At 35.7% G+C, this 121,662-nt stretch overlaps 1 protein-coding gene across 2 annotated transcripts; it reads right to left on the reverse strand.

Moving 5' to 3' along the window:
• Positions 1-8,126: 8,126 nt before the first annotated feature.
• LOC149794082 (uncharacterized) lies at positions 8,127-85,760 on the reverse strand. Of its 2 annotated transcripts, XM_089968038.1 has the most exons (8): positions 85,680-85,760; positions 82,193-82,318; positions 39,924-44,100; positions 36,222-36,425; positions 32,461-32,537; positions 30,029-30,206; positions 23,158-23,263; positions 8,127-21,244 (listed from the first exon to the last, which is right to left on the reverse strand). In XM_089968038.1, the coding sequence occupies exons 2-8, from the start codon at positions 82,250-82,252 to the stop codon at positions 19,789-19,791; spliced, it is 6,258 nt and encodes a 2,085-aa protein (XP_089824164.1). In that variant the 5' UTR covers positions 82,253-82,318; positions 85,680-85,760; the 3' UTR covers positions 8,127-19,788. The 2 variants fall into 2 exon arrangements, with proteins under 2 accessions (XP_089824164.1, XP_089824166.1); XM_089968040.1 differs by lacking the exons at positions 82,193-82,318; positions 85,680-85,760 and adding an exon at positions 61,720-62,893.
• Positions 85,761-121,662: the final 35,902 nt, after the last annotated feature.

The following is a 121,662-nucleotide window of genomic DNA, read 5'->3' on the forward strand; positions in this document are numbered from 1 at the left end:
AAAATATTGGTCTAATTTGGATTTATCAAGCAGAGATTATATATATATATATATATATATATATATATATATATATATATATATATATATATATATATATAGAGTAATACCTCGTGCATTCGCGTTTCTGGATTCGCGAATTCACGGATTCGCGAAATTTTCATTGGTACCCTCTACGTACATGGTTTTTTTTTATTTTATTGAATTGTACCTTCGTTATATGACTTCTGTGACATATGAAGTTTATTTAGTTTACCTTCCTGACAATGACAAAGAAAACGTCAGTCATTAAGTTTACAGTCCCATTCGTTACTTGGTTTTACCTTACTGTGAGTGCAAAAGAAAACGGCAGCCAATGAATTAGTATAGGGGTAATATTAGCATATATGTACCGTACTGTAAATGCACTAGTGTGGCAAATACCCATTAGGCGATACTGTACTGTACTCTATTTTTACGTCAACCATTTATTTCTCTTTTTAAGGGTAATGTATTAAGCTAACTTTTAAATGAAATTAAAGTGCTTTGGGAGCATGATTTGGGTCATATTTAGGGTTTAATCCCTAGAAATAAGCATTTATTAGCATTTTTAATGACTGGTACCAAGCATTCGCGATTCCTCCTGATCCGCGACTGGTTCTGGAACCTAACCTCGCGAATGTTCGAGGTATTACTATATATATATATATATATATATATATATATATATATATATATATATATATATATATATATATATATATATTTCCTCACGAAAAGACATCTTTAATAAAACTTAAATAAAACGGTATCTAGATAGCAAAGAGAGAGAGAGAGAGAGATGAGAATAAGTTTTAGAAAATACAATGTATTTAAAGATCCCCTCAGTATCATACTATGCACTGTAGCCAAATGTGGAAAAGGAAAGTAAGCATTAACTTTAACAGAAACCAAATATACAGGATTCTTTGACTTAATTATCTTTATATATCCATCATTCAGTTACAACAAGATTTTTAATAGAAAATGGATAGATAAAAAGAATGATGTCATGGTAAATTATCCGATGGAAAAGTTAAATGATTTCAGTTATTGAAATTTTGAGTTTTTAAGGGACACATGCTTCATTTATTATCGATGACAGCGCAAATTTAGATGATGCAAAAAGGACGGCAACAAACTTTAATAACTAGATTTTAACGATAGCTAATATAGAATAAAAAATTGATGTGGTGTTAATGTCCTTTACAATATAAATTTTTACAGCATAAAATTAACCAATCTGTCTTCAGAATAAACAGCTAAGATTGTTATATGTCCCTCTTTCTATATCAGTTTTAATTTTGTCACTTTTCATAATAGCATTTTTGTCATTATCACCCTTATGTTTACCCATTGTTTTAGCTGATTAGGATCTGATAGACCCAAAGTGGCACGTGACCAAATGACCAAACCAAATGAAGATGACCAGATGTATGGGATTTTTATATCTGCTTCCTTTGCATTTGTATAGCCAGCTTGGCAAAAAGTCAGCAGAATGAACACTCAAAAGTCCTATAATATTTTAGATTTACAGTGAATTTTTTGTTATCACAATATGAATCCTACTTCAGCACAACTCTGCAGATTTCATTATAGTGTCAATTAGACCTTTATATAATTTTGTCAGTATGCATCTGTTTCCCTAGGGATTCATGTGTCACTATTTTGTCTTTATTTTATTTTTTAGTTGAATTACACCCCACCACGTTCGTTTAGTAATAGTATGTGCTATATTATCTACGACTGTCCTTTTAATGACGCCTGCACTTATTAAATTCATCAAAACTTATTTGATATGTTTTTGTATTATGGGCTGGAAGCTCAAAGTACCGTAGGAACATCATGTTCTGTTCAAATTTTCAACACCATTGAAGGTAAGATACTCCCTAAAAATTTATGAAGCATTCTTGAATGGCAAATGTTTACTTTACAGACATACATTCTCTGATTGCTATTCTTCATTGCACTTTTTCAAACATAATGTTTCTGTATTAGTCCAATCCAATTTAAGTTTTATTAATCTTGACTACTGGTTTTTATGTTGTCCACTGCCATGTCTCTCTGTAAAACGTGAAATATATGACGCATGATTCTGCTGGGAAAAACTTTCTTTGCTTTCTCATGGCGCATCTTTTGAATCTTAAATTCCTTAATCTTGTACTGACAGTTCTTTCATAACCAAGAATAATGACAGACAGTGAGACAGCTAAAGAATTGCTTAGGTCATCCAGAGATTGTCTCAGATTGTAGAAAGAAACTGCGAGGAGCAAATGAAGAAGACACATGATAATTCCTTTTGCTCATGATCTTTGGTCTTCTGTTTATTTCTCATATTCCGTATACTAATTTCGTCAAGCCATCTCATAAGTTTGTAAATTGTAGAACTTAATAGCCCACACATCTTTTTTAACCGTTAACATTTTTTCTACCAACTGAATTATCATCTGCTTCTGACCGTCTATCAATTCTTTAATATCAGATTCCGTAATTAGTTTACGTCAATGGGGAGGCCTAAAATTAGCACTCTCTACACATTTACAATTTCAGACTTCAGTGAAGATGTTAATTACTGCACAGATAACATCAAGCTGAAAGAATTATTCGTGCATATGCTGTACCCAGATGAAATAATAGTTTACTAAATAATGTCGACATTTTATACTCATGTGGCTTCTCAGTTTTGACATAGAGCTGAAAACCAAACTAGTGGCATACATTTTGAAATGTCGGTATGGGAATAACATATATATATATATATATATATATATATATATATATATATATATATATATATATATATATATATATATATATATATATATATATATATATATATATATATATATATATATATATATAAAGCAATCTTACGTGACTTCAACAAGAACAATAAGTTTCTTTTATCTTTTAAAGTCGAGACAAGAAATGTATGTCATGCATTTTTGCTGTACATCATTTAACACTAGATACACTGAACAGGTAGACTGTGAAAGAATTGAAACATAATAAAAAGAATACACTTTTAAGGAGACTTAAATATCCGTTTGGTTAGACTTATCCGTAAGTTATCCATCTATAATGTCATAAACCCAATAAACAACAACAACAATCCCCAAAAAAACTTTGTTCAGATTGAAGTTGAGCACACATTGAATGTATGACCAGAGTAAATTCGGTTCCTGTTAATTGTCCTTTCGATTCAATACGTAATTTCGGTACTTGTTGAGCTTTAAGATCATGTTAGTCGTGCATTACTACATTTCTTTGCATGCTTTCTTATCATCTTTAGCACTCTTGAATGAATAATGGTTTTATGTTCACTGACAAAAAATCTCTAATTGGTGTAGCAGTTAGTAATCTTTTAAATCATTAAGCGTTTTGCCCTTTGTACAGTCACTACATTCGTCAAGTTCGATGCTTTGTTTTGTGTTCGTCTCAACGTTAATGTTATCAAGCATTATCATCAAACAGGCACTGTCTCATTTCATCGCCGTATTTGTTTTTACATTTCCGATAAAACTCGTACATCATCCATTTGGTTAACTCTAACATCAATTCAAACAAAGGTCTTTCCTAAAATAATTGGAAGCTTTTTGTCCCAGCTGGTACGGAGCCCTATGCATTTTTTTTTAAAACAAGGTTAAAGGTTTACATGTTTTGCTTATTACAATGTGCATAGTAACTTCCGTACAGCTTGTTGCGTATCCTTGCTATGATGTATCACTTTCTTTCCCTGGGTTAAATCACGTTCGTCTTGAATCAATTCCCATGGAGCAATTATATAGTTCTTAAAATGATCATGAACATGATTTCGAATCTCCAAGTCCATTTCTACAATTCAACCAGTATCACAGTCATTTTGTATTAAAGGCATATTTTCTTATTTCCATTGTTTGGGCTCCGTTACGGATCACTGCCATCTCACCTCTGTCTGCATGGGTTCGAGTCTCGAATTCAGCCAATGTGGGTATGTGAGAAAGCTTGCCAGTAGCTTCTCGTGGGTCGGTGGTTCTTTCTGGGGTTTTCCTGGGTTCTTCCTCCACCATTAATACTGGCCGCCATGTATAGCCTATCATGTGCTGAAAAATGGCGTTAAACCCTACAACAACAACAGCAACAACACTCTCCATTGTTCATCCTTTGTTGTTCTAATGCTGTTTACCAGCTTGTGGCAGTCAGGTGCATGGCATATGATTTTGGCTACATTCATCAAATTTTCCGATCATTTGCATTTTGTCTTTTAATGTTCATTTTTCCTTCAGTATGTGCATAATGTACGTGGTTGGCTTTAGCAAACCAATATGGTGCTATTGCGTCCTCTATATCACGAGTCATTCATCAGAACATGTCATAGTTTGTCATAATTGTTCTAAATCAACATCTGACATTTTTTAATGAGACATCATATGCCAGTCCTGATGCAATACTCATGAGCAGGATCAAGTTGTAATTTTTAATAGACATTCCTAAACTCTTCAAAAAATGTTGCATAGCATGAATGTGCCTTTTCACGTAATATGCATGTAACTTTGATATTGTTTGATGGCTGCAGTGATCCATGACACCACACACATACTGATAATCGTTATTTGATCTATTTGAATCGTTAAGTGCTGATTATATTTTTTTTAAATCTTTGGGTGGCATATCTGTTTCATTCAACCTTTGAAAGCTATTCATGTATCTGAACGGATAATTTTCTTTCCTCAGATATCTAGGTGTCACGTCTATGCAATGTTTCTGGCACTTTTTTCAATATGCAAATTTGTTGCCAGTTACTATGTAGATTGCACGACACCTTTCTACAAATCTAAGTTCTTTGTTCTTTTTTACCATCCTTCACAAGTCCACCAACTAGTAAGTCCTGGCGTAAACTGATGAATTTTTACCTCTTTATCTGTAAGATGAGCGTTGATGAATAAGTGACTACATATACTGACAATTTATGAAGAGACCCAAGTAGACATGAGATCGCTCACCTGGCTGATATATACATGAAAGCCACGGTGAATACAATTAATTCAAGGTTGCTATATATCTTTTTAAGATCTTCATCCATGTTCGATGGAATGTTATTTGTCCAGTATTAAAAGCCCATATACCAGCTGCGTTTTGTCAAAGTTGTTTCAGTTCCGTTCAGCTGTTTACTTTTTAGATAAAGTTGTGTGAATACTTTTCATCTTTTAGCAACTGGACCTTAGTCGATCGCAGAATCACAACGTCTGTATAAATGTGAAAGGTGTTCAAACTCGGACACGTGTTCCCAAATTTGATCAAAGCCTGTTTAAATTACAAAGAAAGAAAGTTGTTTTTTTTCTTCTTTTTTTACTTTTAACAAATGCAGTTACAGTCGATGGCTGATTAACATCATTTGAATAAACTTAAAAGTCCTTCATGTCAGTATACTTTCTCTAAAAGTTGGTAAAATGATGTCTAGCCAATTTCGAAATTCATTTAAAGGATTCTCCAGTTTTAGTTGCGGCTTCCAAATCCGACTGACAATCAGCATCATTTTTAGCCGAAGTGTTTATAGCAAAGATGGTAAATTCCAGCCAATGAACTTCTGATGAGTCATTTAAAAAGGATTATCTTTTTAGTAATAGCAGCTATATTTGATATCAGATTCGCGTTATTTAATCATATTTTAAATTTTCTTACATTTAGGATGCTTTTTTGTCTGTTTTAAGTGGTCATATTTGACTCTGGACGATCACCATTTGTGTTAAACTGTTGACAAGTTCTTAGAAGTCTTAAAAACATCTATTTGTAGTAATGGTGGCACTACTTGATGTCGGATGGGCATCTTTGCAACAATTGTAAAGGATTTTATGGCAGAAGGTTTCCAATCATATCGGTCAAATTAATCTCAGCAGAGTTTAAAAGTCTTTTACCTATTTTAATAGTGGTGTCCACATTTGATTGAGAATTTGAATCAATGTTATAAATTTGAAAGCCACTAATTACCCCCAGTTCTTTCTGGCACATTTGGTCAATGTCTACTAATCAGTTTATGAGAAATCGTTTGAAGAAATATCAGATATGTGAACTGCAGAATGGAGATATGCTTTTAACCACTTTCTTTCTATGCAAGGTCATTATTTTGGGCATGTTTTCCATTGACTTGGGATGGACTCTTAATGAGTTTAATACAATAAATTTTTTTTTAAAAAAGGGTTGCTTTTTTATTACTCCTGTACTTGTCTGGCAATATATTACATAAATTCCTGTGTCAACGTTAAATTAATGTACATATTTGTTTATCCTATTTAAAAATAAATGCCAGAAAACATCACTTTAAATCTTTAATATGAATAAAACAAGATTGGGAATTTTATTCGTCCAGCAGCTAATGCCATGACGAATTCTTGGATACCATTCTGATCCTGTAAATTTCACACATTGATTGCATCAAAGGGATGCAAAAGTACTAGTAACTAGTATCATATATACTGTAAACTTCTGCATGTGCACATTCTCCAAGTGTACTATAATTAGTCTAACGAAAACCCAAACCAACCCTAATTAGCTTTACCATTCTGCACACAGAAGAGAATGAATATGACTCCTCTTAACCAGGAAACGGACTCTGTGACTTACTGGCTGCATACAGACGGGAGTGAATATGACTCCTCTTAATCAGGAAACGGACTCTCTGTGACTTACTGGCTGCATACAGATGGGAGTGAATATGACTCCTCTTAACCAATAAACAAACTCTCTGTGACTTACTGGCTGCATACAGATAGGAGTGAATATGACTCCTCTTAACCAGGAAACGGACTCTCTGTGACTTACTGGCTGCATACAGATGGGAGTGAATATGACTCCTCTTAACCAATAAACAGACTCTCTGTGACTGACTGGCTGCATACAGATGGGAGTGAATATGACTCCTCTTAACCAATAAACAGACTCTCTGTGACTTACTGGCTGCATACAGATAGGAGTGAATATGACTCCTCTTAATCAGGAAACGGACTCGCTGCGACTTACTGCCTGCATACAGATGGGAGTGAATATGACTTCTCTTAACCAGGAAACGGACTCGCTGCGACTTACTGGCTGCATACAGATGTGGGTGAATATGACTCCTCTTAATCAGGAAACGGACTCTCTGTGACTTACTGGCTGCATACAGATGGGAGTGAATATGACTCCTCTTAACCAGGAAACGGACTCTCTGTAACTAACTGGCTGCATTCAGATGGGAGTGAATATGACTCCTCTTAACCAGGAAACGGACTCACTGCGACTTACTGGCTGCATACAGATGGGAATGAATATGACTCCTCTTAATCAGGAAACGGACTCTCTGTGACTTACTGGCTGCATACAGATGGGAGTGAATATGACTCCTCTTAACCAGGAAACGGACTCGCTGCGACTTACTGGCTGCATACAGATGGGAGTGAATATGACTCCTCTTAACCAGGAAACGGACTCTCTGTGACTTACTGGCTGCATACAGATGGGAGTGAATAAGACTCCTCTTAACCAGGAAACGGACTCTCTGTGACTTACTGGCTGCATACAGATGGGAGTGAATAAGACTCCTCTTAACCAGGAAACAGACTCTGTGACTAACTGGCTGCATACAGATGGGAATGAATATGACTCCTCTTAACCAGGAAACGGACTCGCTGCGACTTATTGGCTGCACACAGATGGGAGTGAATATGACTCCTCTTAATCAGGAAACGGACTCTCTGTGACTTACTGGCTGCATACAGATGGGAGTGAATATGACTCCTCTTAACCAGGAAACGGACTCTCTGTGACTTACTGCCTGCATACAGATGGGAGTGAATATGACTCCTCTTAACCAGGAAACGGACTCTCTGTGACTTACTGGCTGCATACAGATGGGAGTAAATATGACTTCTCTTAACCAGGAAACGGACTCTCTGTGACTTACTGGCTGCATACAGATGGGAGTGAATATGACTCCTCTTAACCAGGAAACGGACTCTCTGTGACTTACTGGCTGCATACAGATGGGAGTAAATATGACTCCTCTTAACCAGGAAACGGACTCTCTGTGACTTACTGGTTGCATACAGATGGGCCTAAACATTTTAATCAAGAAAAGTCAAAATAAGTCATCATCATCATAATAAGTTTATTATAATCCTAGATCTAAACAAGCTAGTTACAGTATCTGATACAGTATTATCATGTCAAATTAACACACAAAAAATATCACAATTGCACATGTTTCAAATGAACAGGTTGAATCTTCTTTGTTGAAGTTGACAAGAAAGACATCAATAAATTTTTAAAATGGTAAATGTGTAAAATTTATAACCAGATGAAATAAATTCCAAGTAGCCTCAACGTTTTACCATGTTACTGTGAATTTTAAAGTTTGCTTTTACCTTCAACCATTTTTTCTGACACATTTCTTGTTTCATAATTTGAAATGCACAATAATCTTTGATAATCTTACAATAAATGTTGATTAGTCAATTATGATCAAAATTCAGTCAAGAAGAAAACCTGATTCTTTCTCATCTCAAAAGTATGGAACTACTTTTATTCCTGGTATTTTATGAAAAATATTTCTTTGATGATAAAACATGCACTTTATACTATACAAGAAGTCTGTGGTGAAAAAAAAAGAAAATTGCATCAACTTTCATGAATAAAAGGAGTGAAATAAATTAACAAAGTAGATTGGTTACAGTTATCAAGTACAGAAAGTATGGATTAAAAAATTGGTCAGATCAAATTTGTTTTGTTTTGCGACCAATGTTTATACATTTGTACTTGTCTCATTTCTGCATAGTCATCACATGCTCACTATCAGCGACTGAAAGTTGTTGTTGTTTTGGGTTTAACTCCATTATTCGCCACATGGCAGACTATACATGGCAGCTAGTACATCTGGTGGAGGAAAACCCTGGAAAATTCTGGTTATAAACATCAACCGATGGAAAGCTACTGGCAATCTTTCTCACATACCCATGCTATTTGAGCCATAGACTCAAGACAATGCACAGATGAGATGTTGGTGATCTGTAGGTGAGTGCCTTAAGCCACTCAGAGCCCTGTAAACTGGTATTCCATGCACACTGTTGCAAAGTGCTTTGTAAGAGGATTTCCCACCAAATATAGTTTTTAACTCAAACATTTTAAATATAACCATACATGTATGCTGACAGCTAAAATGATGAGATGGCAACTCACAAGTCTTTCCATATTCTACACTATTATCAGTTAGTCATACATGTATGCTGACAGCTAAAATGATGAGATGGCAACTCAATGCCTTGCCACATTCTACACTATTGCCAGTTAGTCATACATGTATGCTGACAGCTAAAATGATGAGATGGCATTTCACAAGGCTTGCCATATTCTACACTATTGCCATTTACAGTCGTACATGTATGCTGACAGCTAAAATGATGTGATGGCATTTCACAAATCTTGCCATATTCTACATTACTGCCAGTTAGTCATACACGTATACTAACAGCTAAAATGATGAGATGGCAACTCAAGGCCTTACCACATTCTACACTATTGCCAGTTAGTCATACATGTATGCTGACAGCTAAAATGACGAGATGGCAATTTATGTCTTTCCATATTCAACATTATTGCCAGTTACAGTCATAAATGTATGCTGACAGTTAAAATGATGACATGGCAACTCAATACCTTGCCACATTCTACACTATGGCCAGTTACAGTACATAGCTACAGCAGCTCTCACACATAATCGCCACAATAGTAGTTTCAAGTTGAGGATAAGATTTATCACATACAGTTATCTAAACAAAGTTCAGACTGCAGCCAAGGTTGAATTATTTGCTTTGTATAAAATATTCTTGCAGAAATAGTATTCAAAACTTTGTCTGAATGGTGTATCAGCAACAAATGTTTTGTAACTACTTATATCCTACTATGGGAAAATGACAGTTCTTATCACAAAAATGCATGATTCTTAGATATATACAGTAACTTTGAATGAATATTAAGTTAACATTTACCAGATATTCTCCTTACTGGTTTATATAATTGAAACAACTTCTGTATTGATAAAAACTACGCCCCCATTCACTGCAGGAAAAAAAATCATTTCAAAATCTCAATTACCACAACAACAAATAAAACTTGCATTATTCAATTAAATGGCACAAGTACTTCATCAGTTATATATATATATATATATATATATATATATATATATATATATATATATGCACACACACACAAGTCTACCCCAACATTTTGACAAATTTACTAAGATGGCTAATGTGATTATCATTAAAGAAGTATATTATATATACATTTGGAGCAATTAGAAGTCTTTTTAACCAAAAAGCTCCACAGAAACAGCATATGAATGCAGAAAAAAAATGCTTAAACTGTTTCTGTAATTAATTAGGACATCTGTATATGCATATTAACTCATAGGCCAAATTATTTGGCCTAGGACAAATGTTTTATGCATTGTGATGAGGGCTTTTAGTTAGAAAGGCTAAGAAAAGTCCATGTTCAAAAAGTATAACAAAAACAAACAAAAAAAACCAATTATTTTTAAAAACTCCCTAAAGGTGAAAGCACATCATCCACATCAGCATTTAATTATTTTTTGTAAATATTTAATTTGTCTAGATTAAATGATTTCTCAAATTCTGTATAACTGGGCTAAGAAAGATTTTACTGAAAATGTCAAAGTTCAAAAGTTTAAAAAACATAATCAGGTACTCTGATATGCAGTGCAACAGAAAACATCATTACCGATGGTTTCATCTATTTAAACTATTTATACAATGTTACAGAGAATGAAAAAACTTATACATGAATCCAAGCATTACCAGTAATTATATAAATTAAGTACAACAAACTACAATATCCAGTTATATGTTCATTTATATCATCTCTATACACCAAGAATATTCACAAACTTCTTGTCATGTTCTCCATTAAAAAATGTATACATTAGCTTTAATATATGTTTGAAAACCATACAATGTACCACTAATGGTGATGAATGCCACCAAGGTACACCAATAAACATAAATTAGAGTAGTGGGGCTACCACCCAGCATTCAAAAATTGTCACCGTGCAGTCAGCCAGAACCTGGATAAAATCACATCAGGTTAGTAGAAGGTGATCAGTTGGAGTCCTGTGGACTGCTAATTCTCAACTTGAATGTTATTATGTTTCATCATCTACCTATCTGGCTTCAGCAGTTTTCATTCGATTCATGCGAAATATTAAGAACACTCTAGGAACTGTTACTCAACAATGATCAAGAATGAACATGCAGAGATAACTGGTTGGTTAAAAATAACCAATCACTGCATCTTACACTTTTGTTTCAGACTAGTCACGACTGACTTGGACTAGGTGTGTTATGCATAACATCGAAAGCATTTATGTGATCCTGATGACTGACTTGGACTAGGTGTATTTTTGCATAACATCTAAAGCATTTGTGTGATCCTGATGACCTGATGAAAAGTATGCGCTTCTTAGAAATGCTTCATGATGTGGTGTGGTGATTTTGGCAAAACTAATCTCCCTAGACTCCACTTCCCACTCCTCCAAATAAAAAAAATGATCATGCCAAAGAGTCTTGTGGCAGGCCTGCTTCTTTTAAATGATGACAGTCCTTTTGGCAACAATTTATTTTGTAAACTTCAATACTGCTATCTTCTGGTAATTTGGCAGCCAGTCTAAAAGGGTCACATCCTTCCTAAATTAAAATATTTGGTAGATGTTTTAAACTGAAACTCAGATTAAGCTCACGAGAGATTATTTTATTGGAAATTGATGCAACAAATAATTAATTTGCACCTTTTACATGTCTTGACTCCCCCAAAAACTTACTCAATGAGTTTCATAATGACAATGAAATGGCACAAATTAATATTTGCTTTCATTGTAAAATTTGCTCATTTTGTATTTCCTGGTGTAGTAAAAGTACAAACTAGTAGTGTGAAATTAATATGAAGTACATCTGAACGCCTCGTAGATGATTATGGCCTGAAATCTTTCCTAATTAAATATTAAATCTAATATGGGTTAAAGTCATATCATAACAATGATGTCAGTTACATGTAAATTAGCAATATGGAGTGAAACGTTTCTATTACATGCTTTGTTATAGAATGAATTTGACACAACATCATCATGGCATGGTTCACACAACTTTACAAAAAAAACCAATTATTTCACCAATATCTGAAAGTACTGCAAAGTTTTATGCCAAAATTAACAAGAGTTTGATTTAACAATGTGTTGTATGCTTGAAGAAAACAGTGTTTTATCGTTGCATGATTCTTTACATGAATAAAGATATGAAACATTTGTGTGTTGATTTTGATTGTGTCAATAGTCAATGACCACACATTGATTTTTGAATATTTTTGGAACACATCAGCTCATTAAAAATGAATTAGTGTTAATCTTGGTATTATTGAAACCATTAAATCTTCTTCGTATTCATCTTCAATGCATTCTGTATACAGGTGTTGATCAAATAGTAGCTTTCAGATGTTTGTTCATTCAACTCACATACGTATTCAAGCACCAATTCGATGGTTGAAAGAAGATTCTCACTTGAATTTATACATGAATTATTGTAAGCAATTTCTGATGATCAAAGGCAATTTCTGAGCTAAATGTTGTTCAAATTATGGGGCAATGATGTACAGAAACATTTTAAGATTTAAAAGTCGTCAACATGTGCATACTGACTTGGTGGTATTCTCAGATTATCATCATACGGTCAGTTGACCAGTGAATAACATCATTCATTCCCTTAAAAAATGACCTCATTGTTCATTTCCATATATTCTTGTTGAAATCATTCAAACAAATAGGTATCAAAATGTTAAAATGAATTCTGGTACACCGAAATGTAAAACTTTTTCTGTTAAAAAGAAGCATGAAGCCCTGAACAAGATTAACCTGTGCTAAACAAATGCTGAGAAATATGACTGACTTTGCTCAAAGCAAATGTAACAGCAGTAGGGAGCAGCTGAAAATTGATCAGTTTAACAAATAAAAGGCCCTTAAAGGGTTTGACATTGTAATGGGCAAAAAGAATTTCAAGGAATTGAAGTTAAAACTATTTCTTTCTTGTAACTGTTAAGTGTTGATATTCTTTAGCAATAACAATATTTCTGTGGATGTCAGCTTGGCATCATTTTCATTTAGGATGAAGTGAACAGCATTAGAAGTCTTTTGGTAAACCCAATGTCCTAATGATCATTTATGCAGTGGGTCTAGTGACGACAAGAATTTTAAGATAGTTGTAATGGCAGTCATATTGGATGTATGATTGGCACCATTTTCATTCAGGTATCAAAAGAAGTTTATTGCTGAAAACCCAAAGTTGATATAGCCCTCCATTTGGAGAAGAGTTGAGATAACAATATTTTCAAGATGTGACTTTCCATTTGGGAGTAGCAAGAACAAGATTTTCAGGATGGTTGCTATGGTGGTCACACTGGATGTCAGATAGGCACCATTTTCATTCAAAAGTCTTCTGGTGAAAACCCCACATCGATATGACTTTCTGTTCAAGTACAGTTGTAATAAAAAGATTTTTAAGATGGCTGCTATGGTAGCCATATCTTATGTCAGAATGACTTTATTTTTATTTTGAACCTGCTAGATATCATAAAAAGTCTTTCATTGAAAACCCCATGCTGATATGACTATCCATTCAGGAGGAGTAGCGATAATGTGATTTTCAATACAGCTGCCCTGATGTCAGATCAGCGCCCTTTTTTATTTAAGACCAACTAGATGTCATAAGATGTCTTTTAGTGAAAACCCCATTATGATATGACTATCAATTCAGAAGGCATACTGGTAACAACATTTTCAAGATGGCCACCGCGGTGGCAAACACTGGATATCAGGTCATCACCAGATTTATTTAAGACCAACTAGCCATCAAAAGAAGTCTTTTAGTGTGTGTTTCATTTGGATTTTTAATGTAGCTTTAACAATCTTTTAGTGAAAATACATGTTGGTATGACCATCTATTCAGAAGGAATAGCAATAATAAAATTTTCAAGATGGCTGCCATGGTGGCTATATTGGACATCAGATTGGCACCATTTTCATTTGGGATAAAGGAGGTGCTCTACAGATATTATGTACTTCTGAGAGTGACAGGTATAAGATGAAGTTGTTTGCATTCACAATATGCACAATAGAGAAAATGGCTGCTCCCATATGCTCGAAAAGGCAGCCTCAATTAGTCTAAAGTACACTGTCTCCAGTGATTATAATTTAGGAAAATAAATTCTGACAGACTAGACAATGGTACCCTGTTGTTAGCACACAGGTCAAAAGCAGACATCAACGTGCGTATTTACACAGTATAAGCCTAGAAAATTATTAATACCATATTCATTTTGTAAAAATTTAAAAATCATATCTAACTATGGAAAAGACTTAGTCGCAGAAGAAGAAAGAGCATATCATAACTGATGGATATCAATACAGAAAAGACCGAGTAAATGATGATGGCAGTGCATTGTGGAGATGCTGTAAACGTGATTGTAAAGGGCGAATTAAGGTGATCGCAGTGGACACAAGCACTGTGCTTTCTAAGCATGCTCCAGATCTGGAGAGCAACGAAGGGAAGAAGACCTCAGCAGAGATCCTGCGAAGAGCAATGACCACTGTCGAGAGACCAAGGCAAATAATTCAACAAAGCTCTCTCAGAATTTTGTTGCAGACAGCGAGTATGTTGCCATCATTTATGGCTTCACATAGAGTGATCGAACGACGTAGTAAGAACAATCTTCCATACGCCAACACAACTTCATTAAATGATATTGCCATTCCAGAATCTCTGCAAAAATCTACAAGATACACTTATTTTCTTTTGTGGGATTCGGGTGCGGATGATGTTCAGAATGAATGAAGATCTTACCCTTCTACAGCAAAAGGATAACTGGTTTATTGATGGTACTTTTAAAATTGCACCAACACTATTTACCCAGCTTTTCACTATCCATGCTTTAATTAACAACTCAGCCAATCCTCCATTCTACGTTTTGCTGCCAGAGAAAACAGAGCATGGCTATGAACGTGTCATACAGAACTGCAGCCTGGTCTTAATCCTGTGGGCAATATGGCCGATTTCGAGAAAGCCAGTCTAAACGCATGTGCAACCATTTTTCCAGGAGCACAGTTAGCAGGATGATTCTTCCATCTAGGGCAATGTTTGTGGTGCAATGTACGTGAATGTCATTTAGCGGAGGCTTACCGTGATGATGAAATTGTTCACATGCATGTCAAAATGCTTTTAGCCCTCAGTTTTGTTCCAGTTGAAGATGTTCCAGATGCTTTTGATGAGTTGCTGGAAATCAGCCCTCCAATCCTTACACCAATCATTGATTACTGGGAAGACAACTACGTGGGAAGATGAAGAAAAAGCCATGGAGTAAATCCTATTAATTTGTGGAACATGCATGACTGTGTAAACAACAGTTTACCATGCACTAATAATTCGGTCGAGGCATGGCATCGGTCATTTCAACAGACAGTTGATTGTCATCATCTGTCTGTCTACAAGGTGGTTGACCACTTTCGCAAGGAACAAGATTGTGTTGAGATTATCATCTAAAGCTATCGATCAGGATTTAGACAGCCTGAGGCATCGAAATCAAAGTATGTCAGACTTAATCGACGCCTTCTAGCTTTGGTTCCAAAATACGGTAACGTACCATTGATCGAATATCTGTGCAGAATCACACATAACATTGCAATTTAAAAAATGATAGACATTATAAAATGAAAATCATATTAATTTTTATAATTGTTTTGCCTTGTTTGTTTGTCTTGATTATGCATATAATGTTGTATTTTGAACAGTGATAGAAATAATACACTGAATACTCATATTAATAATATTAAACATTTTTAAATAGCGAATATTAGCTTATTTATTTGATATAATAACATTTATAATTTATCCCTAGTGTGCTTTTGTTGGTGCGCGCATTTGTCTGCATGCTTTTGACCTGCGTGCTAATGACAGGATACCCTAGAAAATACCAGCTCTTGAAAGTGCAACGATAAATTACAAATATATACAAAAGGTATCAGCTTGTTTGTTTACAATTTATCTTTGAAGTCCAAGAAATGAAAATGATAGGTGTACATTTTAAGTAAGACCAACCAGTATATACTATAACCCAAATTACACCTACAATCATAGACCAAACTAAGGGGAATTAAAAGTTCTTTCAACACACCCATAATAAATATAGTTTTAATGTAGCCTGGATAACCAGCAAGGAAGTCCTGGGAAATTTGTTTCCTTTAAAAATCTAACCCTATACAAAATACAAAACTGTAGAGCACCGCCCAACTAGACATCATAAGTAGTCTTCTAGTAAAACAACCCATGTTGATATGACAATCAGTTCAGGAAGAGTAGTGATAATAAACATTTCAACATGGCTAAATTGGGTGTCAAATCAGTACCATTTTCATTTACAACCAACCAGACCGTGGGATGAATGTTTGTGTGTAATAAAGTTTCATGGCAGTCCTCCAAAGTAGTTTGCGAAGAGTAGTGATAACAAACATGAGCTAATGGATAGACAGACGGCAGACCATGCAACAAGCTCTTCTGGTCTATGACCAGTAGAGCTATAAACAAGGAAGAATTCTGATTTATATCAGAGAAAATTCTAGTAGTATGAAACTTATACAGACACCACTTGATGACTCTTGGACATACATTCTTAATGAACTGTAAATATGCTTCATCCTTTCTGACCTAATTGTTCGTTTATTTTGTTGAAACATTACGATCTAAGACAAAATGATTAAATATTATACTTCTGTGTGCATATTTCTGATGGATTCACTCTTACAGACACAACAAGAACAGTTGACAAGTACACGTGCAGATACTTTAAATCTTCATGTTACCGACATGTACATATGTGTACTAATGCAAGGTTCTCTGAATAAAGTAAAATACTAAAATATGCAACCTCTTTGTTTCAACTTTTTTTCATTTCATATACACTGATTTTAGATGTGCCAGTAAAACACATTTTTACCCACTCCTACCCCACCCACATCCAGGCTATAAGCTTGCATTATTTTCTTCAGTTAAATGACTTTTCTGACTTACTGCATGATACAGTACACAGCATGAGGGTGGTCTGTAGACCTGACCATCATGCTATAGCAGGGCTTCACTGTATACAGTGTTTTGTATATTTAATTTAAATTGTGTACCTGATTATTGTCATGTTTTTCTTGTAATGATTGTAAGTGCAAAACAAGATGTTCACTAAACTCTAAGTTCAAGGCCTAACTTTGCTTGAGAGTTAAATTTTACATTAGTTTTTATGAAACTCTATTGTGTCACAGGACAAGTGAGGTATGTGTGTGTGTGTGTATATATATATATATATATATATATATATATGATTGGTAAACAATCATTCTTGTTTCATTCAGTCTTTTGGGAATCTATGATCATTGCAGGTGTGTTCTGATACAATTCCAGAAAAATTATTTTAATTATTCATTGGAAATTACACATTGCTCATTGACTTTTTCAACTAAAACACTACTTTGGGATTACTGAGAACTCATTCAAAGACTTTTGGATTACATGACTGTGGTACATCAAAACATTCAAGACTTGGTACATCAAAACATTCAAGACTATTGGCACATCAACACATTCAAGACCTGTGGTACATCGGGACATTCAAGACATGGAATTCATTTGGAACATTCTATACTTTTGACTTGTGATAAGACATTTAGGATAATTTGAGATTTAATTCACAATACTGTCAGTGTCAATAAATTTTCACTTTGTAACTTACAGAAATAAAATATTTGTTGATTTTACTAAACCTGTTGGTTTCACTTGTTTCTGTTACATAGTTTAAGACCTAGAGTCATAACAGTACATCTGTGTACTGAATTTGATGTTGGTCCAAATCAAAGCTGTTGTCTGGAGTTAATGTGGTGCACTGATGGGTTCTCAGCACAAACATCTAAATTTTGATTCTGTAACATCTCCAAAATACTTGTTATTGATATTATTGTTATTATTTTACTATCAAATTAGATCTTGAGAATATTTTAATATTTCAATTTTGAAAATATTTAAGAGGATAAACTAGGGGCACTTAAGTGCATTGCATGCTCTATCCTCAGACTAGGTGGAAAGGAAAAGAAAATCAGCATCTCAATGTACTAACCTCCACAACATATCTAAGCTGTCATATTTGATAATCAGGTTAGAAGTTACAAATGAATGAATGACATTATTTAGTTCTGTGTATTTTATATCCATGATGCTTTCTGTTTCTAAAATTGGTAGGGGGCCACAAACAAAGAAAAGTTAAGCAGAGGCTATACAGCTTTGCAGTTGTATGAAATACATAATTCCCTCGCTATAAAGACCTGTATCTCATTTTACATGGGCATGGTCATTGATTCTATTAAATTTGGCACATTTTGATTTATTTTTGCTGCAAAATTTATTTCACTTAATTTATGCTTCATGACAACATTTTCATGTCAATAAATAACATCCCTCTGAGTCTGTATCCATGACAACTTTGTACTGGGTGACCTGACCTTTATCACTAATGCCAAGTAAGTGATTTACTCCTAGGAATACAATTTGTACAAACTGTTTTCTATTGATAACCACATAAGACTACTGAAATACAACATACATGGTAAAAAAGTGGCCAAGAGTGCCTAAATAAACTCTAAATACAAGAGTCCCTCTATTCAGCAGAAATATTTGGAAACTAAAACTTGACACAGAGTGCCTAATTTTAATGCAGCAGAAATATCTGTAAACTGGTACTTGGGTACTGGACATGTATGGGCAGATACAAAAATCCACAATAGGTATGATATCATCAGGTACATTTAATACAGGAGTTACATCTTACCTTGGAAGGACAGATGTTCTGATGCATAGACAGACAGACAAAGTGAATCCTATATACTCCTGATTTAAATCATAAATAAAAATGACAAAGTGGTATTTCAGTTCAATTACCTCAGAAAGCCCCACAATGCACAATGATTTCTTACATTTTCCAACTCCTCTGTGATATAATGGCACAACCTCACAAACGCACACAACCTAGGGCAAAGATATAGAATAGTCTGAAAGCAAACATCCTATATTAGTGTGGGACTCTTCTGAGATCTAAGTACACATATCATGCTGCTTTTCTTTGAACTGAGAATGAATAAAAAAACTGAAAATATGTCATACACACTCCTCACCTTGACTTAATATCCATCATTCCATATGCTATATTGTTACTATTGTTCTATAGCCATGCAAATCATGCTGAAAAAATGACACGGTGTTTTATGCATCAAACTCTGCATAAATTACCATCAAGCTAACTAATTTTATCCATAGTACCATGTAGTGACTTAGATATCCTTCATTCTAAAGGTCTTCATACTCATAACTTTATTTCCGATTATGCTGAATAAACCTCCAAAATAACAGTGCACATGCACTAACACTTTTGGAACATTCCTCGGACAATGCTGGATATCATGTTGAGGCCTGGTATATAATACAATCGTACTCTTAAAAAAAGTCTCGTCTACTGGACTAATTTTGACAGATGTATATTATATTCCTAGAAAAATAAGTAAAATGCATATATTCATCAGTCTGTGTTGGTGTTGATCAGTCTCTGTTGGTGTTGATATTATTCTGGAAAGAATAAAAGCCTTCAGCAGTATCCGATATGATTGTTTCCTCATGTCCTGTATATCTGATTGATGACTTTACTCCCATCGGCTGTGCTGTCCAGTTTGCTATTCATTCTGGGTGGTTTGGGTGGAGGTGCTGGACATCTGGTTCTGGTCTGCATTGCCCCCTGTTTGCTATCGAGAGGGTCACAACTTTCCATTGAATTACCATCTCTCTGTAACAATGTCTTTGAACAACTCTGTTTAGATGTACACCCCTGAATCTCACCAGGCTGTGAAGTTGTGTCACTCTGTGAACATCTTTGTGACAAATGAACATCAGGTTGCCCCTGGTCCTGGCCAGGCTTTTGGTTGGCAGTCCAGCTCCATCTTGAATTGGCCCTAGCTTTCTCCTGATCTGCCTTGGTTGGGAGTAGCAGCTTGTCAAACAAATTAATAATGTCAAAGGCCCCTTTCTTAGGACTTTCAGTCAGGTCTGAATTTAGAACATTTTTTTGACCAAGTTTTACTGTTTCATTTTGATGAGACTTGGGGGCGATGTTTCTACTAATTTGATTCCTCTCATTTCTGCATGTCAGAGCTTGCACTGTATCTATTTCAGTGATGGGTCTCTTACCTTCTGTCAAGGCACCAGCTTCAAAATTGTACTCTGTTACACCTTTACGATAGGCTTGCTTTTGACTCCATGATGAACCAAGACTGGCAATTTTCTGCAGCAAACCAGAGGGAGATGTGACTGGTTGATTTGACTCTGGAATGCTCTGTTCTTCAAGATTCAACGTCATAGACCATTTTTCCAAGGAACAAACAGGATCTGTCTGTTCTGCAGCCATTCTAGCAGCAGATGGAACAGATATGCTTTTCAAACCATCTGAAGGTTTATCTTGCATTTCTGAATCTAACTCCCCTAGGGATTTAGACTGTCTGACAAAGATTTGTTGAGGTCTTTCTTTTTGATAACTTTCATGCCTTTGATACGAGTCTGTCATTGCACCAGGACTATCGGAAGGTGATGATTTTGTTTTAGAGGTGTCATCATTGATGGGTTTTCTGAGGGGTAAGGCAGCTTTAGCCAGCCAGTTTAGAGCCTTGGCTGCAGTTTTCTCCAAAACATTGGCCTGACCTGCAGTCGTAGGTGAACCAAGGCTACCTAGGATGCTAGCTGTAATATTTTCATTGTCAATACTGGACTTGTTGGTACATGATGAGAAATCAGTGGATGTTTTCTGACTTGCCAAATCCATTTTGCCCTCTTCAACAGTTGTACTCAGACCTGTTACAAGTGGCCTGTTTTGTTTCTGTTTCAAATGTCTATCCCTTATAAACTCTACAGACAGTTGGAACGGCAAGATGGACAATGGTTGCAGGGAGAGGATCATACTGTCGTATCCGTTCTTCAGACAACCACTGGCAAGTTGAAAAAGCGATTCCTCTTTATAGTATTTTTTCAGCAACTCATCCTTTTGCCGAATGCATCCAACCCAGAAGTCAAGCAGACGTAAACTATAACAGGATAAAAATGAACATAAGAATGATTTGCATGTTGTGCATACAAGTTTTGATAAAATGACACAAGTCCAATTCATAAACTGGTACAAGTCCAAATCATTAAATGGTACAAATCCAATTAATAGTTACAAGTCCAATTCATAAAATGGTACAATATTAGCCAGCCTTTAAGTTGATTCTTTTTTTTACCTGAAATTCTTGCCTTCATCTCTTACTCTGATTCAACTTATACATGGATTATGTCATTCAAATCTATTTATTGTAAGTGATGTCATTTTTTGTATGTAAAAAACAGTTCTCCAAATGTACATGTAAAAATAATTATCATGTTGGAGAAGAGATCAAGTAAAAAGAAACATGACAGTAAGAAGGATTTCAAATATTTACACAATCATCAGTATTAAATTCACTTACATCAGATGTAATTGCACTAAAGAAGAATGCAATAGGAACATTGTAGTTTGGATTTGATTACATACATGTGCATTAGAACAGACAAGTTAGAAAATGAATACCCATGACAAGGACAAACATATTCCATCACATTTTTCTTCTCGCACCCCATAATGAAATGAAATATGCCCAATACATGAGTAAGAGAGAGGTTTCAGGATGATTGTGATCTTGTTCATGTACAAAGACAATACTATATTCCATGATTACTACCACTGAGTAAACAATTCCTTGTCTAATACTCTGCATCTGCTTACATGCCAGCAAATACAAGTCCAATTCATAAACTTGTACAAGTCCAATTCATAAACTTGTACAAGTCCAATTCATAAACTTGTACAAGTCCAAATTCCTAAAATGTACATCACTTATTCATTTGACATAATAGGCATTTAGTTGGCTCCTTTCCTACAGGATTCAAGTTCAAGAAGTGGCCAAAAAAAGTGGCTGAACATTTTATGAAATGAGTGATATACAATATGGCATAATTTCTATACATAATGGCATAATTTCTATCCATAATGGCATACTTTTTCAGCATCTATATAAAACTGTCTCAAAATAGTTGTATAACAAAAAATCAGCATGCCAGTTTTTATCGAGTTATATTTCATACCTCTGAGGAAATGCAGCTGATATTTTAGGACTCTGACATGAAAGTGACTTGTAATGTTGATATGTCTGAGATACTAATGGTATACAAATAAATAGGCAACAAGTTACACTTGTAAATTATGGTATGAAGTCCTCGGAGGCACATTTGCTTGTTTAGCTTGGCTTTATCAGTGTTAAGAAGTTAACTATTGAGCACTGTTCATATTCACATAGAAAGTTTTTTTTTTTTTTTTTTTTTTACTGCAGTATCAGATCAATATTGGCCATGTCATGCCAAACACATTGGAGCTAAGTGCCTTTCCCAGGAAACACAACTGACTCAGGCTGGCCTGGTAAGGTATCAAATATACAAACCTTGCATTAGGAGTCCAATACTCTACTAAACAAGACGCCATGGCTAACTTCACATGGAGCTGAGAATGTACTATTAATGCTGTTCACAGTCACAATTTTTTGAATTTCCTTAGGAAAAAGTTTAAACAAGCACACATAATTCTCATTTTTTTAAAAAGGAAAAGAATGTTGCAAAATTCAAGACTGTGCAGAGACAGTCTTTCTTTCTGAGTTCTTTTTTTAAGAATTTCATGTTCAGGTTTTATATTAATGGTCTATTTTTACAAAAAGAAACTTCCATTATTATGATATTCACATGAAAAAAGCTGTTCAAAACTTGTCCATTGTCATAATGAACATATACAGAACAGGTAGCTGACACTGAATCTATCCTCTCTATTTTTTTCCATATGTAATTACCTGTGAAACCAAAAAGAATAATCTGCATTCTTTATACGACTCAATGTAAAGCATTTCATCTAGTGTGATGGGTAAAATAAACTTACTTCAGGAGTCCAAAAATGAAAGCATCAAACTTCTGTTGTTGAGTTGCAAGGAATGTGGTTTGCTTCAGCTGGAACACAAGTTCATTGACTGCTCTAATGTCAGCCCCTGTAGAAAGACATGGAAAAAATGTAACCTCTAATGTCAGCCCCTGTAGAAAGACATGGAAAAAATGTAACCTCTAATGTCAGCCCCACCTGTAGAAAGACATGGAAAAATGTAACCTCTAGAAAGACATGGAAAAAATGTAACCTCTAATGTCAGCCCCTGTAGAAAGACATGGAAAAAAAGTAACCTGTAAATGTCAGCCCCTGTAGAAAGACACGAAAGAAATGTAACCTCTAATGTCAGCCCCTGTAGAAAGACATGGAAAAAATGTAACCTCTAATGTCAGCCCCTGTAGAAAGACATGGAAAAAATGTAACCTCTAATGTCAGCCCCTGTAGAAAGACATGGAAAAAATGTAACCTCTAATGTCAGCCCCACCTGTAGAAAGACATGGAAAAATGTAACCTCTAGAAAGACATGGAAAAAATGTAACCTCTAATGTCAGCCCTTGTAGAAAGACATGGAAAAAATGTAACCTCTAATGTCAGCCCCTGTAGAAAGGCATGAAAGAAATGTAACCTGTAATGTCAGCCCCTGTAGAAAGACATGGAAAAAATGTAACCTCTGATGTCAGCCCCTGTAGAAAGACATGAAAAAAAAGTAACCTGTAAATGTCAGCCCCTGTAGAAAGACACAAAAGAAATGTAACCTCTAATGTCAGCCCCTATAGAAAGACATGAAAAAAAAGTAACCTGTAAATGTCAGCCCCTGTAGAAAGACACAAAAGAAATGTAACCTCTAATGTCAGCCCCTGTAGAAAGACATGGTAAAAATGTAACCTCTAATGTCAGCCCCTGTAGAAAGACATAGAAAAAAAGTAACCTGTAAATGTCAGCCCCTGTAGAAAGACATGGAAAAAATGTAACCTCTAATGTCAGCCCCTGTAGAAAGACATGGAAAAAATGTAACCTCTAATGTCAGCCCCTGTAGAAAGACACGGTATATCTTAATGCTCACATTAACTTGTTTAAAGTTAGCTAAATATTTTTATTTTTTATTCTTTTATTATTTTTATGTGGCACTAAATAATGAATGTCAACTAGTTATGAGTAACCTCTATTTTTCAGCATGAAAGTTGTTGATGCAGAGGACTGAAAATGTATAATTTTAGATTGTTTAAAAAAAATTTAACTCCTTTTTTTCTTTAATTCCTTCTCATCTTTTTACAGACCCTCTACAGCATCACTAAATAAAATAATGGACTTTATTCATTCTCTTGGCTGTGAAATTAGATAAAAAAATACTGGTGGACTGATTCCGCAAAGTTACACAACAGATTACCTTCCTTATCTGCAAGTCATACTGCATGGCAGGTACCATTATAAACTTGGAGAAATGGTAAAACATCTTCTAAACAATATGGGTTAGGATGTGCTATAGAGGTGCAATTTGCAAACTTGTATAATGTTATCATGAAAAGAGGCAGACAAAAACCATGCCTCCCAATTAATCATCATATGATACAGAAAAGGGGGACAAAACCAGGTTTCCCAATTATTCCTTACATGATACAGAAAAAGGGGACTAAAATTATGCAATGAAATTACTATATAAGTACAGAAAAATCAAGACAAAATTATGTCTCCAAATTAATCCTTACATGACATAAGAAAAAGGCATCAAAACGCACATCTCCAAATTCAACTTTACATGATAAAGAAAAAAAGGGGACAAAAACCATGTCTCTAAATTAATATATGGTATAGAAAAAGAGGACAAAATCCATGTAACCAAGTTAATGTATGGTACAGAAAAAGGGATAAAAACCATATCTCCAAAATAATCCTTAAATCCTACAGAAAAAGGGGAAAAAACAGATTTCCAAATTAATATCTGGTATCAAAAAGGGGGAGGCAAAACCATGTAACCAAATTTATATATGGTATAGTAAACTGGGTGAAAATGATATCTCAAATTAATATTCCATGATACATAAAAGGGCCAAAACAAACTGCACTCTAAATTATACCTTACATGAAACAGAAAAGGAGACAAAAACCGTGTCTCCAAATTAAACCTTACTTGATACAGATAATGGGGACCAAAGAACCATGTCTCCAAATTAATCCTTACTTGATACAGATAATGGGGACCAAAGAACCATGTCTCCAAATTAATCCTTACTTGATACAGTAAATGAGCACCAAAGAACCATGTCTCCAAATTAATCCTTACTTGTTACAGTAAATGGGGACCAAAGAACCATGTCTCCTAATTAATCCTTACTTGATACAGATAATGGGGACCAAAGAACCATGTCTCCTAATTAATCCTTACTTATACAGATAAAGGGGAACAAAGAACCATGTCTATAATTAATCCTTACCTGATACAGATAATGGGGACCAAAGAACCATGTCTCCAAATTAATCCTTACTTGATACAGTAAATGAGGACCAAAGAACCATGTCTCCAAATTAATCCTTACTTGATACAGTAAATGGGGACCAAAGAACCATGTCTCCAAATTAAACCTTACTTGATACAGATAATGGGGACCAAAGAACCATGTCTCCAAATTAATCATTAATTGGTACAGATAATGGGGACGAAAGAACCATGTCTCCAAATTAATCCTTAATTGATACAGGTAATGAAGACCAAAGAACCATGTCTCCAAATTAATCCTTACATAATTCTAGTGAATGATCTTCCAACTATGATTAATTCACTATTATTCAATACCTGGTAATGGTTACCTGTTCTTCCAGATTTGTGGCTACTAGAAGCCACAAATATAAAAGCCAAATCAACAACTGTCCATCTATAATGCCATCCCTAATCCACAATACATGTATAAGGCCATCCCTAATCCACAATACATCTATAAGGCCATCCCTAATCCACAATATCATTGATAAGGCCATCCCTAATCCACAATACATCTATATGGCCACCCCTAATCCACAATATCATCTACAGGGCCATCCCTAATCCACAATACATCTGTAAGGCCACCCCTAATCCACAATACATCAATAAGGCCATCCCTAATCCACAATACATCTATAAGGCCATCCCTAATCCACAATGCATCTATAAGGCCATCATTAATCCACAATACATCTATAAGACCATCCTTAATCCACAATACATCTATACGGCCACCCCTAATCCACAATACATCTGTTGTTGTTGTTGTTGTTGTATGTTTTAACGCCATTTTTCAGCACAAGATAGGCTATACATGGCAGCCAGTATTAATGGTGGAGGAAGAACCCAGGAAATCCCCAGAAAGAACCACCGACCCTCGAGAAGCTACTGGCAAGCTTTCTCACATACCCACATTGGCCGAATCCGAGACTTGAACCTACGCAGACAGAGGTGAGATGGCAGTGATCCGGAACGGAGAGCACTTTAGACCACTCGGCCACTCGGGGCCCCCACAATACATTTGTAAGGCCATCCCTAATCCACAATACATCAATAAGGCCATCCCTAATCCACAATACATCTATAAGGCCATCCCTAATCCACAATACATCTATAAGGCCATCCTTAATCCACAATACATCTATAAGGCCATCCTTAATCCACAATACATCTATAAGGCCATCCTTAATCCACAATATCATTGATAAGGCCATCCCTAATCCACAATACATCTGTATGGCCACCCCTAATCCACAATATCATCTATAGGGCCATCCCTAATCCACAATACATCTATAAGGCCATCCCTAATCCACAATACATCAATAAGGCCATCCCTAATCCACAATACATCTATAAGGCCATCCCTAATCCATCTAAAATTCAGTTATGCCAAAGTCTTGCATAGCCTTGGCAACAATTACTTATTTTATAAGTGTACTCAACTCTCTCACATTTTTGCATATTCTACATGTCTGTCATGAAAATATTCACTTTCAGTTGCATGAAAATTTGTTAACTGCAAATGAAACTCTACACAAATTTAATGATATACAATTTAACAGAATAAAGGCAAGTCTGGACTTTTGGCAACAAGGATCCATATAAAATTCACACACAAAAATCCTTCAATTATTCTAAAAAGATGCCATTCAATTCTTGAAGTGTATATTGTGTGACATCAAATGTCTGTCTGTAAGGTCAGACAACTGTCATATAGACAGAGTTCACACACAAAAGAATGTCTGACTTCATTACATTCTAAATGTTGTTCTGCTGTTCAGCTGTTTATTTTCCTCTTGCTATCTTTTTACTGATTTAATGTACCAGATACTTCAGGTATTCATTATTTCTATTTCATTTTTTTATGGATATTTTCAATTTTCTTTCTCACTATTGGAAAAATGACTGCACCAAACCATAAATTAGCAAATATAGCACATGTCCATGTATAACATGCACTCATGTTGTACCACTAGGTTTTCTATTTTGTGTAAAGAATATATACAAGAATACCCGTAAAGATTAATAAATCACCAGAATCTGTGTTGACTTCTTTGCATTATAAATGTAGTATAAAATACAAGTATGGTGACTCATCCTTTCTGTTTACCACTGAGTCCCTAAACTGTGTAAATCTCAATCCACGTGCTCCACTTGATAAAAGAACATGGCACAACGGAGCCATTTCAACCAAACTGGGTCAATTCAAAAATTAGTTTCCTCACCCTGAGCCATCTCAACTATTCCACAATGATGCCATACACTCTCTTTGTTAAATGCATGAGCAAAATACCAGTCCTCAAACTAATTATTAGATTCTCCTCTCTCCCACCCCACCAGATGCTGTCATTGGAAATTAATTGTCTATTATCCACTGATTCTCCTCTCCCCCACCCACCAGATGCTGTCATTGGAAATAAATTGTCAAATATCCACTGATTCTCCTCTACCACACACCACCAGATGCTGTCATCGGAAATAAATTGTCAAATATCCATTGATTCTCATCTCCCCCACCCACCAGATGCTGTCATTGGAAATATATTGTCAAATATCCACCGATTCTCCTCTTCCCCACCCCCCAGATGCTGTCACTGGGAAAAAACTTGTCTAATATCCATAGATTCTCCTCTCCCACACCCACCCCAGATGCTGTCATTGGAAAAAAAGTGGTCTAATATCCATAGATTTGCCTCTCCCCCACCCCACCAGATTCTGTCATTGGAAATAAATTGTCTAATATCCACCGATTCTCCTCTCACCCACCCCACTAGATACTGTTGATGAAAATAAACTGTCTAATACCCTTACAATACAGCTCTTTATTTATCATTATTTGAAAATACGCTTCACTTCAGCACAAGGAGAAAGTCTCATTATTTAATTTTGAAGCTGTTGGTATGGTCATCATATGCTTTGAAAATGGCAGCACTTGCATGTGAGATTAACTAAGCTGTTGGTATGGTCATCATATGCTTTGAAAATGGCAGCACTTGCATGTGAGATCAACTAAGCTGTTGGTATGGTCATCATATGCTTTGAAAGTGGCAGCACTTGCATGTGAGATTAACTAAGCTGTTGGTATGGTCATCATATGCTTTGAAAATGGCAGCACTTGCATGTGAGATCAACTAAGCTGTTGGTATGGTCATCATATGCTTTGAAAATGGCAGCACTTGCATGTGAGATTAACTAAGCTGTTGGTATGGTTATCATATGCTTTGAAAATGGCAGCACTTGCATGTGAGATCAACTAAGCTGTTGGTATGGTCATCATATGCTTTGAAAATGGCAGCACTTGCATGTGAGATTAACTACGCTGTTGGTATGGTCATCATATGCTTTGAAAATGGCAGCACTGGCATGTGAGATCAACTAAGCTGCTGGTATGGTCATCATATGCTTTGAAAATGGCAGCACTTGCATGTCAGATCAACTAAGGGTAAACTTTAACTGAATCTGCCGAGATCATGACAGCCTGTGTCTATAATTTGCATCTTCCAAAATAAAATCAAAATTTTTTGTTCAGCCCCATTATTGCATTTCATAACATTAACGTTAATCCTGTAAAGCATGCATACTACACTGTAAAATCTATTAATAAAGGACAAAGGGTTATGGTGGGTATGTTTTACCTTTGCAGTGTGCGTGTTCAAGTGCAGTACAAATCAAGGTTCATTAATCTGAGGAAAAAGTATCAACTAATACATTTTTTGGAAAATGACATGTCACTGGTGAATACTGAAAATCCATTTTTTAAAAATATATAGGTCTAGCAGTATTTCTTGTCTAGTGATAAAATATTTATCTCCGTTTTTGGACTTTGCTGTCTGTGTAAAGTATTTGGCATAAGACTGATTTAACAGAATACAATTCATCAAGCTGATTTGAAACCACTGAGGTTTGGCCTGTAATACATGTAATATTTTTAAGTGTATGCAGTTTTGCTATTCGCACAATAGCAGCTTGTTTAAAACCATGTCACTGTGTAAAACTAAGCACATATTTTCATTCAATATTCATTACAATATCATTCATTCAATAATCATTACAATATCATTCATTCAATTTTCATTACAATATCATTATTCAATATTCATTACAATTTGATTCATTTGATATTCATTACAATCTGGTTCATTCAATATTTATTACAATATGTCTAATCTTGACAATCACAATGGGCTCTCAATCCTAAGATATTTGCATGATGTCTTGCACAGATGCCACATAAACAAAGTTTGCAAATTAAGCTTTGTTCATACATACACAGAGGTTAGTACCCTATTCCTTCACCATCCTGTACAGTGGACACAAAATATACAAGATTTGCTAAAACATGAATATTGCATTTGACCTCACTGCAACTGTATTTGGATATTTACAAACCTATTTCTAAAGATGCTTCAACAATCTTCCAAACAGTGACTTGCACTCGTCCAAACATGTGCAGACCTGGTAGATAGCTCTTCATTCCATCTGCAATAATCTCTGATACTGCAGGACATAGCTTTGTCAGCACAATATCTCCAATTTCAGGACACTCTGCCGTGTTTCCTAGTCGAAGCTACAAGTATATTTTTAAAAAAAAGGAATAGATCAAAGCCAGATAAGTACTTTTAATATCACTTATGGATAGGGCTCAAGATTCATGAATTTATTTGACAAAAGTTTTTATGTAACTATAACAATGAGTCTAACTGAGCAAGAAAATCCATATGATATCGGCAAAACATAGAAATACATAAAGTTTTGTCTTGCCTGCTACAATGTCACTATGTGACCAAACCCCCATGACCATGACCTCTGCACCTTTCTCTGCTATAATGTGATAAATCTTATAACAATTGATAACAATACACTGTATGGAAACAGAAGGTATTAGCCATTGATACAGCTATTAACAATATACCCTGAAAAAAGCAGCAATTGACCAAGTGACCTTGACCTCCTTGGTCTTGAATTGTTTAGGATATTCCTTCCCTCCCTCCATCACATCGGTTGACAAAGTCTGATGATCATCATTAATGAAATCAGGATACTGCCATGTGGATGGATGGACATATGCATGAATTGATGGAAGGACAGACCCTGTAGCAGTTAAGCAGGTACAAGAATAAAGCAGACATTGATTGCTAATGTCACAAAACTTCTATGGTAAGAAGTGAACAAATACCATAACCTTCTTCAAAGGAGTGTTTCAAAGGAAACAACCGTACAAGGTCACAAGATAATTCTGTCCTGCCTCTGAAGACAACAGTACACTACTTGTGGGTATTTCAAGGTTAAATACTGAAGGAATGCTTTTTAAAATCTTTATAAAATATGAAACAGTTTGTTAGGTAAATCTTGTGATTTTAAAAACACCCAATTTTTTTTAATGACGTGGTTGTTAGAGAGCAAGCAAAGATTGTTTTATAGAGGTTCTGCTCCTTGCCCCTCTTAAGTGGAGTGCTGCCCTTTCTGGGATGCACCCTTTTGTAATCCTCATGGGGTTCTGCCCCATCTTATTCTCTATAGGTTCACTACATGGCAGATAATATTTAACGTTTATGGCATCAGCTTGTTATCATTAACTTCAATAGTTTACTTGCAGCAAAATATGTTAATGCACCAATGGAGTGCATAAAAAATGCCCTCCTATGGAGATGCTGTCATTGGAAGAGAATTTTACCATGCTTAAAATGCCCCAAGAGGCAACAATTACTGTGCCCTGACTTGTGGTGTGGGGAAAATACTGGACCCATCTTATCTGTAACATTAGGAAATCTCTCAAACTATGGCATGTTTTGAAATCATCCTTGTTTTTTAACAAAAAAATTCCTATATTTTAAATTTTGCCCTATTAAATGGACATATGTACCATCATTGCTTTGTTAAAGCTGACATTAATTTTAGATAATTTAAAAATATATTAGCATAATATAATTAAGTTTAAAGTGCCAATCTAATTTTGTTATCTGATATGGGGTTTTTCCTAAGTGTCAAATGCCACAGTAAAAGTCCTTTGTTATAAAGACACCTTATTGCATAGTTTAGATTTAGATTTACACATTTCCCTCTGGGGCAGACATAATGATGTCAAGTTGATGTGTGAAAAAGGATCAAAGGCTACAAGATGTTACTAACATATTTACTCACAAATGAGTCCAACCTCAAATTACAGACCCAGATCTGTCATCACTTAATGTGATGGTAGATCTGTGTATGTGCAGTTTGTTAGGAGTAATCAGTAGAACAAACAACATCAACTCGAGTCTGCTGGTGCATCATGCTATGGCAGATGACGATCATTGTTGTTTGCAGTTTGACAACTTATGAGCGAGTATATAGGGTATCATGAAAACGACATATTTACACGATTTTCAAGGTACATCTGATCATTGTTTTCTTTAAGGTGTAATCACATGATCCTAGAGAATCTAACGTCTGGTATATAAATATATATGATTAATTAACTTAATTACAATTTATACCTTGTACTGAATGAGAACCTGTCACATTGGATCTTTCACACAATTTTCCTTGGGGAGGGACTAAAATTGTTTAATCTTCCTAAAATGAAACTGAACTTTCATCACATATGACACAAATATAAATCAAATACAATAATGCCTCCCAATTAAGACCACAGACTGGTTTAGAGATTTGAAAAAAGTCTGAAAAGTAGGCTGGATGGGGTATGTTTTAAAAGTAATCATTGGCTTTCTAGCAATAATAATAAAGAATGACCAAAGACTGTTGGTAATGACCATTGTCTCATTTGGGAGGTAATTGATAAAATTCTAAACTTTTTAAACATTTAGTATAAAATATCTTACTTTATCGAAAGTATCAACTGACTTGGCAAAATGTTTGACTAGGATTTCAGCAGCCTGAGAAACATTCCTGAATAAACCTGAAATTATAAAAGGATACAACATACATTATGTCTCCTCAATCAGATGGTCGAACTATATACATGTATTTTAAACTATCAGATACCTGACTATAATGACAATGAAGGAAAGACACAAATATGACTTGTAGGACATTAAATAGCAATACAAAATGATCATAAACATAAAAGAACTAAACCATAATGTCTTCCATTATGAACAGGTGTCCTTTATATGAATTATGTCAACTAAGGCAGGTTTCACTGTACCTAATACTAAGTTCCATGCAATATTCAGAAAATGACTATAGCAACTAAATTTACTGAAAATGCAATATAACCAATGATACAAGCAACTGAAAACTGGGAAACTACAATAGCTTGTCTGTATAAATAAACCAACTCTTGGCAAGATCCCAAATTTGACTGGCCATAAACAGCAAAATGGACAAGTGTCCACGTGTGACTCTTGGCAAGGTCCCACACTTTATTGGACTATAAACAGCAAACAGACAGGTGTTGCTGTGTATTCATTTAGTACAAGCTAAACAAGTGTTCTAATTTCACATTAAAATGGTAATTAGTATTAAAATATTCTGATTTCACATTGAAATGGTAATTATTACAAAGATGTTCTAATTTCACATTATTAGAAAGATGTTTTAATTTCACACTGAAATGGTAATTATTACAAAGATGTTCTAATTTCACATTATTAGAAAGATGTTCTAATTTCATATTGAAATGGTAATTATTACAAAGACTTGTAATTTCACAATGAAATGGAAATTATTAGAAAGCTGTTCTAATTTCACACTGAAATGATAATTATTACAAAGATGTTCCAATTTCACAATGAAATGGAAATTATATTCCAATTTCACACTGAAGTTAACATTATTGTACATCTATTTTCAATGGGGGGAAAATGGGGAATAAAATTAAAAGCCAAAAAAGGTCAGGCCAATACTTACCCTATCACTGGATGAGGGAAAAAGGGATCAGTTCCATTGAGCACCATTAGCTAAGCATGGCACAGTTGTTAAGTCCTGAAATCTACCTAGACAGCTGGAGTAACACTCAAATTTTGCATGGACTGAGTGGGGATTATCACTCAATCAAATGAAAAATTAGATTCAAATGCCAAAATGCATCTTTATAACATAAATTGAAGTCAATTCTCTGTGTGTGAATTTTCATATATGTACCACAAATATCATCTAAGAAAAAGAGGAGGCATAATCAATGCGGCATACATGATGTGAGGGTCAGACCGGGTCTGTGTTCTGTCAGTACCAGGTGATCCAGAACTTTCCAGCTAATGGGAGGTTGGAATTATGAACTTAGATGAAGGGACTTGCATCCTAGAAGCAGTTAGCAAGGCAACAGTGACAGGTAATTTACTACTGCTATTAAAACTATGATTTATTGCAGACAATTATCTAAATGCTACGGTCAACTGTTGGGCTATAACTAGGGCAGTAAGATCAAGACACTCCATTTAAATGGCTTCATATAATGTAATGACAAATTTCCCAGGCCAGAATCTAAACCTGCCATCCTTTTTTGATTCTAATTACTGTATGACAATATTAGATGTGTGTGTGTGTGTGTGTGTGTGTGTGTGTGTGCATGTTTGTGTCTGTGTGTGTGTGTATGTATGTATGTATGTGTGTGTGGGTATGTATGTATGTATGTATGTATGTATGCATGCATGCATGCATGCATGTAGTTTTGCACCTTGGCACAATATTGCCTAAATGATGCTAATCAAGGGTAAAGTTTGAAAATTGTACAAATGAATGCACCCATACCATGTTTAATAGTCAACTTTGTAGGCATGAGCAGGGTATCAAAGATTCTGGAGATTACTCACCAACAGGTCTCAATGACCTTGGCCATGTCAAATTATACAGTCTTGAACTAAACTTAATGTGCAGAAGCCATTTTTTCTTTTCTTATCTGACTTAACCAAGACCACATCTTCTGAATGTTAGACCCCAGAATCTATGGGTTTCTTTATAACCCTAAAAGCATGTCATCCACGAAGTTTGGAACATACCATAGAACAAGTATTCTGCAAAACTAACTTTATGTTGAACCAGAATGACATTGGTCTTAAAGCCAAAATCAAAAGCATATTCCAGACCTTAAATACAAGCCATTCACAAACTAGGTCAAGATATGTGGTCTAGACCCCAAATTCAATAGGCTTTATCCATACCATAGGTACAAGCTATAAACAAAATTTCATCCAGGTCTGTGAGAATGAACAGGTGTGGAAACCTTTTCTCTTCCTTCATTCAGTGTGACCTTGACATTTGACCTTCAAATCCCAAAATCAATGTTTCATCCTTAACCCAAGTACAGTCAACCCATAAAGTTTGGTAAATGTTAATGTAAATAACTTTTGCAATGTAGAACTAACGTTATTAAGCAGAAACTAGATTTCTTCTTTCAGCAACACTGACCTTATCTTATTACTTTTTAACCCCAAATATATAGGTTTCCGTAAGCTAAGTGCAAGCTATCCATAAAGTTTGGTTCAAGTATGTAATGTAGAACTAATGATATTGTGCATAAACACTTTTCTGATTTCAGTCAAAGTGATGATACTGACCTTTGACATCAAATATGATGTGTTTATATCCTTGCCCTAAGTGCAAGCTATCCACAGAGTTTGGTAACAGTTGATAAAGGAGAACTTGAGTTATTATGCAGAAATAGTTTCTCTTTTTGATAGCCAGTGACCTTGACCTTAAACTATGATAACAATATGGCTAGGCTTCATCATTACCCTATGTGCAAGTCAGTCATACAGCATGGTCCATGTATGTGATGTAGAACTAATTTTATTGTGTAGAAACCATTTTTCTTTTTTGGCAGTCTGAGACCTTGACCTGTTACCTTTTGACTCAAACATCAATAGGGTTCTTCCTTAGTTATAGTACAATATATCCATTACCCATAAAGTTTGGTAACTGCAGATTGTCAATCAAGTTAATGTGTGGAAATCATTTATCTTCTTTCAATTACATTAATATTCAACTTTGACCTATTGACCCCAAAAGCAACTGGGCTTTTCCTTATCCATATGAAAGTCTTCCGTAGGTTTGGTAAATGCTAGAGGACAACTCAAGTTAATGTGTGGAAACCAAACTGACAATCAACAGATGGATAGACAACATAATACATTCTACCACAGGGTAGGCATATGAAAAGCAAATGTTGTCCAAGCTCGGATACCAGCACAGTCATATGACCTTTGCAAGGTGAACTTCAAGTTCAGAAACAACTTTCATGATGTGCATTACCACAGCTGTTTATTGTAATTAAAACATGCATTTTATGTTAGGCATTACCACTGTTACAGTAGTTAACTGTTCTTTTCATGTTTTGAAAATTCTGACTTTAAGTTTGGCATTAAAAATGTAACTTCTGTTGTTATGTCATGAAACGGTGTAATCTTATTTGCACATTACTTTAGCTCTGTTCTTCTGTCACGAAAATGTTTAATCTTATTTAGGTATTACTGTAGTTACTGTTCTTTATTCTGTAATGCAAATGCGGAATTTAAGTTTGGCATTACTCTAGCTACTGTTCCTTTTCTTAGTATTAAAACATATGGAGTTTAAGGTAGCATTATCATAGCATCTTTTTTTTTTCTTGTTATGAAAATGTGGAATTTAATTTGGTTGTTCATACCAAATTTGAGTACTAGCTCTTCACTGAGGACTGAGGAGAGCTGTTCATTCAAGTGGAACTTTCTCAGGGCAGTGTGCTGTTCATTCAAGTGGAACTTTCTCAGGGCAGTGTGCTGTTCCACTTGGCCAGTTTTATCTTCCTGCTCCTCCTCTTCCTTGACCTTTTGTACTCCCATCTGAGGGTCCTTCACTGGAGACTGATGCTCTGATATGAATAATAATAATAATACAGTAGTAATAATAATAATAATAATAATAATAATAATAATAATAATAATAATACAGTAGTAATAATAATAATAATAATAATAATAATAATAATAATAATACAGTAGCAATAATAATAATAATAATAATAATAATAATAATAATAATACAGTAATAATAATAATAATAAAAATAATAATAATAATAATAATAATCATCATCATCATCATCATACAGTGACAAAAAGGAACTGTCTATGTGTGATTTGGATTTTTAACGTAGCTTTAACAATTTTTCAGTCATATTGATATGATGTCTGCAGTGTGACAGTTTCTAGTGATGTCTAGCACTGGGGAATCACGCTGCTGACACGTAGCATGATGTCCCACCCAGTCACATTATACTGACACCAGGTCAACCAGTCCTAACACTAACCTCTTAATGCTGAGCACCAAGCGAGGCAGCTGTTAGTACCATTTTTGTAAGTCTTTGGTATGACTCAGCCAGGGATTGAACCCACGACCTTCCACTTCCAAGGCGGACACTCTAACCACTAGGTCACCGGAGTGGTCACAAAAAGGAACAAAGAAGACTTAAGCAACTATATCTGCACACATATATGCATGTTTTGTCATTACACTGCATATAATAAAATTGAACACACATAACATTACTAGTACATGATGCAAATATTATTATGTACACTGTTTAATACAAACATGGGTAACTTCTTTCAGGGTGCAGGCTGAATAAGTGTTTTTTAAAGCCACACCCTATGATGTAAATTAATGGATAAAACCAGGCCATGGACCAGATCCAACCTGTGGACCATATTTTGCCCACCACTGGCTTAATACCTGACAAAATCGGTGTGCAAAAGGATAGTCCTAAATAATATCAATGATTTAACCAAAATTCCATAGAAATAATATGGTACAACTGAAGCCTCTTGATGACATTGATAATCCCAAATAATATGGTACAATTGAAGACTCTTGATGACATTGATAATCCCAAACAATATGGTACAATTGAAGACTCTTGATGACATTGATAATCCCAAACAATATGGTACAATTGAAGACTCTTGATGACATTGATAATCCCAAATAATATGGTACAATTGAAGACTCTTGATGACATTGATAATCCCAAACAATATGGTACAATTGAAGACTCTTGATGACATTGATAATCCCAAATAATATGGTACAATTGAAGACTCTTGATGACATTGATAATCCCAAACAATATGGTACAATTGAAGACTCTTGATGACATTGATAATCCCAAATAATATGGTACAATTGAAGACTCTTGATGACACTGATAATCCCAAATAATATGGTACAATTGAAGACTCTTGATGATACTGATAATCCCAAATAATATGATACAATTGAAGACTCTTGATGACACTGATAACCCTAAAATAATATGGTACAATTGAAGACTCTTGATGATACTGGTTGCCCTGAACAATATGGTACAATTGAAGACTGATAATGACACCAAACAACAAGAAAAAGTTGAAGGAAACTTAGCTCAAGATGCAAGGACAAAATTCACAAAGCATACAATCAAAATTTACTAAGGTATTTATTTATAACAAAGTGCCCAATTGAATGTCTAGGTTGAATTCCCTGCTCTCCTTCCAAGTTGAATGACACAATGCCGCCAAGCATCTAAGACAAACATTAGTCACAGGTCAAATAAATATTGGCAGGAAAAAGTAAAAACTAAACTTTACATAAGTCTTGCTAAAAAAACTGCATAACTTGATTTCACCCACTTAAAAAGTTCAAGGGAATGAAAATTAAGTAAAATACAATTACACAAATTTCCAAATCAAAATGTGGTACAATTCTATAGAATTTCCAAATAAAATGGTGGTACAACTCAGTCAAACCTCCCCAAAAAATGGGCCACAACAGCTTTTTTAAAATTTTGAAAATAAGACTCGTCCCTACTCTATCCTCAACAGAAGTAGTTAGAAAGCATCAATCCACATCATCTAAGGAGCTGGGGCCCCGAGTGTCTGAGTGGTCTAAAGTGCTCTTCTTTACAGATCACTGCCATCTCACCTCTGTCTGCGTGGGTTCGAGTCTCAGATTCAGCCAATGTGGGTATGTGAAAGCTTGCCAGTAGCTTCTCGTGGGTCGGTGGTTCTTTCCGGGGTTTTTCCGGGTTCTTCCTCCACCATTAATACTGGCCGCCATGTATAGCCTATCGTGTGCTGAAAAATGGCATTAAACCCTACAACAACAACAACATCTAAGGAGCCAGGTGTAAGTAATGTCATATTGCATATATACATCCATATATGCATTAAATACACATAAAATGGTATTGTTTACAGTTAGTAAATATTAAATACAAGAATACATGCACATTTATTTATAAATTACAATCAGCTCTGCTGGTTTCTGACCATGGTAATACATGTAATGCAAACTGGTTGAAATGCTTGGAATGGTGAGCAATCTCAGTATGCAAATAAACCCCCACCACTTCCCTATCCTTTACCAAGATAAAAATGAATCTATAGCAAATTAAAGGTGAAAAACTGAAAATAGCATGTGTCTTCTGATGATGTACAAAGATTTACAGCAGTCCAGCAAACACTGCAACAAACTTCTACCATACACTGGATCTAGCCATGAGTAAAAAAGGGCAGCAACTCATAAAACTCATGGGAATGCCACAATTTGTCAACATGTTTGTCTTTATACAAGTCCCATAATATGCACTGAGTTTCACAGCAATCCATAAAATACATGAAGTCAAACTTTGGGACCAGTTGCACTAACAAGACTGTGTTATACACAGTACATGAAGCTCAAAACATGAAAGGCAGGAACTTAAACAAACTTTATGGAAGCAAGGTCATTTGTCAATATGTGAATCTATGGGTGATGACCATAATATTTACCAAATATCATGGCAATTCATCAAACTGCACAACTAACTTTGTTAACAAGATTCCATCATACATCTCATAAAAATACACTACAAAAGGGCAATAACTCTAACAAAATTTATGTTAGCAGTGTAATTCATGGACATGCCCATCTTTATTGGACCCTAATAATATTTACCAACTTTCAAAACAACTTCATTAAAATGGCAGGACTAACACTAAGAAGACTGTGCCACACACTACCTGATGCTGCAAGACAAAATAGGCAATAATTGTATCAAAATAGAATGTAAAAGTGATTTGCTGACATGAGCATCTTAATGTGATAACCATTACTCCTGCTATGTTACATGGCAACAATCCTCAAAAACCTAGGGGACCTAGCAGCACCACCGAGTACCATATATAAAGACACATCAAGATACAGACAGACAGATGTGGTGATATATATATATATATATATATATATATATATATATATATATATATATATATATATATATATATATATATATATATATATATATATATATATATGGTCTACATAGAGGCACGATTATTGCAAATTTGACAAACCTTCCTGACATGTATCTACTGGGCTGTGTGAAAGAACATCTGCTTCCCCTGTTGGTTGGCTGCAGTCAAATGAAGCCTGAATGCCTGTAGTGTGCTGTCGCCGTGGTGACGTTTGAGGACTGATAGCGTGGAAGGAGACCTCTGATGCAAAGCTCACACTTTTTCTCTTACCACTGGAAGATTCCCGCTCTGTTGAGCTCCCGTCACTGTCCCCCAAATCAGCTGCATCAGTAGGAACACATTCATATGGCTTTCCCCCTTCAGTCATATGACATTCACCATTGTTATCAAGGTAGAACAAGACAGGTTCTGCAGAATCGTCAGCTTGGTACATCATCAGCTGCCCTAATTCGTCAGCTACAACATACACTTCATCGCATGCATAGGAATGACGATTCTTTGCTTTTTCTTTCTGTTTCTGTTCTTCTTGAGCTAAGCTGAATGGATCAGACATTGATCTTGACCTGAGGACTCGATCCTGTTTTCGAAGACAGGACTTGAGAGGTTTTTTGTTGTAGTTTGGCACAAAACTTCCACTTGATGAAGAAGAGTCATAAGACAAGTGTCTTATATATGCAGTTTTGTGATCTTCTTCATGGCTGTAAATTTCAGGTGAAAATTCATAATCAAAATCACATGCCTGGTTACAGTTACAGTCATCACCAAGGTGATAGTTTTCAATTATATGTTCATTCTCATGGCAACATGGTGGTTTTTCTGGTGAAGGTACTGGAGTGTTTTCTTCTTCAAGCGAATACAATTGTTCGGAAGTGTTGTCATCTTTGTCTGTAATTAAAGGAGACCCATCATGCCATGTCCGACTTGGGTGTGTTTTACTACAAGTGACGTTAGCTAAAGGGTACGACTCGCATGCAAATCGATCAAGCTTCTTATAACCATTGCTAGCATCACTATCCAGAGATCTTGGGACAGTCTTTGGTCGTTTTTTGGGTTCATGAGACTTCTTAACTGATTTCATAACATCCGTGTGAGGTGGGAAAAAAATCAGACGTTCAATATCATTTTGTGGACTAGAGTTGTAAAGGGATCTAGAGTCACTTGATCCAGGATCAATTCCAGAAGATGTGGAACTTGTACTGAATCCACTACTGCTTGATGCTGATTCCACTGCTGCTGCTACTGTACCAGGTCCATGGCGTGAGTTTCTACCAGGATTTGGTTGTACTCTAGGGTAAGTGAGAGGAGAACTATTTAGCTGATGTTCATCTGCTGATGACTTTTTCATTTGTAAAAGCCTGTCAAGATCCTCAATCTGCGCCTGGGGTGTTATACAAATTGGTATGGGCATAGGCAGCTGGAGTGGGTCAAAAAGAGAAGAGTTTTCATCGAATATATTCTCTTTACCACAAGAAGATGCTTTTAAAAATTCAAGATCTGGCAAAGATTTGTAAGTGTAGTGTGATGAAGTACCAAGGCGACGTACTGGAGACTGACAGTGTCCCTTTAACTGACCTGCTGATTTTGAGTGAGAAACCTTACTGATATTACTGTTTCTCTCATGTTTCATTTTCTGAGAACCTGTCCTTAATGTACAATTATCATTTCCTCCTCCCAAGTCATCAAGTTTGTATTTTGCATCTTCACTCTTTGATCGATGTATAACAGGTCTAAAGCTAATTTTCTGAAAATCCTGTAACTGCTCAGGACAACTTATGGCAGTGCCAAAATGAGGCCTTTCTAGCTCTGGTGTTAATCTCAGGAACTCAAAATCATCATATTTTTCTGACAATAGACACATGAGATCTTCATCACATGGGTCTGATGTCTGCATTCCTTTGTCTTGCTTAGAACAAGGATTCAGCATTCCTAAAATACTTCCATCAGATGTCTGAATACCACAATCTTTTGTAGCTGGTGGAAATTGTGCCCCAAAATGCTTTGTTCCACACCACATGGTCACTGTTTGTGGAGAGATAACTGTCTCTTTTGTGTGACACTCTTTTTGTGTAGTGGTTTGACATCCAAGTGAAGATGGTCTTGAAGCTGACTTGTCCATCTTCAACCAATCTAAGATTCGTTTATTGGTATAGCCCTTTGTAATACTGTCCATCAAATTTGGTCGTTGACAATGATGACATTGGGGGCATTCAAAGGATGAGCTAGATGAAGTCAGCTCATCGCTTCCATCAGCATCTAGGTATCTCCTTCCAATGAAGTTTGGAATGAGAATATGTTCAATGTTTGTCAGAGTTTCTGGTGAGACTGGTGTTGACTCACTTTTCAACCTTTGATAGAATTCTAGCAAAGATGCTGAATGGCTCTTGGAATGAAAACTGTCGGCTAAGTCTGCCACAGTTTTTGATTTCATGGCAGCTATACCTTGCCAAGTTTGTGAGGAAAGATCAGGCAGACTGCAGCAATCTGATGGCTCAATCCATCCATCAATTTGACAATTTTTTCTCAATTTTTGCACCTGCTTCCAAGACACCATATTGTTTTTGCACCTTTTAGAAAATTTGCCATACTTTTTCAGCACTTCTGATGGCTTTGCAAAGCTAATCAAATACACACTATCTGATCTGTTGCTTTTATTTTTTCTAGTTTCCTTGACCTTTTCAGTCAAAGTATTTTCTACTGCACAAAACTGTGTTGTCTGTGATGTCTGTCTGGGTTTTCCTACTGGGCAGGGGGGCCCTACTATAACATGTTTAGTTGGAGAGGTTTGTTGTAAGGTTCCAACACTGCCAAGTTCATTGTCATTATCATTATCATATTTCTCTTGTTGTTCCTGCAAAGTCTCTTTAACTGTGCAAAGTCTTCTTGTATGGTGATTCAAAGCATTTTCTCTCAACGTATTCTGAGTACTCTGCTGATGATAGGGATACAATTTGTTCACGGGGTAACAGAAATTAAAGCTGTCAGAATTCTCCTGTCCCTCTTCACTAGATGTACAAACATTCTGAAAGTCTCTGTGCTGACTCTGTCCTTGACCATGACTGGAATCATGTGAGGAAATACTGCCTTCACTATGGTTCCAATGACCTTGACCTGAATCATGAGAGGTCACTGAACAGTCGGTTTCTGAGAAAGAAATTCTACTACTGGATCCATCAAAAGACAGAAAATACTCTTCTTTTCGTGGGCAGCAATCTACTGTAAGATTTCCCTCATCTGATGTATTACTTTCATAAACATCCTTGTCTCTGCCTTGTTTTTGGCAACCATTTTTATCGAGACTATCTGTTGAGAGAATTTGATGGCTGTCATTAGGGGTTGGTGTAAAGAGTGGTCCATCACTAATTTCAATCATATCACTAGAACATAAAATTTCTCTCTCACTTGAGGACACTTCCATTGCCGAGTTTCTGCTCCCTGATAACTCTGAATCATACTGAACTTTTTCAGTCTCATGCTGACAAATATCTTGTGAACCCTTTATTGTGTTGAAACTCAAGTAACTACCAGTTAACATATGAGGAAACTCTACCAAAGTTGCACTTTGGAATGCTTCCGTAGTTGCAATTGAAGACTCTCTCAGATTGGAGTCAAACTGAACACTAAAATCCTCATCATAGAAGTAGTCATTGTTGCAGGAATCATCGGATGAAGATTCTGGACAGTGTTGGGGGGAAGTGCTTGCCTGTACACGTTTTCCTTCACCAGTTCCGTCATTTGAATCGCTGCTCATCTCATGAGAGGAATTGCCTTCATTTAAGGTTACACCACACACATGGCCATTGGTTAACTTTTCTGCTGAATCTTCATGCACCAAATAATTTGTGGGGATATTAGTTTCCAGCTGATGGCTGCATACTGTATACTGGTAACCCTGCAAGGTGCCTTTACTGTTGCTGGAAGACTTGGTAGGGGACACATCCTTCCAGGTTAGCATCTGATTCTGACTGACCTCAGATCCTGACATTACCTCTGAGCTTCTTGAGCTTGATGTGCTGCTTTCACTGGAGATCTCTCGAGTGTCATTCTTTTTTAATTTGGCAGCTGCTGTTGTTGATGATGATGAAAGTGTCTTCCAAGTTGTGTGGGTGCTGGAAGATTGGGAGTCAGGGTTTTCTGTGGTGGAGGATATGATTCTATTGAGATTCTCAGAGTTCTTTGTCAGATCATTATTTATAACATTCTGTTTAAAGTTGGTCATCCCTGCTGCAATGATTATCTGCCCTTGTTCACAAGTTTGTGTGTCCCCTTGCCATGTGCCCTGAAAAAATTAAAATATTTAAGAATTTACATGAGATTAAAATATTTTATCACAGCCCGATCAACCTGTGAATATTCTAGAAAAACTGAACAAATATAAATAATGAAAATCGTTTGGAGCACGTTCTGCATCTGAAATATTTAGAAATTTCGATCTTGCTACAAAATGTATACATCCAAGTGATCAGCAAAGGATTACATAAAATTGTCAATGTATTCAAGTATTTTTATGCAATATATGATATGCACACAATCATGATTAAAACTGGATTAAAGATGTACAGTCTATAAAACAAAACAAGAGTCCCTTCAAGGGACCGATGCTCTACTGGGCAAAGAGAATTTCCAGGAATTGAAGATAACACCATTTTTTCCTTTTAACTGTTGAGTGTTGAAACTATATCTGATATTCTTTAGTGATAACAACATTTTTAAATTAGCTGCTGTGTTGCACATATTGGATGTCAGTATCACACAATTTTCATTTAAGACAAAGTAGGCATTGTTATAAGTATTCTGTTAAAGACCTGTGTTATAATGATCATCCATTCAGGGGGATTAGTGACAACAAAGTTTATAAAGACAATTGTTGTGGCAGCTATGTTGGATGTATGACTGGCACCATTCTTATTAGGACAACCTAGATATCATAAGAGGGCAACTGCTGAAACCCCCATGTTGATACAGCCATCCATTTGGGAGGAGTGGAGGTAAAAATATTTTAATGATATAACTGTCCATTCAGGAGTAGGAATAACAATGTTTTTTAAGAGGACTGATGTGGTGACCATACTGGACATCAGATCAGCACCATTATCAACAATGACCAACTAGACATCACAAGAAGTCTTTTAGTGAAAATCTCATGTTGATATAACAATCCATTCATAGGGAGTAATGATAACAAGATTTTCAGGATTGTTGCTGTGTGGCAGCCATACTGGTTATCTGATTGGCTTTATTTTCATTTAAGACCAACTGGACATCATAAGAAGCTTCTTTTCTTGTGAAATCCCCATGTCAATACGACTCTCTGTTCAGGTAGAATTCTGATGACAAGATTTCTAAGATGGCTGCCATGATGGCCATATTGGATATCAGATGAACACCATTTTTATTTAGGACCAACCAAACTAGTACATACTCTGAACTATTCAAACTGCTAGTGACAAAGATTTTTCTCATTTGGAATTAATACATATCTGTCACTATGAAACTGAAGACTGCTCACTTGTCAGCTCTCCAACAATGTCATATACTTGATAGAACCTGAATCTTCAAATCAGTTAAAAGCAATACCATGCTTTTCTATGATAAAGATTTTTTTCTCAAAAGGAAGAATATAAAATGATGGCTACGATTCTTAGCACATGTCACGGATATGAATGGAATGAAGGAAACAGAATGAGGTTACTAATATTCAAAATAAAATTTATTGGACCACAATCAGAAACTTTAATCTATTTTTTTTAAATCATCTGTAGAAAAATGGACCCTTTCTCCAATCCACAAAATTCAGTCCATTTTGTGGAAAATAAATACCCTTTTTCCAATCCAGAAATGTAATATTGATGACTATGTCATTATTTTGAAGAGAACATCAGTTGATATAAAATATAATAAAAGTAGTACATGTATATCTAAACTACAACGAACACAGCCTTAATTCCTCAGGTGATCTTAACTCCTCAGGTGACACTTATTCCTCAGGTGACCTTATTTAACATTAGAAAAGGTAGAACACACATGGAGGAAGACATCCTCAGTCCAGTGTAAGGGGATCCCATGCAGTTTAGCTAATGCACTTAACAGCAAAAACTTTATGTTTTGCAAAAAAGTGTCATCTTAATATGATTTGGATTGAATTTGGACCAAACCAGGGCATTCCCTTGAATCTGGACCAAACCATGGCATTCCCTTGAATCTGGACCAAACCATAGCATTCCCTTGAAAACTCTTCCAACTGTGCCATTGCTGCACTGTCCAGCTTGACAATTCTTTCCATCAAACATGTATATAATTCTATAGATCATACCATTAGGCAAAAAAACCTAATGTGTTTCTGGTCGGCCAACCATCCTTCCTTTCTCAATGCTGAATCTAGCATTTTTTTTCCCCCAAGGTAAAGAAAAAATGGAAAAAGAATTTTAAAGAAACATTCCTGAAATCGATTGTGCATCTAATTGAGTCAGTTTATTCCAGTACTTGAAGCACTTAATACATTATATATACTAATCATTAATGATATATATATATATTATTTATTTTTATAAAAACCTACCTGTGTACCCTAATTTTAAAACCAGTGCAATAGGAAGCACATATTTTTTCTTTCTTGCCTTAGTTTGTGTGATGTCATTCTGAGTAGTTTATTGCAAGTGAAAATAAAATATCACTTTAGCAATGCATGTGTTGTGTTTTTGGATACACATTGTTCATTGTTTGGGGGCAAAAAATAGAGTATCTTCCCAGGCAATTAACCCCACCCATACACCCCAATCAATTTTCTTTTAAAGAGAATACCGTACCATTTATATGAGTCTTTATTTCAAAATATAGTTTAATGCCACTACAGAAATATTCAAACATCATCCAGTCACTGAGCCCTACCTCCATATTAGTTTTTTTTACATATGATACCCATCGTCTGTCCTCACCCAACCCCCATAAAATATACAGATCACACCCAGCCACCAATATCTTACCATGCCAAAGTTACCAACCAAACTTTGAAAAAAGTCAGCAAGTTCATGAGGAAAGTGAATAATTTTATGAAAAAAATAAATGCTTATGATTTATACCAATGCATGAATTTGTGACAATTAAATAAATCACATACTATTTAAGAAGGTAACTAACAAGTTAGCTCCAGTTTCAGTTACATGTGATGAATTTAGACATGTCTGGAAACTATGGAGTGCAAAGATCGGTTTTTGATGTGATATATTTTAGACATGTCTGGAAACAAAGTAGTGGAAAGAAAAGTTTGATGTGATATACATGTATTTTAGACATGTATGGAAAGTATGGAGTGGAAATAACAGCTTTATGTGACTTATTTTAGATGTGTATTGAAACTATGGAGTGGAAAGAAAAGTTTGATGTGATATACATGTATTTTAGACATGTATGGAAAGTATGGAGTGGAAATAACAGCTTGATGTGACTTATTTTAGATGTGTATTGAAACTATGGAGTGGAAAGAAAAGTTTGATGTGATATAGTTCAGACATGTATGGGAACAATAGAGGTGTCTTCAAAGACCACGACTATCTGACCAATTGTCTTGAAAGACCAGATTCTCAATGTAAATACATGTATTTACTAATTACATAGCATTTCTGACCTGTTATAAGACTACCTGTCTTGTGAGACAATGAATTTGTGTCAGAAGGAATAGTCTTTCAAGACAAAATGTCCACTACATTATTCTTTCCTATACAAATTTAAGCCTATAATCTTATATACATGTACTTTTCAAATTCTGATAAAAAAAATCCATAGATTAATCTAACATCTTTCATTTGTGCTTACTACAGTTTCTACCTGTTAGAAATTATTGTCATGGCAACTCTGTTTCATGTACTGTTAATAGCCATTGCAAGCAATTACAATGAGGTACTATAAACAAACTGAATATCAATAATAGATAGAAAAATTGAAAAGTAACACATTTCCATGACATACTTGTAACTGGTCTCTCTGTGGCTTGAGTTTCCAGGTTAAATATATGTAAAATTCTCACCTTTCCTCTGTGTATAATATGCATTACCAAGATGTACCTCAATTTCCCCATGACACTCCCTCTTTTTATATTTTTAGTTCAAAAGCCAAAGCCAGTCTGCTGGTTAGCTAGCTAATTGTTAGACTTAGGTAAACAGGCAAAAAGCCAGTGCGACTTACAGTTCATCCTTTTTCATGTGAAGACTTAAAGAAATCAATGTTCTAATGAATTTGTATTCAAGTGTCCAGCTGCAGTTATTTGGTAAATAAACAATGCCCTTTGTTGTTTTAACGTTTAAAATGGTGATCACACATACACACCTTATGAAAGATATCAAAGCTTTCTTTGATTTTCAGTTGGACAATACTGTTGAATTATCAATACAGTAAAACCTGTCTTGAAAGACCACTGGTAGGAGAGACCCCCTGTCTTGAGAGACCAGATACTCCATGCAGATTTATTGATTATATAGTGTTATGACCTGTCATGAGAAACCACCTGTGATCAGAGACCATTTTTATTATGGCAGAATGAGTGGTCTTTCAAGAGAGGCTCTTCAGTAATAATAATAATAATAATAATAATACCTAATTCAGTATATGTGGCTTGGACTAACATAAGAACTAGAAACCTAAGTGGGAAAAGGATTCCTCATGGCTGAAAATAAGTGGAATCCCATAACACATTAAAAGCAATTAGCGAGTGGTACAAGACTGCTGGAAAGCAAAATCCTTTCATGCAAAATGTAAATTCTAACTTGCAGCTTTTAGCCTGTAGCCATCACAAATTCAACCTGGATCATTTAGCTGCCACGGAAGTGATGAGATATACAAAAAAGCCTATTAATCCCACATGCTTTTCAGGGTTGATGAAAAATGCAAAAAAAGGCCCAAAATCCCATATGAAGCTTTGAAAAATCTCATAATCTGTAGAAAAAATGATTACTGCTATACAGGTGACAGTTCAACCAAATAATGGTGGAGCATTCTGTTTTTGAAAACTTTGATGACCAGAATGCTTTTCAGACGTCTTTTAAGTCAAACAAGAAAAAGAATTTTGTAAAAACTTTTTTGAAAAATGACGTAATTTTTTATTTTCTCTTCTATAATTTTGCAAGTGAGGGACTTGCAAGTTTACAATGGGACTCTCAGAAATAGGTTCAGGACTCCCGGAAGAGCCACTGGGCTCCTTATCATAAAACTCTGTTGAAAGCCGTGCTGTAATGCATTTTCCCCATACCACTGAAAATGTAAAGGGCTTATTTCACATTAAGTAAATAGCAAGAGAATAGCTAGAGAAATAACATTAAAGGGGCCATGTGATTAGAGACAGTGGAGGAAGATGCAACACCAGCCCAATCAATAAACATCAACTAAGAGTGAAATAACCATGATAATACAAATTTATGTGATCTGTTAAATTTATCTGATGCAACAAGAAAGACATTTGTACAAAAACATGTTGATACACAGATACATAAGACTTTGGAGAATAACAATTTTAAAAGATATAAAACAATGGAGAGCACAGGCAGAGAGCAAACATCAATTAGTGATCAGAGTTGAATGCAAATGCTACAAACCTCCCATAGTTGCAAAAACAAATTGACAAAAACAAGAAAAAGCTTTTCAGTCCAGAGGTCTTTTTAAGGCAGAGACTGGATACCATTTCTAATGCTATGGAAACCTTGCAAACTGTAAGGAAGGAAGCAAGTGACAAACAAAAGATGACACACTTAACATTTTACAATACCAAGTAAATAAGCGATAAACCCAGACAAATATACATTACAGAAACATAGTAATATAAAGAAATCATAGGAAGAATCTAACGATTTGCAATCATACTTAGACCAGTAAATAAAGACTTAGTCAATTTAAAACAACAAAATGATCAAGATTTTAAATTCTTAACACATTAACCCCAAGCGACGACTTTATGGGGCAGGAGGTAGAGGCCTACTGCCGAGCTCTGTAATGTCATGGTCATGTGTGATACACTAAAGTGGGTGGTATTATAGAAAGGCAGACAGATGTAGCTCTACAATGATACCAAATAATCTGGAATATCTAGTTGCACTACAATATACAGACAGAAAAACCTCATGTTTTGGACCCAACTTTTTTTTACCCAAAATTTGCCCATGGTTGGAATCTGATTTTGTGTCCGGATTTTAGACTTTTTGGTCTCAGATCTAAGGAAAACCAGTATGAACTGCAAACAGACAGCTGAGCCTTTGCAAAAAGTAGGATAAGATGGGCATTTGGAATAAAGAGTGGTCTCCATACAAAAATAATAACTCCGGTTAGCAAAAAAAAAATAAAAAAAATAAGAAGTCCAACTTTTACCCTTCTGCTATGATGCGCAAGTCAAATAGCCAGCGAAAATCGATGTTTCTAACACCACTAGGCAGTATGTTATTGAAAGAAGACTGGGGATTTGGTGTTTTCAAGTCTATTCAGAAAAAGCTTTCAAAATGTGTTTCCTACTCGATTTTTAGGCAAAAATGACAAAAAGCTCCAGGGGTTAATGTGTTAACGAATTCAAATTGGTCATAAAATTTAAAGCTGAGATAACTGTTAATATTAATACATGTACTGTGTGGCAGTTGCAAACATTGAGCGAGTTAACTGAAATAACCAAACCAAAAGAACAAAATATTTATACTGCTGTACTGCTACTTTATTATTTTTTGTTTAACTTGTGCTTTTGCTGGTTTTAATAGTTCTTTTTATGCATAACTAGCTGCTGGTACATCCTCCCACAGAAAAGAGAGCTAAGTACCTTTCTCAAGTAACTGATGCAGAATGGAATGAGTGAATGTCACAAATGAAATAAAATGTAGATGAAAAATATGTGTATGTGTTTGGATTTTTAGCGTAGCTTTAACTATTTGAGTCATATTACCATAATGTCTGCAGTGTGGCAGTTTATAGTGATGTCTTGCACTGGGGCATCATGATGAAGATATGTGGCATCGTGTCCTACCCTGTCATATTATCCTGAAACCAGGCCGACCTATCATAACACTAACCTCTTAATGCTGGGTGCCAAGCGAGACAGTGCTGAACTATTTTTATAAGCTTCTGGTATGACTCGGCTAGGGTTCAAACCCATAATCTCCTGCATCCAAAGCAGATGTTCTAATCACTTAGGCCACTGAAGTGGTGATGAAATATATAATCAGAACCAGAAAGAGGAATTATGATTTAGCAATCGGACTTAAGTGAAAAGATCAAACAGTGTAAAGATCTTTTCTTACTAACTACCAAAAAGAAGCTCACTTAAAATTCAAACAACGAATACTATAATATATTGACCAATGATTGACAAGTAATATCTGTGAGGTACAGATTAGTATTGATGAAACAGACAAGTAATATCTGTGTGCTACAAGGTAATATCTGTCTGATACAAAGTAGCATTGATCAAATTGACAAGTAACATCTGTGTAATACATGTACAAAGTAGCAGTGGTGAAATTGACAACTAACATCTGTGTGGTACAAGTTAGCATTGATGGAATAAACAAGTAACATCTGTGTGGTACAAGGTAGCATTGATGAAATAGACAAGTAATAGCTGTGTGATACAAGGTAGCATTGATGAAATAGACAATATCTGTGCGGTACAAGGTAGCAGTGATGAAATAAACAAGTAACAGACTGTGATACAAGGTAGCATTGATGAAATAGACAAGTAATATCTGTGTGGTACAAGGTAGCATTGATGAAATAGACAATATCTGTGATACAAGGTAGCATTGATGAAATAAACAAGTAACATCTGTGTGGTGCAAGGTAGCATTGATGAAATAGACAATATCTGTGTGGTACAAGGTAGCATTGATGAAATAGACAAGAAATATCTGTGTGGTACATGGTAGCATTGATGAAATAGACAAGTAATATCTGTGTGGTACAAGGTAGCATTGATGAAATAGACAAGTAATATCTGTGTGGTAGAAGGTAGCATTGATGAAATAGACAAGTAACATCTGTGTGGCACATGGTAGCATTGATGAAATAGACAAGTAATATCTGTGTGGTACAAGGCAGCATTGATGAAATAGACAATATCTGTGTGATACAAGGTAGCATTGATGAAATAAACAAGTAACATCTGTGTGGTGCAAGGTAGCATTGATGAAATAGACAATATCTGTGTGATACAAGGTAGCATTGATGGAATATACATGTAATATATCTGTGGTGCAAGGTAGCATTGATGAAACAGACAAGTAATATCTGTGTGGTACAAGGTAGCATTGATGAAATAGACAAGTAATATCTGTGTGGTACAAGGTAGCATTGATGAAATAGACAATATCTGTGTGGTACATGGTAGCATTGATGGAATAAACAAGTAACATCTGTGTGGTGCAAGGTAGCATTGATGGATCTAGCTAAATTCTCTTGGTAAATTGAAATTTGGTTAAACAGAGTCCTTATACATAAAAAAATAATTTCATATTCTATTTCAACACATATTGTTTAATACCCTTACATATTTTCTTTTCATCTTGTCAGTTCTGAAAGAACAGTGCTTACTGCTAAGACCACATGCTATACAGACACAAAATACTTTATCTTTGAAACCTCCTGGTACCTTCTTATGCCATTGTATGTTGTTCCATGTTACATAACCAACACAGGTTTTTTATCCAAATTTTTAAAACTATAATGTTGTTGTCTTTGTTCTTCAAGAACCATAATGTTGTTGTCTTTGTTCTTCAAGAACCAATCACAAACACAGATCATTCTAATTGTTTTCAACAACACAACTACCTCAGAATACCAAGCATACAGGTTTGTACAAAGATTCAACTTCTTTCACCAGACCTTATTGCTTAAGATTATAATCTTCCTAATTTGCAGGCCCTGCTAATTTTCTGTATTATTCATGGACTAAAAAGAATTTCAAATGAGGAGAATTAACATGAATGTAAAAGGAATGTGACAACAGAAGTATAATTTTTCCCACAGATTAATACAGGAAGTTATATATTGCAACTCTAAACAATGTAGAGCAATTTGATTATTGAAGATTCTGGGACAACCTACATATAATCAATACTTTGTAAGTAATTAAAATTAATTTCTTTATGTTTCTTATTTCAAGCTATTATAAAGAGATGTTATGTATTAAATCTGGAGTGAAAATCAGTGAAATGAAATATTATGTTCTTATGTCACTTGTTTAGGCTCAAATAAACAGTAACACAAGAAAGAGTGAAAACAACAAGCTTTGAAAACATACAATAATTTATTTCCCTGGAAAAATTCTGTATAAAATGAAAAACAATACGAACTTATGGTTTTATAGAATCAAATCCAAAAATAATCACAGAATAAAATTTTAGTAGTCCTAATAACAAAATGCTCTACTGATTTCACGTTCGAGTCCCAATGAAAAATCTAAGATGGAAGACGATGACATATGCTGCAATCCGTAGTGTTGAAGTCTACAGTTCCTTGCAGAAACAAAAATTATCACTCTGGTTTCGGACAGCTGAATAAATTTGTGTACAAAACTATCCTTGTTCCACAATATTACATGAGCACATGTATTTTCCAGAAAAATAACAGAATTAATCCTTTTGAATCCAAGTAATTTGAAATAACTCCAAACCAAGTAATTTGAAATAACTCCAAACAGCACAACATACAACTAACAGTTTAACAGCCCAGCTTCTACTGAGATTAATGCTCCAAAACATGGGTTATATGGGCTTTCTAAATCATAAACAAGGGGTCACATGATCATCTTCTGGAAGTTTATAGAATCAAATACTTGTTACAGCTCACATTTACCCAGTGTGACCCTGACGAAAACCAATCATTTGTACTCTAAGAACTAAAAATGTTTAAATCTTAAAGACAAAGTCCCATCATGACCTTGGAAACAACCAATCATTTTAAAATAAAACAGAACTTGGTTACAAAGGTTGCTACAAATTCTGAAACAAGGTCAGGATTTAGATCAACACCTGGTGTTTATAAACTAAGAGTCAAGGTGAAACTATTTTCTAAAAAATTTTTTTTATCATCTCTAGTAAATACATTTACATTACAATATCATGCAATGAAAAATAAATTGTTTTAAAACTGACAAACATTTAAATTGAAATAAATATATATTAAATCATAAATAATTAAATCAAATATACATAACACTGTGTAGACTAAACTCATTAATGGATCCAAGAATTTCTACTAGCATTTGTTGTAACTCATTGTCAGGTGATATTAAATGAATAACAACTTAAAGAGTGGTGGCATGTGACTTTAAAGAACAACTCAAGTGTGATTAGACATTCTGTGACTTTAAAGACCAACTCAAGTGTTATTAGGTATCATGTGACTTTAAAGACCAACTCTTGTGTGATCAGACATTCTGTGACTTTAAAGACCAACTCAAGTGTAATTAGACATCACATGACTTTAAAGACCAATTTGAGAGTGATTAGACTTCATGTGACTTTGAAGACCAACTCATGTGTGATTAGACATCGTGTGACTTTAAAGACCAACTCGTGTGTGATTATTTATCATGTGACTTTAAAGACCAAATCAATTGTGATACAAACCATCATGTGACTTTAAAGACCAAATCAAGTGTGATACAAAACATCATGTGACTTTAAAGACCAACTTGAGTGTGATTAGATGGCATTTATTCCCAGCTGGAACACTATACAGGAATCAATGCAGAAATTTTTTAAAAATCGTGTAACAAGATGGTATCTTATCTGGAACTATTCTTAAAATATCCGAGATATTTCATTGGTATTTAAGCATGGCTAGAGTTCTAAAATGGACTAAAGTAACAAAAATTAAAACTGGACTCTTTCAATTTAAATTGGGCTTGAATAAATGGTATTTTATCACTGTTGGATGTTTGAAATAAATTTTCAACTTAACTATATCAAATATATTTAATTTTTCACAAACTTGTTTGTTGGCAACATTGTCATACTGGTGGCTGGATATGGTCTGTACATTTTATCGAGTGTAGTAGAGTTCACTGGCTAGATAACGTTTATGCGATATTTTATATAGAGGATAGGGTATATTCTGTGTGTAACAAAATTGGTATGGGGTATTACCTGTAAATTATGTAGGACATTTTCTGTATAAAAAAAATAACATTTCATGATGTTGGTAGGGTTAGGGGTTATCCTACAAAAATTGATTATAAATGCAAAACATGATGGTTTTGGTGTAAACTGTTATGGATATGTTGCCTTGTGTTATTAAGGTTCAAGCCCCTGCCCACCAACATTTTCCCAAATTACATTTGGTGGCAGCAGTGGAATCATTCATAGAGGCATTTCACAACAGACCCTTCCAACATGCCAATCTACACTACTTAGCTGATCCTTATCTAACTAACTAAAACCAATCAAAGCACAATCAACTGACGTCTTGTGTCAGGAGCTATGTAATGTTGCTGTCAATTAGGTTTAACAAAATTTTTCAGCACACGATAGACTATACATGGTAGCCAGTGTACTTGGTAGAGGAAGAACTCAAGAGAACCCCAGGAATAACCACCAACCCATGGAAAGTTACTGGCAAGCTTTCTCACATACCAACATTGGCTGAGCCCGAGACTTGAACCCATGCAGACAAGGTGAGATGTGAGTGATCAGTAAAAGTGATCCGTAAAGGTGAGTACCTTCAATCATTTAGCCACCTGGGGCTCACAGTAGATACGTAAACTTGCATATAAGAATGCCAGATTTAAAAATAAATCTTAAACATATACCAAATTAAATGATACCATTTACATGTGATCTTACAGTCCTGATGAAGGTGGCTTCCACTAACAAGAAAGTCAGTCATAAGCAGTCTTGATAGTGAGCTGAATTTGTCCTGATGCTGAAGAATAATTATAGAGTAAAACCTGTTGTGACTGACCACTGCTATGTGGGACCAACTGTCTAGAGAGACCAGATTCTCAATGTAGGCATTTAGTGATTACATAGTGGTATGACCAATTGTGATAAACTGTCTTGATAGACCATGATTTTTGGCAGAATGGATGGTCTTTTAAGACTGACTCTACTGTACCTGTTGCATAAGTCTACAACTAAAAGATAAAAAAGAAACATGTTTATAAGTCTGTCATATTTTACCATTAAGTTTGACAGTCAATATATATATATATATATATATATATATGAAATTGCTCTTAATTGCTAATACATTATTAATTTAAAAAATATGTGCTCATGAGAAAAAGTGGTTTTTAAAAATCCAGTAGTTTTCCCTTATCAGAACTTGTATTCACAGAAACAGCAGTTCTAGGTAAGCTGAATTCATTTAAGAGTTTAATGCTTTTTTACGACATTATTGATTTAAAAAAATAAATGTTGTATTGAGGAAATATGGTTTTAAAATCTCCAGTGTATAATACATAAAGAGTAGCTGCCCCTTATCAAAACTCTACAATTTCCCACTCTACAGTTTTTACTACTTCTCAAAGCAAGGCAAGTATAAGACAACATTATGTGCATTTGCAACATGTACAGTGCAGAGAATGTTAACTTAACTCTATGCTACTTCCATGTACTGTGACCGATAGTTTCTATATTTTGTGGTGTTAGGGAAATAAAGAGTTCCATCAGTAGACATATGGTCAAAATGGCTTCTCTCATGTTTTTATGAAATGAAACTGGTCCAAAGTATGCAAACTTTAGCAGTTATTAAATTAGGCACCATGCAGTAGTAGACAATTCTAATTTCTGAAATAGCAATAAAAGAAGGTTTAAAATTTAAAAAGGTTACACCTGGTTTTTATCCAATCTATACACAAATCAGGGCAGTAAAAATGACCAATTGGAGCTAGCAGTTTTTTGAGAGGTGTACATCAAAGTAAGGCCAGGTTGTATAGTCTATACCCCAAATTATATTGTATGGATGCAAATTTCTTTTGATCTATGAAGACCGCTTTAACATGGGGCCAGAGAACAATTAATTAGATTTATGGGGACAGGTGCTTGTTAAATTGCTATGCTGCAATGATTTCTAATGTCTGTCGGAAGAGGAAGTGATTCTTAATTAAGTCTTCATTTACTTAACCATTAGATGACTAGAAAAGGGAAGGTTAACTTTGATTTTATATCGAAACTGTCAGAGCTGTGTTTTTCCAGAACCAACTGTTTGAAAATCTAGAAATTAGGCTGACTGCAGTTGTGGTGCCTAGTTATAAAAGGTGGTAAATATATTTAATCCTGATTGGTTATGCTAAATAATGGGCGTGGTTCCCACACAAAAATGTTTTGGGTTAAATTGCCCTCATCAAAAAAATCTAGTCAGTCTGAAATTTTCCTGCATGAGTGAAAATACAAGAAACTCCGAGATTGAATTTGGAAGAAATTCTCTCGTAAAACATTGGTCAAATGGACCGGATGTCTGGAAAGTTAACGGACATAATTCTGGCAGTAGAAGTGAAAACAGCTTGAAAGCACAAGGTATTTGCATCAATCTTATGTAATTTACTGATACGAATATAATGATTTGCTTGAATTTAATTGTTTATATTTGTTTGAATTTATTTGTTTAAATCTGTAGACCAATTCTCTTGACATGATTGTAGCTGTGTTGAGTTCATCTATCTGAATTTGTACAATGATCTTTATATAAGTTTGACGAATTGTTTGAATTTGTCGTCTTGATTGTTATAAGAATCTCAGAATTTTATGCATTACTTTAGCTGATATGAGTTACGAGAATCCGTTTGAATTCAACGATCTTAGATGATTTCATGTATGCTAAAGACTAAAATGTGTGTATTTGCTGAAAATAACATAGCTAAGCCATGCAATGAATTTCATTCATTCACGTAACTGAGACGAGAATGGAACTGTTATGTCTTGTGTGATGTTAATGCGAGTAAGTGATTAAATAGCCGTTAAGAATTACATTAATCTTATGAAACTAGGTTTGGTTATGGCCTGCCATGTTTAGCTTGAACAGAGAGCCTTTGGTATCTGTTTGAATTCTGATAGAATGATATCTGACATAATGATCTATTCCCAGTAGGACAACTGACAGAAGATTTAGGTTGCTTCTGTTTATTTTGAAAGGGGAAATAACTCCATGGATGTATTAACAGAGGTATCCACTGACATATCCATGTACCTACTTATCCAAGTATCTACAAATCTATGTACTTATGTATCCACCTACCCACATGATGTTTGAGGGCCGAAAAGAGGGCAAGACAGTAGGGAGGTTGGAAAAAGGAAAAAGTGAAAGGACCGAGAAGAACCACCACAGTGAAGTTGAAGTGGACTGGAATAAGCAGGTTATGAAGTTGTACAAGGCAACTGTTCACTCAATTCTTTGATGAACCAATTCTATCATTTAAAACAGATCGACTACTGATATAACCATATTTGTGTTTGAAATTTGCTGAATAATTTATCTCAAAGAGAATTGTATCTTCCTAATGTATTATCACAGTTGTTGATGTAATTGATTAAACTGGGTTTTTTCCCATGTACGGAGGCTCGTGTCATTCTATTCTATATATCTGCTCAGATCTCCATTTATTCCATCCATAATTTCACACTTTATTTTAATATTTACTCAATCCAGGCAACAATACCGAGGGCAATCACCCTCTAGATAATGATAGCCAAATAAAGCAGACACCTTCTAAGAAGGTACAAACTCACAACACCACCACCAGTAGCACCGCTTCATATACCCATCAATCATACACCAAAATTAAAGGGAATTAAATGTTATTTACACAGGGGCTAATTTAAAGAAGGTAAAGCCTGGGAAATTCATTTCCTTAAAAAATAAACCCTGTGTAAAGCGGGGAGAATTGTCCCTGGTGGGTGTCCCACCAAATTTGGTTTTCGTTATCTAGGGGTTGACCGCCCTCGATGTTATTGCCCAGTTCGAGTAAATATAAATATAAGTGGTGAAACTTATATGTGAAATAGGTAGAGATCTAAGCAGGTACATAGAACAAACCAACACGAGCCCCCATACATGTAAACAAACAATTTAATCAATTACATAAACCAACTGTGAAAATTCGTTACATCAGGAATATACTCTGTTTTAGAAATTTAAACTTTCACCGAAATACAAAGAAAACGCAAATAGATTTAAATAAAACAGCTGATCTGTTTACTGATAGATTTAGTTCATCATATGGTCGAGTGAACAATTGAAGTCAACATCTTGTACGATTGCATAACCTGTTCATCCTCAGCTGTTCTGCTGCCACTGTAGCAGTTCAGATGCTTGGATCTCAGGATGATACTTTCACCATCCGTCTCAGGATACTCTCAGAATATGTTTCAGAAATTAATACATCGCAGGATTGCATCACAGGATTATACGTCTCACTGCACTTCTCTCTATACTTCTCAGTATAGGTCTCAGAATAACATCACATCATACGTCACAGGATTATACGTCCCAGGATAATATGTCTCAGGATAATACATCTCAGGATTATACGTCTCAGGAGCTATTTTCTCCCTTTGCTTTCAACGTTCTTCTCTCTAATCGGCAAATTAGTTCTTTTCGACAATAGTCCCCTTTGGACAACAGTTCTTTTATGAGGAATTTCTTGCAAATCCCAAGGAGTCCAACTTTGTTTTCTCTCGTAGAAAAGCTTAGACTGATTAAAATTTCCGATGTGTCAATTTTAAAACCTAGAAAATTTTGTGTGTGAAACATGCCCCTTTCTTAACGTAACCAATCAGAATCAAATATCTCTGCCGCCCTTTTTTCCAGAGGCGCCAAAGTCAGGGTCAGCTTGACCTGGTAGTTTGAGTAACAGAGTTTCTGCGATTCCTCAAGTGTGACAGCTTTACCATGAAAATGAAGTTTTCCGTGTCCCTAATAGTCCGCCTGGCTGCTGTATAAACAAATGCTTAATTAGGAACAAAATTCTCCCTCTAAAGGACATTACCGTACACGGTAGTATGGCGATATGATACACGCCTGTCTCCATAAATCTAATTAATGGTTCTCCGGTCTCAACTATGTATTCCTGTTAGATCGCCATAAAATTTGCCCCTTCACACCCTGTGCAAAGTACAAAGACACAGTGGAACCTAATGTGATCAAGGAAATAGCAGTGCTAAGTAAATGTTATTTCATCAACTGATAAACTACAGTGTTTGATTCCATAATTTTTTTTACATCTAATAGATTCTAATGCTACTGCGCCACCTTTTTGTTACCAGTGCAAATACTAAATTAAATGCCTGTTAATAATCAATACAGCTTCTGAATCATTAAACACAAGAATCACCTAATAACTAATGGGAAACAAAAATCACTAACATTTTTTAAAAAGTTCAAAACATCAAATTACATTTTCTATCTTAAAATTTTAATTTTGCATTTGCTCAAATTTTAAATTTACTTTACCTTCATCAGAAAAGACAGGTCTGTAAATTTGTATAATTTTTGATACATTAGAAATGATTTTTTTATCTAATTTAGAGTGCAGGGCTTACGTCAAATTTTGGAATGGTCTATTGCTCAGAGTGTTATATTTAAAGAAACTGGATGACAGGTGTATGATTCTACAAATGCTCCAAGAAAATAGCTCACTCCTACTGTACCATGTAAATTATACAGTGAAAAACTGTACCATGTAACATCTACAGTATGCTCACACATACAAACATATACTGTACCATGTAACATCTACAGTATGCTTACTCATACATCATATACTGTACTATGTATTATGAACAGTACAGCTCACTTAAACAACATATATACTGTACCATACAACATATACAGTATGATCAATACACATGTGTACTGTAACATGTAACAGTTTGCTCACTCATACAACATATACTGTACTATGCACCATCTACAGTAAGCCAGCTCACTCACAGCTCTTTACTATCAAGCTTCACTTAAAATTCAAACATTTGTATCACACAGCTACAGCAATGGGCTACTGACAATAACCATAAATCGCCACTGAAAATAACCATAAATTGCCACTGAAAATAACCATAAATCGCTACTGACTAACAGTAAATCATTACTGAGTCAAAATACACAGTCAATTAAATATATGTGTAAGCTAAAACATATAAATACATAAGAATTTACAAACAGGATGTACTAGTTTCGAAAAACAGGTAAGAAGGCAGTGCCTGTAGTGCGTATCTGCCATTACAGCCTGCAGAAAATGCATCATGCAATAAATTTGGGCAATTTTCCAGCACTCATTAATATAGCAACAGTACATGAAAATCAATTGCAGCCATCCTGAAGGTTCTAATCTGCACTCCATACAGAAAATAATATGAAACTTGCATATAACTACTTGGCACAAATGCTAGTATTGATTATCCGTTCAAGGATGAATACAAAATATGGGCTAGAGGGACATATCCAACTAAACTGTACACATTCCTGGCAAAAGTGCTGCCAATCAATACTATTTTGGTTACCAAACTGACACTTAATAATAGTTCTGGTATTTCTGTATAAGAAAGGATGATTATTTTTATACAATAAATTCAGGGTGGTGGTGGTGTGAATAAAAACACTTTTCACACATATCATATATCTATATCATGAAGATTGTGGCAATGGGAGTTAAGTGCCTTTCCCAAGGACACACCTATTTAGCAGCTGACCAAGGCTGTACTGGGCAGGTAATCTGAGAGACCCTTGGATTATGAGTGCGACACATGTGACTAACGGAGCTACACTGACTCCTACAATAAATTCAGAAGAATCTTTCTAATTTCCACATTCTTAATACAAATGAATATCATTATTATTAAAGGCATATTTCACATAGACCTGGATCCTTCAATTACCTTGATCCACACTCTGTTACCAATTTGTTCCAAAACAGCATTATTGGTTCTATAATACTTACCAGTAAGAAGTTAAGGTATCTCATTGTCAACGTCAAAAAAAGTGATTTTTTTCTCTACATGTTCCAGCCAGTATTGAATTGTGATAATCGGCAACAAGTCACAAGTATAAAAATGCGCTTCTTGCTAAGTTTCCTGTGAATTGCAATTTTATAAGGGCAAGAGGCCAGTCCACTATCCAAAATGTTAGTAATGAGATCAGTTTACTAAGAACTATTCCATTCCTATATCTGAGATCTGATATACATGTTTTTCATCTAACATCTGTCTGCAACAAGTCAATAACAATAGCCTTTAATCATATTTCATCAGAGCTAAGAAGGCCAGCACATTTTCATCAGAACTTCTCAAACTGTAAGCTGTGTACTCCTTTGATGGATGAGTAAATACATGTAATTAAGTCAAATTTCTATTATCATAACTTGCATCCAGTGATTATCTATTTGTTTCACGTTTACAATTTTCATCTGACTTTAACTCCAAGACCTGAACTATAGCTACTACACACAGCTATATGATGAAAGAACTCCGCTTAAAACTTTCACTGAGAAAAATAGCTTTGACGCTCAGAACAGAAACTATTTTACAGTGCTGCAACATTAGTGTCCGCAAAATCAAGTCTCTTAAAAGACTTGAATACTGTCCTGATTTAAGTATTTACAAAAAACTTTTCTATCCTTGCCCTCCAAAATATGCAGTTTCAGCTGTTATCGGTTACTCATGAGATGATGACAGGCAGCCATGATGGCTGGCTTCATGTTCTGTTTATGAATGCCTCATCAAGTCCCAAAATACATGCAAGTTCTTTATGTGGGCATACAATTTCCATCAATACTCCAACCAAAATATCCAAACTGGTCCATTCACTGAAATCTATCATGACATTTTCTGTTGAAAATTTATCTCACAATAATGCCCACAGATGTAAGACCCAGTTTTATCACATAGTATCCATGAATAATAGACCTGCCATTAAGATGAATTTGCCCCTTAAGTCCATACAATATTTCATGAGATAGGTATTTTCATGTCAGTGCAGCACAGGTTGCATCAGAATTTCAATTGTTCCTTGTATATTTTGTACACCCTCTGCTCTGTTATAATGGTTGATAAATGAAATCAGATTCTGCATGTACACAAACATCACTGAGAGCAGGATACAAAGCCTGCTGCATGCACAAGATCTACCTTTCTAACATAAATCCCCAGCCTCAAAAGGTAACCAGATATATGTGCTAGACAAAATGCCAAGCCTGACTCATACCACATGGAAAGTGTCCAACAAACTGAGTTAGCATTAGTCTGTAGTTAGGGAGAGATAATGAAGAATTAGTTATGTTCTGTCCAAGATGCTGGCACAGATTACAGCTTGCAAAACTGACTTGCTGAAAATGTAAACATACCATCCTCTACCCTCCAATTTAATGAGATTTAGTAGAATAACAGTAAAATCACTTCAATCAGGCACCAGGTGCAGCCAGTGTGTGCTGGACATATCCCTACCTCAAATCAGGCCAATTAAAAAGTTGCTGTTGTTATTGTTGTTATGCCATTTTTCAGCACATGATAGTTTATACATGGTGGCCAGTATTACAAATAAAAAACACGTGGTTCTGGTTATCTGACAAACCCAATTTGTTTCATTCAACCACATTTTTGGGGTGGGGTGGGGATTTTGGAACAATGAATTTTTGTGTGGGTAGAAACAAAATTAATAATGGGATGTAATTATGACTGAAGGTAAATTCAGGATGTGAATGATGCCTATTTCCTAATTTATGCTTTATTTAATTCCATCTGGACCCCCCCCCCTCCAAAAACGTTTGTACTGACTAACCTACCCTAAATTTGTTGGCAATGCAACCAGAACCACACTTTTTTATTTGGTCTTGCATAATAGTATAAAGGAAAACAAACTGAAATTTTAATGTATTTTTAAAACAAAATTCTACAGATCAATTTTTCAGACATTGCTCATTATGAAAGAAGTTTAGATGGTTTCTGAATTCTAATTTTTGCCTGATACCATATAAACAACCTTCTGAAACTTTAAAACTAGAGCTATTAGCAATGAGTCATCACAAATGGTCCCACCTGCTGCAATTTGTTCAGCAAGGCCCTCCATGGAGAACTCAGCCTGGAAACAAAAGTGGGTGTATCAAACAATAATGGCTCATAATTCTACCAAAACAAAAACTAATCAATGCAAAATACTGGAAATCAAACTCATGCCACAGTGTTTACAAATTTTAACCTGCACAAAAAAAACCAGCTTGGGATCCTAGATGATTCTGTGCAAAATACAAAGCTAACAAATGGACTCCACTAATTAATGTAACTTTAAAGTGAATTTCATGGAAAATTAGCTAACATCAGACTAATTTTAGATTTCATCAGAATATAACTGCTAACCAAAATAATGCAGTATTATTTCATAAATGTAAATTGTTTAATTTAGTTCATTGTACATGTTTATAAATATGTAACCATGTAAACAATCATCTACATGATACATTTAGTGTTAATCAGCATATTAATGTACACATGCAGGTACTAAATGTACAGTTGCATGTCCAGGTAGTAAATGTCTAGTTGCATGTCCAGGTAGTAAACGTCTAGTTGCATGTCAAGGTAGAAAATGTCTAGTTGCATGCCCAGGTATTAAACGTCTACTTCCATGTCCAGGTAGTAAATGTCTAGTTGCATGTCCAGGTAGTAAACGTCTAGTTGCATGTCAAGGTAGTAAATGTCTAGTTGCATGCCCAGGTAGTAAACGTCTACTTCCATGTCCAGGTAGTAAATGTCTAGTTGCATGTCCAGGTAGTAAATGTCTAGTTGCATGTCCAGGTAGTAAATGTCTACTTCCATGTCCAGGTAGTAAATGTCTACTTCCATGTCCAGGTAGTAAATGTCTAGTTGCATGTCCAGGTAGTAAATGTCTAGATGCATGTCCAGGTAGTAAACGTCTAGTTCCGTGTCCAGGTAGTAAATGTCTAGTTGCATGTCCAGGTAGTAAACGTCTACTTCCATGTCCAGGTAGTAAACGTCTACTTCCATGTCCAGGTAGTAAATGTCTAGTTGCATGCCCAGGTAGTAAACGTCTACTTCCATGTCAAGGTAGTAAACGTCTAGTTGCATGTCAAGGTAGTAAATGTCTAGTTGCATGTCCAGGTAGTAAATGTCTAGTTGCATGTCCAGGTAGTAAATGTCTACTTCCATGTCCAGGTAGTAAATGTCTAGTTGCATGCCCAGGTAGTAAACGTCTAGTTGCATGTCCAGGTAGTAAATGTCTAGTTGCATGTCCAGGTAGTAAATGTCTAGTTGCATTTCCAGGTAGTAAATGTCTACTTTCATGTCCAGGTAGTAAATGTCTAGTTGCATGTCCAGGTAGTAAATGTCTAGTTGCATGTCCAGGTAGTAAATGTCTAGTTGCATGTCCAGGTAGTAAATGTCTACTTCCATGTCCAGGTAGTAAATGTCTAGTTGCATGTCCAGGTAGTAAATGTCTACTTCCATGTCCAGGTAGTAAATGTCTAGTTGCATGTCCAGGTAGTAAATGTCTACTTCCATGTCCAGGTAGTAAATGTCTAGTTGCATGTCCAGGTAGTAAATGTCTAGTTGCATGTCCAGGTAGTAAATGTCTACCTCCATGTCCAGGTAGTAAATGTCTACCTCCATGTCCAGGTAGTAAATGTCTAGTTGCATGTCCAGGTAGTAAATGTCTAGTTGCATGTCCAGGTAGCAAATGTCTAGTTGCATGTCCAGGTAGTAAATGTCTACTTCCATGTCCAGGTAGTAAATGTCTAGTCACATGTCCAGGTAGTAAACGTCTAGTTCCATGTCAAGGTAGTAAATGTCTAGGTGCATGCCCAGGTAGTAAACATCTAGTTGCATGTCCAGGTAGTAAATGTCTAGTTGCATGTCCAGGTAGTAAATGTCTAGTTGCATGTCCAGGTAGTAAATGTCTAGTTGCATGTCCAGGAAGTAAATGTCTAGTTGCATGTCCAGGTAGTAAATGTCTAGTTGCATGTCCAGGTAATAAATGTCTAGTTGCATGTCAAGGTAGTAAATGTCTAGTTGCATGTCCAGGTAATAAATGTCTAGTTGCATGTCAAGGTAGTAAATGTCTAGTTGCATGTCCAGGTAGTAAATGTCTAGTTGCATGTCAAGGTAGTAAATGTCTAGTTGCATGTCCAGGTAGTAAATGTCTAGTTGCATGTCAAGGTAGTAAATGTCTAGTTGCATGTCCAGGTAGTAAATGTCTAGTTGCATGTCCAGGTAGTAAATGTCTAGTTGCATGTCAAGGTAGTAAATGTCTAGTTGCATGTCCAGGTAGTAAATGTCTAGTTGCATGTCCAGGTAGTAAATGTCTAGTTGCATGTCCACATAGTAAATGTCTAGTTGCATGTCCAGGTAGTAAATGTCTAGTTGCATGTCCAGGTAGTAAATGTCTACTTCCATGTCCAGGTAGTAAATGTCTACTTCCATGTCCAGGTAGTAAATGTCTAGTTGCATGTCCAGGTAGTAAATGTCTAGTTGCATGTCCAGGTAGTAAATGTCTATTTCCATGTCCAGGTAGTAAATGTCTACTTCCATGTCCAGGTAGTAAATGTCTAGTTGCATGTCCAGGTAGTAAATGTCTAGTTCCATGTCCAGGTAGTAAATGTCTAGTTCCATGTCCAGGTAGTAAATGTCTACTTCCATGTCGAGGTAGTAAACATCTACTTCCATGTCAAGGTAGTAAATGTCTAGTTGCATGTCCAGGTAGTAAATGTCTAGTTGCATGTCAAGGTAGTAAATGTCTAGTTGCATGTCCAGGTAGTAAATGTCTAGTTGCATGTCAAGGTAGTAAATGTCTAGTTGCATGTCCAGGTAGTAAATGTCTAGTTGCATGTCAAGGTAGTAAATGTCTAGTTGCATGTCCAGGTAGTAAACGTCTACCTCCATGTCCAGGTAGTAAATGTCTAGTTGCATGTCAAGGTAGTAAATGTCTAGTTGCATGTCCAGGTAGTAAATGTCTAGTTGCATGTGCAGGTAGTAAATGTCTAGTTGCATGTCCACATAGTAAATGTCTAGTTGCATGTCCAGGTAGTAAATGTCTAGTTGCATGTCCAGGTAGTAAATGTCTACTTCCATGTCCAGGTAGTAAATGTCTACTTCCATGTCCAGGTAGTAAATGTCTAGTTGCATGTCCAGGTAGTAAATGTCTAGTTGCATGTCCAGGTAGTAAATGTCTACTTCCATGTCCAGGTAGTAAATGTCTACTTCCATGTCCAGGTAGTAAATGTCTAGTTGCATGTCCAGGTAGTAAATGTCTAGTTCCATGTCCAGGTAGTAAATGTCTAGTTCCATGTCCAGGTAGTAAATGTCTACTTCCATGTCGAGGTAGTAAACGTCTACTTCCATGTCAAGGTAGTAAATGTCTAGTTGCATGTCCAGGTAGTAAATGTCTAGTTGCATGTCAAGGTAGTAAATGTCTAGTTGCATGTCCAGGTAGTAAATGTCTAGTTGCATGTCCAGGTAGTAAATGTCTAGATGCATGTCCAGGTAGTAAATGTCTAGTTGCATGTCAAGGTAGTAAATGTCTAGTTGCATGTCCAGGTAGTAAATGTCTAGTTGCATGTCAAGGTAGTAAATGTCTAGTTGCATGTCCAGGTAGTAAATGTCTAGTTGCATGTCAAGGTAGTAAATGTCTAGTTGCATGTTCAGGTAGTAAATGTCTAGTTGCATGTCCAGGTAGTAAATGTCAAATGCATGTCCAGGCAGTAAATGTCTAATTGTATATCCAGGTAGTAAATGTCTACTTGCATGTCCAGGTAGTAAATGTCTAATTGTATATCCAGGTAGTAAATGTCTACTTGCATGTCAAGGTAGTAAATGTCTAATTGTATATCCAGGTAGTAAATGTCTAGTTGCACGTCCAGGTAGTAAATGTCTAGTTGCATGTCCAGGTAGTAAACGTCTAGTTGCATGTCAAGGTAGTAAATGTCTACTTCCATGTCCAGGTAGTAAATGTCTAGTCGCATGTCCAGGTAGTAAATGTCAAATGCATGTCCAGGCAGTAAATGTCTAATTGTATATCCAGGTAATAAATTTCTAGTTGCATGTCAAGGTAGTAAATGTCTAATTGTATATCCAGGTAGTAAATGTCTAGTTGCATGTCCAGTCAATAAATGTCAGGCTGCATGTCCAGTTAGTAAATGTCTAGTTTCATGTTTAAGTTGTAAGTTTTTAGTTGCATTATTAATTTTTTGAATATTACAAGTGCAGCACTATCAACAATATTATGCTGATCTTGAATCAATGTTTTTATCTCAGTTGTTGTTTTTGTTGTTATTTTTGTTTGGGTTTATTGGTTTTCATCAGCAGAAGATAAGCTATACATGTTGGCAAGTATAAATCATAGAGGAAGAATGCATGGAAAACCCTGATAAATATCAGACATTGTATATACAACAAATGTCATACAAAAAGTCCAAAGATCTACAGCAAATGAACGAAATAATTGCAAGTTAATTGAGGTATGTACATAATGCACTTTGTTAATTGCTAACACGTGAATCTTAGATGTCAGATATAAGTCTCAAATACGCACATTGAAAGAAAGGTTCAGTTTCTTACTGGTTTCATTACACAACACTGTTTCAGTTAGTATATATTTGTACATGTTTAGACATTTTGGTAAATGTTGGAGCAAATTTAGTTGAAATCCAACACTCCTTTGTAAAGTTATGCTATGGAAACCAAAGATTATGATAAATGACATTTGGGGCCAATTATAAATTCCAACAAATCATAGAAGGGGTCACATAAATTTCTACAAATCATAGATGGGGTTATATAAATTTCTAACCAATCACAGATGGGGTCATATAAATTCCTACAAATCATAACTGGGTCATATAAATTACAACAAATCATAGATAGGGTCAATATAAATTTCTACAAATCATCGATGGGGTCATATAAATTCCTATGAATTATAGATGGGATCAATTATAAACTCCTACAAATCATAGATGGAGCTTCTACAAATCATAGATGGAGTCAATTATAAACTCCAACATATCACAGATGGGGTCAATTATAAATTCCTACAAATCATAGTTTGTGTCATATAAATTGTAACAAAATCATATATGAGGTCATATAAATTCCAACCAATCATAGATTGGGTTATAAAAATTCCAACCAATCATTGATGGGGTCATATAAATTCCAACAATCAAAGATGGGGTTATATAAATTCCAACAAATCATAGATGGGGTCATAAACTTCCAACGAATCATAGATGGGGTCATATAAATTCCAACCAATCATTGATGGGGTGAATTATAAATTCCTACAAAAATCATGTAGTGGATTCTATATTAAGATGCAAATTTTACTCATTGATCATTTAATCAATATAAAGCCACATGCCAAATTTAGTTAAAATTTATAAAAAAATCCAAAGTAAACTTTCATTTTGGAAACCATAGTTAGTAAAATGTTCAAATAGGGGCCAGAACTTTGTGCAAATGATGATCTGGAAATTGAATCTCCCTCATACAGTCTCATCAGTAATATCTTAATGCATGTCAAATTTTGATGAATACAACAATATGTATTGAAGATATGCTGCAGAAACCAAAGTTAGAAGGATGGATTATCAAGGGGCCACAACTTGTGTAAATTATGTGGAAATCAAATTCTGAGGCCTCAAAACTACAGGCTCTGCATCATAGTTGTAAAGTATTGATATGTCTCAAAATTTAAAGACAAAAAGCTGGCTATGGCCCTTCTTATCATATCTACCAATGAACAGTATCATACTAAATAAGACATTACCATATAAATTTCTGTGGCAAATATTACTCAAGAAACTGACCAAAAATGCAGAACTTACAAGAGTCACTGTATCATGAAAGCTAGCTCATACAAACTGAAGTTGTAATTGAACCCAAAAGAGTATGAGATAAATCAGTACTGAAATAAAATTTAAGTAACAATCTGTAATACTGAGGTTAGCCTTGGGTGTGGACAGACATATCGATGAACACACATACAGATATGAAAGTGACTGCCTGATACATCCACCATTAGGCTCAACAAAAGTGAAGGCATTCGCTAGTTTTTCCCTACTAGTAATCATTGTTATAAAAGAGGAGATATATATACCAAGTATTATTGGGAAGTTTTAATGAACCAACAATTTTCTTTGCATTGATACTAAAATAGCTTGTGAGTGCACAGCAATGCTTTGTATCTGATGTGTATCTTGCAGACGGTTGCTAGCTGTCCATGGCTATTTTCATCTTCTGAACTTCAGAAGCAATATTTTTTAAATAACTGATAACTGTTTAAAGTTTATGCTCATATTTTAACATTTCACTTCTGCACTTTTAGAAAATAGAATGCCTTCTATGTGAAAGTTTGTATCTGTATTTCGAGACTAAGGCAAAGGTAGTGTAATATGGACCATTTCAAGTTCATTTTCCTGAATACATATAAATAGCTATTTGCATCAGCTGTCCACTCTGGATCAGCTGTCCACTCTGGACAGCACATGGTTTTTCTCACAGTGATTAGAAATAAATGTCCATCCAACTAAAGAGATATAAGTATGTATTAACTTTCTATAGACAATGAGAGATGGAGAGCAAATAACTTTTCCATGTGCAAAAGGCACTGAAGGGTTGTTGTTGTTGTGGGGTTTAACGCCATTTTTCAGCACACAATAGGCTATACATGGCGGCCAGTATAATGGTGGAGGAAGAACCCAGGAAAACCCAGGAAAGAACCACCGACCCACGAGAAGCAACTGGCAAGCTTTCTCACATACCCACATTGGCTGAATCTGAGACTCGATCCGGCGCAGACAAAGGTGAGATGACAGTGATCCATAACGGAGAGCACTTTAGTCCACTCGGGGCCCCGCACTGAAGGGAAGCCGTATTCAACAGTAACCCAAAACCTTGAAGAGAAACCTTAAAGATGGACATGAAATGTAGTTGAAATCAAACATGAAATCCTTGTGCAGTTTAAATTATGCTGCAGAAACCAAAGTTAGATGGATGGGCTCTCAGTTATCACAAGTCAAGTAAATGAATTAACTCATCAAATGCTGAAAAAAAATTGTTTTAGGTCTCATTTATACAAAGCTATTAACTAAATTTGCCTCAGATCAAACAGATACTCTGTAATAACTGCTGAGACCAATCAAAATTGCTCTCCCAAATCGAACCATGCTCTTTGCAGAGACCAATTAGAATGGGCTGACCCAAATCATACCATGTTCTTTGCCAAGACCAATTAGAATGGGCTGTCCCAAATCATAGCATGTTCTTTGCCGAGACCAATTAGAATGGGCTGTCCAAAATCATACCATGTTCTTTGCCGAGACCAATTAGAATGGGCTGTCCCAAATCATACCATGGTCTTTGCCAAGACCAATTAGAATGGGCTGTCCCAAATCATACCATGCTCTTTGCCAAGACCAATTAGAATGGGCTGTCCCAAATCATACCATGCTCTTTGCTGAGACCAATTAGAATGGGCTGTCCCAAACAAAACCATACTCTGCTAAGTTGCAGAGACCAATTTAGAATGGACTGTCCCCAATCAAACCATACACAGCAAAGTTGCAGAGACCAATTAGAATGGGCTATCCCACCCAACCCTTGTATGGGATGCCATGGAATAGTGTAAATCAACTTGCTCAATATATATCTGCATAAGTGCAGGCATTCCAAATTCAATCCATGTAGACATGAAATGACAGGGAAACTTTGCATGAAAGTGGCTTTTAAATGATCAGTAAAATATCTAAATCACACACAGGTAACAAATTTATTAATGTATCCTATATTTTGATATATTTTATCAGTGGTTCAAGATGCAGATGAGAGAAAATTTTGAACTGTGACAGTTAGTTACCTTGTTTTGTTAATAATTTTTCTTGTTTACTGACAACATTTGGCAGATCCAGTTTAATTCATTGCATAATCCCTTTCTGATCGTGAGACTGCTAGTTCATACATTAAAATCAATCTTCACATGCAAATACAACATGCTCAAGGCGAGCAAATGCCAATGATTTTCCATAATAATAGTTTATATGGCAATGTTTGAGTGATAAACGTGACAGATTAATACAAAATGTTACCATTTTCAAGTCACAAAGTAAATATGCATATATGTTAAGTGCTACTAAAACATCATTTTAAGGTTTTTACAAGGTTCTACATTGGCATTCATTCTTCTTAGACTGGTTCCATCATGTTTTAAATTTAATAAGAAAAACAAGTATTAAAATAACATTCTGTGAGAGTCAAAAATGGTGCATGATAATATTAACATCTACCATCTACATTGTTCTACTTCATGAATAGAAAACCATAACCTACATGTCTAGTGTATTATTTAAACATTATATTAAAACTGTCACAGTAAAATTCCGATGTTAGGTAATCTCAAGTATAGTTTTAATATGGATTACAGCCTATAGTGACCAGTCTAATAAATGACCTCAGCAAATAACCTCAGATATTAAGGATCTGCAAAAATGCAAGCATGGAGACTATTTTCTATCTGCAGTAAAATTACTGTCAGTCAAACTACATACACCATAATGTAGATACCATTAAGGCTTTATCAATGTAAACTTTCATCCCATGAAGATGAAGGTTAAATTCCTTTATCAGTGATCTTAAGGCCATGACAGATGGTTTAACAAACTCCACATGGTGAATTTTAATGACCATCTGCAAACTGAAAATGATGATGATTGTTCCATCCAATAGATCTAGGTACTGCCATTTAAATAACCATTTTAAATAATTACTCCTTAATTTGCCTTAAATTAAGCTTCCCTTGTTTTGATGTTTTATCATTAATTCCTGACTCAACTGATCTCTGCACTTCAGTGTCTAAGGCAACCTATTATGTGGACATGGTTACCTACATTTCTGAATGGACAATCAAATTTTCAAGTAGTACCCTATAACTTCCAAGGTTTGTTGGGTACTAATGCAGCACTGGCATCCTATGTTTTGTTTCCATGCTGTTTCCATGGTAACATAATTGACTGCAGAGAATTCTTTTTATGAAAAGGTACCTCTTTGCAGCATTCTGGACATGTGTACCTAGCCTAGTTGAAATACACTGAACAACATAGTTATACTCTGAGAACATAACTGTGAAGAGGCAAGCAAAAGGATTAGAGAGACAATGTAAAGTTATATATATATCGTGCAATATAAAAGAGATCAGATTTCATTTACAATGCCAATATATTTACTGACTTGAAATGTGAATATAAAGAATATTTTACTGGAATTAAGCGATCATTTCATTTGTGTCTAAACTATAAGCACATTATAAGAGCACACATTCAAAACTTCAAAAGCTTTTACTTTAGTGCACTACCATTTAAATTGAATTTTGGATCTTTCACTTCAAGAGAACAACTCTGAATTTTTATTTTTATTAAATTTGTTCACATGTATAAAAGGACAATTTAATGGTAAATATTTTTTTGAATGGTGGTGGTGAAATTTCTATTTGCATTAAACACCTACATAACTCCAACCCTAGACGATTTACATTATTTTGGTAGTTTGTTAATATATTAAGGTGTTGATATCTAGTTCAAATCTATGTAGCTATCTTACAGAATAAAACTAAACTATGTAAAAAAAAAGTTAGTAACAAAGTTAAATAATATATCTCCTGGAGGAAGCTGAGATTCTACTCACAGAAAATTAGCCTTAATCCCTGTAAAAATTAAAATTATTTTGAGTGACTCAACACTTCCATTTTTTTAATACAAGTTATCCTTCAGAATAGAATTCTGCACCTTCATCTGATTTATTAACTGATATACGTTTTTAAAAAAATACTGATTCACCGTACCCAATCTAAAAAAAAAACAACATGGTCTCAGTGGTTTGAGACTGCTCAGCTTGCCTAACAGCCAAATGCAAGATCAGCTGGAAAATAAATCCAGGTCAGAATAATGCTTTCTGATGTACCTGCTCCATATCTATTGCTTGCAATTGGCATGATAACATTTTTTACACCTGGCATGATAACAAACTATAGACCTGGCATAATAATTATTTTTACACATGTATGATAGCAGATTTCATGTTGTTTCCCAAGTTTATGTATCTTCATAGATATCTGACCGGACATCAACATCAATTGGCCAATACAGAAAGACTCCTATTTCAGCAAGACTTTGTGTTAAAGTTGCCCAAATTCTGTTAAACACTTAATTTAAACAAGTTGTGCAATGTGTTCCTTCTTTAGTAATGGAAGTCATATCTGACAGTGGAATAGCATCATTTGAATAAATCTTCAAGGTTTTCAAGCTAGGACACTTCCCATCAAAGATTGTCAGATTTTGCGAAGCAGTTGTTTAGAGGAAGTTAAAAAAGGTTTTTCTAATCTTAGTAACAGCAGCCATATTTGATGGCAGATTGGCATCATTTGTATAAAAGTTAAAAGCTTTTCATTCTGGAATACTTTATATCAAATTAACATCACAGAGTGGATTGTTTGCGAATGTAAAATTACACAATAATTTATAGATTTAAAAAAACAATATTACACATTTTATACAAGTTTTGTGACAAACAAAAGGATGATATTTTGAATATATTTAACATCATTAATTTTACAGTTTGTTGCTAAAGCTTGCAAAGCACTTATTCTACATGTGGGCAAGTAGGTTTAAAAAAAATGTAATAGAAGCAAAGTTGAATGACAAGGCATCACATGTGTGCCATTATTAGCTAAAGAACATGCTAGCCAGTGGTAACTGTCTGTACTAGGCAGGAAGCAGGACATAGCAAGTAGTGAATAAGGAACTGAGGCCAGTGGTAACTGTCTGTACTAGGCAGGAAGAAGGACATAGCAAGTGGAGAATAAGTAACTAAGGCCAGTGGTAACTGTCTGTATTAGGCAGGGAATAGGACATAGCAAGTGGAGAATAAGTAACTGAGGCCAGTGGTAACTGTCTGTACTAGGCAGGAAGTAGGACATAGCAAGTGGAGAATAAGTAACTAAGGCCTGTCGTAACTGTCCATACTAGGCAGGAAGTAGGACATAGCAAGTGGAGAATAAGTAACTAAGGCCAGTGGTAACTGTACTAGGCAGGAAGCAGGACATAGCAAGTGGAGAATAAGTAACTAAGGCCAGTGGTAACTATCCATACTAGGCAGGAAGTAGGACATAGCAAGTGGAGAACAATTAACTAAGGCCTGTGGTAACTGTCTGTACTAGGCAGGAAGTAGGACATAGCAAGTGGAGAATAAGTAACTAAGGCCAGTGGTAACTGTCTGTACTAGGCAGGAAATAGGACACAGCAAGTGGAGAATAATTAACTAAGGCCAGTGGTAACTGTCTGTACTAGGCAGGAAGTAGGACATAGCAAGTGGAGAATAAGTAACTAAGGCCAGTGGTAACTGTCTGTACTAGTCAGGAAGTAGGACATAGCAAGTGGAGAATAAGGAACTGAGGCCATTGGTAACTGTCTGTACTAGGCAGGAAATAGGACATAGTAAGTGGAGAATAAGTAACTAAGGCAAGTGGTAACTATCTGTACTAGGCATGAAGTAGGACATAGCAAGTGGAGAATAAGTAACTAAGGCAAGTGGTAACTGTCTGTACTTGGCAGGAAGTAGGACATAGCAAAAGGAAAATAAGTAACTAAGGCCAGTGGTAACTGTCTGTACTAGGCAGGAAGTAAGACATAGCAAGTGAAGAATAAGGAACTGAGGCCAGTGGGAATTGTCTGTACTAAGGCAGGAAGTAGGACATAGCAAACGGAGAATAAGTAACTAAGGCCAGTGGTAACTATCCATACTAGGCAGGAAGTAGGACATAGCAAGTGGAGAACAATTAACTAAGGCCTGTGGTAACTGTCTGTATTAGGCAGGAACTAGGACATAGCAAGTGGAGAATAATTAACTAAGGCCAATGGTAACTGTCTGTACTAGGCAGGAAGTAGGACATAGCAAGTGGAGAATAAGTAACTAAGGCCAGTGGTAACTGTCTGTACTAGGCAGGAAATAGGACACAGCAAGTGGAGAATAAGTAACTAAGGCCAGTGGTAACTGTCCATACTAGGCAGGAAGTAGGACAAAGCAAGTGGAGAATAATTAACTAAGGCCTGTGGTAACTGTCTGTACTAGGCAGGAAGTAGGACATAGCAAGTGAAGAATAAGGAACTGAGGCCAGTGGGAATTGTCTGTACTAAGGCAGGAAGTAGGACATAGCAAATGGAGAATAAGTAACTAAGGCCAGTGGTAACTGTCTGTACTAGGCAGGAAGTAGGACATAGCAAGTGGAGAATAAGGAACTGAGGCCAGTGGTAACTGTCTGTACTAGGCATGAAGTAGGACATAGCAAGTGGAGAATAAGTAACTAAGGCAAGTGGTAACTGTCTGTACTAGGTAGGAAGTAGGACATAGCAAGTGGAGAATAAGGAACTGAGGCCAGTGGTAACTGTCTGTACTAGGCATGAAGTAGGACATAGCAAGTGGAGAATAATTAACTAAGGCCAGTGGTAACTGTCTGTACTAGGCAGGAAGTAAGACATAGCAAGTGAAGAATAAGGAACTGAGGCCAGTGGTAACTGTCTGTACTAGGCATGAAGTAGGACATAGTAAGTGGAGAATAATTAACTAAGGCCAGTGGTAACTGTCTGTACTAGGCAGGAAGTAAGACATAGCAAGTGAAGAATAAGGAACTGAGGCCTGTGGTAACTGTCTGTACTAGGCAGGAAGTAGGACATAGCAAGTGGAGAATAAGGAACTGAGGCCAGTGGTAACTGTCCATACTAGGCAGGAAGAAGGAGATTTCAAGTCAAGAATAGGTGACTGGAACATACATATCATATGTTTATGCCAGTCAAGTTTGGTGAATATCTTGTTTAAGTATTTACATCTTTTTTTAATCTTTTTGTAGCTGCGGTATTTCAAAAATATTTTAAAAAACTTCAAACCAGGAAGGTTTCTGTCCAATATGATCAAATTCTGTTCAACGGTTTTTAAGACAATGTTAACAGATTTTTATAAAAATAGTGGCCATATCTGAAACAGACACTTTATTTTTTTTTAAATGAAATTGTTTTTATGCCAAGATGTTCTGTGCCAAGTTTGGCTGAATCTGGTTCCACAATTTATAAAAGAACTTGAAAATAGTAATTGCTGATAGATGATGGATAGGTTTGACTAATTTTGGTAACAACCAACACATGCGATGGCAGATGAACATCAATGGTATAAAAGGTCTTCATGCCTACATGCTCTCTATCAAATGTGATCAAATTCTGTTAAGAGGTTTTGGAGAAGAATCCATTTTAATGAGTTTTTTAGTAACAGTGGCCACATCGAATATCAGAGCAAAGGCCTTTATGCAGGATTCTCTGTGCCAAATTTGGCTAAAATAATCAGACAGATTTTGAGAAGCTGAAAATAGCAATTGTTGATAGATGCTAGATGGACAATAGATGGTATAGGAAGGGCTCCATCATTAGATGACAATCCAAAAGGCCAGGTGAACTAAACACAATACATTGATCAGCTTTTACTGTTGTGGACAGAGTTAAGCTGGTCAAATGCCAACATAATTTTACAAGATTCCTATGATCAATACATGATACACCCACACCATTTTGAATGCCTTCTATGCCAGCACTAGTTACAGTAGGGCATGACTGATTCTGAAGATTGTGAATCTATGAGTCTCAATGACCAGGACATTTGGTCAAGAAATGCAGACTTGACCATGACTTATAACTTTTACATTCTGAAATCTAAAGGCTTCTTTATTACTCTAAATGCAGGTCATCTATAAAGTTTGGACAAAGCACTTGCCCATGAGCAAATGCTACTGTGCAAAACCAATTATTGTCAGTCACAATGAACTTGACCTTTGACCCCAAAATCAACAGGCCTCTTTTTTTTATAAACATTAAGTACAAGTCTCTCTCAGAGTTTGGTAACATCATGTGGTCTCCAAGTAAACTTGTTATTCAAAACATTGTTTCAATTGAGGTGACCCTAGCTTTTGGCCTTTTGAACACAAAATCAATATGCTTGTTTCATCCCAAAAGTGTAAGCCACCAAGAAACCTCTGTGAAGATACATGGTTGCGAAATGAAGGTTTTGTGCTGAAGCCATTTATCATATTTCAGCCAAAGTAGCCTTGACATTGAACCTTGTGACCCCAAGGTTGATATACTTCGTTGTATGTATGTATGTATGTATGTATGTATGTATGTACATGTAGGTAGGTAGGTAGGTAGGTAGGTATGTACAAGATTTAGTGGCACATAAGCACAATACTGGCTATATGGTGCCAAATTATCAATTAAGTTCTAAACATGTCAAGATAAAGAAAAGGAAAAAAAATACTAAAGAAGAACCCTTCTAACCAAAACAAAAACACACGTACTTTATGATATAAAACAACTGGTAAAGTTATTAAAATCCTGTATAAAGCATATAAAAGATAAAGCTAAAAAACAACATTCTCAAAATATAGTGTCCTAATTGTTTTTATATAAAAATGAATTCCTTCAAAATGACCAAGATTCTCTCTGGAGGTACATCATCATCAAGTGTCCATTTGAGTTTGTAGCAAAAAATACTTTTCTCAGAGAGGAAGTCAACAACATGTATGTCCTGCCTTTTGATTGGCTTATAAAAAGATAAAAGGACATGCCAAGATACAACTGCCTCAATGATATAGTTATTCAAAAGAGTTAAAGTATTGTTACACCACTCCCTTGATAACTCATGCCCTGATAACTCATGAACCCGGTTATAGCATCGGGTCTGGCATGAGGATCCCATTTTTAAACCAGAAAGTACCCAAAAATGTATTCCTATTTGTTGAACTTAAAGAAAATCGAGATAAAAATTGGTAATGGAAACTGATATATTGCTCGTTTTATCATCAAAAACAGTAGATAGGGCCTGGACGATTTAATCAACATTATGAAATATAAACTTTAAAAAGAAGTCATAAAATTTGTCACATTTTCTTTCCAAATGACATTCCTATTACACCATAATTAACGATACTCAAGGAAATTTCTATAATCAAAATGTTACTTACACCTAGTGGACGCAGTACTTTGATAAATAAATACCAATTAAATAAATTTTTGTTATCAATTGAAATTTGTGTTCTAGTTCCATCTTTTAGTTCCTTTTAAGTGTAATCATCTTAAATGCAATGTGTCCCATTGTAATTAAAAGTAAAAAGTGTCAGTTTACCATAACAGCTGTGTCTGTGAGCATTTCTCTGAGAACCTAACTAGATATCAGGCTAGCAAAAGCATTTGTTATATTGTTGCACTAAATAAAAAAACGGGTATCCTTTCCTACTTTCACGTTAATTATGTCTTTTGAATCTAATAAAGGAGGTGGAATAAACAAAAATACCAATTAAATAATTTTCGTATCAAATTAAATTTGTGATCTAGCTCCATCTTTCAGTTCCTTCTAAGTGTAATCATCATAAATGCAATGTATCCCATTGTAATTAAACGTAAAATGGATCAATCTACCGTAACAGCTCTGTCCGCGAGCATTTGAGAACCTAATTAAGTGCCTACGGTGTTTTGATATCGGACTAGTGGAAACATTTGTTGTATTGTTGCACTAAATAAAAAGCGGGTCTCATTTTCTATTATCATGTTAATTACATCTTCTGAATCTAATAAAGGAGGCAGAATAAACAAAAAAATTTAAAAGGCATACAAATCCTACATGCTTAAGCACCAGCGCCTCCAATCATACATCAGGTAACCCATTTCAGTTGATCAATCAAAAACTGTTATAAATGTTATTGTGTATACAATCTAAATAAAATATCTTAAATTAACCTACTCAATCATACCTGTGATTAAAGATAGCAAGGCAACCAAGCAAAATGAGTACTTTGTAAAATAAAGTGCTTTGTTTCACAGATACTGACCATTGTGGGGAAAACAAGTTTAAGAGACTTCCTGAATTCACACATAGGGATATTCTCAAGGATGATAAGAAGTTTCACTGTTACTTGCAATGAAATCAAGGCATCAGTATTTTACTAACTGAACAAAAATTCAGTTTTGACATAGACAATTGTCTCATGAAATGTTGCGTTTTTTTTATGTAAAAAAAAATCTTGTTTGGTAGTTTATCAACAGTTAGTTTGGTTCCTGGCTTCGAAGACTGATTGTTTTTAAAAACTTATTAAACACCACTACGGGAACCAGACTAATCAACAAAAACAAAAATATGTGACATAATACACAAACGTTTTCGTGTACCATGTTGGTTGTTAAAACCAGTTGGAAACATGTTATTAATCTTTCAGATGTTGGACATTTTGAAAATAAATGTGATTTATATAAAATTATAAAGAACTTCATCAGAAAAAAGTGCGTTATTGACAATTATTCTTGACGTGATCATAAAACGAGGATTCAGTCAGTAAACAACCCAGTCCCCACCCCCCGCACTCAACCCAGCGGTTCTCTGGATGTTTTTTGTCTAGCTGATTTTTAGGAGGTTCCTTGGCAACTTGCGCCCTTGCTTATAGTGCAGTCTGTGTTTTTGGAACCTGACGTGAGTTATGGAGGGAAAGGTGTAATATGAGGATGATGCTGTTTTTGTAGGGTTTAATGCCATTTTTCAGCACAATATAGGCTATACATGGCAGCCAGTATAAATGGTGGAGGAAGAACCCAGGAAAAAGCCACTGACCCATGAGAAGTTACTAGCATGCTTTCTCACAAACCCACATTGGCCAAACCCAAGACTCGAACAATATGAGGGTGTAAATACTGCCCTAAAAATGGTGCCAAGTTTTAATCCCACGGTTATTATTCTACATGGTAAATAAATTACTGGTAATACAAGGCAAAAGAGTTATCCAAGGTTAAGCTTATCTAGAAAGGGTCTTGCGTAGCTTGGTGACTGGTGCTCTTGGCCCATAACACACCCAGCCCATTACAGATTCAGTCCATACAAATTTGTTCTTGTTCTTGTTGTTGTAGGGTTTAACACCATTTTTCAGCACATGATAGGCTATACATGGCGGCCAGTATTAATGGTGGAGGAAGAATCTAGGAAAACCCTAGAAAGAACCACCAACCCACGAAAGCTACTGGCAAACTTTCTCACATACCCACATTGGCTGAATCCGAGACTCGAAACCCAAGCAGGCAGAGGTGAGACGGCAATGATTTGTAACAGACAGCACTTTAGACCACTCGGCCACTCGGGGCCCCCTATACAACACCAGTTACAGATTCGGTCGAAATAAAAATTTTTTTAAAAAATAGTACAAAATTTTTTAGATCCTCAGTGTTTAAGAGCAACCAGGTAACCTAGCAACTACCTTTAATAGCCACATCTATCTACAAATTTATCTGTCATATTGAATTGTTGATTTGACATATAATAAACCAACACTGCTATTTATTGTACAGTTCACAAGCTTAACTGAAAAATTCATCCTCTGACCAAATGGAATTCAAACCTTTTGTCTTCATTTTATAAACTGAATGATAACTAGCTTCAGCGATATCAACTGGTAAAGAAAAAAATTTGTTTGATTAAAAATTATTACATTTTTTAATTGCATGATGCTGGTTTCAATAGGATTATCACCCAGTAACATTGTTAAGTAGAACTAATAAATACAGGAATAAATGCACTTTTTCTTTCAATTTTGGCAGGTGTGGATCCAAGAATTTTGAAACAATGGCTTGCATTATTGTTTTTTAACAATAATATTAAAACACAATGTCTTTACTAACATTTCTCCAGGTAATTTGTATCAAGTTTAGAAGGAGAATTTAATTAATGTATTCTCATGATTTCAGTGTATTGCTCTGTGTCTTTTATTGTATATTCTATCTTAGTGCACTAAGGAATCCTTAACTAAACTGCATGTCAATGTGATCAAATAGGTGCATTTACTCAGATTAAATTAAATATTAACTGATATTCTAAAATTTTCTAATCATTGCCATTTAAAGGTATATGTAATAAAATTATCGAAAATTACACTCATTACTAAAATGTGTATATGACCATAATGACTTGTATTTTAAATGGATACTAACAATCATACACAGGTGCAGTCAATATACAGAAACATATAAAGATTTTACAAAAAAAATAAATGACTATTGACCAAGGACATTTACATTACTATTATAATCGGAGCATGTAATGGATCAAGTACAAAGTACGTTATGGGCCAGGTATGTAAATGATCTGATTTGGGTAGCCCAAGTTTGTAATGGGCCGAAAATGTCAGTGGGCCAACTATGCTATTAGCAGAGTAGTCCTGCAATCATATAGTTACACTATATATCCCATGCTACACGTATGTATGCAGGAGTGTTCAAGGGCTGTTACTCTGATTCAATAAGGATAATAAGTATTTCTTTGGACCAACAAAATGAGAAATAACCTTACCGGTGTTACTGTGGGGCTGACTACATATTTTGGTCTCTCTTCATTTTTGTTGTAGTCCATGTTGCTGCCTCCAAAATGGCAGCAGTAGACTCCACAGCTCTATTCTGCCATCTTGATTCTCTTTCTCTACATAGGTAAAATGGAACATGTAAAGCTACAACACAATGAACAATACTGGAAAATATTTGAAGTTTAAATTGGAAAACAATTAATTAATATTTTTTATTGCCAAAATGTATCTAAAATATATATGCCCTAAATTGTCTACTGTGAGAATCCTGGTTTCCATAACTTTCTGAAAGCTGGAATTGGATTCTTGCTAAATTTATTTCTATAGTTTTATATATATATATATATATATGTATGACTCCCAACTGCTGAAGGTATATGACTCAGGACTTTCATTTTCAAAATAATTTATATAATCAAAATTATATCCCTTAAGATACCATGCAATCACCCTTCATGACCATGCAGTCACACTTCATAACCATTAAATCACCCTTCATGACCATGCAGTCACACTTCATAACCATTAAATCACCCTTCATGACCATGCAGTCACACTTCATAACCATTAAATCACCTTTCTGACCATTCAAATATCCTTCAATGGTCAATGTTTTATACCCCACTAACACTATTTGAAATGACTCTGCAATATACGAAAGGATGTAAATGAGAAGGGAAAAGAAGTGTCACAACACCACAAACTAAAAGGTTTTGGTGGGTGCAATCATCACCCTTCATATCTATTCAATAATCAACTTAACCAAGGAATAACCATACATAACCATGGAATGACCCTTCAAAACTTTGCAGTTCTCATGACGAGCTCAAATCAGCTTTAGCAAGTCTGCAAGGTGCATTCCCATGGGTAAGCAAAAGCAATTGAGCGAGAGAGGGACTGTGTTCTGTTCATACTATATTACACTCTGCAAGTTGTATATTCAGAATTTGCCACAGTACATACATCAGCACCTATATTTAGCAGTGATGTTCACTGCATGATTCTATTAAATAAATGTCCACAGTTCCATTCAATTATTGATCCTTTGTTTTATAATACACTTAAATATTTAGTCTGTCACTTTCATCTTGTAGTTAATGTCAAAGGCAGCATTGCATTTTCTCATGATAATGTGAATGTTTGCTATTTGAAGCAATTTTTTTTTACAAATAGGGAATAAATATTTAACTTGTTACATTTTAATCACAATATTATAAAACCTAATACTGCATTCATTGATTTTGAAGTCCTAACCGAACCACAGGCAATGTGTGAAGGCTCTTGCCTGGCTGAATTTCTGGTCCAGTTAAACTGCCAAGCTTGCTGACTAGCAAAGTTTGTTTTGACACATGTTGCTAACTTTAAACAAACTAGGTAACAAAGGACTGACCAGTTAAAAGATATGGGGAAGGGTGCCTGGGATTCTATTTCGAGTTAGAATATTTTTCCTTCTTCTTTTACTCAAGACCTTTAAATCTGTTCAACTAATAAAATGGATAATATAGATTTTGTTGGGCAATAAATCAAGGCAAAGATATTTTCTCATGCTAAGTGTGCCAGCCATGATATTTTCTCATGCTAAGTGTGTCAGCCAGGATATTTTCTCATGGAGACCACAAGCCTCCCCCCTGCAAATGAAATGGTTGGTCCCTAATTGTTAACAAAATAACTCATGAAACTTCTGTTACAAATGTATTTGAAAATAAAAGACAATGGTGTCTAATTACAAATGTTTTGACATGAAGTCTAATAAAAATGATTAAAAGGATGATCTTTTCCATTATGAATTGTCTTTGTAGCCGTTGACTAGGTATGGTCAAGTTTTTTTTTTTTTAATGGCATGCTGACTACTGTATATTCATGCAAGAATCTAAAATTCACTTTCAAATACCAACAGTCTGCATCTAAGCCAATCAACAAAAAAACTATTTTTGTAGGAAATGGTCTGACAGGTTTTGATTATTGTCAGTTGACAATTTAATGGCATTCATGAAGTGTACTGCTCCAAATTAAACCTGAAAATTAAATAGAAAAATTAGCAGTAATACTCCACTCTGGAAGGACAAAATCCACGTGGATACCAAACGCTATTGGCTGTGGTTATATCATTTGTGTGCAAGATATATTACATGTGATCCTTCCAGACAGAAGGGTTTTCCTCCCAAGATGATGAGTGTCTCCTGTCTCTCCCATCACTCACAAAAATATCCCAGGTAGAAAAATATTAGAGAAACATTTTATTTTTCATTGTTTTCACACCATGCAACCACTGTAGTATATTTACAGTAATGATGCCTGTGATAATGTGACAGTGAAATGGCTTAAGCTGGACAAGATGTTTTAGTCGCTAATTTCAAGCTGTATGACCCAATTAACATCCCTTTGATACTATTGGATGAGTCAATTCACTTCAGTTTTTGAGGTTTGTCAACATGGATTATACTGCATGTGATCCTATGTAATTCCAAAAGGATTAAAAACATGGATTAATGATTGGATTTTTAAAGAGCTCAATAAAGCATAAAACATGGTTGATTTGGTTTCAGTGTTTAAAGTTTGTCAAGATGTCTAAGTGTGCTTTATCTCCCAATTCTAAAATGCTAAAATCTAAGTGACCAAAATATCACAACAAATTCAATAATGGATGGAATCAGGAATTTCAGTGGTTGGAATCAAGATGAAAAGACATGAAAAAGCATTCTGCAAAACTAGTAAAGCTGCTTTTAAGATCTGATAACAGTGGTAAGAATGACATTTAAAATGAGTCAAAAGATGTATAAAAAAATGAAGAAAAAAATACAGAGCATAAAATTAAGAATGTTCATCTATATTCACAGTAATTCTATTTTTTAGTAGCAGTAGTATTGGTAAGATTCTTACATTCTGCATGTAACTTACCATACATTTTATTTTCTTCACAACATTACTGCCACATATATATTTTATGAAGGAAAGGTGACAAAAAGGAAAACATTACTCTTCAAAGAGACATCATCAAGGATTTTATCTATACAACTGTTTTGAATGCACCACATATGAGATAATAAAGCACTTTAATGAACTTTAAAAGTCCAACTTCTTCCTTAATTTTTAAAGTAATACAAGTATTTAAAACCCACCACCATTACTACTACTATTACTAGTAATAATACTAAGTATATGATAATTAAAACAACAGCAATAACGATTTTTGATAACATAGCTCAGCCTATTGAGATATATTAAAAGTGCCCCTTTAGGAAGGTAATTATACACCCTTAATAAAACCAATTATCAGCACAATTATTAATATTGAATACTTTAAAGTATTTCTCTTGTCAACAACTCATATTTGCTTGGTAGAGTTTGACTTTCAGTCGATTCATCGCTAATTCTTTCATTATCAATACCGTGTAATCGTTCCATTAACGTCTACCCTAATAGTTTTTGCTGTATGGGTCAACCCAATAAACATAAATATCAAGGTAGGCGACTTACAAGGGTCTGTCTGACATCTGCTGTATTACCAATCATATCATCTTCGGACAAAGCGATGCACGTTGGCCTCTTCATTTTGAAAGGGCTACCCATCTATAATGGCTTTCCTTACAACGTAAGAGCGAAAGTGATGCAATCTCTCGGACCCAGATTTACCGTGACTGAGCAACTGTACTATGTTTAATTACCACGCTTCTACATGTTCCGCCTTACCGTACTGTACAGTTATTAAGTACTACTGAAAGTGGGAGAGGAATAAGGTGAAGTTGTATACGTTTGCAAGAACGCCAGTGGAGAGAATATCGGCACACCTCTATCACTACTTCATGTACTTTGATTGACATTTCTAAATAGCAGACAGCTGATCGAAATTGCAGCTCTATATGCTCGAGAAATAAAACTGAGTTATATCCATTGTAGCAGTTATTAAAATAGAAATGTACGAGATAAGAATATGCCAAGTTGTGAAAGAGTAATAAATCAATTTAAACATGTATATAAAAAGTAATCAAAGGTTATCGGCTACTCCCCTCTCCCAATTTACGTCTAGAGTACAGTAAGTGAAAATTAACAAGCGGAGCTAGCAGTCTTTTACGAAACACATCAGAAAAGGCCAAGCTGTAAACTCACTCGCTGTCATCGCCTCTTATCCTCTTATATATATATATATATATATATATATATATATATATATATATATATATATATATTCACACGCAACAATAGAGGTATTAAAAAGTTATTAAAACAATAATTAAGATATACAGTGGCTTCTTTTTAAAATTATCTAACAAAAACCTGGCAATTCCTTTTCTTTACATACAGAAAGTACGAAACTGGAGCGCAAAACCCAAGCATTTAGATTAACCTGTTTCCATGCCCCTATGTAGGTTCTGAGCACATGTCTACATTGGAAAGGCATCTCACGATCATAAAACATCGCTTGGCCATTTCCTTCGCGTGGTGAAATAAACCTCAGAAGTGTTTGTAGCAATGAACATCAATTTATGTGTTTGTTCATTCGCCTTTGGCAGAGTGCACCACATATGTTACCACAGCAAAGGCCCGATCGGAACATCGCTCGGCCATTTCTATCAGATCGTAAAATAAAGATTGGACATAAATTCGTTGTAACTGAGAACTATATTATGAACTACTTTTGTTTACTTCGAACAGCATGGCGGCGGACAGAGATGGAGTCGGGTCACAATTAGTAGTTCTAGTCTATTTTTAGAACAGGTTTCCTCTCTCATTTTGGTGGCGATAGAAGAGTTATATTTATGCATGTTTGGTAGGGATTTAGAGGTAATTGTTTATTCTTGAGAATATGAGCTCTGGGTAGGGTGTTCCATGTGTATTTCGGCGACAGTGCACAGTGAATAATAAGGCATTGGCGATGATCCGGAAGTGAAATCTGTGTTCTGTTTACATGCTGCTTTGTTGATAGTCTAGTCTCTCAAAAAAATGCAAGTCAACCGTTGACAGGAACTTCACCGTGAAGTCATCTTTGAAGGTATTTTAAATTAACATATAATTTGTATTGATTGTCACACAGTGGAAAAGTCAGTATTGGGAAACAAATGTAGAGAACATATAGTAACATGAATTGTATTCTATGTCCAGATATAGTCACATCCGGAATGAGCTCGGCTTTTGCTGCAGTATCATTTGTGATGAAGTTCGCCAGAGGCGAAGCACTAAATTGATGTGTATTCCTACAACTACATCCGAAGTTATTTCACGACCTGCTGGAAATGGTCAAGAGATTGGTTTGATTGTGAATTTGCCTTCTTCTGTATGAACAAAAGTAGTTCAGAGTATAGTTCTCAAAGGGTTACCAACAATATCCAAGGTCTTTTTCTCTACTTGACAGAAAAGACTGGATATTCCGAGTGAGGAACTGCATTCGGAATCATCTCGTCTCTTTCCGATGCAAGTCAAATGGAATTAGATCACAATTATTCGATCCGGTTCAGAAGTAGTCCCAGTTTATCGTTTTAGAGCATTTATCCCGTCACCTTTTGATGTTCATACAAAAGTTAGATTTACGCATTCTTGGAGTTGATTTAATGGTAACTGTTTATTGTTTAGAATTTTAACATTATGGTGTAGTTGTCTGTGTGTATTTCGGCGACAATGCAGAGAGAGTAATGAGGCATTGATGATGACCCGGTAGTGATCTGTGACCTAATGTACGGTACTTTCTTTGTAGTCCAACCTCTCAAAATAATGCCGGATGACCTATGACAAGAACTTCACCGTGAGTTCATCTTGGAAGGTATTTTAGAATAAGATATCATTATTATCGTTTGGACACAATAGAAAGTTAATCACTGAGAAGAAAAATGTAGAGAATAAATAGTAAAATGAATTGTGATATGATTCCATATAACCTATATCATGCGATTGAAAAGGTCATGGACGTTCCGATTGCACGTCACTGATACAATCGAAACATTCTCTGCCTTTTCTGTCCAAACTTCACAAGTTCAGGAGTTTTCAAACAACCAATCACTTCTATCTTGGTATTATGTGGTTGTGGTCTGCATGCAAGATCCAATTGCCTCCGAAACTGAAGAGCTTGACAACATAAATATCTAAGCACCAACGAAATTAAAGATTTGACAACGGATGTGCTCAATAAAGCATGAACAATATTACGTTTTGCAAAACTACGTGTTAAAACATTTTTAAGACTATTACCTCGCTTAAATTATAATCAATGCATATTTTAGAATGACTTTGCAAGTCATGAAAATAAACAAAGTAGTCGGGATAAGTGTTAGAAACTATTTTACTTTTTTTTTGGCTAGCTTGCTCTTAACATACGTGTCCTCAGAACTGGTTGGAGGAGGGAAAATGTCCAAAACTGGATAGTAAATCGCCAAATAGCAGAGTCGCTTTTTTAACGACTATGGGGAAGTGTTTTTTGTCAAGTCGAGAATGAAATGTCCAAGCGATGTTCTGGTCGCTTGCTGATATAGATGCTTTCAGTAACTGTAACATTTAGAAACAATAGTCTCTTGAAGATAACGACACTCAACTAACTGAAAATAATGTCCAGGCATTCAAAATGACTATTTTTGTAGCAATTCAAATATCTGTGAATTTGCTACGGTGGCGGATGTATTGGACACAAGATCGACACCATTAACATGTAGGGTTAACTACACATCATTAAAAGTCTTTAAGTGAAAACCATGTGAATATGATTTTACATTCAGGAGGAGCAATAGGGTTATCGAAATGGTCGCCATGATGTCTATGTCATCTTTCAGATCTCGTTTTTGTTTATGCCCAACTGGATACCATTAGATGTCTTCTAGTGAAAACCCCATGTCATTCCATTTAGAATGAATAGCGATAACAGGAATTTCAAGATGTCTGCAATGGTGGACACATTGGATGTCAGATCAGCAGTATTTTTATTATTATTTAGAACCATGAATGCAAGCATAAAAGTGTTCTCGTAAAAGCAAGCCATGTAGATATGATTTTCTCCTTATGAAGAGTAGTCATAACAAATTTTTCAAGATATCAGTCATGGCGGCCATATTGAATGTCAAGTCAGCACTATTTTTATTTAGGATCGGCTAGACATCATAAGAAGTAATTAGCTGAAAACCCAGTCAATAATGCTTTCTATCAAAAGAGTGGCAATAACAAGATTTTCAAGATGGCCACCCGGGTAGGGATATATGAGGTGAGATCAGCGTCATATTTCTTTGGAAACATCTAGACATTATCATACGTCTTCTGTGAAAGCTCCGTGTCAATATGAACGGCATCATTTTTATTTTAAGCCAACTTGATACCATAAGAAGTTATCTGTAGCAAACCCCACGCCGATATGACTTTCCGTTTAGGATGAACAGCAATAACAAGAATTTCAAGATGGCTGCAATGGTGGCCATACTGGACGTCAAAATCTGCAGTAGTGCAGCACTTTCATTTAATACCAACTGGATATCAGAAGAGGTCTTTTAGTGAAAAACATATATTAATATAATAATTCATTTAAGAGGGGTGGAAATAAGAAGCTTTCCAAGCTGGCCGCTGTGACCATACTGGTTGTCTGAGCGGCATCAGTTAAATTTAGGACCGCTAGATGTCATAAGAAGTCTTCACGTGACAACCCCGTACTGACATGACTCTGTTCAGGAGGAATATCGATAACATGATTTACAAGATGACTTCCATGGTGGTTACGTTAGACATCAGATTGGCACCATTTACATATAAAACCAAAGCAATGATGTATATCCAGGTAGCATTTTCACGCAGGACAAAATCGCCATCATACTAAGCCTTCTGGTGAAAACTTCATGCTAGTATGACTTCCATTCAGGAGTAGTAGCTTGATTTTCAAGAGGATTGTCACGTTGGTCATATTGGACATTTGATCGGCACCATTTTTATTTCAGAACAACTAGACGCTATAAGAAGTAATCAAAAGCCGGGGCTGATATTACTATAGATTCAGCCGGAGTACCTATCGATTTTCAAGACAGCTGCTGTAACGGACATATTGGATGTCCGATAAGCTTCGTTTTTATTTGGGACCAACTGGACCATGAGATGAATGTGTGTGTGTCTGTCTGTCTGACTCTGTGTGTGTGTGTGTGTGTGTGTGTGTAAAGTTGCAGGCAATCATCCAAGTAGCGATACAAACGTGTGTTAAAGAACTTAGCCTTAATCGTCACCTGGCGCAACAGGATTTTTAAAAGGAGTAAGTGAAACCTATATTGAGCAAATTGTATATAAAGAAAACACGCTCTAGATAGAATCCCGTGTGTGTTCGAACGTTTTGCTTTTTCACTGTGGTTATACTTCAAAGAGACGTTTGCCCTTACTGAACCGTAATACACGATAAAGGTTGAAATACGTTATTACTATTACTATTATTATTATTATTATATCAACGAATCGTAGCTGTCGTACACAGATGACTGTGGTACAGATATATCTGTTGTACACTGATAACTGTAGTACACATATAACGTCTTACACAGGTGACTGTAGTGCGCAAATAACTGACGTACACAGGTGACTTCTTATACAGGTGACTTCAAAGCAGTTTTAAGCCTCATCGTTTTGTTTTTTACACAATCTGCAAAGCTGATTGAATTCAAACCTTGCAAATATGTCACTCATTATAACTGGGTATTGTTTATATAATAGAGCATGGACAGACTGTCATCTGTCATAGCGTGTAACCACATCTGACCAACGTGTTCTGTTGTTTAAAAAAGAAAAAAATGAATGTGTGTCACATAATCACGTTAAGACTTAAGAATGCCGCTTGACTGATTACAGTTAAACCATTGCATTTTATTTATAAATGTATTAAAATAATTTTTAACAAATGCTACACTTTACTGCCCTGAAGAATATTTGCAAAGTTTTCCTTTAATAGAACCTATTTAATATATTCTATCAGAAACCACTGCTGCTGCTGCTACTACTACTCTAATACTACTGCTACTACTACTACTACTACTAATAATAATAATAATAATAATAATGATAATAATAACTGCTGGTAGTATTAGCATTAATTGATCGTTATTGTGAGATAAAAAAAAAGACTGCCCTTCAGACAGATAAAAGCTCACGATTACAATGCCTTTTGCGGATTCACAGGGATGATTACGATGCCTTTTACGGATTCTAAGGGGCCACGAGTCGCCGAGTGATCTAAAGGACCCACCGTTACTGATCACTACCATCTCACATCTGTCGGCGTGGGTTCGAGTCTCGGATTTGGCCAATGTGGGTATCTGAGAAAGTTTGCTAGTAGATTCTCGTGGGTCGGTGGTTCTTTTCGGGGTTTTCCCCGTGTTCTTACTTTACCATTTATACTAGCCGCCATGTATAGCCTATCTTGCGATGAAACATGGCGCCAAACCCCACAACAACAATGGATTCTAAAGGATGAGTACGATGTCTTTTACAGAGTCTATGGGATGAATATGTTGCCTTTTACGGATCTATGGGATGATTACGATGTCTTTTACGGATTCTATGGGATGATTACGATGTCTTTTACGGATTCTATGGGATCACTCATGTCATTTTTATTACATTTATTTTCTTAATCAGACTTCTATTTATAGCAGATTAAACAAGATTACCATAAAACAGAATCCATCATACGGTCTGGCTTTCAAGCGTTCGAATTTTGTTCTCTTCATAAATTCAAGATAAAGTTAGTTCTTTGAAACTGTGGAGTGTTGAAACTATCCGACACATTCTTGAGCAATAAGGTATTTAAAATAGCCGATCTTGTAGTCACGTTCGATGCATCATGGGATTGTTTTCATTAGGGGCAAGTATACCATTAGAAGGCTTTTGGTGAAGGTTACATAGCAGTATGACCATCCATTTTGTACTATTAGTTTCATAATTTTCAATGTTCATAGTGGCAACCTAACTGGACGCCTGCAGGGTATCATTGTCATTTATAATCTACTAGATATCTTATAAAGACTTTTGGTGAAAACTAGATGTCGTATGACCATCAATTATAGAGAAGTAACAATAAAAGATGGCTGCAAAGGTGGCCATATTTGAATGTCATATTCTGGTTCATGTCAATGTCACTAGTGGTTCAAAAGAAGCGGTGAATGCAATTTTGTTGAAAGTTCCATGTCAATGTCACTAGTGGTTCAAAAGAAGCGGTGAATGCACTTTTGTTGAAAGTTCCATGTCATTGTCACTAGTGGTTCAAAAGAAGCGGTGAATGCACTTTTGTTGAAAGTTCCATGTCAATGTCACTAGTGGTTCAAAAGAAGCGGTGAATGCACTTTTGTTGAAAGTTCCATGTCAGTGTCACTAGTGGTTCAAAAGAAGCGGTGAATGCAGTTTTGTTGAAAGTTCCATGTCAATGACATTAGTGGTTCAAAAGAAGCGGTGAATGCACTTTTGTTGAAAGTTCCATGTCAATGTCACTAGTGGTTCAAAAGAAGCGGTGAATGCACTTTTGTTGAAAGTTCCATGTCAGTGTCACTAGTGGTTCAAAAGAAGCGGTGAATGCAGTTTTGTTGAAAGTTCCATGTCAATGACATTAGTGGTTCAAAAGAAGCGGTGAATGCACTTTTGTTGAAAGTTCCATGTCAGTGTCACTAGTGGTTCAAAAGAAGCGGTGAATGCAATTTTGTTGAAAGTTCATGTCAGTGTCACTAGTGGTTCAAAAGAAGCGGTGAATGCAGTTTTGTTGAAAGTTCCATGTCAATGACATTAGTGGTTCAAAAGAAGCGGTGAATGCACTTTTGTTGAAAGTTCCATGTCAGTGTCACTAGTGGTTCAAAAGAAGCGGTGAATGCAATTTTGTTGAAAGTTCCATGTCAATGCCATTAGTGGTTCAAAAGAAGCGGTGAATGCAATTTTGTTGAGATGTTCTTCAGATCAGCCACCATTTATAAGTCAGGACAAGCTTCCTTTTTTCGATAATGATTGCTTTATGTCGATACGACCATCCTGTTCAGGAGACGTAACCATACAAGTTTTTCACGATGTACGTAAACTCTACGGCAGCCATTTTGAAGGTTGGATCAACATAAGTTTGTTCTCATGCAAGAGTTCGGACTTTTGAATTGTTTTTAAAAATGCATGCTGGTAGTACTTCCCATTCGGGAGACGTAACTGTAGCAAGATATTCTCGATGTCCAACTATTCACATTGTAAGAAGTGTCACGATGAATATCCAATATTAATATTAACTAATCAGAAGGAGAAGAAACATCAATATCTTCAAGATGACTACAGTGGGATGTATTGTTTGAGATCATATCAGCACATAGATTTGAACAATCACAAGAGATTTTTTGGGTGGAAACCGCATTTATTCATTTTGTGATTGACACTATTTGCATCTAGCCGCAGCTACGTTTTGCAAGGTATGTTTTTTTTTGTGATAACCCGTATGAATAAGACGAACCATTCAAGAAGAGTAGCAACATCACGATTTTCAAACTAGCCACCATATTGGCATTACTGGAGATTTTTAATTCTCAGCAAGTGCTTAAGACCGACATAAGTCATAAAAGACGTCTCAGTGAAAGCACAATGACATTATGTCTGTTCGTTTAGGGCAAGTAACAATAGCCAGATTTTCAAGATGGCAGCTTGTTGTTGTTGTTGTTGTTGTGGGGTTTAACGCCATTTTTCAGCACACGATAGGCTATATATGGCGGCCAGTATTAATGGTGAGGAAGAACCCGGGAAAACCCCGGAAAGAACCACCGATCCACGAGAAGCTACTGGCAAGCTTTCTCACATACCCGCATTGGCTGAATCTTAGACACGAACCGACGCAGGCAGAGGTGAAATGGCAGTGATCCGTAACGAAGAGCGCTTTAGACCACTCGGCCACTCGGGGCCCCCAAGATGGCAGCTATGTGCAAGGTCCGATCGGCACCTTTTTCATTTATGACCAATGCATATCACAAGTCTTTACAAGAAACCCCCGCATTGGCAAGACCGTAAGATCAAGATAACAAGTGATAGGAAAATTTTCAAGATAATCAACACGGCAGCCATGTTGGATGTCAGAACAGCACCATTTTCATTTAGGACCAACTCGATATCATTGGAATCTTTTGTGATAACCAGATATCGATAGAACCATCAGTCCAGGAACAACAAGATTTTTAAACTGACCAACGTGATAGCCATGTTGGATGTCAGAAGGGCACCGTTTTCATTTAAAACCAAATCGACTTTGGGTTGAATGTGTGGTTTTTGTTTTAGGACAACTGTCCCAGTGATGTCTGAGGAGTAGCACTAACATTGTTCCAATATACATATAGACGAACGAGGACAGTTGATGACACGCCATCAATTATCTTTTTTCGACTTTAACCAATACAATTAAAATATAATAAATGGACAACAGATGTGCTACTAAGCACTGGCCATTGTGTATAATTTGGTGCTGGTTTTGTTAAATTTTAAAAGCTCCTTCATCCCATGGTATAGTTGGTCCTAAATGAAAATGGTGTCTTTCGGACAGCCATTACGTCTCACATACTGACAGTTTTATTCGAAATGGAATTTTCACGAAGAAACCTTTTCTAATATGTACTAATAGTTGGTCCTAAATGAAAATGGTGACAATCTGACATCCACTGTAGAGGCTATATTAAAATTCTTGTTCTTGCCTATCCTGTTTAACTGGTGTTTGTTAACCACGAGGTTTTCACTGGAAGTGATATGTATATATTCCTAAAAAAAAAATGGAGCTGAAGGAATGATCATATTGACATACATTTCAATAAAAGACTTTGTGTCACATGCTCTTCTTTCCATCTTAAATCCTCACCCACGCCCAAAGCCTCCAAAAACATTGTTTTTCCTCGCCCTCCTGAACAAATGGTAATATTTACTTTGAGGTTCAATAAAAGACCCATGCTATCTAACTGGTCTTTAAAAAATAATGCTTATAACATCTCCAACATCGTAACTATAATAGCCATCTTGAAAAATATTGTCATGCAATATTCCTTCTGAAATTATGGTTGTACTGACATGGGATTTATCGAGAGGGTTTCTTTCATATCTAGCTGGTTCTAAAATGGAAAAGGTTCCTGAGCTGACCTCCAGATAATTTCCATCTTTATGTTTTGTAATGACTACTCCTCTGGAACCAATGATCGTGCAGTAATCCCTCACTAGCTCTTTGGTATGCCGCTGGCCTTCGTATAAAGCGGGTATGTCCGTAAATCTCAATAAAATTGGCCAAATTGTCTTTTATCGTTGCTTCGTAATTTATTCAGTTTATCTTAGTTCTTAAATCATGATAACCAATCCCCTTCACCCACCCACCCTCTCACCGTAATATGCTTGGTAGGACACTAAACAACGTAACCTTTGTTGGAAAAAATATGCTTGGTAGGACACTAAACAACGTAACCTTTGTTGGAAAAAGAAACAATGCTAGGAGATAATCAGGGGATATAACTGGCCTCGATGAAGCGTGGAATGCTGGAAATCCAGTTAATTCAAGGTTTCGTCCATATAAAGATTCATGATAAATCTCCATCAAATCCGACATATTTTAGTAAAGTTATACTGCGGAAATAGAAAACTGACTCATGAAATGGAACATGGACGCCAAACATCAAACACGACGTTGGAAATCAAACACGGACGTTGGAAATCAAACATGGACGCTGGAAATCAAACACGGATGGAAATCAAACACGGACGCTGGAAATCAAACTATTCAAGCCGTCATCATTATATAACTTCATGCTAAATTTTGTTGAAATCCAATAATTATTGAAATCCATCAAATCTTGATAACGTTCTGCTGCGAATAGCAGGAGGACAGACGTGTGTGTGTGTGTGTGTGTGTGTGTGTGTGTGTGTGTGTGTGTGTGTGTGTGTAACTCCTATATATTACTTCGTGGTACGCTGGAAATCGAACTCACACAAGAACTCATAAATATATTTACCAAATTTGGTTGAAATTGAAGAAGAAAGCCTTGGTGATGGTATGGTTATGGTGCAGAAACCAGTGTTAAGAGTACGGGAACTCAGGGAACATAATTTCTTATTTTGATGTTTGTAGAACGCTGGAACTGAAACTCATTCAAGTACTCATACATGAAATGTTTTTATGGGTACTTGTTGCACAATGTTGTTGGTCCTTTATTTAAGTGATGCTGATCTAGCCGCCAAATTGGCTGCTTTGAAGAGCAGCTTGAACATTGTTCTATAGCTAATTTTCCTGAATGGATGGTCCAGTCGATATTTATATTTCAATAGAGATATAACATAGCTGGTCCTAAACGAAAATGGTGCTGATATAACCTCCAACATGACAACCATTGTGTCCATCTTAAAAAAAAAAGGTTGTCATCACTGCTCCACTATAACGAATTTTATTGACATGCAGTTAAAACAATGCAATGAGCAATTGGTCTTGAAAGAAAATAAGACCCTTCTGACTACCAATATGCCACTTTTAGTATGATCGAGTTTGAAAACGATTCCTATTTGTCCTTGGGCTAGAATCAGAGGTCACTGCTTTCGTATATTTTGTTATTTCATTGTGCTCTCAGTTACTTCTGCTAATGAGTTTTGACCAACTATGCATTTAGCTGTTTAACAATAAACAAGTTGAGAGTCAGCACATTAACTTTGATTTTAAAGTCAAAGGTCATGGACGCATGATTAAATCTGCAAAAACATTAAAGCATGATAACACCGACACTTGTCAATTGAACTTTTTCTCAAACCCAGTATGAATGTTTTTCTGAAAGACACTTTGAATGAAGCCAGTTGAATATGTCGTGTTTACAAATAAAATATGGATTTAACCAAAACCTGACAGTATGAGACGAGTTCAATAATCTTCTACCCATGGAAACAGGTTCAAGGTCATATGTCCTTATAAATGTTTTGTACATATGTTTATTTACAACGTATCAACTTAAACATATAAGAACATATTTTGCTACTTAATTTGATATGCTTAAGTTTCTCAGGAATATCTGAGATCGTTTCAGTAATCAGTAGTTAACAAGAATAAAATGAGAAAGGGATTGGAATTCTCGAGGCATCCTTATAAATACGTTTTGGCCAATATAGCTTGAGTCATTGGGACGTTTATTTTCGATAACGTCTCCCATTTGCTAGAACATTATGTTTCGTTTTATTCTTTTGTTCTCAAGCTGAAATACATTTGTTGGAAATAAAACTTGTCTTGAATTAGTAAATTGCACTTCGACTCCACGCAGAACTCATCACATTTCCGACCCCCTACCCCCACCCCCACCCCGGAACAAGACAGGGTCTGGGTAGGCGTGGCTCGCGTGTACTATCTGTATACTGTCAAGCTATGGGTTTACGTCATCATTTGATTGGTATAGTACAAAATCAATGATTGAAAGACCAGTACGTGGAATAATAGCTATACATGAAGGAAGAATTACTGTTGTTCATTATTGATTTTCTTTCATCCATACAGAAATACAAATAAAACGATAAAGTACATTGCGAAAATCTCAGACACTTACAATTTAGGACCTGTATAGTGACCTATATTAAGTCATCATATTTGACTGAAATAGATACCGAGCTCTTTTCACGTTGCACTAGTAGTTAATTAACTACTTACGCTTAACGACAGATGTACCGAACTGACAATCTTTGGTTAACCAACATTTGAACCACATATACTATTTACAGGTAAATAAAGTCACTTACCCACATTTAGGCCAATATTAGCAGTAAATCGTTCTCTCAAGATCAGTAGTTTCTTTCGAATTCTAACGAGATACATTTGTCAACGGAGTTCAGCCATCGTATTAACATAATGGTATTTTCCAGCGTGCGCAGGCATAGGAGATGTTATTATCGCAAGGAGTAATCGATACTGCAGCGGTGCCATGATAACTAGAAATCGACAAAACAGAGTTGTCCTGGCTGGCCAAAATCAATGTCCTTGCTTTAAACGGACGTGTATGAATTCGTATGAGGCGCCGTTATACTGTTCATTTTCGCTTTTATTATATCAGATCATCTTTTATGATATCTGAAGTCAAATATCCAGGCAGCGCACTTCTGATAGTACCCATATCGGTGATACTTTCAGAGTAACAGACTGGGTGAATGTTATAAAATGTTCTATGCGAATTGAGTATATTCTTTGTGATGTGATGTTTTAGAGGTCATTCGTACGTATTGATTCGAAATGCAAACAAGTAATTCTTTGGGGTTCATTTTACCATGCATTTAAAAGTGGCACTGTGTATGGAATACGGATTCGGTTATGACTAAAATTATAGCTGCTCCGTCCCATTTATCTCGTTACTCGGGGCCTCGAGTAGCCGAGTAGTCTAAACCGTTTGTCTTTAAGTTTAATGCTATCTAATTTCTGTCCGCGAATAGTAGTCCAGGCGCAGCTTATGTTGGTAAATGAGAAATCATTCCAATAGGTTGCCCTGGGTCGGTGCTTCTTTTCGGTGCTTTCCTGGATTCTCTCTCTAGTAGTTATACTGGTCGTACGTACAGCCTATCATGTGCTTAATAATTGTGTTAAGCCCACAAAACAAATACTTCCTTATTCGTGTATCCAACTTATTTTGGAACAAACACTGGTAGATTACTTGCGTCCTACAATCAATCAGTTCTCGTCTTGCTTCTCAAAAAGCATAGATTTTAAGATTTTAATAACTGTTTCATTCTTTAGCCTTTAGTAGCTTTTAAAGTGGGTACGAAGAGCGACAGCGACTCGTAAACCCTTTAATTAAAGAAACCCAACCTGAATCATACATGCTTAATTTACTTTGCAAGGAGGAAGCACGTGTTTACAATAAGAGGAGATCATCACAGACCATTGTTTTATTACGTGTATATGACGTGATCGTTAAATAAATAAACGCAGTTTAGAATTAATTGATCAATAAATTATGCGTTGCAACTGCTTTTATATTAGTCCGTAGACAAACTCACTGTGGGCAGGAGACTGGAATACACCAGATACTTTCTCCAGTATGTCGTCAATGGAGATAGGAGCTGCGGTTGCTCAGTCGTGTGACGTGGGACTTGTGACCAAACGGATGTGGCTCGAATCCTACCATTGTATCAGTCCCAGCTGGCTACCGTGTGTCATTGGGCAAGGCACTGTACCATGCGACTGTGTCATAATATTTCAATCCAAACTTTGAATGACGCCATTTTAAAGTTTTATGTGCCCGTTTTTGTCATAAAGCCCAAATTACACAACGTGTTTGGGTCACACGACTTCCAATGGGCACATCAGAAACTGTCCATTGTAATTAATTCATATTGATGGGTGTACCTAGATTATATCATTGTATTTACAAATAAGGAAAACATATATATAACACTGGACAACAAATTTTTACAAAAGTCATGTTACTGAAATAAAATTAGTCAATTCTTATAAATTTTTATGTGCTGAACACGAATATGACAGTCAAATTGCAAAATTGGCTCTAGTTTTTTTGTAATCTGCAAGAAATTAATGTTTACATAACGAAATGCATTCCAATAGTAAAAGGTCAACTGTAATAGCCTACCTATAAAAAATCAAGTCATTGACTACATCTTAGATTTCTTCGCCTGTCTCTTGTACAGCTGTTCGGGAGCATCTCTGAGGAGTGTCCAGCAGTAGTCAGCCAGCATTGTAGTGGACCATTTTTCCTGGTATCTTTGTTCCATTGTTGCGATATCTTGATGAAAACGTTCGCCGTGTTCATCACTAACAATACCACAGTTGCTAGGAAAGAAATCCAAATGGGAATGAAGGAAGTGAATCTTTAGAGACATATTGCAGCCAAGTTTCTTATACTTCATCAACATGTCTTCTACTAGTTCCTTATAGTTTTCTGCCCTAACATTTCCGAGGAAGTTTGTAGAAACTAGGCGAAAAGCATTCCATGCTTGTTTCGCGTCACCTTCCAGCAAGTTGTTGAACCGGTCATCTTTGAAAAGCTCTCGAATCTGAGGACCCACAAAAACTCCCTCTTTAATCTTTGCTTCGCTGAGTCGAGGGAATTTTTCATGCAGGTATCGGAATGCTGGCAAAGTCCGGTCAATGGCTTTCACGAAGTTCTTCATCAAACCTAGTTTGATGTGAAGGGGTGGTAGCAAGATTTTCTGAGCCTCAACCAGAGCTGGGTGTTGGATATTCTTCTCTCCAATGGCTACATTCTGCCTGTGAGTCCATTCCTTCCTCATGTAGTGCATTTCCCTTGCTCGGCTATCCCACTCGCATAAGAAACACATGTATTTTGTATATCCTTGCTGCAGTCGCATTAAAAGGGCAACTACCTTCAAATCACCACAGAGGTGCCAGCTGTACTTGTTATACTCAATGGAATTCAGTAGCTGCCTTAAGTTATCGTATGTCTCTTTCATGTGGACAGCATACGCTACTGGAATAGATGGAAGAATGTTTCCATTGTGCAAAAGCACAGCCTTGAGACTCAGTTTCGAAGAGTCCACAAATAGTCTCCATTCTTGTGGGTCATGAGTGATTTTTAAAGCATTCATGAGGCCCTCAATATCGGAACAGAATATCAGATTACTTTCCTTTCTGAAGAAAGGCTTCAATTGCTGGTGGCGCTTTCGATATGCAGTAATTGTGACATCTTCTTCTAGAAGATTCCATTGTTGGAGTCTTGATCCTAGCAATTCTGCCTTGTTCTTTGATAAGTCCAAATCACGAATCAGGTCATTTAGTTCTTCCTGTGTTATTCTGTGTGGGGTTGATGATGCACCACAGTGAAAATCTGGATCACTGCATGCTGATGGACCAGGAGAAGAACAGGTCGACTCACCTTTGTCTTCGTCAGATGAATCAAGAGAATATTCTGCTGGAGGTTCTGGAATAGGAAGTCCCTCACCATGTGGAACTGGTCTCAATGCAGACGGAATGTTTGGGTAGACTATTCTCGACTTCTTTCGCTTCGTTATTCCGCCGGAAAGAGGAGGAACCAAGCAGAAGTAACAGTCATTTAGGTGGTTGCTTGGCTCTCTCCACACCATTGGGACTGCAAACGGCATTGATGACCTTTTGCAATTCAACCACTGTGAAAGCTGTGTTGTACATGTAGCACAGCATATATGCGGAGCCCAAGGCTTGTCTTGGTCACCAACCTTGCATCCGAAGTAAAGATGATATGCCTTCTTCACTTGAGAATTGATACTTTTCTTCTGGTTGGCAAATGTCACTTCCCCACAAATATAGCAAAAATTGTCCGCGGTATTAACACACTTTCGAGGCATTACTGTTCTTTATTGTACGTAAATGGATAAAATAATAAGTTTTATGTAACAGTAGCTTGAACTGTCTCGCACAACGTCTAAAATATTTTAAATGCTGAACCTATCTGATTGGGCTTTATATAGTACACTGCTTACGTCAGCTTCAGCAGCCGCCTGGCATTAGTATAATAGGCCTACACATGTATAGTACACTGCTGACGTCAACTTACTTCAGCAGCCGCATGGCATTAGTATTGCATTGCATCAGAAAATGATGCAATCAGCTGTGGATGATGTGAGCATGATGGTATTATGCAATGTTACATCATTATTCCGGATGTTGCTGCAGTCCTACTGGAGAAATTTACACAGTGAAACATAGAAAATGAGGTATATGAATATCTTCAAAACGAGAGCCAATACAAATTTTTCACGGTTATATTCGTGTTCGGCACACCAAAATACTACAGATTAGGGCCTTTTCAAGTCAGTAATGATTTCACTGTTGACCAGTGTAATCAACAGCCATATAAGTAAGAAATGTAATTGCTTTGGTATCTAAAACTTCACTGAAAATGACAAAATCCTAAACATTCCGCAGTCATTGTTAAACAAATATAAACGTACATGAGAGCAGATGCCGGTGTTTTCACACCATTAATCTTTTTCAAACCACATTGGTCATTGATGTTAAGAGCGGTAACCTCAACTTTACACCTGCATGAGTAAGGTGTTTCTTTAAAACCAAACATGAATCCTTTGCAGTGTAGATTTTTTGTGAATTTTTGAAAACCGAAACTGAAATTTCGTGTTCTATGGCAGTTGATGAATAATCTTTACTTGTTTGGAAGTGTAATAATATAATCTAGTAATTCTAGCAGTTGAAATTAATGGCAACACAGTGTTTCTGATGTGCTCATTTGAAGTCAGATGGTCAAATATATGTTGTAATGCCAAAAGCTGGCACGTTAACACTAACGTTATTTTGACATCGAACTGCCTGGGAAAATATAGAGAGCCATATGAAAAAAAAAAAAAGAAAGAAAAAAAAATTACGATTATAGCAAGTGGTCAAGACCATAACATGGAAACATTTTAGAATTTCGAGATTCATTTACGCGATCTCTTGAGAGCCATTCCGAACATATTTTTGATCATGTGGACTTTGTAACTGGCTTTCTCGACTTCTTCATTATGCCAGACTAATTTCTCCATTATAGGAAATCTAATCTTCATCACGCATAACCGAAGTACCTTAAGAACCAACAGAACCATAACGTTAAACATATTATAATAGTTCGCTTTCTGGAGACTCAGATGCACTATCTCAAAGCTCGACTTATAATCTTGACAAAGACATTATACAACTGGCTAATTCCATAATCTATCTCGTAAGATTTTGTATTCGAGGCAGCAACAATTCACGTGTTACAGTCTTGAGATTCGAATGCGCCACTTTTTCTGATTCACTCCCTCAGTTTGGCTTTACGAATCGTGTGAACCTCTGGGCCAGGGATCTCAAACAGGCGGCCAGCAGGCCTCATGCGGCCCTCCAAGCCGTATCCTTTGGCCCGCAAACTTATTGGCGTCACATGGCGTCATGCGAGATAACACAGGTGGTGCGGTACATGGGCCGTTCAAAATGCTCTCATGCGGTCTTCAGGGTGGTTTGAGTTTGAGACCCCTGCTCTAGACGAAAGGTTTCCACGTTATCGCTGTGATGCATTCCCTCTGATGATGGGAAATGGCTCGGTAGGACGAATTTTTCAATGCGCCAAACACATTTTAGAAACGGCGTAAATGGCAAGCTATTCGCAACCGGACTATTTAGGCGCTAGTTTCTATTAGTGAAATAAAGTTAACTAAATTTAATGTTCAATTGTTTAAAATAGACTGAAAGCCGAATTTGAAAAGTGAACTAACGTTTCTATTATAAACCATATCTGGTGGTATGCCAGTAATGGCTTTTGGGAAAAATGTCATTAGAAAAACAAGAATCATAAGACATTTATTGTTCTATAAATTACTGAAATATAAACATAGACTGAGATTTTCAGAATTGTGTTTGATTTTTCATCAAAATCGTATGATATCATAGATGTATATGGTAAGCAAATATATATTTCTTTTTTAATATAAATTTAAGTTTATAATTTCATATATTGGAATACATGATATTGTATATTCACAATAAATTAGGTTCAACAATAATGTTATGACAAATATCCAAGCTCGTACTTATGTTTGTTATCATGGATGTTCTACAACTTGTAATTATCACAGTTCAGTCTTAGAGAAGGGACCCTGAAATCGCATCTCACCTCTGTCTGTATGGGTTCGTGTCTCGGCTTGGACAATGCTAGTATGTGAAAACGCTAGCAAATAGACTGGGTGTATGGTACTTCCCGGTTTTTTTCTCCACAAAATTAGACTGGCCACCATACTTAGACTGTCATGTGCTGAAAAATAGCGTTAAACACACATAACCAATCAACGTTATGGAAGTTCAAGATGTATCCGATCGACGATACTACCATATCCTCTTCAAATGCAAGTCTCTTCATCTTCCTCGAATTGTTGATGTAGAGATAATTTAAGATTATTAGACAGGTCGGTACAGTCACATTACATAAGTCAGGAATAAGCAAGAAACCAAACGAATGTAACACATATTTGTCACGACAAAAGCCGGCTGGACCAATACAAATAAATTTGCACGACTCTGATATTGGTTTGCTTTTACTTCCACAAACAGGGAGCCGTTGTAGCATTAATTCAATATTTTCAGACACGAATCAGTATGTTTATTTGATGTAAATATCAAATTATTGTAATGTGGCGCATAAAATGCATTAGTGACGAAGTTTCGGATGGCTCATTAGTGTTATAGTTTCTATTCTCGTTCATCCCAGCAGATATCTTCTACAGCAACCATCGACCGCTTTAGTGGCCTAAGTGGTTCGAGCGTCCGCCTCTGATGAGGGAGGTCGCTAGTTAGAACCCCGGCCGAGTCATACCAAAGACATTAAAATGGTACCAGCAGTTGCCACGAAACGCCATATTTTCATTTTGAAAACTCCAAACCGTGTCTCCCACCCACCAACTAAGCAAGAATAAACTAATAGCAACCAGTGGCTGAAGTACTTTTGTTTTGTTTGTCAGAAACTAAGAACCACACGATGCAAATTTGTTATTGATAGCATGTCTTCTGGCTCAGCCACAAAACACGTTTTTCGCACTAATACGAGACATAAAAAGTTGAGAACCACCATTGAACCCATGATCTCTATTATGTTTTTTTTTCTTTCTTTCAGAAACCATGAATGACATAAAAAGTTAAATTTTGTAAGTATGGATTCTAGCTCATGCCATCACCCACATTAATTAAAAACAAAACTTAATGCAATGAATTATAACCCGAATTATACCAGCTATTAAGCCCTACCGCAATTCCGTGGCAGCGCAAGGGTATGTCTCGGTTAGTTTGGGGGGTATCAATTCCACCCCACACACTCTGGCTCTAAAGCGAAGGGGTTCACAGGTAGGACTTGTTTTTCTGCTACTTTTCATTTTCATGGTATTTCATCTTCATCTTAGGTAACGTGTGTAATTCTTCACAAAATACCGCTCCGGTGGCCTAGTGGTTAGAGCGTCCGCCTCGGATGCGGGAGGTCGTGGGTTCGATCCCCGGCCGAATCGTACCAAAGACTTATAAAAATGGTACTTACAGCTGCCTCGCTAGGCGCTCAGCATTAAGAGGTTAGTGTTAGGACTGGTCGGCCTGGTGTCAGGATAATGTGACTGGGTGGGACATCGTGCTACATGTCTGCGGCATGATGCCCCAGTGCTAGTCATAACTATAAACTGCCACACTGCAGACATCGTAGCGATATGACTGAATTTTTTTAAAGCTACGCTAAAAATCACACATACACACACACACACACACACAAACACATTTCACAAAACATGTATGTAACATACATAGAACGTATTCTTGCAGCAAAGTAGGGAAGTGCGAGAAGCGAATCACAAATACCTACCCGATCCCTGCATTTCACCCGACCACTATAATGTTAAAGCTTCGCTCTTTAATGCATACACTGATAAGGTCACATTCATAAGCTAGATTTAACAACGGACTGTCATACAGCACAAGGGTTAATACCACATTAAATAATTTAGTAGGTAAATGAGTGCTAGTGGACCTAAAGACAATTATAAAAGGCAAGCCTAAAAGGGCAACGTGTTGATGACAACAATAACTGAAGACAAGAAAAAGCCTAACAAATTGTATACAATTCCTAATTTTACAAGCACTAGTGTTAGTTCTAAAGCAATCTGTTTCGTAGCTTGAAATGGGAAATGGGACCAACAAAAAAATAAAAAAATAAAAAAAATAATACAAAATTTTTATATTTGTATTACAACGTTATAAATAACGAAATTCATTGTTGGCTGAAAAAGACCGAGCAATTAAAACGATATTGTTAAAGAGATTAAACTGTATAGAGGTGTCAGAAAATAACATAAAGCAACAAAAATGGATACATTTTAACCGTTGCAACGGCATCATGTTGTATGGGTGTTGCAGCTGCTGGTGTAGTAATACCCACATAATTCATTATTCCTCTAGCTTTTAGTAGATGATATACAACTTTATTTGGATTTGTTCTAAAATACATTGAAGACAAGCTGGTGTACATTGACATTTAATACATGATGAGATCGTAACATGAGCTGTAAGTCAAACATCATTGATGATATCATTAATAAGGCGATAAGCGATGATGACGTAAGTCGCGAGTAATTTAAAATTAACAGAGTACAACAAAGCTCAGGAGAAAAATAATAGAAATATGTAAAAAGGTAGTAACATAGATAGAAAAAAACTATGTCTAGTTAACAAAAATATTTTTAGAAGTGAGAAAGGAAAAAGAATAATTACATTTAGAAGAGTTTACAGCAATGGTAGGCGTGTTGAACAATACTGCGTGAACTACGAAGGCATAATTGCAAAGGACAACAAAATTACACTTTTAGGCGAAATGATAGGTGACCTACAATGAGTATCATCGTAGCAGATCCTCAGCATTAATCTGATGCCGGGATTCTTTATTCATAAATGAGTTGACATACTAATCCGTAAGATAAAATTTGATAAACTTAACACTATGAGGAGGAAAGTTCGAAACAAATTACAACTATAAAATAAAGATCAAGCATAAAAACAATAAAACCTCTCAGAGCGGCTAAAACAAATATAAGACAACTAGAAGACGTCCGATATCCATTTTGTTTGCAGCCGGAGATTACACATTGTATATAATGATTTACTTAGACCTGAAAGAAAGCCACACACATAAGAATACGTACAACCCATTGAACACAGGATAATGTGATATATCTGCCTAAGAGACTGACATGGAAGTAATTATAGGGGATACTTTAGGGTCTATGGAAATCCCAGTCAAAAATGTCGTAGGACACTTTGGGGTCAAGGGGAATTTAACATGGGCACATTTAGCATGGAGTGAATGGGAAATGAACATAGCGACATGGGATTGGGCCACTTTGGCGTCAATGTCACCTTAATGTTAAAATTGGGTATATCAAAATTGGCGTAAATGGAGATTTAACATGAGGAATTTTAACATGGGTGGGACTATAGCACGATAAGGGATTGGGTCTGTCTAGCGACAAAAGGAATTGAGCATCGGACGATATACGGACAGTGGGACTTCTAAGTCAAATTTGGTCGTTTGTACCATACGTACAGAACGAGAATTTAATATGGTGGGACTATCTATACGGACAAGGGAAATTTAATATAGGTGGGACGATATACGGACAATGGGAATTTAAAATGGGGGAAATTTAGCATGAGTGGGACTATATCTGGACAAGAGAAATTTTAAATAGGGACAAGATGAATTGAACATATGGAATGTATAGTGACAATGGATTGGGACTGTCTAGGGACAAGGTTAATTGAACATGTAACTATCTAGGAACAAGTGGACATTGAAAATGGATGGGTCTGTCTAGGGACAATTGGGATATTGTATAGGACCTGGCTAGGAACAAAGATGTTAGAGGGCCAAACACAACAGAGACAGAGACAGACATAAACTAATGCAAATCCGAGATTTATATAGAAAACGTTACCTAGACCTGAAATTATGTTTTCGGTGTTCATAAATTTGCATAACTGTAACGATGCTATAAATATCTATAGTCAAGGAAAAGACCAACGCCAAAATGGATGTGACTAAAAGTAACGATAAAATTACTAAATTATCCCAGAATTTAAAGGGGACCGAACATATCCCCGAACATTAGGTTATATTGCATTATACTACAATGGATAAACAAAATAACTATTTAAAGTCTCAACTTGTTTGACGATCGTGGATAAACTCCCGTGTATCTATTTATAGCTATAACCTGTTGAAATTCCTATGAAATACTCATTACCTATATATAGCTACAACGGGTGGAAATCTCTATGAAAAACCCACTATCTATTTATAGTCACAACTTGTGTGACGATCCTGTTAAAGAAAACCTAGTATCTATTTATAGCTACAGCTTGTGGAAATTCCTATGGAAAACCCCAAGTAAACATATATAGCCTAAAAATGCCTAGCTTTAGTGACGTAACAGTACTGGACACTAGGGGAACAATAGAAACAGTGTGGCTGACCTGAATGCTCGCTACTGTAGTTAGGTAGATGAAATGAATCTGATAGGGATAAAGGGAAATTTATAGGGACAAACAAAGACCAACACATACACAAACACGCACACATACACACGCACAAACAATCGTACGCGCGTACACATCTACACAAATACACATACACGTACGCGCTCGCACACAAACAATAATACTCAGACCAACACACACACACATTTCAATTGTTATGTGTTCGCTTAGAATGTAAGAGATGAAATTTCACAAAATATCAATCCATTACACCACATAAATACTATCCATTACACCCACTATACCATACATTACATCATACTCACTATCCAGACGCCTTGTGTTCGCTAAAAATGTAAGAAATGTAAATACAGTCTCACAAAATGGACCCTCTCTTACACTGACAAAAATACTATGTGGGAAAACACTAGTATCTATTTATTGTCACCACTGGTAGGAAACTCCTTTGGAAAATCATAGTATTTAGATTTAGCTACAACTTGTTGTAAATTCCTGTGGAAAACCCACTATCTATTAATAATCTCATCATGTAGGAAAGTCCTATGAACTAACCTAGCATCTATTTATACCTACAACCTGTGTAAAAGCCCAAGGCTGTATGTATAATCTCAAAATTTACAGCTTGAACGACATCAATGTACTAGACACTAGGGAATTATGAAAACAGTGTTGCAAGAGGCTGACATGAATACGCGCTACTGTAGGTAGGTAGGTAGGTAGGTGGGTGAATTTGATAGGGATAAAGGGAGTTTTATAGGGACAAACAAAGACCAATACATATCCACAAACAAATAAATGTACGCACACACGCACACACACACACATACACACACACACACACACACACGCACTCACACACACACAAAAGTACGCGCACGCACACAAACAGAAACAAAGACCACGTAAGCGCACGCACACAAACACAAAGACCAATACACACACTTCAATCGTTATGTGTTCGCTTAGAATGTAAGGGAAGGAGATGAAATCTCACAAAATATATATCCCTTACACCACAAAAGTACTATCCATTACACCCACTATACCATCCAATATATCATACTCACTATCCAAACGCCTTGTGTCCGCTTAAAATGTAAGAGAAGTCGATAAAATCTCACAAAATAGATCATCTCTTACACTGGCAAAATACTAAGTGGAAAAAACGCTAGTATCTATTCATAGTCACCACTGGTAGGAAATTCCTTTGGAAAAATCTAGTATTTGTTTTTAGCTATAACGTGTGGGAAATTCCTGTGGAAAACCCCACTATCTATTTATAGCCCCAAGTTGTGTGATGTTCCTGTTTAAAAACTCTAGCATATATAGCTACAACCAGTGGAAAAATCTTAGTCTATATGTATAATCTCAAAATTTCCAGCTTCAGTGACGTCACTGTACTAGACACTAGTGGAATAATGGCAACAGTGCCGCAAGTGGCTGGCCTGAATACGGGCTACCTTAAGTAGATAGGTAGGTGAAATGAGTTTGATAGGGACAAATGGAGTTTTATAGGGACAAACAAAGAGCAATACACACACACATGTACGTGCACGCACACAGACACATAGACATACACAAAAACAAACGTACGCGAGCAGACACACACACACACACATACACAATTATATGATTAGCAACTTGATTAGTCTCTCTTTTTTAGAGATCTGGTTAGCCCTGAGCAGGGCTGGGTTTTTAAAACTCTAAATACACCTGGTATATACTGGAGTCCTACCAGGCCGGGTACCACACAGGCAACGGCGGCTTCAGTTATTATCCCAATTGACATTTGTTCTTAAGAGTGCATACGAGGAAGGGTTTGAGTTGCTTTACTGTCCCATTCCTCCGTCTGAGGGATAGTGAAGACTTGTTCCCTCTGTCTTCTCATATGCCTGACCCGTGGATGCTGAGGTTGTCATGGTTGTTCTTGCTGTCTTTCCAACTCCTCCTCCCAGTTCTCTATCTGAGGGACTACGGGTCTTTTTGCTGGTAGTGACTGTGGACATGTCCTCACCACCATGGACTTGACTTCACAGACCTGTCGTAGCGTCACGTGTTGCAGGATCTTTTCTTTCTTCTTTTCCCGGCTTCCTCTGCAATAGCCTCCATGGCCAGTTCGTCTGGAAGGCGACGGCATACTCCAGGTGCATTTGGAGTTCAAGCTATTTGCGGATTCTACTCATGTTAATGAGTGAACGCTGGGTAACACGGCTGATATGTGTATGTGTTTGTGTGCGTACGCGTACGTGTGTATGCATGTATTGGTCTTTGTTTATCCCAATAAAACTCCCTTTGTCCCTATAAAAGTCATTTCACCAACCTATCTACATACGGTTGTAGCTATAAACAGATACTAGGGTCTTTAAACAGGAACGTCACACAAGTTGAGGCTATATATAGATAGTGGGTTTTTTTTCTCCACATTTCACCTTCCTATCTACATACGGTTGTAGCTATAAACAGATACTAGTGTCTTTAAACAGGAACGTCACACAAGTTGAGGCTATAAATAGATAGTGGGGTTTTTTCTCCACAGGAAATTCCTACAAGTTGTAGCTAAAATACTATTTTTTTACAAAGGCATTTCACACCAGTGGTGAATATAAATAGATACTAACGTTTTTCTATCAACATGTACGGACATTTTTATCTTCACTTCCATTTTTGATACTTTTATTCGAGCAGTGTTTGTATTATTTCTTATTTTAACTTATTCAGCAACTTTTATCTTAGACAAATTTTAATTTATACATCTACGTAAACAATGCTTAACGAGTAATCCCTGCTTTCTGGAACGGGGGTATATATATATATATATATATATATATATATATATATATATATATATATATATATATATATATATATGTGTGTGTGTGTGTGTGTGTGTATATATATATATATATATATATATATATATATATATATATATATATATATATATATATATATATACACACATATACATATATATATATACATATAGATATGCATATCACTACCTGTGATTGGTGCATTATGTAAGAGTTGTACTTTCTGATTGGCTTAATAAAGTTAAGCCTGTTGGCAACATGTGCGATTATGTTAATTCCGATCAAGATCATATTCTTTATTTTTTTTTAATTTTTTTTTTAAAAAGGTTGTGCACATGGCTGAAACAGTGTCTGTTGTGACTAGATAACTCTTACCCTTGTTTGGTTCTAGTAGAGTTATCTCTCTTAAATGCAATGAAGTACCTGGTTTTGTCCTTGTCAAATTGGCTATCTAGCATTGTTTTATATGATGGTGTGTGACTTGCATGCTGAGGTAGGATAGAAAGTATATTTATTTAACAAAACATTAGCATTGAGGTATATACATAAAAAACAATTTGTACCGTGATACCTACACTACTGTAGCCTCCAGGAGGCAGGGGTGATAGATACCCCGCCCTATATGAGAAGAGTATCATACGATTGGGCTGACCCCGTGTCCTTACATGCCAATAATCTCCAATCCCAGAGAGAGAGAGAGGGAGAGAGTACTCAAGCGAATAACAAACTAAAGCAGCAAAGGGAAACAAATCATGACAGAAATAATATATATTAGCTACGCACATACATAAAACCAGGGGTTATTCCCCTTGTTGTAAGACATGATGACAATGTGATGACAATGTTTTGGTTCACACCATAGTTTCCGAAGCCGATTACATAACACATTATAAACATAACGAAATACACAAACGACAGAGAATACAGAAACACAATCACTAACAGCTGATTATCTTTCATAAGACACACGTTTCCCTCCACTTTCACCCTTTTCCAAAATACTTGATTATCAAACATTGATCATATTCTCAGAACTATAAAAAAGCATAAACAATTCTAGACAACCAAAATTCAAACCTTATATCGCATAGTAAAGTTTACCATATTGAAACCGAAAACGACTAAACATGAAATCTGGGCTGGAAGAAAGATAAACAACAGTGATAGAAGCGGGTGGGTATAACAGTCTCACCATGGATCTTTCATGGTTACCCACCGCTCACCTCACATGCGAAAACGGTAGTACTCCAATAGGGAAAAGTAAGAGATAACATAACAGTAATAAAACGTTCACTTCCATATTCTTTTATTAGATCACGCTGAAACTCAATATCATGAGCACATAACGAATAAAAAATGGAAACGTTCCAGAGAAATAAAATATTGACATAAATTTTGATTTTAAATACCTTGATATGTGTAGTCTAACGGCCATGATTAAAAGAGACTGGGGAAAGAAAAGGGTATAGCCACTTGAACAGAGGGGATGTGTATATCAATTGCACTAGGGGAGGTGGTTAGCATGGTGCCACTCAACTCCGGCCGTCACAAGCTAGACATGTTCCATCCTATACCTCAATATTGTAACACGCACATGGGTATTTACTTTACTTGACCAAGCGGTTGTCAAACACTGGCGTGATTCTCGCTAGAAGTCATAAGTTTACCCCAACTTTCCAAAGACTTCCATGCAACTTCAGTTGTAAATTAGAAAGCCCGACGTGTCCATTCTATATCTAAATTTTACTCTGATTAATGTAAGACCACAGATAAAACAACCTGCCAAATATATATCAACCACACATCTGCATGGTTCATCTTCATCATGTTTCCATTCCGCCTAACCGTTCACGCCTTAGAAAATATACGAATATCTCCTAACACTGGGAACTATTTTAACTCTGCCAGCTTATGCCAGTCAATGTATGCATTCTAGGCACATTTCGCCAATATAACTGCACCCATGGCAACATAAACGGTATCTGCCAAATCCCTTCTTATTTATTCCTTTGTGTAATTTACCGGTTTCCTACGTAAATACTGCCACTGCAGTCACACCACCAATGTACACCACAAGATTTTAATATGGACTATCTTACGACAGGGACGTTCATTCGGTTTTGGCCGGAATTCACTAATAGTGAACCATGGCATCATGGAAACTCACTAACACTTCACTCCGTGACGTTTGCTCCTAATAATTGTATATTTTTGTCGGGCTAAGAATATTTCCATTGCGCCGATTTCTAATAATCACACAAGTGATCACACAAATGTAAGAATTCCTTAAAACGGGGCGCTATAACCAAATGCGCATACTCCATATTTATTACAATATCATAAAATTCAATTTAAAAAAAATAAGATCTCTATATGAACCCATATAAAGTAATCTTCATCTACATTTTTCTTTCTATCAGATGGATATTGAGAAGTGAGTTCGGATGCCGTTCTTGTACTTATGGTCCAAAAGCATTTGTTTTATTAACTTGCTCTTGAACATGTTCATCATTACAGATGATCAATTATCAAAATTTCAGACTCATTGGGTGAATTATTAATATCCATCTTCTTTTGTGACTCTACTTTTTCAGCAATTATATTCTGCAAATTCTTTAGTTTTCTTTGCTCGATAATCTGCCACAATTTATTCTGTTCCATTTCTTGAGTCCATCCCAAGTTAACCAATTAACAGTATATTCAGGCAAATTTCTGAGAATACGTATAAAATCTTCCGTGCTTCGTTGATGAACCTATACGATGAATTCAGTCAATACAGTATATTCAGTTTTTCTGCCACACAGCTGATATTCCAGTCTTTTGGAAGATTAATTCCATATACAAAATGCCAATGACCTCGTTGAAAATTGGCTTGGTAGTTTATTGTTTGAGTATCAGACATTTGCATATGAAAGGCTGCAGCTTGTCTTCGGTTTATAATTATTCTTTGTCATTGTGTAGGCAAAGCTGTAAAAGTCAATACACAGCCTCTGTATAGTAGAATCAATAATGTAGGTTTGGCAGAAAGGTCTGCTAGCAGCGTGTATTGATCGCTACCTTAGGCTTGCCGAAATAAATACATCCTTCTGCAGAAACAATCACAGAATAGTTGAAAGGTTAGGTTTTGCCTTTTTGAATAAAACCTTTTGCGGGTAATTCCATCCGGACGAGACTCTGACCCCCACTCCAGACTGCATCACTCAAGTTACGTTGGATTCTGCTGTTTGTTGGATAACCTTTTATGGAAATTTGCGTTGTTTGCTGGAGTACCTTTTATGGAAATTTGCATTGGATGTTTTCTATTTGTTTGGTAATACAAAGTTTCTCCTTCATTTATAAATGACGTTTGATTAAATTATATTGATACTCATCTATGCTTAAGTCATCTTTACTAATTGTGTGTGTGTGTGTGTGTTTGCAATTATCCACCGTATCTATATTACCTAGGAGATGTATACCCATTATTCAATTTGAGGAAGCACATTTTAGTTTCATTTCATGCTTAAACGTACTGGCTTGTAAAACATCACAGACTCAAAAAACAGGTTTTATACCGTATTAAGTGCGTTAATGTCAGCGGTTTACAGTTTATATTCTGCTGTGATTTGTGTATTTTGTACATATTCTCACAAAATATATAATTAGTAATATAATTATTCTCCAAATTCAAAGCGAAACAGCATACGAAAGAAAAATGAAAAGATAAAGCATATGCGTATTGTAGGATTTGAACTTGATTCGCGAGACCAAGCTGGCGTATAACATTACATGTCGCTCATACAAGTTTCTCATAAAGTTATCGATGTCTTTTGACGGTTAGTGAAAGCATTATTTCTTGTATTTAATTCCAATGAATTATCAACATTATTTATCCTTGTGTAATTTAGTGTTATTTTGAGTAATACTCGTTTCCTGTACAGTGTTATGATCTTCATTGTGTTTCAGGCTTATCACACATTTTAAAGCCTTAACCATTTTCTGCCAGTATCTCACTATTTTAATTAAAAGGAATTGGGGGGGGGGGTAAAAAAAACTTTGGAAAAATTAAAGTGAAGCATACGAACAAGAACTGAAAATAAATATCGTTAATGGAATACTTACAAATAGCTGGATAAAGTTTAACTGACTTTAACTAAACTTTAATGCTAGAAAAACTGGCCAAAAACAATTTAGACGAAGATATGAGTTACCCGTGAATGCATGGTCAGCTAGTTCATTTAAGTCTTTATTACGTTTTGCCATTACAGTAGTGACCTATTGACGATTTAGACAAATTACCGACGAATTCAAAATAGAACAACATCACATCCATTGGAATAAATTTTTTGACTTTTTTGTATCATTTGAGTTAGGTATCTCTATCTTCTTTATCTAGCATAATAACAACTAAAGCATAACAATTTCAAATGCAAAGAAAATTAAAGAAAAATAAAGTAGAAAATTTCCACCTACACTAATATGTCTTCGATGGATTGTGTTCGATATTTTTATTCCAATCACATCGGCAATAAATACCACTATTATACCTGGTTTAACAGTCTATCGTAATCTATTTATAAGCCCTACCCCCACCCACCCACCCATACAATACAGCAAAATGATAAATGTGATGCATAATTGTCTGAATAATAACTTCGTCCACCATAAATGAATCTACCTTTTATGGTGTTCTTTTATGTCAGTAGGCATTTTTTCATTTTTAGATATGTTTTACTGGCTTCCACGTACCTTATTTTGAACATTGAAAACATATATTCCTTTGATCTGGGTTAGGTTTTATGTGGTATTCCGCCATACATTACTCAGTTTAGATGGTATTCCGTCATACAGTATTCATATTCTACGGTATTCATTCACACAGTTCATTTTCTATGTCATTCCTTTAGACAGTGCTTTTTTTGGTATGACATTCCTTCATACGGTGTTCATTAGTATGGTACTCCTTTAGACAGTGGTTTGTTTTTGGTATGGCATTCCTTCATACGGTGTTCATTACTATGGTATTCCTTCATACGGTGTTCATTTTTTAAAATAACATTTCTTCATTCAGTGTTCATTTTCTATTGTATTCCTTCATACACTGTTTATTGTCTATGGCATTCCTTCATACGGTGTTCATTTTATGTGGCATTCCTTTCTACAGTGTTCATTTTCTATGGCATTCCGTAATACATTACTCATTTTAGATGGTATTCCTTCATAAGTTTATTTTCTATGGCATTCCTCCATACAGTGTTTATTGTCTGAGGCATTCCTTCATATGGTGTTCATTACTAGTGTATTCCTTCATACGGTGTTCATTTTGTATAACATTTCTTCATTCAGTGTTCATTTTCTATTGTATTCCTTCATACACTGTTTATTGTCTATGGCATTCCTTCATACTGTTTTATTTTTCCATGGCATTCCTTCATACAGTGTTCATTTTCTATGGCATTCCGTAATACATTATTCATTTTAGACGGTATTCCTTCATAAGTTTAGTTTCTATGGCATTCCTCCATACAGTGTTTATTGTCTATGGCATTCCTTCATACGGTGTTTATTGTCTATGGTATTCCTTCATACGGTGTTCATTTTGTATGGCATTCCTTCATACAGTGTTCATTTTTATGGCATTCCGTAATAAATTACTCATTTTAGATGGTATTCCTTCATAAGTTTATTTTCTATGGCATTCCTCCATACAGTGTTTATTGTCTATGGCATTCCTTCATACGGTGTTCATTTTATATGGCATTCCTTTAGACAGTGCCTTTTTGGTGTGGCATTCCTTCATACGGTGTTCGTTTTTTATAACATGTCTTCATTCAGTGTTCATTTTCTATTGTATTCCTTCATATACTGTTTATTGTCTATGGTATTCCTTCATACGGTGTTCATTTTGTATGGCATTCCTTCATACAGTGTTCATTTTCTATTGTATTCCTTCATATACTGTTTATTGTCTATGGCATTCCTTCATACGGTGTTCATTTTATATGGCATTCCTTCCTACAGTGTTCATTTTCTATTGTATTCCTTCATATACTGTTTATTTTCTATGGCATTCCTTCATACAGTGTTCATTTTCTATGGCATTCCGTAATACATTATTCATTTTATATAGCATTCCTTCATAAGTTTATTTTCTATGGCATTCCTCCATACGGTGTTTATTGTCTGTGGCACTCCTTCATACGGTGTTCATTTTTTAAAAAAACATTTCTTCATTCAGTGTTCATTTTCTATTGTATTCCTTCATAAAATGTTCATTTTCTATGGCATTCCTTCATACAGTGTTCATTTTCTATGGCATTCCTTCATACAGTGTTCATTTTCTATGGCATTCCTTCATACAGTGTTCATTTTCTATGGCATTCCTTCATACAGTGTTCATTTTCTATGGCATTCCTTCATACAGTGTTCATTTTCTATGGCATTCCGTAATACATTACTCATTTTAGATGGTATTCCTTCATAAGTTTATTTTCTACGGCATTCCTCCATACAGTTTTTGTTAGAAACCACAAGTTCCTTGAAACTCAGTTATGACTTTTTCAGCTTTGCATCTTGAGCTCGTCGTGGGAACCTGTTAATGTTAACTAGCTTATTTTCAACAAACTTTGTCATTGCTAGCTTTAATTACTGTTGTATTTTAACTAACATAAATTCGATATTTATCATGTTTGAGAAACCAAGCAATGCATTTCAGCATTAGAAGGTCTCAAGTAAACAAATGTATCAATTACAAAAGGAAGAAATCTTTTGGACAAATTGCGTTTATATATCGGGGTGGGGGTGGGGTGGGCGAGATAGACGTACTTACCTTGCAAACAATGAAGAATTTAAGACAATATGTGAGGGGATACTGGGAATAAAATGAGAAAAAATATCATAAATAATTTAATACGTAACAAAAGAGAGATCCAATCTTCTCTGGTTGTGATCATATAAACTATTAAGTGTAGCACCCCACCCACCCACCCCGCACATCTACCACATTTAACAAAATAGGGGGAATGTGCCACAATTTTCAAATAAATTTAATATACCACAACTTTCACATAAATTAATGTGCCACAGTTTGCACATAAATTTGGTATCACTAGAGCACATTTTGTCGTCCTTAGTCTCTAATATTTGTAATCATCTAATTTCGTTTTTAATACTCGAGTACAGTCAATAATATATGTATGTACTCTAAATTTTGGAAGACAACCGTTATTATCTGTGCTAACGAGAAGTTACAATACACAGATGATTGGAAAGCTTACTTAGGATATCCATTTAAGGTAGAAACCGACTAAATAGTATACAGAAGTGACTCAAAAACAAACTCTCTTCAAACATAAGAAACAACACCTTCGTAATTGGAGCTCTAATATACTATAAATAACACGTTGGGTATAAACGTTATTAATAGTGACGTCATGAAGTGTCATAAGATACATGTCTTCAAGTCCAACTGAGCATTAGAGCAGTGATTAATAGTGTAAAAAATTACACAAAAGCGGCAAGATGATGCTTGAAAATGACAAGTAAATACATTTTATAAAATAAAATGAAAAGTAAATATACTTTCATTGGAAAGTGAAACGAGCACGAAAACTCTTGGTCATGTTTGTTTATGTTCCTTTTACAATGGGTATCAATCAGTTATTAATTTCATAATTAGCATCCGTAGATAAAGGCGTTATTGTTGATTGCCTTTTGCAAACACGGGCAACATTTGGTTTGATTGCGATGAACTCTATTTAAAGTACTTTGCCTGCAAGTCTTCTGGTTTTCGTTGACTCATGACATGGTCCTTAGCTGTGTGGAAAACCAGGAGAAAGAATAATTTTGGTGAAGAGAAACCAGAGCATTTCTTTTCGAAACCGCATGCAAAAGATAAATTGCAAATTTATAGAATTTTCAACCAAAACAACCCAACAAACAAACAAATAAAAAGTGAAAGATTTTCCTTGCTCAAAGCACCTGATGCATAAAATAAGGCGCATTTTGTTTCTTACGTGGACATGCAATGAACGTCCTAAACTGAGCAAGTGAGGACGTACATTGCAAAAGGGTCTGTTTCGAAGGGAAGTAATCTGCGTTAGATAGATGGTTCCTAGAATACTGTTACCAATGCTTTTTTCTTCTTCTTCCAGCTAATTAGTCCACCCATCGAAATTGCTTACCTAAAATCCGTAATATATTTCTATCTTTAGACTGAGAAAAAGAAGACTGATGTGTACAAGTTTACTTTGCTATTCTTTCCTGTCCAATGGAGTGTGTGATTTCATCACGTGATATAAACTTAAGTCATTTCTAGACAATAATGATTATAATTTTAAGGAATCGAAGAAATTGAAAGTTATATAAATGAAATTTATTACACTTATTTGATTGAAGGAAAACAATTTTGTGTTTGATATACGTTGCCTACTAGTAACTTTATGTTTTGATTTCGAAGTGAGAAATGGATTTGCCAACAAAGAAGTACAGTGTTTGGTGATGGAAACTAATTTTAATGATAGCTCAATGATCTACACTATAAGGTAATGCGTAAATTAATCTTCAGTCTTTTCGTAAATGGCAAAAATTGCTTACAATTCCCAAAGTGTACATGTGTCCGAAAAAGGTGGACAGAATACGGTCATAACGTTGTAATCGACGTGACAAACACAGCGTTTCTAGTAATGCCGTGACTTTATTTTAAAATTGGTGTTTATATGTCTAAACGTTTAGCAAAAATTAAAATCTAAAGATTAAATACCGGGGATGAGGTGGGAGTGGAGTGTATATGATATTTTTCCAGAAAATTATTCCATACAGCTTGTGCAACTGCAATTAAATCGTCTCGTGTGGTTAGCCGTAGACCCGTTTAGTGTAATTTACGAACATGCTTCAAAAAGTAAAAATCCAAATCATTGTCCAGATATCGTGACGCATTACATCATTCAAAAGAAAAGATCAAGAGATGAAGACAATACCAAATATGATTTTAGAACGTTTAATACATTATTTTTAATTCACATAGAACATGAAGAACATTTTAAAATTAACTTTTGTACAAGCATGTTTCAATATAAGAAGACTGAGAAGCATTTTGGTTAATCATCAATCAGAGTCCTAACCTCAGCCATAATTTCTTCTTGGTCAAATTTGAAAACTTCATTTACCGGTACTTCGTTGCGCTTCTTTTAAGTAAATTTTAATGAAAAAACTAGCAGTATTTACCAAACCTAATTGTTCGTTTGCAGAGTGAAATTTAAATAAATTAATTTTGTGTTTTATTTTAGACCTTCTATGGAATATGCAACCTAAGGTTGGGATAATGTAAGTACTTATGATACTTTTGAAGAAAAAAACAACATCGAAAAGTACAATTTGAGGGCGCAAGAATTGTAACTAGACTGCCAGTAAATTCTTGTACAATTTTGGTGGTGCAATAACGGCAACTAGCTGAAAGTATTTGTACAGGCAACTTGAGGGCGAAAGAATTGTTACTAGACTGCCAGTATTTGTACAGAAACCTGATGGCGAAATAATTGTAACTAGACTGCCACTACAAGCACTACAACTTTAGGGAGCAAAAATGTAATTAGACGTTCAGTATATGAAAGTAAAGAAGATTTCTTTTTTGAAACTAAGTCTGGAATCTCGAAGAAAGCTTATCAAACTTTGCTTATTATATAAAATTATAAATAATATGGTTCCTAATTATTTACATGAACTTCCAACGGTATTTATTGGTAAGAAAATGTAAATTATTATTTTAAGAAATTGCCACGATATTAGTAAGATATCGTCATGATTGACTCTTCTCTACTCTTTCGGTTTTCATTGTACTACGTTGTCCGGAACTCTGTTTTCAGTCGAATCAACAACATTACGGTTGTCCGGAATTCTGTTTTCAGTCAAATCAACGACGATACGCTCCTTTTATGTTTCCAATATATATAAAAAGAAAATTGTCGGTACACAAGTTCACTACAATTAATTATTAATTTCATAATTAACATCCGTAGATAAAGGCGTTATTATTGATTGTCTCTTGCAAACACGGACAACATTTGGTTTAATTACGATGAGTCCTGTTTAAAGTGCTTTGCCTGCATGTCTTGTGGGTTTTCGTTGACTCATGACATGGTCTTTAGCTGTGTAAAAAACCAGGAGAAAGAATAATTTGTTGTGAAGAGAAACCAGAGCATATCTTATCGAAACCTCATGCAAAAGTTAAATTGTAAATTGATTGAATTTTCAACAACATAAAACAAACAAATAAAAAATGAAAGGTTTGCCTTGCCGAAAGTGCCTGATACATAAAATAAGGTGTATTTTGTTTCTTACGTGGATATGTAATGAACGTCTTAAACTGAGCGAATGAATACGTACATTGCAAAGGGTCTGTTTCGAAGGGAAGTAATCTGCGTTAGATGGTTCCTAGCCTACTGTTATCAATGCGTTTTTCCCCTCCGTCCAACTAATTAATCCATCCATCGAAATTGTTTACCTAAAATCTGTAATATTTTTCTACCTTTATCAAGCATGTCTTGCAAATAGTCATATGGAAGATATTCCTATATAGTATTGACATAGAAAATGGAAATAAATCTTGAAGTTCTTACTTCGCAGACCTCAAATTTCGGTGTGGGAAAGTATGAGTGTATTTATCAATGGAAGAATTATCTTATGATTAAATGAATTATTGTGCCCAAGATGGAGAGGAATC

This window comes from Sinohyriopsis cumingii, chromosome 8 (genome assembly GCF_028554795.1).
Source record: "Sinohyriopsis cumingii isolate HCF-2022 chromosome 8, ASM2855479v2, whole genome shotgun sequence".
Classification (NCBI taxonomy): domain Eukaryota; kingdom Metazoa; phylum Mollusca; class Bivalvia; order Unionida; family Unionidae; genus Sinohyriopsis; species Sinohyriopsis cumingii.

Coding starts and splice junctions, on each gene's coding strand:
- LOC149794082 (XM_089968038.1), bottom strand. CDS start 82,252: ATGGACTACAACAAAAATGAAGAGAGACCAAAATATGTAGTCAGCCCC. Junction 32,538..36,221: donor AGAGCTAGTACTCAAATTTG/GTATGAACAACC, acceptor TTATAATTTCAG/GTTTATTCAGGAATGTTTCT. Junction 21,245..23,157: donor TTCATTTTTGGACTCCTGAA/GTAAGTTTATTT, acceptor ATCCTGTTATAG/TTTACGTCTGCTTGACTTCT.